Source organism: Mustelus asterias, chromosome 12, assembly GCF_964213995.1.
Source record: "Mustelus asterias chromosome 12, sMusAst1.hap1.1, whole genome shotgun sequence".
Lineage (NCBI taxonomy): Eukaryota > Metazoa > Chordata > Chondrichthyes > Carcharhiniformes > Triakidae > Mustelus > Mustelus asterias.
Genome location: NC_135812.1, coordinates 7,140,402 through 7,274,540, shown reverse-complemented (window position 1 = coordinate 7,274,540; position 134,139 = coordinate 7,140,402). Strand labels below are relative to the sequence as shown.

The window sequence follows — 134,139 nt, the reverse complement described above, 5'->3', positions numbered from 1 at the left end:
CAAACATACAAGTTAGGAGCAGGCGTAGGCCATTCGGCCCCTTGAGCTAGCTCCACCATTCAATAAGGCTGATCCGATTGTGGCCTCAGTGGCACTTTCCTAGCCCCCTATGCCCTTTGACTCCCTGGTCAATCAAGAATCTCTCTCATTCAGTCTTAAAAATATTCAGTGAACCTGCCTCCACCACTCTCTGGGGAGGAGAGTTCCACATGGGTTACAAGCCTCAGAGAAAAACTTATTTTAAATGGGAGAAGTTCAATTCTGGCCTCGGGTCACTGTCTGTGTGGAGTTTGCACGTTCTCCCCGTGTCTGCGTGGGTTTTCTCCGGGTACTGCGGTTTCCTCCCACACGCCAAAGATGTGTGGGTTAGGTTTATTGACCATGCTAAATTGCCCCATAATGTCAGGGCGATTAGCAGGGTAAATACGTGGGGTTAGGGGGAGAGGGCCTGGGTGGGATTGTGGTTGGTGGAGACTCAATGGGCTGAATGACCTCCTTCTGCACTGTAGGGTTTCTATGAGAGACCTGTTATTTTTAAACTGTGTCCCCCTAGTTCTAGTCACTCCCACAAGGGGAAATATCTGTTCAGCATTCACCCAGGTCAAGTCAGGATTTTATAGGTTTCAATGAGATCACCTCTCATTCTTCTAAGCTCCAATGGATACAGGCCCAGCCTGTCCAACCTTTCCTCACCAGATATTCCCTTCAGTCGAATGAACCCAGACCTTAATTGAGCATTATCTTTGCAAGTTTTGGTCTTATTTTTGTCTCTCTCTTGCTTTCGCTTTCATCATTCTGCCATTCACACCTCCGTATCTTCTCTCTAGGGAGGAGAAGGTTGAAGCTGAGTGAGGTTTAAAAAATTACACAGGGGTTTGTAAGGAGAGACAGAGAGGTCATCTTTCCATGTGTGATTGGGGGAGGGGGGGTGGAGGGGAGGGGGGGTGGAGGGGAGGGGGGGGGAGGGGGGGGTGGAGGGGGGGTGGAGGGGAGGGGTGGAGGGGAGGGGGGTGGAGGGGAGGGGGGTGGAGGGGAGGGGGGTGGAGGGGAGGGGGGGGAGGGACCAAAACTAGGCAGTGGCGTAGCGGTATTATCACTGCATTAGTAGTCCAGAGACCCCGGGTAATGTTTTGGGGATCTGGGTTCGAATCCCACCAGGACCAATGATGAAATTTGATTTCAAATAAAATCTGGAATTAAGAGTCTAATGACGAACATGAAACCATTGTCGATTGTTGTAAAAACCCATCTGGTCCTTTAGGGAAAGAAATCTGCCATCCTTACCTGGTCTGGCCTACACATGACTCCAGAGCCACAGCAATGTGGTTGACTCTCAACTGCCCTGAGGGATGGGCAATAAATGCTGGCCCAGCGACGCCCACATCCCATGAACGAATAAATTTTTAAAAACTAGACATCCTTTGTTTCTTTCCTTGCGTCGCATTCTCTTTGGTTCTGTAACACCAACTCTTTTGTTAATTAATGTGTTATTTATTTGAATTTGTTATTTAATCTCTCCGGTCTTCCACAGACCTTTCCCTTTGCTTTTTCTGTAACCCCCCCCCCCCCAGCTATTGCTCAGAACTCATTACATTTCTAACTCTTCCCAGTTCCAATGAATGGTTTGAGCAGCACGGTGGCACAGCGGTTAGCACTGCTGCCTCACAGCGCCAGGGACCCGGGTTCAATTCCACCCTTGGGTCGCTGACTGTGGGGGGTTTGGACTCGAAACCTCAGCTCTTTTCTCTCCTTCCAGATGCTGCCAGACCTGCTGAGATTTTCCAGCATTTTCTCTTTTGGTTTCAACTTAATACGAGATAGGTCCATTCAAAAGTCTGATGGCAGCAGGGAAGAAGCTGTTCTTCAGTTGGTACGTGACCTCAGAAGGTCATTGACTAAAACATTGACTCTGTGTTTCTCTCTCGACAGACTGCTGCCTGACCTGCTGAGTATTTGCAACATCTTCTGCTTTTCTTGCTCCAAATAATGAACAGCTTGTTGGATTTCTGATCAGTATAAACTTTGACACAACGTGACCTGCTGATGTTTTAATACCAGAATAGTGCAGCACAATGGCACAGTGGTTCGATTCCCGGCCTTGGGTCACTGTCTGTGCGGAGTCTGCACATTCTCCCCATGTCTGCGTGGGTTTCCTCCGGGTGCTCTGGTTTCCTCCCACACTCTAAAAATGTGTGGGTTAGATGCATTGGCCATGCTAAATTGCCCCTTAGTGTCAGGGGGACTAGCTAGGGTAAATGTATGGGGTTGTAGGGATAGGGCTTGGGTGGGATTGTGGTCGGTGCAGACTCGATGGGCCGAATGGCCTCTTTCTGCACTGTAGGGATTCTATGACTCTCATGCAAAAGAGGCTCCTCGCAGCAAGCTGCCACCTAGAGGACAGGGTCATAGAGTCACCACAACACAACACCCTGGATGCTGGAAATACTCAGCAGGCCGGGCAGCATCTGTGGAGAGAGAAACAGAGTTAGTGTTTCATCAGAACTGGAGAAAGGTCACGGACCTGAAACATTAACTCTCTTTTCTCTGTCCACAGATGCTGTCTGACCTGCCAAGTATCGTTTCAGTGTCATCCTGCTAAGGGATTCAGGGGACAGTTAAATTAAAGCCACCATCAGCCATGACCTTACTCAAAGACACAGCAGGCTCGATGGGCCAAATGGCCTTATTTAATTATTTGTTCAAGGGAGGTGGATTTTTTGCCCATCCCTGAATGGCCATTGCTGTGGGTCTGGAGTCACATGTAGGCCAGACCAGGTAAGGATGGCAGATTTCCTTCCCGAAAGGAGCAAGATGGATTTTTATAACAATCGATAATGTCATGGTCATCATTAAACTTTTAATTCCAACATTCTTTTAAAATTGAATTCAAATTTCACCATCAGCTGCAGTGGGATTTGAACTCAGGTCCTGAGAGCATTACACGGAGGTCTCTGGATTACTCGCCCAATGACAATACCACTACGCCACTGCCACCGCCTGTCCAGCTCCAGCTCCTATTTCTTATGTTCTGTGATACTCCTGAAGTGAGAAAATAGGTTCTCAGAGATTGCCAAGCCTGCTGCCACTGCTACAGTTGGTTACAGTAGAGACATTGGTGTGGTAGTAATATCGACTCGACTAGTAATCCATGGCAACGGATAGAATTTAAACTCAGTTAATAAATCTGGAATTTAAAGCGAGTCTCAGTAATGGTGACCATGGCAACTATCATTGTAGAAACCCGGCTGGTTCATTCAATGTCCCTTAGGGAAGGAAATCTGCCGTCCTTACCCGGTCTGGCTCACACATGACTCCAGAGCCACAGCAATGAGACTAAATCTTAAATAGAGTGGCACAGTGGTTAGCACTGCTGCCTCACAGCACCAGGGACCTGAGTTTGATTCCCGGCTTGGGTCACTATCTGTGCAGAGTCTACACATTGTCTACGTGGGTTTCCTCCGGGTGCTCTGGTTTCCTCCCACAGTCTGAAAGACGTGCTGGTTAGGTGCATTGGCCGTGCTAAATTTTCCCTTGGTGTACCCGAACAGGTGCCGGAGTGTGGCGACTAGGGGATTTTCACAGTAACTTAATTGCTGTGTTAATGTGAGCCTACGTGTGATATTAATAAATAAACTAGATGGCTGAGCAAGACACAAAGTTCTGGGATGATGGGCAACAAAGGTTGACCTTGAAGGAGAAAATAAAATCCTGAGCTCAGACGGATATTCCCAGGATTCAGGTCACTGCATTTTTTGTGATATATGATTTCCCATATGAAAGAGTGGCAGATCACTCTGCAGGTAAAACAGGTGTTAGGGGCTATGTTTGGGAGGAAGGAAGACTGTGTGTATATATATATATATATATATATAGAGAGAGAGAGAGAGAGAGATTGAAACTAGGGGAAAAGGGTTGAGGGTCCAGGAATAACTATCAATCCACACTGGCTCCAACACGGTGTCCCAAATTCCGAAGCTGTAACTGTCCATTCTGCCCTTTACATCAATCAACAGATCCAGCCCCATTCTCACCAACCCTGTCCTCAAGGCGCTAATAACCGGGTCTCTGCAATTTCCTGTGTCACCTTCAAAATCATTTCCACACTTCTAACTTTTGGCGTGCCCTGTTTATTTTTTAAAAGATCCAATAATTTGAATTTAACAGAATAGGAGCTCGCAAAGCGAGGGGTTTGGAGATAAAAATTTGAATGATTGGAATTAAGCGACTCGGACAGCCGAGGGCTGAAACTGGGTGTTTTTCTAAAAAAAATTAAATGCAAAAAAAAAGACACTAAATTTGCATTCAAAAAGCAGCGATGGTGTTCTTTATTTCAAAATGGTAAATGAATTCGTTACCTGGCAGCCTGTCCAATCCTCCCCTCCCAGAGTGAGAGAGACAGGTCTGAGACTGGGGAGGAGGGTGCACTGAACACAAGATATACCCTTAACCGGGGAGGGAAAATAGCACCATCTGCGCCCTTCCCTTTGAGAGACATGCACTGGGAGAGCAGGAACTCTCTCTCTCTCTAGGACAGGGGGGGCAACAATCCCCAGGTAACCAGAGCCAGTAACCAATGCATCCCGATTCACCCCCCCCCCCCCCTCCCTCCCTCCCTCCTTCAGGCCAAGTGCACGGGTAACAGAACCGGTCAGGTTGCAAACATTACTTATTCATTCCGCCCTGGGCTTTATCGCAAGCGGAGATCCCTCCACTCCATCAGACTGAGAGAGTCAAGTGTGACCCAGTACACAGGGAAACTCCGAGTGAAAGCAAAATTAACCATTGACACATCTATATATAAAAAAGAGGAAAACATTCTAACATTATACAAAAAAAAACAAGGGAAGAACAAATCAGACACCATGCCCCTCGCTGCCCCCCGTTTTATTTTGCTTGAAAAGCCAATTGCACACATTTGAAAAGCTTTTTGATAAAGCGACACATCTTCCCCCACCCCCCTCCTCCCCAGCACAGAGCAGGTTAGCTGAACTGGAATTCTAACCGCACTGAAACATTGTACAAAGGATTAATAACAACCGAGAGAGAGAGAGAGAAATTCTACCATCCAACTTTCAGAAGAGTAACCTGCAACTTTTCCTGTTTTCTCACAGGGTTGCTGTTGAGGGGGGGGGGGGGGGGGGGTTAGGTGGGAATTTAAAAAAATAGCCCGGGGTTCCTGCTCAGCCTCGGGATGTCTTAGAGAGCTAAGAGTAGATTAATCGGTCATTTCCCCAGCTCGGGTCAGCCCTGATCCTTTCTGATCTAACACTCCAGGTAAGCCTCGATAAATGCAGACAATAATGTCTTTTCCCTGGCTTGTCTTTATTCCCCCGTCCCCTCCCCTCCCTCTTTGCATTTGACAACTTACAGACTCATTTTTACAGCCCTCACCCATCCTTCTCTTTTTTTATATATATAAAAGGACACAAGAGGCAGCTTTCAATGTCAAACTACCCTGCCCATGACATCCAGTCCAAAGGACAAGACTCTGTCAGGCTGCACATCACCTCTTAGAAAAAAAACAGGTAATTAAATAAAAAACCCTTTGGATGTTTTAATTTCTCAGAATGCTTCCATGTGTCTCTGTTAAGAGGCACCAATTTAAAGCTCCCAGTCTCTCTCTCTCTCTCTGGAATAAGGGCATCTCCAGCCCAGTCTGAGTGGGTCCTGGGCACTCTGCACCTTGCTCTGTCTGTCTGGCCACTTTTGGTGACATCTCTTTGCTGAGGTTGACACTTGGTTTAGGCAGGGCAGGGAGAGGCAGGGCAGGGGGGAGACAGGGGGGAGAAGAAGCCCGGCTACTTAACTATCTGCAGAGATGCTGGAGGCACAGGTCCAGGCACTCGCCCTCCACCTCCTCCTCGGTGATGTGGTTGGAGACGGGCCGGAGGGGCAGCGGCTCCTCCTCGCCGAAGGGTCCCCGGAACTCCCGCAGCAGCAGCTCCAGGAAGCGGCGGAAGGCTTTCTCCTCGCTGGCCGAAGCTGCCATTCCCGGCCGGAGGAGCAGCTCCGGAGAGGCAGAGACACAGAGAGAGACAGAGAGAGCTGGGGCTCAGCGACAGGCGCTGGGAGGAGGGAGGGAGGGAGGAGCAGCGCCGCCCGCTGCCAGCAGGGGGAGGGAGGGAGCCAGGCGGCGTGCGCGCCCCCGGCGCGCCCCCGCACACAATGGGCGCGCGACACCATCCCCATCGCACCCGGGCACGTGCATCGCCTCCCAATAATCCACCCACTGCGCGCGCACAGGCTTTTATTACAGTGCGCGTGCACATTATTTTAGTGATGTGCGCGTGCACTTTTAATAAATGCGCGTCCGTGTTTTATTGATGTGCGCGTGCATGAATTCCTTTATTGATTTTAAAGTTTATTTATTAGTGTCACAAGTAGGCTTACATTAACACTGCAATGAAGTCACTGTGAAAATCCCCTGGTCGCCACACTCCGGCGCCTGTTCGGGTACACTGAGGGAGAATTTAGCACGGCCAATGCACCCTAACCAGCACGTCTTTCAGACTGTGGGAGGAAACCGCAACACCCGGAGGAAACCCACGCAGATACGGGGAGAATGTGCGGACTCCGCACAGACAGTGACCCGAGCCGGGAATCGAACCCGGGTCCCTGGCGCTGTGAGGCAGCAGTGCTAACCACCGGGCCGTAAAGGATTGCAATGGTAGAGTTGGATGAGGGAAGTAGGGAGGGAACAGAAACACAGACTGGTTGGACCGAATGGCCTTTTTCTGTGCCGCATATCCCATGTATTCCCATGTACCACAATACAGGCATTCCCCACCCAACACGAAACCATGCGGTCTCCCATGGGAGGCAAAAGGACAGGTAACAACCCAGGCTCAATCGCAGGAAGAAAATCTGGGATATTCCTCTCTGAGCCATCTAAACAATATAGAAAGTCTAGATCAGGAGTGGAAACTGATGTGTGTGCGTACGTTATTCTTTATTGATGTGTGTGTGTGCACGTTATGTTTTATTGATGTGTGTGTGTGTTCATTTGTTTTTAATGACATGTGCATGCCCATTGGGAGAAATGGAGAGTTTTTAGGGAGTTCCAGAGGTTAGCCCACAGACAGCTGACAGGTGAAAATGATGGCCCAGTGCATACATGGAGCACCCACTGAGGGAAAAGGAGCAAACACATCTTTATATAGCATCTGATCACACCTTTAGGACATCACAACTAATGGATCACTCTTAATTATACTTAGGTGTCAGCCTTGACTCAGTCACACACACTGAGTCAGAAGATTGTGGATTCAGGCCCCACTCCCACAGCCTCGAATCTAGGCGAACACTTTAGTTCAGTACTGAGGGAGTGCTGCATTGTTGGAGGTGCTATCACTGAGCTATGAAAGGCCTTCCTTAATAAAAGGGCAACTTGTGGGGGCGGCACGGTAGCTCTGTGGTTACAGCACCAGGGACCTGGGTTCAATTCCAGCTTTGATTCACCGTCTGAGTGGAGTCGGCACATTCCCCTCGTGTCTGCGTGGGTTTCCTCCAGGTGCTCCAGTTTCCTCCCACAGTCCAAAGATGTGCGGGTTAGGTTGATTGCCGTGCTAAATTGCCCCCATAGCATCAGGGGGATTAGCAAGGGTTACAGAGAGAGGTCCTGGGTGGGATTGTTGTTGGTGCAGGCTCGATGGGCTGAATGGCCTCCTTTTGCACTGTAGGATTCTATGATGCTATGAACCACAATCTCAGGATATACAAAAAAAAACCCTCTTTACATCCCTTTTGAGGAATAGTCTCTGTGAGTAAAATGTCAGAAATGCAGTGACCAATGAGGACAGCAAGATCCCACAAACTGCAATCAGCTTGTGAGCCTTTTTGTTCCACGATACGGGTTCATAGTTCACAGATATAGGAGCAGAATTAGGCCATTCGGCCCATCGAGTCTGCTCCGCCATTCGATCATGGCTGATATGCTCCTCATCCCCATTTTCCTGCCTTCTCCCCATAACCCTTCAACCCATTACCAATTAAAAATCTGTCTAACTCCTCCTTAAATTTACTCACTGTCCCAGCATCCACCGCACTTTGGGGTAGCGAATTCCACAGATTCACAACCCTTTGGGAGAAGTAGTTTCTCCTCAACTCTGTTTTAAATTTGCTACCCCTTATCCTAAGACTATGACCTCTCGTCCTAGAATGCCCCACAAGAGGAAGCATCCGCTCCATTTCAACTTTATCCATACCTTTTATCATCTTGTATACCTCAATTTGACCTCCTATCTCCAGGGTTGAGAGTGGATGTTAGCCCAGACAACAAAACGATACTCACTAAGATAAAAGCAAAATACTATGGATGCTGGAATCTGAAACAAAAACAGAAAATGCTGGAAAATCTCAGCAGGTCTGACAGCATCTGTGGAGAGAGAATAAGCAAAGATCTGACGAAGGGTCATCTAGACTCGAAACTCTATTCTCTCTCCACAGCTGCTGTCAGACCTGCTGAGATTTTCCAGCATTTTTTGTTGTATGAAAATCCTTCTGCCTGGTTCAATGGTTTAGGGGCGGCACGGTGGCACAGTGGTTAGCACTGCTGCCTCACAGCGCCAGGGATCTGGGTTTGATTCCTGGCCTTAGGTGACTGTCTGTGCAGAGTTTGCACGTTGAGGGGAGGTTGAGGGGAGACCTGATAGAAGTCTACAAGATTATGAGAGGCATGGACAGAATGGATAGTCAGAAGCTTTTTCCCAGGGTGGAAGAGTCAATTACGAGGGAGTAGAGGTTTAAGGTGTGAGGGGCAAGGTTTAAAAGAGATGTACGAGGCAGATTTTTTACACAGAGTGGTAAGTGTCTGGAACTCGCTGCCGGGGGTGGTAGTGGAAGTAGATACGATAGTGACTTTTAAGGGGCATCTTGACAAGTACATGAATGAGATAGGAATAGAGGGATATGCTCCCCAGAAGAGTAGGGGGTTTTAGTTAAGTTGGGCAGCATGGTTGGTGCAGACTGAAGGGCCTGTTCCTGTGCTGTAATTTTCTTTGTTCTCCCAGTGTCTGTGTGGGTTTCCTCTGGGTGCTCTGGTTTCCTCTCAGAGTCTAAAGATATGTGGGTTAGGTTGATTGGCTATGCTAAATTGTCCCTTAGTGTCAGGGGGACTAGTAGGGTAAATCTGTGGGGTTGCGGGGATAGGGCCTGGGTGGGATTGTTGTTGGTGCAGATTCGATGGGCCAAATGGCCTCCTTCTACACTGTAGGGATTCTATGATTGTCAAAGATCCCTTGATACCTACTGCGACAGGGACACAGAGCTCCCCTGTGGTGAATTGGCCACTGTTCTTCCTTCAAGCCCCATCTAGAATAGACTCAGTTTGTCTTTCTCACACACGGTATCGCCGGTACAGAATAGCTGTCCCGTTTGCCAGCACTGCAATAACCTCTGCACCTGCAATGGCAACATGATGCTTTGAGGCATTTTCATCTTGTAGTAAAAACACTCATCGTTGAAATGTGATTGGCGGTTGCAGGTTTTGGATTCGACCCAGCTGTAACCTGTCGAGGACAGGAGGAAGGCAGCTCCGTGTGGGAACATGAAAACTGAATGTAAACATTTGTTAAGAGTGTTGCAACATGTTTCCAAATTCCTTCACGCCATTGTTTTGCCATGGCTAATTGAAATAACGGTAATTTGATCGCAGTGAGATTGCCTGTGATATACTGATGACAGCCTGAATGGAGTTGGTGACTGTTAATCTTCAGTCAGCAAGGAGCTTGTCCGCTCACGCAACCGTTATTCTAACAGGGTCAGACAGGGGAGATCCAGAAAGAATGTTCCCGAGGGTGGGGGGAGTCCAGAACTAGGGGTCATAGTTTGAGAAAAAGGGATAAACCTTTTAGGACTGAGGTGAGGAGAAATTTCTTCACCCAGAGGGTGGTGAATGTGTGGAATTCACTCCCACAGAAAGTAGTTGAGGCCAAAACATTGTGCGATTTCAAGAAGAAATTAGATATAGCTCTTGGGGCCAAAGGGATCAAGGAATATGGGGATTTGCGGGGGTGGGGAGGATGAGGATATTGAATCCTCGAAGGGCTGAATGGCCTTCTCCGGCTTCTAGTTCTATGTTCCTATGTTACTCCCTCATGACGCTAAACAGATTTAAAGTTAGAGTCTATTTATTGTCTCAAGTAGGCTTACACTGCAATGAAGTTACTGTGAAAATCCCCGAGTCGCCACACTCCGGTGCCTGTTCGGATACACTGAGGGAGAATTTAGCACGGCCAATGCACTGAACCAGCACATCTTTTGGACTGTGGGAGGAAACCCACACAGACACAGGGAGAGCGTGCAGACTCCGCACAGACAGTGACCCAAGCCGGGAATCAAACCCGGGTCCCTGGTGCTGTGAGGCAGCACTGCGAACCACTGTGCCACCATGCCACCCCAGGCAGAAGTGCAGCCATTGACACACACAGTTTCTCTATAACAGTGACTGCTCTGCAAAAATTACTTAGCTGGCTGGAAAGTGCTTCGGGAGATCCCAAAAGGCGCTATTCAAATGCAATATCTTTTGCAATTAAAAGCACAAGATGGTGGAAATACTCAGCAAATCAGGCAGCTTGTGTGGAGAGAGAAACAGAGTTAATACTTCAGGCCAATGATCCTTCACACCATCTGTACCCTTGCTACACTCTCAAGTAGCAATAACTGTTTATATTCGTGACTATATACAAAAAGTCAGAAAGGCACCCATCATCATCTGCTTCAAGTGAGTTTCAATTCTTCCTTCAGTGCTCCATATAATCTCCCATTCCACAAACAGTCCCCTCTCTTCCTTTGTCTATTTTTTACTTCCGCACATGCCACAATCCGGCAATTGCATTGAACCACACAAGGTTCTCAGTGAGTTTGATAAGGTGGGAGCTGAGAGATTGTATCCTTGGGCCAAGAAGTCTAAAACACTCGGGGGGGAGGGGCACGGTCTCAGGATAAGGGGCCGATCATTTCAGCTGAGATGAAAAGAAATTATTTCACTCAAAGGGTTGTGAAGCTTAGAATCTTCATAATGCAGAAGGAGGCCATTCGGTCCATTGAGCCTGCATCAACTCTCCAAAAGAGCTTCTTACCCAGACACCCTCCCCCATCCCCATAACCCTGTACATGTACCATGGCCAATCCCCCTAACCTGCACATCTTTGGGAGAAAATCAGAACACCCGGAAGAAACCTATGGGGGGAACTCCACACAGTCACCCAAGGCCAAATCAAACCCACGTCCCTGGCGCTGTGAAATGCTCCATCACCAAAATACATTTATGTCTGGGACATTTGTGGTGTCTCAGGAACAAGGGGAGTGGGTTGGGAAGTGGAGTTGACATGATCACATTGAACAGCGGAGCGATCTCGATGGGTTATACAAAATCATAGAAACTAGAAGCAGGAGTAGGCCATTCAGCCCTCCGAGCCTGCCCCGCCATTCATTATGATCAGGGCCGATCATCGAATTCAATATCCGATTTACCCCTGCTCCTATTTCTTGTGTTCTTAGAGGAGGGAAAGAAGGACTTGCATTTATATAACATTTCCAAGACCATCAGATGTCTCAGTGTTTTACAGCCAATGAAGTACATTTTGATGTGAAGTGTAGTCACTGCTATAGTGGAGGAAACACAGAAGCCAATTTTCACACAGCAAATAAACAGCAATATGGTAATGACCAGACCATCTGTTTCTGAGATGTTGAGGAATAATTCCCCCCCCCCCCCCCCCTGCACTGCCAGGGGATCTTTTATACATAACTAAACAGGGAGATTGGGTCCCTTTTGCAGTTTCCCCCTGAAAAGGCAGCACCTCCGACAGTGCAGAACTCCCTCAGTATCCCACCGGAGTGGCAGCCTCGATTCTTGTAGCACCTTTAATGGAGAAAAAAAAAAACCATCCTGAGGATGTTTGGGGTGGCACAGTGGTTAGTGCTGCGCCTCACAGTACCAGGAACCCAGGTTCGATTCCCAGCTTGGGTCACTGTCTATGTGGAGTCTGCACGTTCTCCCCGTGTCTGCGTGGGTTTCCTCTAGGTGCTCCGGTTTCCTCCCACAGTCCAAAGATGTGCGGGTTAGGTGGACTGGCCGTTAGTGTCAGGGGGACTAAATGTATGGAATTATGGGGATAGGGCCTGGGTGGGATCGTGGTCGGTGCAGACTCGATGGGCCGAATGGTCTCCTTCTGCACTACAGGGATTCTATGAAAAGATGTTTGATAAAGTGGTACCTTACTCCAGCTGATGTCTAACAAGTTGTGTGTTTAATTTTTGGAAACCACATTTCAGAAGGATATCAAGGAGAGGGGGCAGAGATTTACTATTATGGAATAGCAAGAGTGAGGGACTTCAATTCATAGAATCCTACAGTGCAGGAGGAGGCCATTTGGCCATCGAGTCTGCACTGACCACAATCCCACCCAGTCCCCACCCCCACAACCCCATGCATTTGTCCTAGCTAATACTCCTGACACTAAGGGGCAATTTAGCATGGCCAATCCACCTAGCCTGCACATCTTTGGATTGAGAGGGGAAACCGGAGCACCTGGAGGAAACCCACGCAGACACGGGAAGAATGTGCAAACTCCACACAGACGGTGACCCAAGCCGGGAATCGAACCAGGTCCCTGGTGCTGTGAGGCAGCAGTGCTAACCACTGTGCCACCTTGCCACCCCAGAGTTCATAGAAATCATAGAAACCCTACAGTGCAGAAGGAGGCCATTCGGCCCATCGAGTCTGCACCGACCACAATCCCACCCAGGCCCTACCACCACATATTTTACCCGCTAATCCCTCTAACCTACACATCCCAGGACTCTAAGGGGCAATTTTTTAACCTGGCCAATCAACCTAACCCGCACATCTTTGGACTGTGGGAGGAAACCGGAGCACCCGGAGGAAACCCACGCAGGGACACGAGGAGAATGTGCAAACTCCACACAGACAGTGACCCAAGCCGGGAATCGCACCCGGGACCCTGGAGCTGTGAGGCAGCAGTGCTAACCACTGTGTCACCGTGACACCCCAGAGTTCAGAGATTAGAGAAGTTGGGGTTGTTCTCCTTATCTGTTGAATTCCCTTTGAATGTCAGTTATATGTTCCAAAACTCTCTCATTATTCTGAAGAGAGGAGGAGAAACCGGCTCCATTAGCAGCAGCGCTGGGAGACAGATTTAAGGGAATTGACAATAGTGGTTAGCACTGCTGCCTCACAACGCCAGGGTCCCAGGTTCGATTCCCAGCTCGGGTCACTGTCTGTGTGGGGTTTGCACGTTTTCCCCCATGTCTGCGTGGGTTTCCTCCGGGTGCTCCGGTTTCCTCCCACAGTCTGAAAGACGTGCTGGTTAGGTGCATTGGCCGTGCTAAATTCTCCCTCAGTGTACCCGAACAGGCGCCGGAGTGTGGCAACTGGAGGATTTTCACAGTAACTTAATCGCAGTGTTAATATAAGCCTTACATGTGACTAATAAAATAAAATAATAAATAAATAAATAGGGCCAGAGGGGAAGAACTGGACAGTTTATTTCCAACAATGGGTTGCTTTGCTCTGGATCGCATTATCTGCTGGAAGCAAACTCACTTTCCAAAAGGTAATTGGATAAATTTCATAGAATTTCATAGAAACCCTACAGTGCAGAAGGAGGCCATTCGGCCCATCGAGTCTGCACCGACCACAATCCCACCCAGGCCCTACCCCCACATATTTTACCCGCTAATCCCGCTAACCTACGCATCCCAGGACTCTAAGGGGCAATTTTTTTAACCTGGCCAATCAACCTAACCCGCACATCTTTGGACTGTGGGAGGAAACCGGAGCACCCGGAGGAAACCCACGCAGACACGAGGAGAATGTGCAAACTCCACGCAGACAGTGACCCGAGCCGGGAATCGAACCCGGGACCCTGGAGCTGTGAAGCAGCAGTGCTAACCACTGTGCTACCGTGAAAAAAGGAAACTTTTATGTTATGGGGAAAGAGTGGGAGTGTGGAGCGTATCGGATAACACTCTCGGGAAAAAGATACAAAAGTCTGAGGTCACGTACCAACCAACTCAAGAACAGCTTCTTCCCTGCTGCTGTCAGACTTTTGAATGGACCTACCTCGCATTAAGTTGATCTTTCTCTACACCCTAGCTATGACTGTAACACTACATTCTGCACTCTCTCCTTTCCTTCTCTATGAACGGTATGCTTTGGCTGTATAACGCGCAAGAAACAATACTTTTCACTGTATGCTAATAGATGTGACAATAATAAATCAAATCAAATATCAAAGGGCCAGTAGAGGATGATGGACAGAGTGGCTATAAGATTCTACTACACAGCAGGCAGCAGCACATTCTTCAAGTACATTCGTTTCAAATAGCTTCAGGTTTATGACACAGCGCTGATGACTAAGAGCGGGTGTCGTGTTAGTTTTGATTTATTTTTCATGGATTCTTAAATCCAATTTGTTCAGGGTTGCAGCACAGGCAAGGCTTCATCAACAGACTGCGTTCCAGAGCTGCAGCATTTGTCTCTCTGCCTCGTGTCTGACACCGGTCCCATCTCCTGAAGCAAAGTTCAGACCTTTTTTTTTTCCTCTCCTTCGAGCCAGCCAGGGACAAAGCAAACTGAGAGCGAGCTTCATCATCGGCTCCGCATTTAGTCTTTAACCCCTCGCAGTCTCTCGCTGCCAGTACACAGGACGAGGGTGCGTCCTGTGAAAGCAGCGCTCTCATCTCTGAGTCACCAAGCTCAGGGATCAAGCACCACTAGAGACTGGAGGACATACTCTATACCATATTGGAGTGTTATCCTCTCGGAGACATTAACCCAAAGCGCTGTCTGCGCAGTCAGGTGGATGTAAAAGATCCCACTGCACTGGTCAATGGAAGAGCGGGGGAGTTCTCCCAAGCGCCCTGAACCCTATTGACCCCACAGACAACACAAAATAATCAATCTAACCATCTACCTCGTTGTTGCAAATGGATGCTGTTACGTATCAGTCCAGCTGCAGCAATAAAACAGGGACAATGCTTCAATAAAATATGGCACTCTACTGGCTTTGGGATTTCTTTGGGGTGGCACGGTCAGCACTGCTGCCTCACAGCACCAGGGACCCCGGTTCGATTCCACCCTCGGGTCACTGTCTGTGTGGAGTCTGCATGTCCTCCCCGTGTCTGCATGGGTTTCCTCCAAGTGCTCCGTTTCCTCCCACCGTCTGAAAGATGTCTGGGTTAGTTTGATTGGACATGCTAAATTAACCCTTAGTGTCCCAGGATGTAAAGGGATTAGCTGGATAACTAAGCGGGGATAGGGCCTGGGTGGGACTGTTGTTGGTGCAGACCCGATGGGCCGAATGGCCCCCTTTCTGCACTGTAGGGTTTCTATGTTTAAGTTTGTGATAGGCGCTATCCAAATGCACATCCTTTCTTTCTACATTTGAAACAGTTGGCTCCTTGTTAGAGTCTAGCCTTTGAAGACTCTGCTATGGCCTTAGTGTGTATGGTCCTGACTATGGGGGGGATTTCTCTGTCCTGGAAACCGTGCAAAGGTCCATTGACCTTGGATGGGATTTTCCGGTTTTCAGGCGAGCGCAGCGGGAAAACCCTGCCCTCCGCGTGTTGTCAGATCTGGGTATATATACACACACACACACACACACACACGTGCGCACACGGTGACATTTAGAAATGGAATGGGTGGGAGAACCTCAGCGTTGAAACTGATCCACTTGGAGCAGAACATTCAACCCAAACAGTGAGGTTCCCCGAGAGCCCGAGGGAGGAAAGCAAAATACTGCACATGCTGGAAACCTGAAATCAGAACAGAAAATGCTGGAGAAACGCAGCGGGTCTGGCAGCATCTGTGGAGAGAGAAACAGAGTCAATGGGGTGAATTTAACCGCCCCGCCCGCCAGGGGAATCGGAGCGGGCGAAGGGTGGACCATGGAAAGGTCGGTCGGCCTCAGGCAGGATTTTCCAGTTTCGGGGCGAGCGTGGCTGGAAAATCCCGCCTAATGTTTCAAGTCCAATATGACTCCTCTTCGAAGCTGTGACATCCAGACTGGGAATGTGAACTCTGTTCCTCTCTCCCCAGACGCTGCCAGACCCGCCAAGCTTTTTCAGCACTTTCCGTTTCATAGACCATGGATTTCACAACCTCAGGACATTCCCAAAATACTTTCCAGCCAATACTTTTGGAGGTGCAGTCGCTGTTGTAATGCAAGCAAAGTGACAGCTACCTCCCATAAACAGCATGAGAATGACCCAGATCAGGGATCTTTTACATCCAGTAGAGAAGCCAGACAGTGGTGGGAATTTTACCGACACACCTGGCACTCTCCATAGGCCTCGGGCAGGATTGTACGAACCTTGGGCGGACGTGCTGGTAAAATTCCGCCCTGCGCCTCCGGTTAATGCCTCATCCAAAAGACAGCACCCCCTACAGTGAAGCTCTCCCTCAGTATCGCACCGTGAATGTCAGCCTGGATTTTTGCCCAAGTCCCCGGACAAGTAATCAGAGTGATTAAATAAGTTTATATCAGGCTGGTAAAAGCAAAATACTACGGATGCTGGAATCTGAAACAGAAAATGCTGGAAAATCTCAGTAGGTCTGACAACATAGAAAGACTTATAGAAACCTTACAGAAGGAGGCCATTTGGCCCATCAAGGCAGCACTCTCAACAATCTCACCCAGGCCCTATCCCCATAACCCCACATATTTACCCCTCTAATCGACGCATCCCGGGACACTAAGGGGCAATTTAACATGGCCAAGTCAACCTAACCTGCATATCTTTGGACTGCGGGAGGAAACCGGAGCACCTGGAGGAAACCCACGCAGACACAGGGAGAATGTGCAAACTCCACACTGGCAAGCCGGGAATCGAACCCAGGTCTCTAGAACTGTGAGGCAGCAATGCTGACTACTGTGCCACCTACATCTCCTACGGAGAGAATAGAGTCAATGTTTCATGAGTAGATGACCCTTGAAGGGGGGGAGGGGGTGAGAGATCATGATGGGGGGAGGGGTTGAGAGGTCGCGATGCGGGGGGAGGGGGGGGTGGAGAAGGGGGAGGGGCTCTTTTCTCTGCCCACCGACGCTGTCAGACCTGCTGAGATTTTCCAGCATTTTCTGTTGATGTTTATATCAGGCTGGATGGGTTACAAATACTTTTACTTAAAATGAGGCAGGACAGGAGAAGAAACAGAACATCAACAGTTAGAATCCAGCAAGTAACAAGTGTGAAAATTTCTCAGATTTGGTGAGGTTTAGGAATCAAGTATTACAGCCAATTACATCATTGTAACGATAAGTCCTTTCCAAACACAACAAAGGCCAGAGATGGGTTTGGAGACTGAAGTGGTTCACAGTTTAACGTCTCTGATACTCTGACCAGGAACATCCTGGTTTTCATTGCTGTACACTGACCCTCAACTCCCCCCAGCCACCCGGCCGAGATAGAGAACTCAGCGATGAAGCCACTGACTTGGTGGATCCCAACTCTTTGGAAAATCACTTTCAATTTTCCGGTCCAACGGGATTCCCACAACCTACTGGAGAATTATCAGAGTTCACAAGGACAGATCCAGTGGGAACACAAATCCAGCCACACGATTGGATCATCTTGCATCCAATCATCAGCTTGCCACACTGAGTTTGCACTGGGTCTCTGAAATGGGGCAGTTTCCCGCCCCTCCTGCAGACCCCCTCACTGTCCCTCTTCATCCTCTGCTCTCGGACGCTTGCGTGGATTGTCCCCAAACACGGGCGAGGTTGAAGGTGGATCCGAGGATTGGACATCCCGAAAACCAAGAGACTGAAAACAAAGCAATGGGGAGAAGAGGACAGCGATTAAATAAACTCAACAACAGGATTGAGAGCCTTTAAACAATAAAAACTGGTTATCCAATCAACAACACCTTCAGGATCATGTCTCTAACTCTCTTTCTATCCCCACTGTCAACTTTCACCCCGTTGTGCCATCGCAACCTCCCACCCCCCTCCCCCCCATCGCAACCTCCCACCCCATCGCAACCTCTCACCCCATCGCAACCTCTCACCCCATCGCAACCTCCCACCCCATCGCAACCTCCCACCCCATCGCAACCTCCCACCCCATCGCAACCTCCCACCCCATCGCAACCTCCCACCCCATCGCAACCTCCCACCCCATCGCAACCTCTCACCCCATCGCAACCTCTCACCCCATCGCAACCTCTCACCCCATCGCAACCTCTCATCCCCTCCCCCTCAATCACAAGCCCCTCCCTCCCAATTGCAACCACTCACTCCCTCCCCCCGACACCACAACCTCTCACCCCTTTCTCCCCCCCCCCCTTCCCCCACAATATAAACTCATCACATTGACTAACCACTCCTCCAGCCACCAATACTATCCCGGAGCTGGGAGTACTCGATCCTGATGTTGATGGACTGTGCTCCATCTCTCGGCACTGACGCACCCGCGGCTAAATGTGCGCGAAAGAAAAATTAGAACCTAAAGTTCTGATACAATTTTTTGAAATGCAGACACGACACTCACGGTTATCTGGTACGGTACAGTCGCTTCTTTCTGACTTGGAGACTTGTAAAGGGAGGCAAACCTAGAGGGACGGAGGGAGAGAGAAGCTGGGAGAAAGGGCTTTGAAAATGCAGCTGATCACATGCCAGGCACATACACGTTACCGGTGAATGGGCAATGCCACAGTCCTGACCTCAGTGAGGAGGACTGGACGGGAGAAGCCGAACACTGCAGAGGGTTTCATTCACACGCTCCCAGTCCTCCCCCTGCCCCCGAATCCCTCCGTATTGGAGGTTAAAACCTTCTAAATTTTCAACTTTTATTTTTGGAGGGAGCACTGACACCTCGGTGTCAAACAATGAGCTTTAGGCAGGGTGGAACTTTCAGTAAACAGAGTCCATTTAAACAGGGTCGCTGAGAACCACAGCAGAAAAAACAGCTCGCAATCAGAACTACAGCAATGTTTCCCGATCAAGGCAGGGTGAATTCACTGGCAAAATGCAATAGCTGGAGGGTAGTTACACAGTACAAATTCTGTGTATGAAATCAAACCCAACCCCTCATAGCAAATCATTGATGGGGATCATTCCGTCTCTGGATAGAATCCCTACAGTGCAGAAGGAGGCCATTCAGCCCATCCAGCCTGCACTGACAACAATCCCACCCAGGCCCAAGTGTGACACATTTACCCTGCTAATCCCCCTGACACTAAGGGGCAATTTAGCACGGCCAATCAACCTAACCCGCACATCTTTGGACTGTGGGAGGAAACCGGAGCACCCGGAGGAAACCCACACAGACACGGGGAGAATGTGCAAACTCCACACACACAGTGACCTGAGGCCGGAATTGAACCTGGGTCCCTGGTGCTGTGAGGCAGCAGTGCTAACCACTGTGCCACCCCGAGGTGTTAAGATCCGTGGTCCCTTTATCTTTAACCGGAACAAATGGAGCTTTTCAGATCGAGATCAACAGATTTTTTAAAAATTGGATGAAGGGAATGGAGGAGCATTGAATGCAAAGGCAGCCTGGATTTGAGCTGCAGATCAGACATGTTCTAACTGAATGCAGAACAGGCTTGAGGGGCTGAATGGCCACCTCCTGTTCCGAAGCAATTAAATTCAGCCAAGTTAATTGATTGGAATATAAAAAGTGGGACCATCAGGATCTTTTGATTAGTACACAGCTCTCCGCTTAAAATAATACTCCGTGATGTACCAGTAACATCTCAGAGCCAAAGATAACTCCCGTACCCTCCGCCAGCACCACAAAACTGTCCAGGCTGGGGGTGGGTCAGTTGAAAATTTTAAAATGATAGATTTTTATTGGGTGGTAAGTGATGCAGAATCAAGATAACCAAATGGAATTAAGATACAAATCAAATTGAATTGCCTCCTCCCATTCCCATAGAATGAAAAGCATTGTGATGATAAACAGATGGTTTCAAATATAACTCTCACAGAGAGATTGGTTTCATGGAATAGAATTTCATAGAATCCCTACAGTGCAGAAGGAGGCCATTCGGCCCATCGAGTCTGTACCGACCACAATCCCACCCAGGCTCTATCCCCATAACCTCATGCATTTACCCTATCTGGTGCCCCTTAACACTAAGAGGCAATTTAGCACGGCCAATCCAGCTAACCCGCACATTTTTGGACTTTGGGAGGAAGCCGGAGCACCCGGAGGAAACCCACGCAGACACGGGGAAAACGTGCAAACTCCACATAGTGACCCAAGCCGGGAATCAAACCCGAGTCCCTGGCGCTGTGAGGCAGCAGTGCTAACCACTGTGCCACCCCATTGAGTAATATCAGATACTCTGTATTGTTCCATGGGATGGGGGTGTCGCTGGCAAGGCCAACATTTATTACCCATCCCTAGCTGCCCTTGAACTGAGTGGCTTGTTGGGTCATTTCAGAGGGCAGTTAGTGGTTCTGGAGTCACCTGTAGGCCAGACCAGGTAAGGATGGCAGACTTCCTTCCCTAAAGGAAGGACATTTGTGAACCAGATGATGTCTTTACAACAATCGATGATAGTTTCACAGTCACCACTAATGAGACTGGAGTTCAATTCCAGATTTGTTAACAGCACTGTGGGTGTAGCTACACCACATGGACTGCTGCGATTCAAGAGGGCAGCTCACCGCCACCTTCTCGACGGTAACTAGGAATGGGCAATTAATGCTGGCCTAGCCAGCGATGCCCACATCCCATAAATGAATGTAAAAATAGCCATTTTTGAAAATGTTTGCTGAGGTTTGACACTTAGATGTTGCGTGGTGAACTTGGAGCTACAGTGTGATAAACCAAGGATGATAAATAATCTCCATCTACACGGAGGAAATGGATACACATAACCTCTTAACCAGCTGCCCCCTGTACAACCCAGACCTCTGACCTCTATTTGACCTCTTACCTCAGCTTGCCCTCCCAGCGGAGAATTAAGCGGATGGTGGCTGCATGACCCCAGCTTTCACCTGGTCAAAACAAAAAACCATTTAGTTGTGGAGACAACAGAAGGAGCGACTCTCTCTACAACCGACCTTAGATTGCAGGACCTCTTTATTGAGGACATCCACAAGTGTGACCGAGCTTCAGGTCACTTATCACTTTAAATCTTTCCCCCACTCCAACTCTGCCCTTGCCCTCTGACACTGTTCCATTGGGTCACTGTCTGTGCGGAGTCTGCACATTCTCCCCACGTCTGTGTGGGTTTCCTCCGGGTGCTCCAGTTTCCTCCCACACTCCAAAGATGAGCAGGTTAAGTGGATTGGCCATGCTAAATTGACCCTTAGTGTCCAAAGATGTTAGAGGGATGTTGCTCCCAGCAAGTGTAAATGAGCCACTTGAAACTTGGCAGATGGAATATAATGCAGGAAAATGTGAAGTTATGCACTTTGGTAGGAAGAATAGAGGAGCTGAATGTTATTTAAATGGAGAATGACTGCAGAAAGCCGTGACTCAGAGGGATCTGGGGGTCCTCGTGCATAAATCATGAACAGCTAGCTTGCAAGTTTAGCGGGGAATAGTGAAGACTAATGGAATGTTGGCCTTCATTTCAAAGGGAATGGAGTGTAAAAATAGGGAAGTCTTGCAAAAACTATACAAGATTAAAGACAGAGGGAAAACATTAGCAGGGCCAGGAAAAGGGCAGGGGAGGGGAAATCAATAGTTAGTACAGACATGAAGGCCGAATGGCTTCCTCTGTTGTACTGTGCTCTGATCAGCATCACCTCAATGCGATGTGGTGATTCTGGGCCTGTGTGTGTTTGATAGAGATATTCAAAATCACGAGGGGTCTGGACAGAGCAGACAGGGAGAAACTGTTCCCGCTCGTGAAAGGATTGGGAACGAGAGGGCACAGATTTAGAGTAATTAGCAAAAGAAGCAAAAACAACACAAGAAAACAATGTTCACGCAGCGAGTGGTTCGAATCTGGAAGTGCTGCCTGAAGGAGGGGATGTGCGTTCGATCCAGGAATTCAAGAGGGAATTGGTCTCTGATCCGAGAAGGAAAGAACATGCAGGGCTATGGGGAGAAAGGCATTAAGTGAATTGCTCATTGGGACAGCCAGTGCTGACACGATGGGCTGAATGGCCACCTTCTGCACTGTAATAATTTGCTGATTGAAGAATAAATATTGGTCGGGGAACTGGGGAGAATTCCCTTCCTCTTCTTTGAAATAGTGCCATGGAATCTTGTCCTGCCACCCGAGGGGGAAAATGAGACCTCATTCAAAAACAGCACCTCTGACAGTGCAGCACTCCCACAGTGCTGCACTGGAGCGTTATCCTGGAACTTTGCACTCGAGCCTTGGAAACGGGACTTGAACTCAGAACCTTCTGACTCACAGACGAGAGTGCAACCATCTCAGACAGGGAAGAAGGAAAGACTGTTTTTCCTTAAATAAACCCACTCACCAACTTTTACAGATACACCATAGAAAACATTCTTTCTGGTTGTATCACAGCTTGGTATGGGCTCCTGCTCTGCCCAAGACTGCAAGGAACTACAAAAGGTCGTGAATGTAGCCCAGTCCATCACTCAAACCAGCCTCCCATCCATTGACTCTGTCTGCACTTCCCGCTGCCTTGGAAAAGCAGCCGGCATAATTACACACCCCGGGCATTCTCGCTTCCACCTTCTTCCATCGGGAAAAAGATACAAAAGTTTGAGGTCATGTACCAAACGACTCAAGAACAGCTTCTTCCCTGCTGCTGCCGTCAGACTTTTGAATGGACCTACCTCGCATTAAGTTGATCTTTCTCTACACCCTAGCTATGACTGTAACACTACATTCTGCACCCTCTCCTTTCCTTCTCCATGAACGGTATGCTCTGTCTGTATAGCGCGCAAGAAACAATACTTATCACTGTATGTTAATACATGTGACAATTATAAATCAAATCAAATGAAAACTACCCCAAGACTCAGCAATAGCGAGCAGCCAGGATAAAGTAAGCAGTGAATCTCAGCCCTCACCTAGTGCAGGGACCAGTGTGGACTGGGTTTGTCCAAACCGGGTGGTCATTTGGTTGGTCAACACGACCTGAAAGAAGAGAGGCTCGCTGTTAATGCTGATCCAGAACATTCCAGAAAGCAGCAGTGTTTGTACCTGAGACAAACAACAGTCTTTAAAACAACTTTTGCCACTGGCATTAGCAGGTCATCGGAACCCAATCACTAGATTACTGGTTATTCCGTCAGACTAATGCCAAAGTCAACATTTTCACGTCAAACACATCACTCACTCTGGAAAAGAAGAACGCAGAATCCAGTTCCCAGACTGAATGAGGTCTGTCCTGTCCCCGGGGGGACAGGCGCCACAGGCTTACATTAACACTGCAATGAAGTTACTGTGAAGGTCCCCCGGTCGCCACACTCCGGCGCCTGTTCGGGTACACTGAGGGAAAATTTAGCACGGCCAATGTACCTAACCAGGCACGTCTTTCGGACTGTGGGAGGAAACCAGAGCACCCGGAGGAAACCCACGCAGACACGGGGAGAACGTGCAAACTCCACTTAGATAGTGACCCAAGCCGGGAATCGAACCCGGGTCCCTGGCGCTGTGAGGCAGCAGTGCTAACCACTGCGCCACCCACAGCGGGGGGTGGAGGGGGTGTGCTTGGTTGGTCTCAAATTCTGGTCTGAGGTTGGGAGGGGTGTGGAGAAAACAGAGGGGGGGGTGGGTGGGGGCATGGTATTGTCCCGGGGGGGGGTGGAGACAGGGTCTAGTCCCGGGAGTGCCAGGTCCCAGTCTACTCCTGGCCAGCTAGTTCCAAAGCAAGGCCGGATGAGGTGCGGTCCAGTCTGGAACGGCAGTGACAGAGACTGGAATTTACCACCTCAGCCGCCCCAGAATTGGGGGCGGGCGCGGTTCACAGAACAGAATCCTCCGTTGGCCTCAGGCGGGATTTTACGAGCGAGGTCGTAAAATTCCAGCCAGTGTCCAGCTCCTGGTGTAAAGCTGTGTCCAGTCTGCAGGAGGAGCGGGGTGGGGGCGAGGGCGAGGGGGTGAAGCAGACCCCTGGTTTATGCGGTCATTCCCGGTCTGTGACAGGGTGAGGGTTAAGGCCGGTTTGTACTTACCGCCACGCTGTGCTGGTTGGCCAAGCTGATGAGTTGCTGGGCCAGTCCGTTCAGCAGCCGTGTCCGCAGTGACAGATCCTCCAGACTGTGGCGGAACGGGAAGGCAATGCTGTCAATCACTACAATCCTCACCTGGGGGAAAAAAAACCACAGGGAATGGGCATCAGGTCAACAACAGCCAGGAAAACACACTTTCCAATTCCAACCTCCCCTCGAATACACTGAATCTGGGCTACAGCACCATAGGGGACGATCACCCTCCAGTACCGTCTAAACCTCTCCAAGACCTCCAATTTTTATTCATTCATGGGACATGGGCATCATTGGCTGGCCAGCATTTATTGCCCATCCCTAGTTGCCCGAGGAGGGCAGTTGAAAGCTAACCACATTGCTGTGGATCTGGAGTCTCATGTAGGCCAGACCAGGTAAGGACGGCAGATTTCCTTCCCTAAAGGACATTAGTGAACCAGATGGGTTTTTCCGACAATCGTTTCATGATCATCAGTAGATTCTGAATTCCAGATATTTTTTATCGAATTCAAATTCCACCATCTGCCGTGGCAGAATTCGAACCCGGGTCTCCAGAACATTAGCCGAGTTTCTGGATTAATAGTCTAGTAATAATACCACTAGGCCATCGCCTCACCACAATTTCCCTGAGTCACTTCACTGTGGATCACCAACACCTTCCGGGATCATCACCCTGGAGTCCCCAGGAATTGAAGAGTAACCTCCTGGACTCTCTCAATAGCAACCTCAGAGACAATGATTACGGAACAGCGAATCATTTCTGAGTCAAGATAATGTGTGACTTTCAGAGAATCCCTACAGAAAGAGGCCATTCAGCCCATCAATTCTGCACCGACTCTCTGACAAGAGTATTTTACCCAGGTCCTATCCCCCAACCTTTACCCGTAACTATCCCTATTCCACCTAACTGGCACATCTTTGGAGTGTGGGAAGAAACCAGAGCACCCGGAGGAAACCCATGCAGACACGGGGAGAATGTGCAAACACCACACAGATACCCGAGGCCGGAATTGAACCCGGGTCTTTGGCGCTGTGAGGCAGCAGTGCTAACCACTGAGCCACCAGAGAACCTGGATGGGAATTTGCATTTTCCTCCAATTTGGACCCCTTCTGTCATTCCCAACTGCCTTCGCTCCACCACTGGCAGCTGTGCCTTCAACAGCCTGGACCCCAAATTCTGGAATTCCTTGCCTAAGTTTCTCCAGCTCTGTCTCCTCCTTTAATGATATTTGACTTGATAGCCAAGTTCCACACACATGAGGACGGCCTCAACCTGGATCTTGGGTTCATGTCACACCATCTGTAACCCCCACGACTTACCTGGGCTTGCAAAATCTCACTAACTGTCCTGGCTGGAGACAATACACATCTCTTTAACCTGTGCTTAACCCTCTCTCCACTCACATTGTCTGTACCTTTAAGTCTTGATTACCTGTAAAGGCTCGCATTCCATTATTTTGTAAATTGAGTTTGTGTCTCTGTATGCCCCGTTTGTGAACAGAACTCCCACTCACCTGATGAAGGAGCAGCGCTCCGAAAGCTAGTGGCTTTTGCTACCAAATAAACCTGTTGGACTTTAACCTGATGTTGTGAGACTTCTTACTGTGTTCCTCCTTTAAGATCCATCTCTGAGCAAGCTTTTGGTCATCTGTCCCCAATATCACTTTATGTAGCTGGGTATCAAACTCTGTCTGATAACACTCCCGTGAAGCTCCTTTTCCTGATGTTGAAGGTGCTATATAAATACAATTTTCTTGCTACTTAGAAATGTGAAACCAGACATTGCCAACAAGCAACTCAAACATGGGGGCATCACAAAAGTGCCAATTCCAACCCTATTCAACATGCACAGATATGAATATACAACTCAGGAGCAGGAGTGGACTATATGACCCCTAGCCTGCTCTGCCATTTATAATAATCAACCATAGAATCCCTACAGTGCAGGAGAGGCCATTTGGCCCATCGAGTCTGCACTGACTCTCTGTTAGAGTATCTTATCCAGGCCCTCGCCCCCGCTCTTTCTCTGTGACCCTACACATTTACCATGGTGAATCCATCTAACCTACTCATCTTGTGACGCTAAGGGGCAATTTAGCATGGCCAATCAATCTACCCCCATATCTTTGGAATATGGGAGGAAGCCCACGCAGACACGGGGCGAAGGTGCAGACTCCACACAGACAGTGACCCAAGCCGGGAATTGAACCCGGGTCCTTGGCACTGTGGGGAAGCAGTGCTGACCACTGTGCCCCCTGGTGGATCTGATTGTGGCTTTATCGCTACTTTCCTGTTTACCACCATCCCCCCCCCCCCACCCCCCGCTCCCCCCTCATACCCTGTCAATCACAAATCTATTTATATCCAGGCTAACTGAATATTAACTGTAGGCAGGTAATGGACAAAACAGGGGATCTACTTGAGCCATTATGACTAAACCCAGCGAGAATCTGTGGTTATTGGTTGCGGAGTTGGGAGCTTGTAATGTGCAACTCTTGTCAATAAATATGGAAGTGTGCAGTGATTGGCTCCTGGTCTATCCTTCACCAGCTGCCTGTCTGGAATGACAGCAATCCACACACAGAATTACAGAGACGTCACAGCACAGGAGGGGGCCATTCGGCCCATCGTGTCTGTGCCAGCTGTCTGAACGGGTAATTCACCTCGTGCCATTCTCCTGCCCTCTCCCTGTAACCCCGCACATTCTTCCTTTTCAGATCCCAGTTTTATTCCCTTCCGAATGCCTCGACTGAACCGGCCTCTGCCCCACATCTCAGGCAGCGCATTCCAGGCCTCAATCACGCGCTGCGTGAAAAGTATATATTTTAAATTATTAATTCGTGGGACATTGGCGTCGCTGGCTGGGCCAGCATTTATTGCCCATCCCTCGTTGTCCTTGAACCGAATGTCTGGCTCGACCATTTCAGAGGGCAGTTGAGAGTCAACCACATTGCTGAGGCTCTGGAGTCACAAGTAGGCCAGACCGGGTAAGGACGGCAGATTTCCTTCCCTAAAGGACATGAGTGAACCAGAAGGTGGTAATGTGACTAATTGGAAGAGGAGATGCTGCTCCTCCAGTTTGCGTTGGGGCATCACAGGTGGCCAAGGACGGACATGTGAGCAAAGTGCTGAGTTAAGATGGAAAGCAACGGCAAGATTGGGGTCAGACTTGTGGACGGAGCAAACGTTTTCGGCAAAGCGGTCGCCCAGTCTGCGTTTAGTCTCCCCAATGTACAGGAGCCGGTGGCATTGGGAGCAGTGAACACAACAGACCAAAATTGGAGGAGGTGCAAGTGAACATACAAGATATAATCCAACACATTTCTCCCTCTCTTTAGCTCTGAAAGGTTCCTACAGTCTCAGGACATTAACTCTGTTTCTCTCTCCACAGATGCTGCCGGACCTGCTGGGTTTTCCAGCATCTTCTGTTTTTATTTATTATTATTGAAGTGCTCACTGCTGTGTTAACTCAGGTCAGCGTCGCTCTAACTTTATTTGGCAGAGAGTGATGTAATCTTTATCAGAAAAACTCTCAGTATTATTCATCTCCAGCTCTCCAACTCAAACCTGATCTCGGCTGCAGTTCATTGCTCCATCTAGTGGGCTTCCTGAGAAATCCAATCCAGAGTACTGTGCACAGTTTTGGTCATAGAATCCCGACAGTGAAGGAGGAGGCCATTCGGTCCATCGAGTCTGCACTGACTACAATCCCACTCAGGCCATATTCCTGTATCCCCCCACATAGTTACCCTGCTAATCCCCTGACTCTGAGGGAGAATTTAGCACGGGCAATCAACCTAACCCGCACATCTTTGGGCCGTGGGAGGAAACCGGAACACCCGGAGGAAACCCACGCAGATACGGGGAGAATGTGCAAACTCCGCACAGACAGTGACCCAAGGCCGGAATTGAACCCGGGTCTCTGGCGCTGTGAGCAGCAGTGCATTGGGAGCAGTGAATACAACAGACCTTCAACAGGATATCTTACTTAAGGAAGGAGATAAATGTTTAAGTTTATTTATTAGTGTCACAAGTAGGCTTACCTTAACACCGCAATGAAGTCACTGTGAAAATCCCCTAGTCGCCACACTCCGGCACCTGTTCGGGTACACTGAGGGAGAATTTATCTCGGCTAATGCACCCTTACCAGCACGTCTTTCGGACTGTGGGAGGAAACCGGAGCACCCGGAGGAAACCCACGCAGACACGGGGGGAACGTGCAGACTTCACACAGAGTGACCCAAGCTGAGAATCGAACCCGGGTCCCTGGCGCTGGGAGGCAGCAGTGCTGACCACTGTGCCACCATGCTTGCTTTGGAAGCAGTCCAGAGAGGGTTCATTCGGCCGATTCCTGGGATGAAGGGGTTGTCTCGTGAAGGGAAGGCTGAGCAGGTTGGGTCTGTGCTCTATGGAGTTTAGAAGCAGGGAGGGGAAACATAGGATCCCGAGGGGGGTCCTGACAGGGCGGACACTGAGAGAATTCTCCTCGTGAGGGACTCGAGAACTGGGGGCAGAGTTTCAGAATAAGGGCTCTCCCATTGAGAACAGGGAGGAGGAGGAGGAATTTATTCCCCAGAGAATTGTTAGTCTGTGGGGTTCTCTCCCGCAGGGAGCAGTGTGGCTGGGACATTGGACATACTCGAAGCGGATTTTGATTGACAAGGGAGATATACAAGCTGAACAGGCAAAAGGCTGAAGTTAAAGCTACAATCACACACACAAAAAGTGCAGAAGAGGCCCTTCAGCCCATCGAGTCTGCACCGATGCATGAAATACCCTGACCTGCCCACCTAATCCCACTTGCCAGCACTTGGCCCATAGCCTTGAATGTTATGGCGTGCCAAGTACTCATCCAGGTGCCTTTTAAAGGATGTGAGGCATCCCGCCTCCACCACCCTCCCAGGCAGCGCATTCCAGACCCTCACCACCCTCTGAGTAAAAAAGCTTTTCCTCAAATCCCCCCCCCACAAACCTCCCACTGCTCACTTTTAACTTGTATCCCCTCATAACTGACCCGTCAGCTAAGCGGAACAGCTGCTCCTTATCTACTCTATCCATGTCTCTCATAATCTTGTACACCTCAATCAGGTCGCCCCTCAGTCTTCTCTGCTCCAGAGAAAACAACCCAAGCCTATCCAACCTCTTCATAATCTAAATCTTAGAATCTTAGAAACCCTACAGCACAGAAAGAGGCCATTCGACCCATCGAGTCTGCACCGACCACAATCCCACCCAGACCCTACCCCCCATATCCCTACATATTTACCCACTAATCCCTCTAACCTACGCATCCCAGGACATGAAGGGCAATTTTAGCATGGCCAATCAATCTAACCTGCACATCTTTGGACTGTGAGAGGAAACCGGAGCACCCGGAGGAAACCCACGCAGACACGAGGAGAATGTGCAAACTCCACACAGACAGTGACCCAAGCCGGGAATCGAACCCAGGTCCCTGGAGCTGTGAAGCAGCAGTGCTAACCACTGTGCCACCGTGCTGCCCAATGTTCCATCCCAGGCAGCATCCTGGTGAATCTCCTCTGCACCCCCTCCACTCAGATCAGCCATGAACTCACTGAATGGCGGAGCAGGCCCAAGGCGTCCAATGGCCCACCCGTGCTCTCCTAACTCTTATATTCTTAATCCCCTGCTCCACCTGGAGCCTGACACCCAAACTCACCTTCTCCCCATTTAGACCCTGACAGACCTTTCCAGCACTTTCTATGGATTTCCTTTAGGGTTCTTGTTTTTAATTGATACCATTCCATATTGGGATACCTAAAATAGCGGGACACTATGGGTTGTTGGTAAAAGATTTGGGAATCCAAGCACGCAAACCATTGAAAACCAGTAAAGAGGTGGGAAAAGCTTACTGGAAGCTCAGCCTTGATCTCCAGTGGGCCGGATTATAAAGGGGAGGGTCTGAGCCCACCTGGGGCGCTGAAACATCGGAGGATTTACGGCACAGGAGGTGACCATTCGGCCTCTCCTGCCCCCTGCTGGTTGGAAAAGAGTTATCCAGTCTGGTCCCACCTCTCAGTACTGGGTCCACAGCACCTCCTCCTCCAGGTACCACGCACTTAGAGCAGTGGTGGGCAATCTGTGGCCTGGGGGGGGGGGGTGTCACGTGTGGCCCCACGAGACACTTTATTGACTGTTGCCTACATGCAGGGTTGCCACACTCCACTGATTCCCATCCGTGTCATTTTTTTCCCCTATCGGTCTGAATGAAGTGATTCGAACGTAAAGCAAGGGCGAGTGAAGTGAGGTGTGCGCTGATTGCTCACAGTATTGACTGAGAGCGGTGCAGGGCGGCACGGTGGCACAGTGGTTAGCACGACTGCCTCACAGCGCCAGGGACCCAGGTTCGATTCCCAGCTTGGGTCACTGTCTGTGTGGAATCTGCACATTCTCCCCGTGTCTGCGTGGGTTTCCTCCGGGTGCTCTGGTTTCCTCCCACATTCTGAAAGACGTGCTGGTTAGGGTGCATTGACCCGAACAGGCGCTGGATTGTGGCAAGTAGGGGAATTTCACAGTAACTTCATTGCAGTGTTAATGTAAGCCTTACTTGTGACTAATAAATAAACTTTACTCAGTGTCCAAAACATATATATTTATTTTGTTTTTATCATTTGAAGTTGATGACAGTTCTATAAACTGAAGGTTTAAGCAGTTTTTATAAGTTATGAAATATTCAGCGTGTATTAAATGTATTTAATCTTATTCACGGGGCCACAGTTAGTGAACAAGCCCAGTTTCAATCTTGCGGCCCACTGAGATGAGAGAGGGGCCTCTCATACAGTCCACTCACCAGCCTAGGTTGCCCATCTCTGCCTTAGAGGGTGTTGGTGACCATGGACTTCCATTGGATTGGTCCATGATCATGTTTGGCAAGGTGCGGCTGTAGTTTTCTGTTGCCTTTCGCAGTACGGCTGACCAGAAAACTCCCACTCATACCGTCAGGTGTATTGGGAGGATTTACAGGCTGAGAATCCAGCTGTTTGGCCACATTATGAACGCACCTTCTGTGGCTATCACATTCCAGAGCAGGACTTGATCCCAAAGCTTCTGGCCCAGAGGTTGGTAGGCTACCCACTGCGCCACGAGGCCTCCCTGTTACAGCACCATGAGTGTATATTGAAGTCAACTCTGTTCAGTTTTGGGAACCATTCTGGTGAATCTTTTCTGAGCTCTCTCTAAAGTATTCACATCCTTCCCATAGTGTGATGCCCAGGAATGGATAATGTACTATGATTAAGGCTGATCCTGTGTTTTAGATACAGGGCTATCATAACGTGTACTGTAGAGAGTGAAATACAAATCCAACTTCTATTGAAAAGCTGGGCCATCTGAAAAATAATTTGTTCTTCATTTTCCTGAACTGTGTTTAAATTGGCCAATAATTGGCTTGCAAGGAGCCCCAAGGATGCTGTGTTCTATAGTGTACTCCCTGCTTAGGGACTCACAAATTTCTCATTATTGCCTTAAAAGATGTCCTTTCCTTGGAGATACATCAGAGATTGAAAGCTCTCCAAGCCTGCGACCTTCTCCACCCTAGCCGATACACAAGGACAATTAATCAAATCAAAACTTCACCAGTTCCCCTCCAAATCACACACCATCCTGATTGTTGTAACCATCCCATCACTGCCACTGGATCAAAATCCTGGAATCTTTCTTCTAACTGCAGTGTGGGTGTACCTACACCACATGGCCTGCAGTGATTCGAGATAGCGGCTCACTGCCACCTTCTCGAGGGCCACCAGCCCAGTCTGAACTGAACGGTCAGCTAACGGAGAGGAGGAAAAGGTCAAAGCACAAGCTTGCTCTGACAGCGAACGGCCCAGCCCGGGCCAAGACGTACCTTACGATGTTCCGCTAGGAAGTCAGCCAGCAAGTGGGCCTGGGCCAGCAGCTCCACGTAGTCATGGCAACGGAAGTAGTAGATACGAGAAAGGATGCTGGAGACGGAGAAGGCCTGTGCTGTCTCGAGCTGAACTGCAAGAGAGATGGACAACCTTCAATTAGCGAGAGAGAGCGAGCGGGGGGGGCGGGGGCAAAGAGAGAGAGAGAGGGAGGGAGAGGGGGCAGAGACAAAAGAGAGGGCAGGTGTCAGAGAGAATTAGAAAATCATACACAGGATCAGGGAGAGGCCATTCAGCCTGACATCATCCCTCAATCACCTCGCATGAATCTTACGCTGCAGTTCCCTTGCTTATTTAAACTTTTCGAAACAACTTATTAAATGAAAATAAAAAAGGAAAATTCACAAGTAAATGTCCAGCTTTGCATAGAATGCCGAGTTATATTGCATTTTGCTTCCAGAGTTTGTGCGCCAGAACAGCATTTTAAACGTTTACGCAGAATTCTTCACTTTCTATCTGGACTGCTCACACCAGATGCAATCGATTTTCCAATCAACTCTGCCAATTGTCTTAACCACCTCAGTTAGATCACTCCTTAACCTTCAGTACTCATGGGAAAAGAAGTCGGATTTCTTCAAATTAACAACTAAATAGCTGAGGAATTGCTGCTTGTGGCACCTGCTGTTTTGTTAAGGCCCCAAAACAGTCAGCAAGAAATGCAGATGTTGTCCTTGTCAATTAATCATTTTGAACCCAATATTATTCTTGCGATTGCCCCGCTGCACCTCCTGCGGGGAGCAGAATGCACAGGGGGATAATTCGAATAAAGCTGCACCCCTGGCGTGGAGCTGTGTCCACCAGGTGAAGGGAGCTCCAGTCAGAATCTCCCACCCTGTGAATGTCCCACAGGACAAGACCCCTCACCTGGAGTGTCACGGTGGCACAGTGGTGAGCACCGCCGCCTCATAGCGCCAGGGACCCGCGCTGGTTAGGCGCATTGGCCATGCTAAATTCTCCCTCAGTGTACCCGAACAGGCGCCAGAGTGTGGCGACTAAGGACTTTTCACAGAAACTTCATGGCGGTGTTAATGTGAGCCTACTTGTGACACTAATGAATAAAACTGAAGCATAAGCACCTTGAATTCCCTTGCTATATGAATGCAAGATTTTTTCCCCCCATTCCATAGATTCATGCAGCACAGAGGGAGGCCATTCAGCCCATTGTTGCCCATGTCAGTTCTTTCAAAGAGCTACCCAATTAATCCCGCTACCCAAAGCATGGACAGTGACCAAATGTCCTTGGCTGTAAGATTGTATGAATCATTTTTCTTCTCTCTCTCCTCCCCTGCTGATGAAATGTCAGGCACCCACGCATTGTACTCAAGAGAGTATGAATTCAGAACATCGGAAAGATGGGCAGGAACCGAGTGTTTGATGTCTCGAGCCTGCTCAGTCATTCAATTCCATCATGGTTCATCTTCTGATTCAACTAATTTCCCAAATGCTCCCCATATCCCTTGGTTTCCTGAACGACTAAATATCTATCTATCGCAGCCTTAAACGCATTTCATGATGGAGCATCCACAATCCTCTGGGGTAGAAAATTCCAATGATTCACAACCCTTTGAGTGAAGAAATTTCTCCTCATCTCAGTCTGAAATGATCAGCCCGTTATCCTGAGACTGTGCCACCCGTGATTTAGATTTCCCAGCCAAGGGAAGCAATCTCTACCCTGTCAAGCCCTTCAGAATCTACGAGTGGCACAGTGTCTCAGAGCGCCAGGGTCCCTGGTTCAATTCCTGCCTCGGGTGACTGTCTGTGTGGAGTTTGCACGTTCTCCCCGTGTCTGCGTGGGTTTCCTCCAGGTGCTCCAGCTTCCTCCCACACTCCAGAGATGTGCAAGGTGTCCAGATCACCATCAACCTGTCCTGGTCCCCCCATGCCGACACTATAGTTAAGAAAGCCCCACCAACGCCGCAGGAGACGAAGGAAATTTGGCACGTCAGCTATGACTCTCACCAACTTCTACAGATGCACCATAGAAAGCATTCTTTCTGGTTGTATCACAGCTTGGTATGGCTCCTGCTCTGTCCAAGACCGCAAGAAGCCAAAAAGGGTTGTGAATGTAGCCCAATCCATCACGCAAGTCAGCCTCCCATCCATTGACTGTTTACACTTCCTGCTGCCTCGGAAAAGCAGCCAGCATAATTAAGGACCCCATGCACCCCGGACATTCTCTCTTCCACCTTCTTCCATCGGGAAAAAGATACAAAAGTCTGAGGTCACGTACCAACCGACTCAAGAACAGCTTCTTTCCTGCTGCCATCAGACTTTTCAAAAGAACCTACCTCACACTAATCTTTCTCTACACTCAAGCTATGACTGTAACACTACACTCTACACCCTCTCCTTTCTCTGATTGGTATGCTTTGTCTGTATGGTGCGCAAGAAACAATACTTTATACTGTATAGCAGTACATGTGTCACAGAATCATAGAATCCTACAGTGCAAAAGGAGACCATTCAGCCCATTGAGTCTGCATCGACCACAATCCCACCCAGGCCCTATCCCCATAACCCCATGCATTTACTCTTGCTAGTCCCCCTCATACTAAGGGGCAATTTTAGCATGGCCAATCCAACTAACCCACACATCTTTGGACTGTGGGAGGAAAACGGAGCACCCGGAAGAAACCCACGCAGACACGGGGGGAACGTGCAAACTCCACACAGACAGTGACCCAAGCCGGGAATTGAACTCTGGACCCTGGTGCTGTGAGGCAGCAGTGCTAACCACTGTGCCACCGTGACAATAATAAATCAAATCAAAAAAGGTTAGGTGGATTGGTCATGCTAAATGTGCAGGGGTGCGGGGATGGGTGGGCCTGGGTAAGATACTAATTTGTATAGTCGGTGCAGACTCGATGGGCCGAATGGCCTCCTTCTGCACTGTAGGGATTCTATGGTTGTTCAGTGTTGGCTCTCCAAACAGTCTTTGATAACAGAAAATATCTTGGTGTTGTTGTCAAACCTCACCTGTTCTGCTTCTTAAACCGTCAGTGTATTTCCCCTCTGCGACTCTCAGTTGTCCCAGATGTTTTTCTTTCTCTCTCTGAAGTACGTGCTCAGAGATTTGATGTTGTCTCTTGGTAATGATCACCTGCTAAAGTTTTTCCTGTGTGTCTGCTTTCCTCAAAACCTCCTCATTAGTCGTGTGTGTTGTCCAACTAAAATCCTGATCACCCACCTCAGGAACACCCCCCTCCCCACCACCACCTGCCTTTCATTCACCTTCTGGTGCCTTGCTCATAATTAATTACCTTAATCTTAACTGTGACACAGCTGCGACTTCCCCTCGTTTTGCATTACAAGAACAGAAGCTGCATTTATATAGCATCTTTCACAACCCCAGAACATCCCAAGAAAGTACGTCACATCCAATGAAGTATATTTCTTTAAACAGCACGTCCACGTTATGCATAGCAAGATCCAAATAAATACCAGATGGTGCGTTTTTGATCATGTTGCTGTAAGATACCCATCGGTCCAGACCTTCACTGCTTTGCCTTGTATCATCATTTAGGATCTTTGGCAGAGGACAGGGGGAATGGGTCTCAGTTGAACATCTCAATTTAAAGACAGTGCATCACTCCCTCAATACGGCAAAGGGAGCATCAGGCTAAATTTCATATCTCTCTGATGGGAGACTTGAACTTATCAAAGATTATAGAATCCCTACAGTGCAGAAGGAGGCCATTCAGCCCATCGAGCCTACACCGACAACAATCCCACCCAGGCCCTACCCCTGTAACCCCACATATTTACCCCGCAATTTAACATGACCAATCAACCTACCCTTCACGTCTTTGGAGTGTCGGAGGAAAACTGGAGCACCCGGAGGAAACCCACGCAAACACGGAAAGAATGTGCAAACTCCATGTAGACAGTGACCCAAGGCCGGAATTGAACCCGGGTCCCTGGCGCCGTGAGGCAGCAGTGCTAGCTATTGTGCCGTTTTCTTGACTCAGAGGCGACAGTCACAGCCGTCAGTCTCAGGGGAAAGTTCAGCTCAGTCCTCACCGAGGCCGACATAGAATCCCACTACGTAGAGAGAAACTATAGTTAAGAAAACCCACCAACGCCTCTACTTTCTCAGAAAACTAAGGAAATTTGGCAAGTTAGCTACGCTCGCACCAACTTTTATAGATGCACCATAGAAAGCATTCTTTCTGGTCGTATCACAGCTTGGTATGGCTCCTGCTCCGCCCAAGACCGCAAGGAACTACAAAAGGTCTTGAATGTAGCCCAATCCATCATGCAAACCAGCTTCCGATCCATTGACTCTGTCTACACTTCCCGCTGCCTCGGAAAAGCAGCCAGCATAATTAAGGACCCCACGCACCCCGGACATTCTCTCTTCCACCTTCTTCCATCGGGAAAAAGATACAAAAGTCTGAGATCACGTACCAACCGACTCAAGAACAGCTTCTTCCCTGCTGCCATTAGACTTTTGAATGGACTTACCTCGCATTAAGTTGATCTTTCTCCACACCCTAGCTATGACTGTAACACTACATTCTGCACTCTCTCCTTTCCTTCTCTATGAACGGTATGCTTTGTCTGTATAGCGCGCAAGAAACAATCCTTTTCACTGTATGTTAATACATGTGACAACAATAAATCAAGTCAGACCCCACTCTCGGTTTGCCTAATGACTAGTTGCACCCTGCTGACCCGGCCTACCTTCATCCTGGCTGGCCTCAGCGATCAGGTGACAATGGTGCACGGCAGCGTGAGCGACGTCCACCACTCGGTCCACGATAAAACTGCCCTCAGTGTCGATGTACACAGACTCGCCGTCAAGGCCACCAAAGCATTCGGGGATTTGTGTGTCCACAACCAGCTGGATACTGGGCAACATGGAAAAATAAAACAAGGATCTCGATCGATTCAGCAATTGTAAATACAGTGTTATGATCTCTGTAGAGATTGATAACGTTTTAAAAAAAAATTCAAACTCTAGTCAATAGCTGAACGGATGACATTAAAAACTTTGTAAAAAACCTTTACTGTAGCAAATGACTAATAAGCATGATTAACCAAACACTATTTTCTTTTTGCTGGCAACTTATATTGAATCAAGATTTTTAAAAAAAAATTGTAACAAATGACTAAAAAGCACTATTAACAAAATTGCTTTTTTTTTTGCTGGCAATTTATACTTTAAATCAAAACTTTTAAAAAACTTTTGCTATAACAAATGATTAAAAAGCACTATTAACTAAACACCATTTTCTTTTTGTTGGCAACTTGTATTTTAATCCACAGAAATAAATGTTTCTTTACCGTGCCTCATGGAACTACTGTACTTGTTGCAAACATTTCACAGTTTCTCTCAGTTTCCAATGGATTGCTTATTTTTTACTTTCCCAGCCAGATAGCTTCCAATCCCAGAACTGATTTTCATTCAATTTTACACTGCAGATTCCTTCCTGCCAGCTCCAACCTAGGTGAATCTTCCAGCCTCCCTTAAATTCTCACAAACTTGGTCTTTAATCTGAGTGCGACCTCATGCCCACATTCTGCATGTTTAACAATAGAATCAGCATTTTCTGAGAGTTTAGGATTGCCTGTTTTTGTCCCCTGCTTTCTACCTCCCAGATTGGTGGTGTAGACCGCACAAGAGAAAAAAATTGCAAACTGCTGCATGTCTGTAATATTCATGGATTTATAAGAAAGTCTGTAACCTGATCTCAGTAATGGCTACCAAGCTTTTCAAATTGATAAAGTGGGCCTTCCGAGTCCCAGGTCTGGGACATGGCCGCATTACCAGAACGGGGCTAACAGATGGAGAGTGCGTCTTACCTTAGCTGGGTTTTCCCAACACCAGGAGCACCGCAGATTTCCACAATTTTTCCGATGGGCACCCCTCCTCCAAGGATTTCGTCCAGAGCGGAGCAGAAGGTGATGATAGAGCCTTGAGCATGCTCCTGCTCCAGCAGTTCCAGGGCTGTGTACTTCCGAACAGGCGGCAACCCCGCACTCTGTTGGGATTCCCCTCCGGAGGATTCCCTCCGCACGATCTGTAGGACTTCCAATGACTCTTCCTTGGAGATGCCCAGCTCTAAACAGGGATGTAAAGGGATGCACATTCAAACCATTAAAACAGGATTGACAAGAGGAAATGGCTTTCCCCACGCGAGGGGTGACTCTCATTGTGGAACAGGCTGTAGAAGGCAACAACCCCGCAATCATTACGATGCTGCAGTCAGAGACATTATAACATTTCTGACAGATGAAGCAGATGGACAGATATCTTGCAATCTCAAGCGTTGATGCAGATTATTGCACATTTTCAGCAAGCACCAGCATCGATTGCCCCAGAGACAATATCCTTGCTTTCTTTTAAGGAAAATCTACCTGATTTTGAACATTTTTTATTTATTAGTGCCATAAGTCGGCTTACATTAACGCTGCAATGAAGTCACTGTGAAAATGCCCTAGTCGCCACACTCCGGCGCCTGTTTGGGTACACTGAGGGAGAATTTAGCATGGCCAATCCACCTAACCAGCACGTCTTTCGGATTGTGGGAGGAAACCGGAGCACCCGGAGGAAACCCACGCAGACACGGGGAGAATGTGCAGACTCTGCACAGACAGTGACCCGAGGCCGGAATTGAAGTTTAAAGTTTATTTATTAGTGTCACAAATAGGCTTACATTAACACTGCAATGAAGTTACTGTGAAAATCCCCGAGTGGCCACACTCCGGTGCCTGTTCGGGTACACTGAGGGAGAATTTAGCACCTAACCAGCACATATTTCAGACTATGGGAGGAAACCGGAGGAAACCCACGCAGACCCAGGGAGAACACGCAGACTCCGCACAGACAGTGACCCAAGCTGGGAATCGAACCCGGGTCTCCGGCGCTGTGAAGCAGCAGTGCTAACCCACTGTACCAACCAATTTGATCAGAGCATGGAAGATAAATCTATTCCTCTTTCCCTTTCCATCATTGCAGCTCCTCAGCCACTGGCCACCCTCCTGGGCCTGAACCAATGGATTCCTCATTTGTCATTGTGAATTCATCAGGCTCTGCGTCCTGGGAAGGCATCACAGACCAGCACAAGCTGATCTTCACCCAACCTGCCCTTCACCCAACCTGCCCACAATCTACAGTGGGGGTGGAGAGGGTTGGGGTGGGGGGTGGGGCTGGACTTTCCTAAGTCCAAAGAGCTCAGCTGTGCCTCCACTGTAGGACGATAATAGCCAATTATCCCTGCTAAAACGGTGTGTTTCTATAATAGAAGCAAAATACTGCGGATGCTAGAATCTCAAACAAAAACAGAGAATGCTGGAAAATCTCAGCATCCATAGGGAGAGAAACAATTAACATTTCGAGTCTGTTTAATTATTTGTCAGAATGAAAAGAGAAAATGTAATGGATATTATACTGTATAAGAGAGGTGGAAGAGTGATTTTTGAGAGCTGGGAGGGATTACAACAAAGATGCAGCAAGCATAAGAACAAGAGACATGTGGCCCAGATGGGGAGGTGAGAACCACTGCATTGAGGCACAAAATGTATGGAATATTTAGGAAAGGGATTAAGATAGAGGAGAAAGGTCACATTCTAAAGTTGTTGAACTCTCCCGCTGCCTCGGCAAAGCAACCCGCATAATTAAGGACCCCATGCACCCTGGACATTCTCTCTTCCACCTCCTTCCGTCGGGAAAAAGATACAAAAGTCTGAGGTCACATACCAACCGACTCAAGAACAGTCTCTTCCCTGCTGCTGTCAGACTTATGAATGGACTTACCTTGCATTAAGTTGATTTTTCTCTGCACCCTTGCTATGACTGTAACACTACATTCTGCATTATCTCATTTCCTTCTCTATGAACAGTATGCTTTGTCTGTCTAGCGCGAATGAAACAATACTTTTCACTGTATGTGTGACATGTGACAATAATAAATCAAATCAAAGCCGAGTCCTGAAGGCTGTAGGTCGGAAGACGAGATGCTGCTTCTCCAGCTTGTGTTGGGCTTAACTGGAACATTGCAACAGGCCAAGGACGGACAAGTGGGCCTGAAAGCAAGATGCATAGTTGCAATGACAAGCAACAGGAAGTTGGAGTCATGCTTGTGGACCGAGTGATGATGTTCCGCACAGCTGTCACCCAGCCTGCGTTCAGTCTCCCCAATGTAGAGGAGACCGCGCTTGTAATTCTATAATGCCTTTAATAAAGGTGCTTCACAGGAGCGTTATCACACCAGCCGACATAAGGAGATCTTAGGCCGGGTCACCAAAAGCCTTGGGCAGCAAAGTAGGTAGAGAGTTGGAGAGACATGGGGAGGGTATTCCAGAGTTTGGAGGGGCCTGGTCAACTGAAGGTACGGCCACCAACGGAGATGTGGTTAAAATCGGGATGCTCAAGAGGTCAGAATGAGTGGAACACCAATATCACAGAGGGATGTTGGGCTGGAGAAGTTTAAAGAGTTAGGGAGGGGCCATTGACCAGGGATGATAAGGACATGACCATTTGTCCTCTTTTTAGGTCAAACCAAACCAAGTAAACAAACTCAGATTAAATCAGGACAAAGTAAAAGGGGCAGCTCCCCAAAAAGGAGGGGGAACAGCCCGAACAGAAATCAAAGTACAAAGGAAACTTAAAAACATCAAATTAAAATGTGATTATTGGGGTCAATAATGCACCCCAACCCCTGCGGGACAAGGGTGCAAATTTTGACAGAGACCAAATTATAATCAGTAGTTGCACCCCTAACTTTGCTTGCATACGTTTCAGTGGCTGCATCCCCCACAATATGATCATTTTAGTACCCCAACCCGGTTATAACCAAAGACATTAGAAATTACCCTGCTTTAAGCAGCTCACAATATAATCAAATTACGATAATGCTCCTGTTGCTTTAGGTGTGTTATGGTAGGAGACCGCTCTTGGTTTATGTATTTTACAGTAGGGGTGCCCTTGCTTTAGGTATATTACAGGACGAGAGCATACTTTTTCCTTCAGCGATATTCCAATAGGGGTGCGCTTACTTCGAGTATAGTACGGTAGCAGTGTGCCCTATTTTTGGTGCATTGCGGTAGCAGTGTGCCCTATTGTTGGTGAGCTACGATAGCAGTGCCCAATTTTCGGTGAATTACGGCAGCAGTGCCCTATCGTCAGTGAATTACCGTAACAGTGCCCTAATGTCAGTGAGTTACGGTAGCAGTGCCCTATCGTCAGTGAGTTATGGTAGCAGTGCCCTATTGTCAGTGAGTTACGGTAGCAGTGCCCTGTTGTCAGTGAGTTACAGCAGCAGTGCCCTATTGTCAGTGAGTTACGGTAGCAGTGCCCTATTGTCAGTGAGTTACGGTAGCAGTACCCTATTGTCAGTGAGTTACGGTAGCAGTGCCCTGTTATCAGTGAGTTACAGTAGCAGTGCCCTATTGTCAGTGAGTTACGGTAGCAGTGCCCCGTTGTCAGTGAGTTACAGCAGCAGTGCCCTATTGTCAGTGAGTTACGGTAGCAGTATCCTATTTTCAGTGAGTTACGGTAGCAATGCCCTATTGTCAGTGAGTTACGGTAGCAGTGCCCTATTGTCAGTGAGTTACAGCAGCAGTGCCCTGTTGTCAGTGAGTTACAGCAGCAGTGCCCTGTTGTCAGTTACGGTAGCAGTGCCCTGTTGTCAGTGAGTTACGGTAGCAGTGCCCTGTTGTCAGTGAGTTACGGTAGCAGTGCCCTATTGTCAGTGAGTTACGGTAGCAGTGCCCTATTGTCAGTGAGTTACGGTAGCAGTGCCCTATTGTCAGTGAGTCACGGTAGCAGTGCCCTATTGTCAGTGAGTTATGGTAGCAGTGCCCTATTGTCAGTGAGTTACAGTAGCAGTACCCTATTTTTGGACAGTTACGGTAGCAATTCCCTATTGTCAGTGAATTACAGTAGACTACCCTGTAGTCAGTGAGTTACAGTAGCAGTACCCTATTTTTGGACAGTTACGGTAGCAATGCCCTATTGTCAGTGAATTACGGTAGACTACCCTATAGTCAGTGAGTTATGCTAATAGTATCTATCCTCTTGTCGACGAGCTGCGGTAGGAGTGCCCTTTTGTCGGTGAGTTACGGTAGAGAGCCCTATATTGGACAGTGATGGTAGCTCCTGCTTTATGGACATTACGGCAGCTCCTGCTTTAGGGACATTACGGTAGCTCCTGCTTTACGGACATTACGGTAGCTCCTGCTTTACGGACATTACGGCGGCGCTCTCTCTTTACCTTTGCTGAGTTGAGTCGCTCTCAGGCCGCTCACATCCCCGGCGCTCTGGAAACCGCAGCCCAGCAGCTTGATCCTGATCGCGGGGGGCAGCGGGAAGCTGCCCAGGTCCCGCTGCATCTTCCCCGCCCGCTGGCCCTCAGCGGCCGGAAAGCCCGGGCCTCACGGCCAACACCCTGGCCGCATTCCCCAGCCAGACCCCCGGAATCCCCCTCACTATCTTTCCTCCCTCCCCCTCACTATCCTCCCTCACCCTGTGCGATCCCTCCCCCCGGGAACACCCCACCCACAGGCAGGGATAAGCCGCACGCTGCGCCTCACTCAGCGCTCACACCCAAACTCCCGCTTCCTCCCGCCAGCTCTCTTAAAGGCGCAGCACAGCAGCCACTTAAAGGGGCAGCACACAGCATAGGAGGCAATGTTTTTTTAAACTCCATTCTTAAAGTTATGAAGCCAATGCTCAGAATGGACTGGGCAAAACCCAAATCCATTCTTTAATATAAAAGCAAAATTACTGCCGACACTGGAATCTGAAACAAAAGCAGAAAATGCTGGAAAATCTCAGCAGGTCTGAAAGCATCTCATAGAATTCCGACAGTGCAAAAGGAGGCCATTCGGCCCATTGAGTCTGCACCAACCACAATCCCACTCAGCCCCTATCCCCACAACCCCACACATTTACGCTGCTAATCCGTCTAACATATACATCCCGGGACACTAAGGGTTAACTTATCATGGCCAATCCAGCTAACCTGTCTTTAGACTGTGGGAGGAAACCAGAGGAAACCCATGCAGACACGGGGAGAGCGTGCAAACTCCACACAGTCAGTGTCCCCCATTGGGAATTGAACCCAGGTCCCTGGAGCTGTGAGGCACCATGCTAACCACTCTGATACCGTGCCGCCCATGATCTTTATTCTCCCAAGATGTGCGGGTTAGGTTGATTGGTCATGCTAAAAATTGCCCTTAGTGTCCTGAGATGCGTAGGTTAGAGGGATTAGTGGGTGGATATGGGGGAAGGGCCTGGGTGGGATTGTGGTCGGTGCAGACTCGATGGGTCGAATGGCCTCTTTCTGTACTGTAGGGTTTCTATGATTTCATTAACACGTTCTGATACCTTTATGTAACTACTTGCACCTTCTGCCATCAACACTTCATTTGTCTTATGATCTACGCAGCTTTGTTGCAATCTCCCCTAACTCCTACCAGTCACTGACCTTTTACTCTGCTTCACCCTCTCTTACACACTACATAATCTCTTTAACTCCGAAGAAGAGTCATGCAGACTCGAAATTTTAAGTCAATTTTCTGTCTCCATAGGTGCTGCCAGACCCGCTGAGTTTTTCCAGCATTTTCTGTTTTTGTCCCTTTTGAATATCTCAATCATCCTTTCAGGAAGCTCGTTCCAGACCCTAACCATCCCCTGGGTGTGAAAGTTCTGTTCCTCACATCACTACTGCTTTTGCCCATTACTTTGAATCTGTGCCTCATCATTCTTGATGCTCCCTTGAGAGGGAGCAATTTCTCACGATTTACCCTGTCCATAACCCTCAGCATCTTAGAATCACAGAATCCCTACAGTACAGAAGGAGGCTCATCGAGTCTGCGTCAACCACAATCCCACCCCAGGCCCTATTCCCGTAACCCTTACCCTGCTAATCCCCCTGACACTGGGCTCAATTTAGCATGGTCAATCCACCTAACTCGCACATCTTTGGAGTGTGGGAGGAAACCGGAGCACCCGGATGTAAGAGGAACTTTCTGAAGGTGTTCCCCTGGGGTGCTCTGTACTTGTTGAACCTCACTCAACCAATACATAGCCTGCGAATTTAAGGGTAATTTAGCATGGCCAATCCACTTAACCCGCACATCTTTGGAGTGTGGGAGGAAACCGGAGCACCCGGAGGAAACCCATGCAGACATGGGGAGAATGTGCAAACTCCACACAGACAGTGACCCGAGGCTGGAATCGAACCCAGGTCTCTGACGCTGTGAGACAGCAGTGCCAGTCGCGGTGCCATCATGTTTTCCCTAATAGGTTGAATTGAATATAGGTTGAATTCTTGATACTCTGAACTCAAGGGTGCTAACACTGAACCAAGCTGACACCATGAACACTGGTCACTGGATCCACTTAACAGCATTGTACATTATTACAATTCCTGCCTCAGGTCACTGTCTGTCTGGAGTCTGCACGTTCTCCCTGTGTCTCCGTGGGTTTCCTCCGGGTGCTCTGGTTTCCTCCCACAATCCAAAGATGTGCGGGTTAGGTGGATTGGCCATGCTAAATTGCCCCTTAGTGTCAGGGGGATTAGCAGGGTAAATACATGGGGTTACAGGGATAGGGTGGGATTGTTGTCGGTGTAGACTCGATGGGCCGAATGGTCTCCTGCATTGTGGGATTCTATGATCCTGATTCTATTCTATTCTATGGCTTGAACACAAATCCTATATTGACACTTCAGTGCAATACAGGAGCAGTGATGCATTGTCAAAGTGAGTACAAGAAATAGGAGTAGGAGTTGACCATTCAGCCCCTCCAGTCTGTTCTACCATTCAATGGCTGATCTTCTGCTTCCATTCTACTTTGCTGCCTGCTACTCATATCCTTTGATTTTCTGAAAGACCAAATATCTCAGCCTCAGATATACACAGCAATGGAGCATCCACAGACCTCTGGGGTGGAGAATTCCAAAGCTTCCCATCCCTTTGAGTGAAGAAATGTCTCCTCCTAAATGTACGATCCCTTATCCTGAGATTATGGCCCCATGATCCAGATTCCCCAGCCAGGGGAAAACAACAAAGTATAGGGTACCTTGTTACCTAATATACTCAGCCTCTCATCATAGATCAATCCTTCTCATCCCAAGAAGTAACCTTGCACAGAGAAGAGATGCTAAACTGAGTCCCTGTCTGTCTCTCCATGTATTTTGCAGATATTGTGACACTGTTTGAAGGAGAACAAGCTTCAAACAGTACATTTATGGCTCGACCACCATGAGAGAGACAATGCGATTAATTGGGCATTGTCTAATTGCTGTTTGTGGGATCTTGCTGTGTGGAAATTGTGTGCGACACTTTCCTCAGCAGCACCAGTAGCACATTTCTAAAGGTCAATAATCGGCCTTGAAGCACAAGAGATACTGAGGCTCTGACTGAATTTCAAATTCTGTTTGAGGGTGAGATATTTTGGCGTAAACCTAGTGTCTTAAACTTAAAATAAAGGCAATTATGAGATTATGAAGACAGACTTAGCTATAGTGGGACGGGGGAATAGGTTCAAAGTTAAGATGGTACAGTCCCAGTAGTAGACATTTAAGGAGCTATTTCATAATTTTAAACCAAGATGTACAGAAGACTCTTCACATCTTTCCTTAGCATTGTAGCCAGATATCATTATAATCCTCTACTCCCTTCTTCCTCTCATGCTTGTCCAGCTTCCTCTTAAATGCATCTAAACTGTTCATTTCGACCATTCCCTAGGATAACCAGCTCTACAACCTCACCAGTCTTTGCCTGAAGAAGGTTTCTTCTGAATTCCCTGGTGGAGTTCTTGGTGACCGTCTGATATTGATGGCTCCCAGTTATGCTGATCCCCACAAGATTTTTCCGGCCATTCCCACCCTGCCGCCACCGCAAGAGAAGACGGTGAATTTGGCGCTCAGCCAAACTTTCAACCGTGAGCAATCAGAAAATTCTGGCCATTCTCTTATAGAATTCCGACAGTACAGAAAGAGGCCATTCAGCCCATCGAGCCTGCACCAACAATAATCCCACCCTGGCACTATCGCCGTAACCCTGCATATTTACCTGGCTAATCTCCCTGACACTTAGGGGCAACTTAGCATGGCCAATCCACCTAACCCGCACATCTTTGGATTGTGGGAGGAAACCGGAGCACCCGGAGGAAACCCACACAGACACGGGGAGAATGTGCAAACTCTGTACAGTCACCCAAGACCGGAATCAAACTTGGGTCCCTGTGGCTGTGAGGCAGCAGTGTGCCACCTCTTCATATTCACTCTTTCAAAATCTTTTATAATTTTATAAAGGTCTCTACCAGCTCACACCTCAGCCTTTGTTTTTCAAGACAGAAGAGACTGACCATCCTTTCCTGATATGTATAGCTAACGGTGGCACAGAGATTAGCACTGCTGCCTCACAGCGCCAGGGACCCGAGTTCGATTCCCGCCTTGGGTCACTGTCTGCACGTTCTCCCCGTGTCTGCGTGGGCTTCCTCCGGATGCTCCAGTTTCCCCCCACAGTCCGAAAGACGTGCTGGTTAGGTGCATTGGCCATGCTAAATTCTCCCTCAGTGTACCCGAACAGGCGCCGAAGTGTGGTGACTAGGGGATTTTCACAGTAACTTCATTGCAGTGTTAATGTGTTAACCTACTGGTGACACTAATAAATAAACTTTAACCTTACACACTTCTGGTATATTTCCTGATATGTATAGAACCCCTACAGTCCAGGAAGAGGCCATTCAGCCCATCGAGTCTGCACCGACCACAATCCCACCCAGGCCCTACCCCCATATTTTACCCGCTAATCCCTCTAACCTACGCATCTCAGCACACTAAGGGGCAATTTTAGCATGGCCAATCAACCTAACCCGCACATCTTTGGATTGTGGGAGGAAACCGGAGCACCCGGAGGAAACCCACGCAGACACGAGGAGAATGTGCAAACTCCACACAGACAGTGACCCGAGCCGGGAATCGAACCCAGGTCCCTGGAGCTGTGAAGCGGCAGTGCTAACCACTGTGCTACAAATAATGTTTTTTATTAAATCAGCACAATATGAAATGAACAATCCTTTTAAATTCTGTCATTTGATTTGCTAAATTACTTTTAAAGAACAAAAGGAAAACGAAGCATTTTTATAATAGGGTGTGCCACCCATAATATCTACACATTTCTGGTATCAGCCTATCTAAAACCAAGGTGGGAAGGGGATGATTCTCAAACTGGGCTTATTTCAGCTGACTTTTAGGAATTGGTTTCTGAAAGATGATGATAATTGACTAACAGCAGCAGGAGGACTTGACACCATGTGGCCCTCCAGGTGGTGCAGCAGCTGAGGCTGGTTAAGGAGCAGTGCTGGAGGCAGCCGCAGGGGGAGCTGTCGCTGGAGGCTGGTTAAGGAGCAGTGCTGGAGGCAGCCGCAGGGGGAGCTGTCGCTGGAGGCTGGTTAAGGAGCAGTGCTGGAGGCAGCCGCAGGGGGAGCTGTCGCTGGAGGCTGGTTAAGGAGCAGTGCTGGAGGCAGCCGCAGGGGAGCTATCGCTGGAGGCTGGTTAAGGAGCAGTGCTGGAGGCAGCCGCAGAGGGAGCTGTCGTTGGAGGCTGGTTAAGGAGCAGTACTGGAGGCAGCCGCAGAGGGGGCTGTCGTTGGAGGCTGGTTAAGGAGCAGTGCTGGAGGCAGCCGCAGAGGGGGCTGTCGTTGGAGGCTGGTTAAGGAGCAGTGCTGGAGGCAGCCGCAGAGGGAGCTGTCGTTGGAGGCTGGTTAAGGAGCAGTACTGGAGGCAGCCGCAGGGGGAGCTGCCGCTGGAGGACCAGCCCGGCGCTGCCGCTCGAGCCGCGGGACCGCGTGTTCTTGTTCGGCGACGCCAAACTTTCCGCTCAATAACCCGCGGTATTGAGATTGAAATCCCGAAATTGTGGCCGCGGGTGAAAAGCAAAGAGAGAGGTAAATTCACCCAGCCCAGCAAACTGTTCACCGGCACTCTCCAAAATCAAACACTTCCCAAAACCCCGACTGACCGTTAGAGAGCCCAACATGGCGGCGGGGAGGGGGACATGTTGAACAAAAAAATGTCCAGCACAGGAACAGGCCCTCCGGCCCTCCAATACTGTACCAATCATGATACCCTATCTAAACTAAAGAAAATACCCTCTGCCCTTACTCGGTCCCTGTCTCTCTATTCCCTCCCTATTCATGGACCCATCCAGATGCCTCTTAAATGTTGCTAATGTGCCTGCTTCCGCCATCAGCCACCATTACCATTCTCTGGAATTTAATCCAGAAAAGTGCAAAGTGATGCATTTTGGAGGATCAGATTCATGGCAGGACCTGTCAGAATATTAACATATGGAGGAATCTGGGCGTGCACGTCCATAGTTCTCTAAAAGTGGCAGCACAGGTGGCCAAGGTGATGAAGAAAGCACCTCCCCCCACACGTCTCCCTTAGACTGTCCCCCTCTCACCTTGAACCTGTGCCGCCTTGTAATTGACACTTCCACCCTTGGAAAAAGCCTCTGACTATCCACCCTCTCATAATTTGTAGACCCCTATCAGGTCTCCCCTCAGCCTCTGGCTTTCCAGTGTAAACAATCCTAGTTTTTTTCAACCTCTCCTCATAGTCAACGCCCTCGAGACCAGGCAACATCCTGGTGAACTTTCTTTGCACTCTCTCCAAAGCTTCTACGTCCTTCTGGTAGCATGGTGACCAGAACTGCATGCAATATTCGAAATGGGGCCTAACCAATGTTTTATATAGCTGCAACATGATTTGCCAACTCTAGTACTCAATGCCCCAGCTGATGAAGGCAAGCATGCATGTGCTTTCTTTATCACCTTGGTCACCTGTGTTGCCATTCTTAAAGAACTATGGACCTGCACGCCAAGATCCCTCTGTATGTTAATGTTCCTAAGGGTTCTGCCATTTACAGTATAATTCACACCAAAATTTGAGTCTCCAAAATGCATCACTTTGCATTTGTCCAGATTAAACTTCATCTGCCATTTCTTGGAGACCCAAGTCTCCATAGAACCATAGAAAATTACAGCTCAGAAACAGGCCTTTTGGCCCTTCTTGTCTGTGCCTAACCATTTTTTGCCTAGTCCCACTGACCTGCACTTGGACCATATCCCTCCACACCCCTCTCATCCATGAACCCGTCCAAGTTTTTCTTAAATGTTAAAAGTGACCCCGCATTTACCACTTTATCTGGCAGCTCATTCCACACTCCCACCACTCTCTGCGTGAAGAAGCCCCCCCTAATATTCCCTTTAAACTTTTCTCCTTTCACCCTTAACCCATGCCCTCTGGTTTTTTTCTCCCCTAGCCTCAGCGGAAAAAGCCTACTTGCATTCACTCTATCTATACCCATCAAAATCTTATACACCTCTATCAAATCTCCCCTCAATCTTCTACGCTCCAGGGAATAAAGTCCCAACCTATTCAATCTCTCTCTGTAACTCAGCTTCTCAAGTCCTGGCAACATCCTTGTGAACCTTCTCTGCACTCTTTCAACCTTATTTACATCCTTCCTGTAATCCAATCTTATCTATTTTCTGTTGTATCCTCTGACAATCCCTGGCACTATCAGCAACTCCACCAATCTTTGTGTCTTCCGCAAACTTACTAATCAGACCACCCACATATTCCTCCTGATCATTTATATATCGCAAACAACAAAGGTCCCAGCACTGATCCCTGTCGAACACCAGTAGCTATAGATCACCATTCTGAAAACATCCTTCCACCACGACTCTCTGTCTTCTATGGCCAAGCCAGTTCTAAATCCATCTAGCCAGCCCACCCCCGAATCCCAAGTGTTAGTTTTTGTACCAGTCTGCCATGTGGGACCTTGTCAAACTACTTACTAAAGTCCATATAAACTATATCCACAGCCATTGCTTCATCAATTATCTTTGTCACCTCTTCAAAAAACCCAACCAAGTTGGTGAGACATGACCCTCCCTGTACAAAACCAGGCTGCCCGTCACTATTTTCTTCCAAATGTGCATACATCTTGTCCCTCAGTATCTTCTCCAAAAGCTTCCCCACCACTGACATGGTCTCACATGTCAGGCTCACCGGCCTATAATTTCCTGGATTATCCATGCTTCCTTTCTTAAACAAGGGAACAACATTGGCTATTCTCCATTCTTCTGGAACATCACTTGTGGTCAAAGAGGATGTGAAGATATCTTTTAAGGCCCCAGCTATTTCTTCCCTTGCCTCCCGCAGTAACCTGGGATAGATCCCATCCAGCCCTGAGGACTTGTCTACCTAAATGCAATTTCGGATACCCAACACTTCTTCCTTTGATATATTGACATTCTCTAGAGCGTTCGCACACCTATCACGGACCCCAACATCCGTCATGTCCTTCTCCTTGGGACTACTGATACGAAGTACTCATTAAGGATCTCCCCCACTTCCTGTGGCTCCACACATAACTTCCCTCCATTGTCCTTGGTGAACAGATTTGGGTTATTTTGCGGGGGGGTGGGAGGGGGGTGCAAGGAGAGAGATCCTGGACTAGGGAATGGAGACCTGGGAGGGGCTGGGTTTTCTAGGTCAAGGTCAGGGTGGCAAGACTCTGAGGTAGGAGTGGTGCGGATGATTTTGAGGGGGGAGAGATAAGCCAGGATGGCAGAAGGATCTCAGTGAGGGTTAAGGGTTGGAGGAATCATTAAAAACTATTGTCAGTTCCCCCTTTGCACGGCCTCAGTAGGTTTTGGGTTCCAGCCAATTTGCATCAGTCTCAGGTTCTTGATCTGGGTGTTCTGATGATTTTGGATTTCCCTCGCAATGAGGTGGTGTGAAGAGCCTTAAAAAAAAAAATCAGGCTCACAGCATTGAAACTGATCAGCATTGAATTATCAGGGCTGTGAGTTAGAGCTCTTCTACTCTGCATTCTGCTATTTAACACCCTTCAATACTGAATCATAGAATGGTTAAAGCACCAAGGGAGGTCATTCGGCCCGTTACATCTGTGCCGGCTCTCCACATATCAACATATGAATCTGGAGTAGGTCACTGTGCCCCTTGAGCCTGCTGCACCATCCAGTAAGATGATGGCTGATTTGTTTGTAACCTCCACTCCACACTTTCACTTACCCCCGATAACCTGCTGTAGAAGCGTCAATGGACTCAAAATGTTAACTGTGTTTCTCTCTCTACAGATGCTGCCAGACCTGCTGAGTTTATCCAGCATTTTCTGTTTTTCTAACCTTTCACCCCCTTGCTTATCAATAATCTATTTGGCTCTGCCTTAAAGATATTCAAAGACTCTGCCGCCATTGCCTTTGAGGAAGAGAATTCCAAAAACAAGAAAAATCTGCTTTGACTTAAATGGGTAACCTCTTATTTTTAAACAGTGGTCCTTGGTTCTAGATTTACCCACAAGAGGAAAGATTGTTTCTACATCCACCCTGTCAAGACCCCTCGCGATATTTTACAATCTAGTCACTTCTTATTCTCTAAACTCCCAATGGCTACAAGCACAAACCATACAGACTTTCTATAATAAGTCTGCTGAGGCAGGAGTTCCTTCATCAAAATGCCTTTATTTACAAACTCTTTAACAGCAGTTCACAGAGTGCTAGCAGTTAGCCATCTAGCTCTGGGGGTGCCAGAGGAACTGACACTTCCAGTTAAATGCAAGGCAAAGACTCCCTGATTGGGCCCATCGATTGGATCCTTAATCAGGGAGTTCATACTCCAGTAGGCCAACCTCAATGGTCTGATTGAAGTCTTTACACTTTCCTCATAAGGCAATGTGCCTATTCCAGGTATTAATCTATTAAACCCCTCAACTGCTTCAACTCATTTACATCCTTCCTTAAATAAGGAGACCGATACTGTACACAGTCCTCCAGTTGTGGTCTACCAATCACCTGCATAACTGAAGCATAACCTCCCTAATTTAATGCTCAATTCTCCTTGCAATAAGTGATAATTTTCTATTGGCTTTGCTAATTATTCTTGTATCTGCATACTAACTTTGGTAATTTGTGCATTAGGACACTCAGATCCTCTGCATCTCAGACCTCTGCAATCTCTCACCATATAGATAATATGCTTTTTATTCTTCCTGCTAAAATGGACATTTTCATATTTTCCCACATTTTCAATTTGTGAGATCTTTGCCCACTCATTTAATCTATCTGTCTATATCCTTTAGTAACCTCCTTATGTCCACTTCACAGCTTACCTTGTGTTATCAGCAAATATAACAATCATACATTTGGTCCCTTCATCCAATCATTTATATAAATTGTAAAATGTTGCAGCCCCAGCATCAATCCCTGTGGCACACTGCTTGTTGCATCTTGCCAACCAGAAAGAACCCCATTCATGTTTACTCTGTTTCCTATTAGTTAGTGGTTCTCTTCCATTGGGGAACATTTCAGCAGTCACGGGCATTCAGTCTCTGATCTTCGGGTAAGCTTTCTCCAAGGCGGCCTTCACGACACACAACAACGCAGAATTGCTGAGCAGAAACTGATAGCCAAGTTCCGCACACATGAGGATGGCCTCAACCGGGATCTTGGGTTTATGTCACACTACCTGTAACCCCCACGACTTGCCTGGGCTTGCAAACTCTCACTAACTGTCCTGGCTGGAGACAACACACACCTCTTTAACCTGTGCTTAACCCTCTCTCCACTCACATTGTCTGTACCTTTAAGACTTAATTACCTGTAAAGACTCACATTCCAACCATTATCTTGTAAATTGAGTTTGTGTCTATATATGCCCTGTTTGTGAACACAACTCCTCACTCACCTGAAGAAGGAGCGACACTCCGAAAGCTTGTGCTACCAAATAAACCTGTTGGACTTTAACCTGGTGTTGTGAAACTTCTTACCGCGCTTGCCCCAGTCCAACGCCGGCATCTCTACATTCTATTAGCTAGCTAACCTTCTATCCATTCCAGCATGTTACTTTCTACATCATGAGCTTTTCTGCAATAACCTTTGATACAGAACCTTATCAAATGCATCCAGTTTCCCTTTATCCACAGTACATGTGACTCCTTCAAATACCGCCAATAAAGTGACTAAACATGATTTCTCTTTCACAAAACCATGTTGACTCAGCCTGATTGCTTTAAGTTTTTCTAAGCACCCAACTATTATGGCTTTAGTAATAGCCTATGACAGATGTTAAGCTAGCTGGCCTGTAGTTTCCTGCCTTCCTTTCTGAATAAAGGAGGTATTTTCCAATCTAATGGAACCTTGCCTGAACCTAGTGAGTTTTGAAAAATTAAAACCAATGCATCATTGGCCACTTTTAAGATACTGGAATGAAATCCATCAGGACCCATGGACTTGTCAACTCACCATCCGAACAATAAGTATCACAGGGTGAATGTAATTTTCCTGAGTTCCTCCCTCCAATTTCCTGATTTACAGTTATTTCTGGGATGTTACTTGTATCCTGTATAGTGAAGACTGATGCACAATACTGGTTCAATGTTCTGCCATCTCCTTATTTCCCATTATTAATTCCCAGAGTCGCATTCCATAGGACCAATGCTCACTTAGTTATTTTTAAAAATATCTATAGGAACTCTTACTATCTGTCTATATATTTCTAGCTAGCTTTCTCTTGCACTCTAATTTTCCCCTCTTCATGAATCTTTTAGTCATTCTTTGCTTTTTTTATATTCTGTTCAATCTTCTGACCTGCCACCCATCTTTGCGCAATTATATGCTTTTTATTTAAGTTTAATATTATCTTTAACTTGCAAGACCAACTCAGCTCATCCGACTTGCCTTTTCCCTGTAACTCTATTTTTTTTTAGTAAATCATAGAAACCCTACAGTACAGAAAGAAGCCATTCGGCCCATCGAGTCTGCACCGACCACAATCCCACCCAGGCCCTACCCCCATATCCCTACATATTTTACCCACTAATCCCTCTAACCTCCGCATCTCAGCACACTAAGGGGCGATTTTAGTGTGGCCAATGAACCTAACCCGCACATCTTTGGACTGTGGGAGGAAACCGGAGCACCCGGAGGAAACCCACGCAGACACGAGGAGAATGTGCAAACTCCACACAGACAGTGACCCAAGCCGGGAATCGAACCCAGGTCCCTGGAGCTGTGAAGCAGCAGTGCTAACCACTGTGCTACCGTGCCGCCCATTATTAATTCCCAGTAATAAGGATTACAAAATATATCTTAAGTTACAAAGTTGGCAGTGGTCAAATACACTCTCTATTTTTAAGCCAATTGAATATCTGTGGATTTCTCCTCAAAATCCCTCCAGATGATTGTCACATGAAAATTTCCAAACTCCACTCCCAAAAAAACACACATTAAAATCTTCTTTCACAACAATGCTTTCCATCAACAGTTTGCATTCCAAAAATTTTCCGAATTGCTCTTTCAAACAAAGCTTTCGCTACACTTTTAAAAAGAATCCAGCATCTAGGTTTTACAATTCTCCGATCAGGATTTCTTTGTCTTGACTGTTCTACGAACAGTTCACAATAGTTTTAACTTTCAATTCCCACACTCTATTGAAATTGCATCAAACTTTTGGATTTACCTCTGAAGTCTGCTTTCCTACTTAAACTCTGGTAATCTTGCCGTCTCTTTCACTCACAACACTTTGTCTGCTTTTCCCTTGAGTCTTCTGAACAATACCTTGTTTAACTTCTGGGTCTCTGTTCCCTTAACATCAGTCTTCCTAAGACATTGTTCCTGCCCCAATTCCCTGGTTATCTTGACTATATCTGATTCTTTGGGAAATCTGCCTCTTTGCAGCCTCCTTTGTTCTGTCCAGCTTGTCTTTTCCTGGCAGAGATGAGAGATGTCCACTGCCCGGCGTCCTAATTTCAACTGCAAATTAATTCAGTTAAAAACTAAAACTCAAAAATCTTCCTACCTTAAAAGAGCCCCCAGTTGCTAAGCAGCGGTCACATACTTCTAGCTTATTTACTTTTCGTATGAGAATTTAAGATTTCAGATATTGACTGTGAATTAACTTTAGACTGAGTTTCTACTTTTTATTGACTTCTCTTAGGATGTCTCTAAGCACAATAGAAGCACAGTTGAGCAAACCCTCACACATACAAACATCTTTGTCCAGCATGAATCTTAACTACCCTTCCTTCCACAGAAACATTAAATCAAACCCACTTAAGGCTGCACCTTATTTCTAATGCAAATATAAATCCCATAAAACTACCTTTGTTTTCTTAACACCACTCACTGCATAAAAATGTTGTTCCTCATGTCACCATTGGTTATTTTGCTAGCCAGTTTGAATTGGTGTTGTCTGGCTCTACACTCTTCCACTAAGAACGGTTTGTCCAGGTCTTCATGATTTTGAACAACTCTATCAAATTGCCCCTCAACCTTCTCTTCTTTAAGGAGAACAATCCCAACTTCTTCGGTTTATCCACGCAACTGAAACCGCTCATCCTTGTAATACTCATGATTCCTTTCTGCACACTTTCTAAAGCCTTCACATCCTTCCTCAAGTGTGGTGCCCAGAATTGTACACAATACTCCAGCTGAGGCTGGAACAGTGTCCATCGTAACTTGCTTGCTTTTCATGGAATCATAAAATCTCTACATAAAATCAGCCCATCAAGCCTGCACCAACAAAAAGCCCACCCAGACCCTATCCCCCACGTATTTACCCTTACAATCACTCTGGCACTAAGGGGTGATTGAGCATGGCCAAACAACCTAACCCGCACATCTTTGGAGTGTGGGAGAAAAGCAGAGCACCCGGAGGAAACCCGTAATGACACAGAGAGAACACAGTAAGAAGTCTCACAACACCAGGTTAAAGTCCAACAGGTTTATTTGGTAGCAAACGCCACTAGCTTTCGGAGCGCTGCTCCTTCGTCAGGTGAGTGAGAGGTCTCTCACCTGACGAAGGAGCAGTGCTCCGAAAGCTAATGGCGTTTGCTACCAAATAAACCTGTCGGACTTTAACTTAGTGTTGTGAGACTTCTTACTGTGTTTACCCCAGTCCAACGCCGGCATCTCCACATCATGACTACCAGAGAGAACATGAACAGAGGAAGATGTGTTACTGATCTACTGTCAATATTAAATACATCTATAAAGTAAAATGCTGTGCGTTTTTTACACTTTCGTACAAGAGTTTAAGATTTCAGATATTGACTGTGAATTAACTTTAGACTGAGTTTCTACTTTTTATTGACTTCTCTTAGGATGTCTCACCTGGTCCCGCTTCCTGTGCCCTGCCCCGTACAACTTGGTACAGTGAAAGTTGATACACCAGGGTCGCAGTTACATCAATTTGTTAGAGAGGGCAACCACACCAAAGTGAAAAAAGTTCTAAAGAAAGGTGGGAATCTTGCATTTGAGGAATCTGTATTAAGGTTAGGCTTGGACTTTGGATTTACTGTGTAACTTTAGTGAATTTACTATTTTTATTAAGAAAGGCATGGACTTAGTATTATGCTGTCTCTGTAATTATCTTCACATGTCCCCACACCTAACAGTGCTGAACAATTCGCATATGAAACAATGATCATGGAACCATAAAATACAATTTCACAAAAAAGTACTGTTTGCCCATCAAGTTGCGCTAATGTTATTCTATTGTTAACTATTGTTGGTATGAAGTCACATTACTCCTTGACCACAACCTTTAAAATTTCTCCTTTTCAAGCAGGAAAACTAGTTTCCTTTTGAAATAAATTCTGTGCTTCACCTCAATTATAGATGATGCAAAATAGAAGTCGATAAGTTTTGTCAGTTATTTGTCCTTTGCAACATTTTAAACAGTCAAGCTTCCCTAGTAGTTTGTTGGTAAAGTCACTGTAACTAAATTATACAATTGTTGATTGAATCCTGGTTTGATCTGAATTAACAGTGCAAAAGGAAGTATACAATTGACCTTGACACCCTGGGGTAGGGAGGGAGGAAATCAAACAGGATCTCTGCTGTTGATTGCTATCTTGCTGGGATGCAACATATTGCACACATGTGGTTCCTTTAAGCTGCTTCTGTTGGCATCACAAACTAACATTCATATTCCACCAACACTTGTTTTAGAATGTAGCTAATAATGGAATATTGATCAGGTAATATATTTTTGTGATTGAGGGATAGACATTGGCCAGGACACCACGGATAGCTCCCCTGCTCTTTTTTGAAATAGCACTGTGGCATCTTTCACATGCACCTGAAGGGTAGCTGGAATCTCGGTTTAACATCTCATCAAAAAGCAGCACTGCCATCAATGCAGTGCTCCCTCAAGAACTGCACTGGAGTGGCAGCTTCGATTTATGTGTTGAGACTTCAACTCAGAACCTTGGGGTTCAGTGGCAAGAGTGCTCCAACTGAGCCACACCTGACGAGAGGGAGCAAAACTTGAACTCCTTTTGGGAAATAAGGAAGGACAGGTGACAGAAATGTTAGTGAGGGATCACTTTGGGACCAGTGACCATAATTCTATTAGTTTTAAGATAGCTTTGGAGAATGATAGGTCTGGCCCAAAAGTTAAAATTCTAAATTGGTGCAAGGTCAGTTTTGATGATATCAGGCAGGAACTTTCAAAAGTTAATTGGGGGAGTCTGTGGGAAGGCAAAGGGATGTCTGATAAGTGGGAGACTTTCAAGTGTGTTAACCGGGATTCAGGATAAGCACATTCCTCTTAGAGTGAAGGGCAAAGCTAGTAGAAATAGGGAACCCTGGATGACTCGGGATATTGAGGCCCTGGTCAAGAAGAAGAAGGAGGCACATGACATGCATAGGCAGCTGGGATCAAGTGAATCCCTTGAAGAGTATAGGGGGTCTGGAGTAGAGTTAAGAGAGAAATCAGGAGGGCAAAAAGGGGACACGAGATTGTTTTGGCAGATAAGGCAAAGGAGAATCCAAATACATAAAGGCCAATAGAGTAACTCGGGAGAGAGTAGGGCCTCTTAAGGATCAACCAGGTCATTTATGTGCGGATCCACAAGAGATGGGTGAGATCCTAAATGAATATTTCTCATCAGTATTTACTGTTGAGAAAAGCATGGATGTTAGGGAACTTGGGGAAATAAATAGTGATGTCTTGAGGAATGTACATATTACAGAGAAGGAGATGCTGGAAGCCTTAAAGTGCATCAAGGTAGATAACTACCCAGGACCTGATGAAGTGTATCCCAGGACATTGTGGGAGGCTAGGGAGGAAATTGCGGGTCCCCTAGCAGAAATATTTGAATCATCGATAGTCACAGGTGAGGTGCCTGAAGATTGGAGGGTGGCAAATGTTGTGCCTTTGTTTAAAAGGTGCTGCCGGAAAAAGCCTGGGAACTACAGGCCGGTGAGCCTCACGTCTGTGGTCAGTAAGTTGTTGGAAGGTATTTTGAGAGACAGGATCTACAGGCATTTAGAGACGCAAGGACTGATTAGGGACAGTCAGCATGGCTTTGTGAGTGGAAAATCATGTCTCAGAAATTTGATTGCGTTTTTTGAAGGGGTAACCAAGAAAGTAGATGAGGGCAGTGCAGTTGATGTTGTCTATATGGACTTCAGCAAGGGCTTTGACAAGGTACCGCATGGTAGGTTATTGCATAAGGTTAAGTCTCACGGGATCCAGGGTGACATAGCTAAATGGATACAAAATTGGCTTGATGACAGAAGCCAGAGGGTGGTTGTGGAGGGTTGTTTTTCAAACTGGAGACCTGTGACCAGCGGTGTGCCTCAGGAATCGGTGCTGGGTCCACTGTTATTTGTCATTTATATTAATGATTTGGATGAGAATATAGGAGGCATGGTTAGTAAGTTTGCAGATGACACCAAAATTGATGGCACAGTGGACAGTGAAGAAGGTTATCTCGGATTGCAATGGGATCTTGATCAGTTGGGCCAGTGGGCTGACGAATGGCAGATGGAGTTTAATTTAGATAAACGTGAGGTGATACATTTTGGCAGATTGAATCAGGGAAGGACTTACTCAGTTAATGGTAGGGCATTGGGGAGAGTTACAGAACAAAGAGATCTAGGGGTACAGGTTCATAGTTCCTTGAAAGTGGAGTCACAGTGGACAGGGTGGTGAAGAAGACATTCAGCACGCTTGGTTTCATTGGTCAGAACATTGAATACAGGACTGGGATGCCTTGTTGAAGTTGTACAAGGCATTGGTAAGGCCACACTTGGAATACTGTGTACAGTTCTGGTCACGTTATTATAGAAAGGATATTATTAAATTAGAAAGAGTGCAGAAAAGATTTACTAGGATGCTACCGGGACTTGATGGTTTGAGTTATAAGGAGAGGCTGGATAGACTGGGATTTTTTTCTCTGGAGCATAGAAGGCTGAGGGGTGACCTTATAGAGGTCTATAAAATAATGAGGGGCATAGATCAGCTAGATAGTCAATATCTTTTCCCAAAGATAGGGGAGTCTAAAACTAGTGGGTATAGGTTTAAGGTGAGAGGGGAGAGATACAAAAGGGTCCAGTGAGGCAATTTTTTCTCACAGCGGGTGGTGAGTGTCTGGAACAAGCAGCTAGAGGCAAGTACAATTTTTTCTTTTAAAAAGCATTTAGATAGTTACATGGGTAAGATGGGTATAGAAAGATATGGGGCAAATGCGGGCAATTGGGACTAGCTTAGGGGTTTAAAAAAAGGGCAGCATGGACAAGTTGGGCCGAAGGGCCTGTTTCCATGCTGTAAACATCTATGACTATGATGAGGCAGAGGGGTTCTGGGAAGGAGCATGGGGTTTAGGGGGCTAAAGATACAGCTGTAAAAGTTGGACACAAGGGTATGGGTGCTTAAAAGGCCAGAGAGAAACAGCGGGTTCAGGAATGTGGTAGGTTGGGGGTAAGGGTGTGTGGTTTGGTTGTAGTGCAGGAAGAGATTACATGGAAAGGGAAAGGTGAGGGCATGCAGAATTTAAACATAAAGATGAACATTTTAAATTGATGGCATTGGAGCCAATATGGGAAAATGTGAAATTGTCGAGGTTGGGAGGAGACAGATTAATTTGTGGCTGTAGTGACTCCACTTGACTAGAGAGTGAGGGTTTATGGACTGTGTCTGTGGAGCCATTGCAGCCACAAGTGATCCCATTACGTCTAAATCTCAACAAGTGGCAATTGGAAGGTGTGCATTGACTTTAGGATCTTGCCATACACACAGTCAAAAATAGCATTGATCTGTCTCCTTAAGACTTTGGCTGAGTGTCTCTTTTGAGTCAGTTTCATGGTCAGTAATAAACACATGGCTTTTGGAATCTGGGTCTAGGCTGTGTGAGTTCAGCTTGTTAATTAGCATCACATTGCCATGTTACAGGTGGGTAACTGACTTTATTAAATTGCTGGTGTTATAGAGTGTTATAATAAGCATCTTCCTATTTGAATGTATATATTGATGTCTTTAGCAGGAATGAGTATGAGTGAGTGGCATCATTGGTAGCGTGGGCTTCCATGGGTTTAGTCTTACCGTGAGGGACCTGTGTAACTAGCTGCCTCTAGTTCTGAGTCCATGCTGTACTGTATTTCGATATCTTTATAAGTAAAGAAGAATGAATATCACAACGCATTTTTACTACCTTTTTGTAGCCAAGTTACCATGGCTGGCTTTTCTCAGAATGAAATGTCTGTGTAGATAACCATTTTATTATAACTGTTTCCTGTAATATATATATAATGTACTTACGCAGTTATACCATTGTAACAGAACTGACCCAAACAGCAGTGAAACAAGTTCTTCCAGTAACTAACAGCAGCACCATCACTGATAAATAATAATACTTGCTTGAATTTAGAGAACTGTTACTTATTGAGCTTCTTCTGAAACATGGAATGATTTATTTAGCCCTTCTCTGACAGTTGCAGAATACTCACCTGATTGTTGCAATATCATGAATTAAGCAATATTGTTCAGTTTGATCCGAATTTCTAAACATTCTTGATAACATGCAACATTTGATTGTTTTTGCTCATTAAAGTGGCAGAGAGGTAGACAACAAAGTCCCAGATTGGATCCCAGTTCATTACTCGAACCAATATTCCCGACTTAACTGGAAGTCTCTCTGAGCTCAATGAGTTGTACTGATCATGTTGTGTCGTAGGTTGTTCTAATGGCGATTTTCAAAGCTGCCAATTTATAACACTTTTATGTAAACGGATCCTTTCCTTATTTAGCGTACAATTTAGCAACAACTCGTATTTTACCAGCAGCCTCGGGCTCTGCTACTGAATGCAAAACTGTGACAACACCCACAAGAACGCCACTCCAACTTGGTCACAAAAGTACAATAAATTCTGAGCAGGGAGGAGCCAAAGAGAAGGCAAGGATATTCATCCTGCCCCTTTGAGTGGGATGACATAGAGCAAGAAGAAAATAAATTATCAAATAATTAGAGGTTTCACTAAACTCGGTTTTTGAAGATTGTTCAAGGGTGGCAATTTACAGATGAAGTAACTTTCGGTGGGTCTGACATACAGGTTGTTGAAACACCTCACTCAGGGCATGTTTTAGTTTCATTCAGCTGAACATTCAAGTTCCCCAAAGCCATGATTGTGTGTTTCAATGTTTGCAATAATCCCATAAATCGAATGCTTAATTTTATTTTACTGAGATGCGGTCCCTTCAAGTGACAAATGCTTGCATGAATCGCCCAAGCTAAACCTGTTTCGAACATGCATTGCTCTTAGCAGCGAAATCAGCAACACCGAATCTAACATAGGTTTTGTTGTGAGTGCGGGATGATTGCATGATCCTGGAGAAAGTGTCTCAATCCGGCTGCTTACATTACCCCCTGCGTTTCTGTATTGCGGAACAGCTCTCTGCAAAATGGAAATGATGTCTTATTCGGAAAGTGGCCATTTCAAACTAAATGCCAAAGCAGGAAGTTTCAGATAAGAATTCTGTCAACCCCCACATTCAATTGTTATTGTTGGTTGGGTTGTGTTTAGGAACGATATCACTATCGCGTTATGAAACTTCCTGTTTGCTGTATTTGAGGCTGATTTTCAGCCAGGCGTCCAACGGCCCATGTAGCACGCCGTGATCGTATAGTGGTTAGTACTCTGCGTTGTGGCCGCAGCAACCTCGGTTCGAATCCGAGTCACGGCATTGCGGATAAGCAATGACACGGCAATGGGTCTTCATTTTATTTGTCATTGAAGCATTAAATTAAATAATCCAATATTAAATTAGGTTTTCAATCCCAAGATTTATTACAAACGTAGTTAATTTATTACAGGCATAAAAATATGCTCAGGTTTGTTCCAGGATGCGAGTATTCATTCTGCCTTTTAACTTCTGCTCCACTGCAAGACTTACCTGGTGCTGAGGGCTAGTACTGTAGTAGCCATTATTTATGTCAGCATTGAACATAGGACTTGATAGCATTTGGTAAGATCGTGGCTGGTCTAATTGTGGTCTCAACTGTACATTCCCAATACCTTCAAAATATTTAATGACCCTGCCTCACCGCTCTCCTAGGAAGGCATAATTTCTCCCATTGAGGCCAATACCGTGTTTTATACAGGTTTACCCAGACTTCCTGGCTCTTGTACTCATTGCCTCATTTTTGCAAAAAATATACTTTATTGTTAAAATATCTGCAAGAACATTACACACATTTCAAAATGGCCATCACATAAAGTGCAATAATATTCATGTTCTCTACATATATCAGGTTGTACTCTGAGACGTTTCAGTAGAGTCAAAGAAGTTTCACAGGCATTTCAAAATGGTCATTATAAATGGTACAAAGATATTTAAATTGTCTACACAGATCAAGTTGCACTCTAAGATGTTTGAATACGATTGCGTTATGTGCAATATTCTCTGTATACATTCATTGTGAGTCGTTCAGTCTGAGGACTGTACCCTCCCCATAGTTCACTATGACTGAAAGATCTTAGACAGTGACCTTCCCCAGCTGCACCTCAGCAGTGGATGCTCCAAGCTTTGGTGCACCTCAACACATAGTCCTGGACTTTGGAATGTGCCAATCTGCCACATTTGGTCTGGTACAACTCCTTGCACTGGAAGACTGACAAGTTTCAGGCAAACTAAAAAGCATCTTTCACAGAGATGCTGCATGTCTCTGGGAACAGCCCAGAGCAAGAGTCATGCGTCACGGAGCTGCTAGGGATGAACCTCAATAAAAATCACCTCATCTCTCTCCAGACTTTCTTTGCAAAGGCACATTCCACAAGGAGGTGGACAACAGTCTCTTCCTCACCACAGTCACCTCGAGGGCAACGTGCAGATGAGGTGAGACTCCAGGACCGGAATCCTCTGGCCGTTCACGCCCCGCTGCCACTGCCTGCGAGGAGGGAGAATTTGGCTCTCAACCAGAGGGACGAGGGAATCCCGGCTGTGAATGAGGTCAGAGAATCCGGCCCTGGGTGTGTAGGAAGGATCTGACAGGGAGGGCCTTTCTTATCACCAGCCAAGCTAGGTCTTGGTGCTTGTTTGAAAGTTCTGGCGATGAGGCGTTCTGACAAGTGACTCTGACAGTCTGCTCAGGGAACCACCCGACAGGATCCACCATCTCTTTTTCCCATAGGGCCACTAACATTATGTGCAGATCACTGCCTGATGGACTGGCGGTCAAAAGATTATTGTTAAAACCTAGGACGCCTTACATATTATTAATTGCTCCTTCAGCCTCTCCTACTAGCTTCAATGATGACATCAGTTAAACTCCTTTTTCGCTTCATCTTAATTTCTATCCCTGTTAGCATCTAGGGTGCTCTGGATTTGGCAGCCCTGCCTTTCCCCATCATGGGAATATAATGTCTTGCCTTTGGCAACCTTCTTGTTTGGGTTTTTATTTCGCTGCACTTTGTACTTGGTACCAACATTGCATGAGCTGTGTTTGTTTATCCGCGTTTTCTGCTCCCTGTCTCTTGATTCCACAGGGAGACGGCAGCGATAATGTAGCAGAGACTGGAATGGGTTGCAACTAAAGTGCAGCCCGAACAAAGGAATGAACCCAGAATTGTCTGATTCTCACTGCAATAATAGCTCTGTTCATTTTGAAATCTTCACCGATGTATTACTCAGAGGTTCTCCCAGAGTAGAGTAACTGCCCAAACCAATGCTGCCCTCGCATGGCTGGAACCTATGTGATCAACATAAGGAAAACCTTTTTCACACAGAGGGTGATGAGGATCTGGAAAGCGCTGCCTAAAAGTGTGGCAGAAAAGCATGATCAACGTTCACAAATTCACTGTTTGTGGGAACGTAACCCCCGCGAATGGCAGGACCTTACTGTACCATGATCAAACTATCTCATAGAATCCTGTGGTGCAGAAGGAGGCCATTCAGCTCATCAAGTCTGTACTGACCACAGTCCCACCCAGGCCCTATCTCCATAATCCCATGCATCTACCCTAGCTAGTCCCACTGATACTAAGGGGCAATTTAGCATGGCCAATCCACCTAATCCACACATTTTTGGACTGTGGGAGGAAACCGGAGCACCCAGAGGGTACCCACGCAGATATGGGGAGAACATGCAAACTCCACACAGACAGTGACCCAAGCTGGGAATCGAACTAGGGTCTATGGTGCTGTGAGGCAGCAGTGCTAACCACTGTGCCACCGTGCCGCCCATCTTTAAAGGGTAGTCCATTTGTCAGTTGCAGTCTTGTCTCCCAACCTTTGATTCTAATATATCTGAGTGAGAGTCATTCTTACCCCATTGAAGTTGTCTTTCCCCTTCTCGGCCTGTTGGGGAGGATCAAGTGTACGTTCAGAGTTGCGAGTTTTCGTGGAGCGTCGCTGGATGTTGATGTGGATTTTTGAGTGACATGGACAATGAGAAAGACGGAGAATAAAACAACATTCGAGCTCTCCTGCTTTTGATGGTTCTTCATGCTGGTTTAATTAGAAATTGATGCCCATCTGTTGAACGTGGACTACAGAATTCTAGTCAAGGTCATCATCAATCGGGTTAAGTCTGCTTTGGAGTAGGTGATCCACCCTGATCAGACCTGTGCTGTACCAGGCAGGAAGGTCTCTGACAGCCTCTTGCTACTCAGGGATATAATTGCCTATTTTGCAATATAGGAGAGGGAAACACCTGCCTCATCAGCCTGGATCAGGAGAAGCCTGGATCAGGAGAGCACATCCACTTTGACAAGTGGATGTGCTCTCCAAAATGGGGTTTGGGGAGGGAATCCGCAATTGGATTCAGCTGCTCTGCACAAACATCAGTAGCATAGTTTTAATCAATGGGTGGGAATCAGAAAACTTTCAGATCAAATCTGATGCCAGACAGGGCTGCCCTCTCTCTGTCCTTTTTGTGTGTTGTGTAGGACTTCTTGCCATGCCCATCAAGAAGGGTTTGGGCACCAGTGTCAGGCAATGAAGGGACACAGGTCACCGCCTCTCTACATGGACGACATCACCATCTTCCGCTTGAATCTGATGTCAGTGCGCGGGCTAATGAATTTCTGCAACCAGTTCGAACTGGCCTCGGGAGCCAAGGTAAATCATGGCAAGAGCAAGGCCATTTTCTTTCGAAACTGGGCTGACCGATCCTTTGTTCCTTTCACCATCAGGTCAGATTACCTGAAGGGGCTGGGGATATGGTTCGGAGCAGCTGGGTGTGTCAAAAAGTGGGAGGAGCATATTGGCAAGGTAAAGCAGAAGCTGGGAATGTGGAGCAATGCTGTGGGTAAGAACCTGGTCATCAGGTGTGAGGTACTCTCGCTGTTGCTGTATGTGGCGCAGGTCTGACCCATTCCCTGATCCTGTGCTACAGCAGTTACCCAAGCCACCTTCAAGTTCATCTGGAGATCAAAGATAAATCGCCAGTGTTGTGAATGATGGGTCTGGACACGGTGCTGTGGAACACTCCAAGTAGTTGGACCATGTCGCATAACCTGTTCATCATGGAAAGTTTGTTCAGATGAACACCTTTGACCACAAGCCCATCAAGCAGTGGGCTGCACTTAACATCCTTGAAGCCCTAAGGGAACAGTAGATGATGGATTATGTCAGTTGGTTTCCTGAGCAGACTGTCAGAGTCATCTGACAGAACACCTCATCACTAGAACTTTCAAATAAGCACCAAGACCTAGCTTGGCTGGTGGTGCGAAGGGCACTCCTTGTCAGATCCTTCATGCATACCAAAGTCGTGTCTGCTCCACCGCATGCTGCCAACTCAGTGAAAGACGCTCTTTGATCTGCTTGAAACTTGTTGCTCTTCCAGTGCAAAGAATTGGCCTCGACTGAGTGTTGCTGACGGGTACATTCCAAGGTCCAGAACTATGTGCTGGGGGATGCACTCAAGCCTGGCGCTCCCGCTGCCAAGGCACAATGGGGAAAGGCCTTTAAGCTAACGTATGCTGAGTGGCTGATAACCGTGTATAACCCCCTGGACAGTGTGCTTAATTCTAATTGTAGGTAACTATATTGAAGCACCTCAGAGTGCTACATGATGATGTATATAGTTCGATCAGAATTGTACTCTGTAATGAAAATATTGACATTTTTGTAATGTTCTCATTACTGAGTTGAAGCATCTCAGAGTGCATCTTGATCTCTGAAGAAAATGTGAATCTCACTGCACTTTCCTGTTATCACAATCTGTAATGTCTTGTAATGTTTCTTTCAGATATCTTATGAATAAAGTATATTTTTGCAAAAAAAAGTTGTTACTCTTACATTCTTACTCTGGATTATTCCTTGCCCTTTTGAGAATAACTGGAGACCTTTTCTTTAAACTCATGCCCCACAGAGAATGAGAAGTTTTTGGTTTTATTAATAGGGCTACTGGCAGGTCTCTGAATGGAGAATAAGTCAGTTAGTATGTTGGTCTTTATTGCAAGAGGATTTGAGTACTGGATTAAAGAATTCTTGCTGCCATTGTGTAGAGTCTTGGTAAGACCACTGTTAGATTGTTGCACAGTTTTGGTCTCCTTGCTTAAGGAGGGACATACTTGCCATGGAGGGAGTGCAGCAAATGTTCACCGGGTGGATCCCTGGGATGGATTAGATGTAATCTCATTGAAACATATAATATTCTTACACAGCTCGACAAGAAGGATGCAAGGTAGAACCAGGGGATACAGTCTCAGAATAAGAGGTAGGCTATTTAGGACTGTGATAAGGAGGAATTTCTTCACTCAGGGTGGTAAGTCTGTGAAATCTACCCCAGAGGGTTGTAGAGGCTCAGTTATTGAGTACATTCAAGACAGAGATTGATAGATATCAAGGGATATGGGCAGGGTGCGGGAAAGTAGCACTGAGTTGGAAGATCAGCCATGATCTTTTGAATGGCAGAGTAGGTTTGAGGGACTGAATAGCCTACTCTTGCTTCTAGTTCTTATGTTCCTATATGGACTGTCCTCCTACTGGCTTTCCAATGCCTTCCTGACCGGCTTCCCATCTTCAACTCTGCATCACCTTGAGCTCATCAAAAACTCCCCTGCTGTACCCCAACTTGCAACAAGTCTCATCCAGCCCTGTGCCCACTGATTTATATTGGTAATTGGCGGCACGGTAGCACAGTGGTTAGCACTGCTGCTTCACAGCTCCAGGGTCCCGGGTTCGATGCTCGGGTCACTGTCTGTGTGGAGTTTGCACGTTCTCCTCGTGTCTGCGTGGGTTTCCTCCGGGTGCTCCGGTTTCCTCCCACTGTCCAAAGACGTGTGGGTTAGGTTGATTGGCCAGGTTAAAAATTGCCCCTTAGAGTCCTGAGATGCGTAGGTTAGAGGGATTAGCGGGTAATATGTGGGGGTAGGGGTAGGGCCTGGGTGGGATTGTGGTCGGTGCAGACTCGATGGGCCGAATGGCCTCCTTCTGCACTGTAGGGTTTCTATGATTCTATGGTCCAGTTTCAATTATAAAATGAATATCCTTGTGTTGACGAGGGTTTTCTCTTGAGGCAATGTATTGCTAAGCTTAAACTAAATACAGAGACTCATGCAACTCAGTGTACTGATTTTAAGACGTGACTTTATTGACCAATCGATCGAATGGGAGAATGATATGAAGTAGCCCAGCACTCAAGATATAGAATGTGGGTAGCCCAGTATCACTCTGAAAACAATGTGAGGGCAATTATACATTTTCAAAATCATATTTCCCACTTTTCCAGTGGCCTAATCTAATAAACATTAATACAAATCAGTCAATAAACATCACTGTCACTAACTCCAGCCAATAACAATATACATCCTGACCTCATGGGATCTGATTTGGCCTTAATTATAGATGTTACCTCCCTTCTGTTGCCCAGTTACACAGGGCGCTGGACAGTGAGATGGGAGAATGATTCTCACAGACTCAAACCCACGTGACTCTCGTCTGACCCTGAGAAATTCCTTATGTCTGCCTTGTACCTGTGTTATCAGCTTGGAGTGTATAGTTGTATTCATCCAACTGGCATTGGTAGCCATCTTGTTCCCGACAACTGCTGATAAAGTGGCCGCATTCAGTAGGACCATAGTCCCAAAGAATGCAGGCCCTGTCTACTACTGCATCCCATCAAACCTTGCTGTATCTTGCCGCTGGCTGAAGTTTCACAAAATGTATTCTAAAGGCAAACTGCATCCATTTTATAAATTTAAAATACCTGTTTTGTTATTCAGTTAGAGCTGTCTTCTATAATGACAGCTTTCATCAGCGTTCTCTATAGTCCACGATCATTCACTCTTAAGACTCTGCAATTCACACCCATGCGCTCAGCTGCTCAGGTCTTAATCTCTGGATTTCCCTCCCTAAACCTCCCTGTCTGTCTACCTTATTTTAATCTTTTAAGACATTCCTCAAAGCTTACTTCTTTGACCAATCTTTTGGTGACTTGCCTGAATGTGTCTTGGTGTCAAACTGTGTTTGCTAACAATTCTGTGAAGAGTCTTGGAGTGTTTTAGTATAATATAAGGCTGCTATATAAATGCAAGTTGTTGTTGGGAACAGAGAGAGTGAAAAACAGACAAAAGGGCATATGGGCAGTCATCTAGTTAGGTCTGGGAAAGAAACCTAACCTGGTAAGCAGATCTCAAAGCAACAGCCAGTAAGAATCAGAAGTCAGAAGTCAGACTGAGCTAATAGGGATCTGAGGTGTATTTTCTGTTACTTTTCTTGCTCATGAGGAAGGTTCTGTAGTTGGTTGAATCAAGGCATTATGTCATCACACTGGAAATTCTTTAAAATCGCTAAAACAAAGCAGAATTAACAAATTGTATTTCACCATATCTCATCAAAGGGCTTTAGTACACCTTCAAGGCAAATATGGATGATATCATATCCAATTCAAATCACATTTACTCCCTTGGCACCTGTAGGGAGAGAGAGAAGCATTAAAGTTTCAGACTGATTATTCATATCCAGTCATTGACCGGAAACATTTCTCCAAGTATTGGTAGGGTGAAACCATGATCAAGCAGGTGATAAGGCTGGCCCATTGCACTTTTGGTCTGCTGATGCCCAGGTTAGGGTAGAGTAAAGGATCAAGGTAGCCACAAAGTTAAACTGAGGCGTCATCTGATGCAATTTCTCAAAGCCATCTTGGCCTTTTGGTGTTGATGAAGCATTAGATCAAGCCCGGGAGAGGGTGCAATGCTTCGTCTTGTCATTTGGATCTCGTTTGTCCCTCTCGTGGGAACCATGATTTGGATTCAGTTTGAATTTGAGTTTTTGGATGGAATAAAAATGTTAAAAATTCTCTCTCCAAGTGTTATCTTACGCAGAGAGATGAGAAATAACATGATTGTTCTCATGATGGCAGGGAAGATTTTGGGAATATTTAATAAGTTCTTCAAAATTCTGATAGATTTTGAAACAGTAAATAAGGCAAAACCATTTAAATTGGCAAATGGCATGGTGACTGGAGGACATGGAAGCCGGGAGAAGATGAGAATTTTTTTCAAGCAGTGAGTTATAATGAACTAGGATGTAGGCCCTGAATGGCTAGGGGAAGTACATTCAACAGTAACTTTTAAAAAAGAAATTAGTTTGGAAGCATTACTTCAATCATTTGATTTATTTACAAAATTCAACCATTTCAAGGATATATAAAAAAGTATTCTGAGAGTTAATCGATCTTAATTAAATTGAACAGATTTATTTTGTTTAATGTTCAAAATGTTCATAAGATATAGGAGCAGAATTAGGCCATTCGGCCCATCGAGTCTGCTCCGCCATTCGATCATGGCTGATATGCTCCTCATCCCCATTTTCTTGCCTTCTCCCCATAACCCTTCAACCCATTACCAATTAAAAATCTGTCTAACTCCCCCTTAAATTTACTCACTCTCACCAGCCACCGCATTTTGGGGTAGCGAATTCCACAGATTCACAATCCTTTGGGAGAAGTAGTTTCTCCTCAATTCTGTTTTAAATTTGCTAATGTTGTCTTAGTTTATTGATTAGGTTGTTTGGTGTGCAGATAGGGAAATTCAATAATCAAACATAATATATAATTTTACATTTTAAAAAAATATTGTATTTAGTAAATGGGATGTAGTATATCTGGAATATTGGATTAACTTTACTTTAGACAGCTGAGGGAATTTCAATATTTACTTATATTTCAATGTTTTTCCCAGCATCAGTTTTATTCTGTGTTCCTCTCCTGAGATAGTGATTGATATTGATTTGATTGATGGTTTCATGATGTGGAAATGCCGGCGTTGGACTGGGGTAAGCACAGTAAGAAGTCTCACAACACCAGGTTAAAGTCCAACAGGTTGATTTGGTAGCACTATTTGTGATGTTCGGCAGCCTCCAGTATGGACCCTCAGTAATTGCTGTCTGGAGAGTTCGTGTGATATAGCCACACGGTAGAGTAATAAGCATGATAGGAGAATAGCGCCTGGAGAGCAGGAAAAGGTTCTGGCTTACTCCACACAGAAACCAGATGCAGATGGTAATTGGTATCTGAATGCAAGCAGAGGGGGAACAGATAGCTGGTATATCGGATAACGTGTTGAAGAAGTGGCTACTGTTCAGTAACGTGAGATAATGTAGCTGACATAACAACAATGGACATATAGTTAATTAATAACTTAGCTGGACATATTGTTTCATTTGATGCCAGTTTGCCAGTTTTCATCCCTGCATTTCCGTAGCCTATGTAGCACGCCGTGATCGTATAGTGGTTAGTACTCTGCGTTGTGGCCGCAGCAACCTCGGTTCGAATCCGAGTCACGGCATTGCGGATAAGCAATGACACGGCAATAGGCTCCAACTTTTTTCATTAATACAAATTACTAGCAGCATTTGCACACCATTTTATCGTAGTATTTTAATCAATTCAAATTTAACCCCTTTACTCTGTGGGCATGGGAGATAAATCATCTTTGAAACAAATACAAAATAACTTGGAATGTAAACGGGACATGCTGGAAGCTTTCTGTGACCGGGCTTATTTTAACCGGTTTCATCTCCACAGTCCAGCCGCAATCTGTGGAGAGAAAAACAGTTCATGTATCAGGGAGTCACATAGGTTGCCACAGACCCTCTGACTGTTTCCTGCATCTTATGCTTTAAATCATTCTTAAAATCCAGGTTCCATGTTGTCGGTTTAAAGCAACAACAGTAGAATGTGTGTGTTCCATGCTGGCCCCATACTGAGCTAAAGTTCCTCTGTGCTGTCTGAGTAACATTCCCAGGTTGACGTTATGAGACATGTTTGGCTCACTTTATAAATGTCATTCAGGCAAATTTAGTGAAGTAATAATTTACTCATAATTCATTGAGATTTTATGTTGTGATCTTGCCAGCTGGTAGACTGAATTCCCGAATGTGTGGAAGCAGACTAGCCTATTGTTGCACCTGACTTCCAGGAGGTAGGAAAGGGGTGATTAATTCCTTAAATTGTCAGGCTGTTAAAAGTGAACCTCACACCCAAATCACATCCTTCAGATAACATACTGTTATGTGGAAATGAGAGTTAAGGTCGCGGCTCCTTTTTGCATATAGTTCATGTGCGATCGAGTGGGGTAAGAGCACATATGCGGTGCTGGTGTTGTCCTCAGGCTCTGTTGCCACTGCCTCTTTCCAACATAAAATGCTTGTAGCTATTGGGTCGTGATTGGGAGCATAAGCTGAACAGTTACAGCTCCGCCTCACTCATATTCTCAGTTCTGATTGCACGAACAAAGTGTTATTCAGATTAGGAATTCAATTTCAATATTGTTTGTGCTTGTTTCTCTCTTTTACCGCTCTTTTTGGTCCATCCCCATGTGGAAAACTATGACTTTGCAGATTAGATTGATTGATTTAAAATCGTTTAGATATAGTATGGACAGGAATTAGACAGGCGCACTGTGATGTGCATTCCTGGCATTGCCAAGCCAGATTGTGGCTCTGAGTCGATAAGACTATACTTTTAGGGATCATTTCTATAGTTTTTTCCTAGAGAAATGTGTTTCTAAATTGTTCGGTCTCACAAACCACGAGGAGGATTTACAGTGTTCTCTTCTGAGCAGGAAGCTGGCATTGAGTGTTGCTTTTAGCAACTGCTCAGTGTCATTGATGAGTGTTCTTTCTCTCTCTTGTAGAGAGTTGGAGGAAGAGAACACAGTCTGAGTGGTTTGTCTATCAATTCGCAACAGAAAGCTTGATTTTTTTTTGGAAGTTTGTGTTGCTTCCTTTTGTAGCTATTTAGGATGATGTGGTATAGAGCCCCTATAGAAGGAGGTCACTTAAGCCAACAAGTCCTCCCAAAGAGCATGTTACCTGGGTCACATCGCTGCCCTCTCCTTGTCACCCTGTGCATTTTACTATGGCTAGTCCACCTAACCTACATATTTTGGGGCACTAAGGGACAATTTAGCATAGCCACTCCACCTAACCTGCACATCTTTGGACTGTGGGAGGCAACAGGAGGAAACCCACGCAAACATGGAGAGAATGTAAAAACTCCACACAGACAATCTCCCAAGGTGGAGCAGTGGTGCCTCACAGCGCCAGGGACCCAGGTTCGATTCCAGTACAGACTCGATGGGCTGAATGGCCCCTTTCTGCACTGTAGGAATTCTGTTATTCTAAGGCCAGGTCCCTAGAACTGTGAGGCAGCAGTGCTAAACACAGGGCCATCATGCTGACCTATAATTCAATATGGTTGCTCCATAGTTTAATAGGGCTAGGTGTTGAGCAGGAAGGATGACATGAATTATAAATAAGAGCAGAAAATGCTGGAAGTACTCAGCAAGTCAGGAAGCATCTATAGAAGGAAACAGTGTTAACATTTCAGGCTGATGATGACCCATCAGCTATGACTAGTTCAATGAAATGCAGTGTCTGTCTATGGATAGGAAGGAGCAAGAGAAATGAAATGAGTTTTATTTATTCACAGTGGTTAGCACTGTTGCGCAGAGACACATCTTTGACCAGAAGTCCATCAGATTGGTGGTTTGCACGGAACGACCTAGAGGCCCTGAGGGAGGAGATGGTAGATCCTGACAGTTGGTTCCCTGAGCAGCCTGCGTACATACTGAGAACATTTTGTGACTTGTTTCATTCTCACAAATCTGTGTATAATTGTAAAGATAGCTGGGGTGAAGGAGTAGTGTATTGCAGTTAACCTTGTTTAATAAATGTTTTAAATGTTAGAAGTTAATCAGCAGTAATGTGACTGTTCATCCACATCTCTAAACAAAAAATAAGAGTTTGGATATATCAAAATCCCTCTGGGACCTGAATGTCCATTAGTAACATTAGGTGGGATTGTAACATTTCCCATACCACACAACCCTGTATTTCCCCAGACACTGTACTGGATTAAAAGTGCCTTTTTCTAACATCTTGTAGTTCTGATGAAAGAGCATTGACTTGAATCTTCAACTGTTTCCCTAGAGCCTGCCAATCCTACTTTGTGTTTACAGCATTTCTGTTTTAACTTCTGGTTTTTATCTCCCTCAGTATTTTCCTTTTGGCTGGAAAAGGGATTGTTCAAATAGGCAGATTCATTTCCTAATTAGTCCTCTTGGTAAAAACGTTTGAGCGCTAATTATCATTCAAGACCAATATTGAGTGAGAATGAAAGTTAAGGAAACAGCTCCTTCTTGGCTCCAGTTTGCTTGCCATGCTATCACCAGCAGAACTGTTAAGTTTTGTCCTGGCTCTCTCTCCATTTTTCATATGCGTTCTTGTAGGTCCTAAGCCCATATAGCAGAGCCTGATCTCTAGTTTTCTTGGACTCTCTTGCCACTGGGCAGAGACCTTGCTCCGTAAACCCGTGTGATAACTGGTGTGTAACAGCCACTCCACATTAAAATAACTCATGTGCAAGCATCTTCCACCCCTTAAAATTAAGTTAAAAACCTGGAAGGTCAGGATTCACACGGACAACTCCAAAAACGACAGATTGGAACAGCGTACTGCTGTCATTGCCCAGGACGTTTCAACATTGATTTGATTTGATTTATTATTGCCACATGCATTAACATAGAGTGAAAAGTATTGTTTCTTGCGCGCTACACAGACAAAACATACCGTTCATAGAGAAGGAAACGAGAGAGTGCAGAATGTAGTGTTACAGTCATAGCTAGGATGTAGAGAAAGATCAACTTAATGCAAGGTAAGTCCATTCAAAAGTCTGACAGCAGCAGGGAAGAAGCTGTTCTTGAATCGGTTGGTACGTGACCTCAGACTTTTGTATCTTTTTCCCAACGGAAGAAGGTGGAAAAGAGAATGTCCGGGTGCGTGGGGTCCTTAATTATACTGGCTGCTTTGCTGAGCAAGCAGGAAGTGTAGACAGAGTCAATGGATAGGAGGCTGGTTTGCGTGATGGATTGGGCTACATTCACGACCTTTTGTAGATCCTTGCGGTCTTGGGCAGAGGAGGAGCCATACCAAGTTGTTATACAACCAGAAAAAATGCTTTCTTTGCTGCCTCTGTAAAAGTTGGTGAGAGTCGTAGCTGACATGCCAAATTTCCTTAGTCTTCTGAGAGAATAGAGGCGTTGTGAGCTTTCTTAACTATAGTGTTGGCAGGGGGGGACCAGGACAGGTTGTTGGTGATCTGGACACCTAAAACTTTGAAGCTCTCGACCTTTTCTACTTCGTCCCCGTTGATGTAGACAAGGGCATGTTCTCCTTTACGCTTCCTGAAGTCGATGACAATCTCCTTCGTTTGTTGACATTGACGGAGAGATTATTGTTGCCGCACCAGTTCATCAGATTCTTTATCTCATTCCTGTACTCTGTCTCATCATTGTTTGAGATCCGACCCACTACGATGGTGTCGTTAGCAAACTTGAAAATCGAATTGGAGGGGAATTTGGCCACACAGTCATAGGTGTATAAGGAGTATAGTAGGGGGCTGAGAACACAGCCTTGTGGGGCACCGGTGTTGAGGATGATCGTGGAGGAAGTGTTGTTGCCTATCCTTACTGATTGTGGTCTGTAAGTTAGGAAGTTCAGGATCCAGTCGCAGAGGGAGGTGCCGAGGCCCAGGCTACGAAGTTTGGAGATGAGTTTCGTGGGAATAATAGTGTTGAAGGCTGAGCTGTAGTCAATAAATAGGAGTCTGACATAGGTGTCTGACATCACTGCCCTAAGCAAGACCTGACGGGCAGGGGAAGGTCAGCTCAAGGGGCAAGATGGCTGTTACAGCTTCTTCTGGGACGGTAAACCAGAAGAAGTTTTCTGCTTCCACGGGGTTGGCTTCACCATTTTGATCAAACTAGCTGCCTACCTCAGAGACTCATGTCGCAGGATAAAGGAATGACTCATGCTCCTTCAGCTTACCCTAGCCTGGAACCAGTGCGCTGCTGTCCTCAGTGCGTTCGCCCTAACACTGGAAGCTACAGATGAGTCCAAAGAGGAATTTTACTCCAGCCTCGAACAGTCCTTGACCCGAGTCCCAAAGGGCAACAAGCTGATCCTCCTTGGTGACCAGCACCAGAGTTGAAAAGGACACAGATATCTGGGGAGATGTAATAGTCAGGTCAGGAAATTGATCATCAACAGTACCCTGCCTCTGACAAAATGCCTGGAACAAGGCCTTGTCATAACCAACATCTTGCTCCATCAGAGAGCCAAGTACAAGGCTTCATGGCAACATTTGCCCCAAGCACTAACATCTGCTTGACAACATGACCGTCTGACTGAGAGACTGCAAGGACATGCTTATCACCCGCACCATGATAGGAGCTGACCATTGCTGGACAGACCACAGATCTGTTCTTTGATCAACATAGAATCGCTACAGTGCAGAAGGAGGCCATTCGGCCCATCGAGTTTACACCGACTCTCTGACCGAGTATTTTATCCGGGCCCTCTCCCCTGCCTTTTCCCCATAACCCCACACATTTACCATGGCTAATCCATCTAATCTAAACATCTTGGGCACTAAAGGGCAATTTTGCCATGGTCAATCCACATCAATATAACCCCTAAGCACCGATGACAACAGAAACAATGCCATAGGAAAATCAATGCTGAGGCAGTCCTGGACCCTGATAAGAGAACCCTATTCAGCCAGTACCTCACTGTCAACCTGACAACTAGTGGTGATTGAAAGACGCAGAATATCTGCAGCGCCTGGTCTGCTTTCAGGTCCCCATAATCAGCACCTGCGAAAAGACGCTTAGTCACTCAACCAGGAAACACCAAGACTGGTTCGATGAGACGACCAAGAGATCCAGGAGCTGATAAGCTGCAAGGGCAAAGCATTTCTGAACCTGAAACAGTAACATAACTCGAGAATAGGAAAGCAGCACCATAGACAACTGAAGGCTGAGGTCCAGCAAAAGTGCCGGAACCTAAAGATTAGATGGAGGATGGAGAAAGCACAAGCGATCCAGTAGTTAGCTGACAATCACGATGTGGGAGGTTTCTTTAGCGCAGTCAAGACCACCTGCGATCAAAGTACTCCAGGCCCTACTCCACTGCTGGCCAAGAATGGAAAGGTGCTCATCAAGGACAAAGAGGCAGTCAGCACCCACTGGAAGGAATACTTCGAAGACCTCCTTAACAGAAACTTTGTCTTCGTATCTTTTCCCAAAGGTAGGGGAGTCTAAAACTAGAGGGCATAGGTTTAAGGTGAGAGGGGAGAGATACAAAAGTGTCCAGAGGGGCAACTTTTTCACACAGAGAATGGTGAGTGTCTGGAACCAGCTGCCAGAGGTAGTAGTAGAGGCGGGTACAATTTTGTCTTTTAAAAAGCATTTAGACAGTTACATGGATAAGATGGGTATAGAGGGATATGAGCCCAATGCGGGCAATTGGGACTAGCTTAGTGGTAAAAAAAAGGGCGGCATGGATAAGTTGGGCCGAAGGGCCTGTTTCCATGCTGTATGACTCTATGAGTGACCTCAACTCAATCCCACAGCATGCTACCGACCACCATCTGTAGAAAGATACAAAAAGGAAAGGGCTACTATAAAATAGGATATGGCGCTCGACTCATCGATCAACAGTTCCGATGCACCACAGCGAAAAACCGCACCGACCTCCTCAGAAGACAAACACGGGACATGGTGGACAGAGTACCCTTCGTCGTCCAGTACTTCCCCGGAGCGGAGAAGCTATGGCATCTCCTCCGGAGCCTTCAACATGTCATTGATGAAGACGAACATCTCGCCAAGGCCATCCCCACACCCCCACTTCTTGCCTTCAAACAACCGCACAACCTCAAACAGACCATTGTCCGCAGCAAACTACCCAGCCTTCAGGAGAACAGTGACCACGACACCACACAACTCTGCCACAGCAACCTCTGCAAGACGTGCCGGATCATCGACACAGATGCCATCATCTCACGTGAGAACACCATCCACCAGGTACACGGTACATACTCTTGCAACTCGGCCAACATTGTCTACCTGATACGCTGCAGGAAAGGATGTCCCGAGGCATGGTACATTGGGGAAACCATGCAGACGCTGCGACAACGGATGAATGAACACCGCTCGACAATCACCAGGCAAGACTGTTCTCTTCCTGTTGGGGAGCACTTCAGCGGTCACGGGCATTCGGCCTCTGATATTCGGGTAAGTGTTCTCCAAGGTGGCCTTCACAACACACGACGGCGCAGAGTCGCTGAGCAGAAACTGATAGCCAAGTTCCGCACACATGAGGACGGCCTCAACCGGGATATTGGGTTCATGGCACACTATCTGTAATACCCACAGCTTGCCTGGACTTGCAGAGTCTCACTGGCTGTCCTGTCTGGAGACAATACACATCTCTTTAACCTGTGCTTAATGCTCTCTCCACTCACATTGTTTGTACCTTTAAGACTTGATTAGTTGTAAGTATTCGCATTCCAACCATTATTCTGTAAATTGAGTTTGTGTCTTTATATGCCCTGTTTGTGAACAAAATTCTCACTCACCTGAAGAAGGAGCTTAAGGCTCCGAAAGCTTGTGGCTTTTGCTACCAAAAAGACCTGTTGGACTTTAACCTGGTGTTGTTAAACTTCTTACTGTACTATAAAATTGCCAGGCTCTGCTAGGGTGTTTTGTTTAATCAACTTCAATGCAGAATTCACTTGTCAATGGGGAAAAAGTTTGTTAGTAATTGTAATTAGGTGTTTTAAATACTTTGTAGCTTTAAAGGTATATGTAATACCTTTAATTAGTCCATACATATAAATATATCTTCTGTACATTTTTAGAAGTTAAACAAAGAAACTTAGATGCACAGTTACAGAGTGCCTTTTGATACTAAACATATGTTAGATACATTCCTTTAAAGCACCAACTGTTGGAATCACAAGGCCAGAAAGGACACTTAATTGCCTTACCAGATACCTTATCAGGAACAACTGATACAAGAGTGAGTTTTAATGATGCTGCCTTCACAGTATCTAATCAAAACAGAGTCAGAAAGACATTAATGTCACAGCTAATGAAAAAGTTATAGTAGGGGACTTAGTGGGAACTGACAAGGATTAATGGTAACATGATGACACCCCTCGGAATTGTAGGTAGTGATAAAATGCTCAGTCATTGGATTGATAAGCAATGTATACATGTGTTTCATTATGTTGGCAATAAACAAACTTATCAGGGCTATAATCGGGGAATATCCTGAGGGCAAGTTGAGTTGACCACATTTTTTTTCAAAAATATACTTCGTTCATAAAAAAAACTCTCAAATAAAACACTGCAAAACGACAGATCCAAAAGTTACAAACGGTACAAAAAAAGAATCATTTTTACAGTACAATACAGTGCTTATTTACAAAACATTACATTCATTACATTTCATTACTTAAAACAATGTACATACATCAGAGTTTACTGTGCTGTTATTTTTCAGATTGGCACACAGTTACGCAGGCCGAGGGTATTCTGCAGTTACTGGGCCCTCGGTCTGCCTCGGTTGAGACGTTTTACACGGTGGCCTTTCCCCATTGTGCCTTTGCGGCGGCTGCCCCAAGCTTGAGCGCGTCCCTGAGCACGTAGTCCTGGACCCTGGAATGTGCCAGTCTGCAACACTCGGTCGAGGACAATTCTTTCAGCTGGAAGATCAGCAAGTTTCGGGCGGACCAAAGTGCATCCTTCACTGAGTTGATGACCCTCCAGCAGCAGTTGATATTTGTCTCGGTGTGCGTCCCCGGAAACAGCCCGTAGAGCACAGAGTCCTGCGTCACCGAGCTGCTCAGGACGAACCGTGACAAATACCACTGCATCTCACTCCAGACCTTCTTTGCAAAGGCACATTCCACAAGGAGGTGTGCGACTGTCTCATCATCCCCGCAGCCACTTTGAGGGCAGCGTGCGGTGAGGTTGAGACCCCAGGTCTTGGTGCTTGTTTGTGAGTTCTGGTGATGAGGCATTCTGCCAAATGACATTGACAGTCCGCTCAGGGAACCATCCAACAGGATCCGCCGTCTCCTTTTTCTCAGGGCCTCAAGGACATTACGTGCTGACCACTGCTTGATCGCCATGTGGTCAAAGGTGTGTTTCCGGAAGAATTTCTCCATGAAGGACAGGTGCTGCGGTACGGTCCAACTACTTGGAGCGTTCCGCGGCAATGTGGCCAGACCCATCCTCCGCAACACTTGGGACAGGTAGAACCTCAAATAAACCTGTTTTTTTTAATTTCAAAAATATACTTTATTCATTAAAAAAAACTCTCAAATAAGACATTGCAAACGACAGATCCAAAAGTTACAAACAGTGCAAAAAATGAATCATTTTTCCCCTACAACACAGTGCTTATTTACAAAACATTACATTCATTACATTTCATTCCTTAAAACTATGTACATCATCAGAGTTTACTGTGTGCCGTTATTTTTCAGATTGGCACACAGTTACGCAGGCCGAGGGTATTCTGCAGTTACCCAGCCCTCGGTCTGCCTCGGTTGAGACGCTTTACATGGTGGCCTTTCCCTATTGTGCCTTTGCAGCGGCTGTCCCAAGCTTGAGCGCGTCCCTGAGCACGTAGTCCTGGACCTTGGAATGTGCCAGTCTGCAACACTCGGCCGAGGACAATTCTTTCAGCTTTAACCTGGTGTTGTTAAACTTCTTACTGCATTTATTGCCCATCCGGAGTTGCCTGAGGACAGTTGAAAGCCAACCACATTGCTGTGGCTCTGGAGTCACCTATAGGTCAGACCAGGTAAGAACGGCAGATTTCCTTCCCTAAAGGACGTTAGTGAACCAGATGGGGTTTTCTGACAATCGACAATGGTTTCACGGTCATGAGTAGATTCTTAATTACAGATATTTAAATTGAATTCAAATTCCACCATCAGCTGTGGCGGGATTCAAAACCAGGTCCCCAGAACATTAGCTGAGTTTCTGGATTAATGTCCAATAATAATAACGTTAATATTAATAATAACAATACCTCTAGGCCATTGACTTTACAGCACTGAAAGTGGTGCTTTGGCCCATTATGTCTGTGCTGGCACTTACATACTTATCCTACTTGGATTTTCCAGAATTTGGTCTGTAACCTTGTCTCTGTAACCCCACGTATTTATCCCGCTAATCCCCCTAATTTACACATGTTGGACACAAATTTAGCATGGCCCAATCCACCTCACCTGCACATTTTTGAGTAAATGTTATCTTGGAGATGTGAGTTTGAAAATGGAGATTTCAGCCTCTTTACCTACCTAGTCCTCGGGGTCCCTACACTAACATTTTCCATTGGTTATTTGACTGACTTGTTTAGGAACTATACAATATCACACTGAATGGTGACTGTGAAAGAGTTTGTCACGTGACACGGTCTGCGGGTTCCGAGTGACACATATATTAACTTTTGACTGGTGAATTGTATATATTATGCAAAGCAGACTTTACAAATCTGCTGGTTTTAATGTTACATTTGAAAACATAATCTGTTTCTGTATATTTATTTTGGTATATAATTGTAGATGAAATAGTTAGCAAAAATATAAATAACAAAATCAATAAATTAGAGACACATCCCCTGACCGTGATGTGTATCTGTGATATTGGCAACTGAGCTTCTGTGTGTTTGTCAGTAAGATTATACTCTTAGGGATCATTTCTATAGTGTTTTCCTAGAGAAATGTGTTTCTAAAGTGTGTGGTCTCACAATCCACGAGGAGGATTTACAGTGTTCTCTTCTGAGCAGGAAGCTGGCATTGAGTGTTGCTTTTAGCAACTGCTTAGTGTCATTGATGAGTGTTCCTTCTCTCTCTTGTAGAGAGCTGGAGGAAGAGGACACAGTCTGAGTGGTTTGTCTATGAATTGGCAAAAGAAAGATTGATTTTGGAATAGTGTGCATGGGAAGTTGTGTCTGTGCTACCTCTGAAGCATATGTCTATGTTACGTGTGCTTTCCAGTACTTGGTCTGTAACCTTGTAGGCTGTGGCTTTTCAAGTACTTATCTTGATCCCCACACCCCCACTTCTTGCCTTCAAACAACCTCAAACAGACCATTGTCCACAGCAAACTACCCAGCCTTCAGGAGAACAGTGACCATGACACCACACAACCCTGCCACAGCAACCTCTGCAAGACGTGCCGGATCATCGACACAGATGCCATCATCTCACGTGAGAACACCATCCACCAGGTACACGGTACATACTCTTGCAATTCGGCCAACGTTGTCTACCTGATATGCTGCAAGAAAGGATGTCCCGAGGCATGGTACATTGGGGAAACTATGCAGACGCTGCGACAACGGATGAATGAACACCGCTTGACAATCACCAGGCAAGACTGTTCTCTTCCTGTTGGGGAGCACTTCAGCGGTCACGGGCATTCGGCCTCTGATATTCGGGTAAGTGTTCTCCAAGGCGGCCTTCGCGACACACGACAGTGCAGAGTCGCTGAGCAGAAACTGATAGCCAAGTTCCGCACACACGAGGACGGCCTCAACCGGGATATTGGGTTCATGTCACACTATTTGTAACTCCCACAGTTGCGTGGACCTGCAGAGTTTCACTGGCTGTCTTGTCTGGAGACAATACACATCTTTTTAGCCTGTCTTGATGCTCTCTCCACTCACATTGTTTTGTTTCTTAAAGACTTGATTAGTTGTAAGTATTCGCATTCCAACCATTATTCATGTAAATTGAGTCTGTGTCTTTATAAGCTCTGTTTGTGAACAGAATTCCCACTCACCTGAAGAAGGGGCTTAGAGCTCCGAAAGCTTGTGTGGCTTTTGCTACCAAATAAACCTGTTGGACTTTAACCTGGTGTTGTTAAACTTCTTATTCTGTCCATCAGCCAGTCACCTATCCAAGCTAATAAATTACCCCTAATCCCATGTGATCTAACCTTGTGAATTAACCTTTTGTGCGGCACCTTATCAAACGCCTTCCGGAAGTCCAGATTTTTTTTAATTTCAAAAATATACCTTATTCATAAAAAAAACTCTCAAATAAACCATTGCAAAACAACATATCCAATAATTACAAACAGTGCAAAAAAACCCAGTAGTTTTTACAATACTATACGATGCCTATTTACACGACATTACATTAATTACATTTCAAAACTTAAAACTATATACTTACATCAGAGTTTACTGTGTGCCGCTATTTTTCAGATTGGCACCCAGTTACGCAGGCCGAGGGTATTCTGCAGTTACCCGGCCCTCGGTCTGCCTCGGTTGAGACGCTTTACACAGTGGCCTTTCCCCATTGTGCCTTTGCGGCGGCTGCTCCAAGCTTGAGCGCGTCCCTGAGCACGTAGTCCTGGACCTTGGAATGTGCCAGTCTGCAACACTCGGTCGAGGACAAATCTTTCAACTGGAAGATCAGCAAGTTTCGGGCGGATCAAAGTGCGTCCTTCACCGAGTTGACGAGTCTCCAGCAGCAGTTGATATTTGTCTCGGTGTGCGTCCCCGGAAACAGCCCGTAGAGCACAGAGTCCTGCGTCACCGAGCTGCTCGGGACGAACCTCGACAAATACCACTGCATCTCACTCCAGACCTTCTTTGCAAAGGCACATTCCACAAGGAGGTGTGCGACCATCTCATCACTCCCGCAGCCGCTTCGAGGGCAGCGTGCGGTGAGGTTGAGACCTCGAGCGTGCATAAAGGATCTGACGGGGAGTGCCCTTCTCACCACCAGCCAAGCCAGGTCTTGGTGCTTGTTTGTGAGTTCTGGTGATGAGGCATTCTGCCAAATGGCATTGACAGTCCGCTCAGGGAACCATCCGACAGGATCCGCCGTCTCCTTTTCTCTCAGGGCCTCAAGGACATTACGTGCTGACCACTGCTTGATCGCCATTTGGTCAAGGGTGTGTTTGCAGAAAAGTTTCTCCACGAAGGACAGGTGCTGTGGTACAGTCCAACTACTTGGAGCGTTCCGCGGCAGTGCAGCCAGACCCATCCTCTGCAACACTTGGGACAGGTAGAACCTCAAAAAGTAGTGGCACTTGCTGTTCGTGTACGGAGTATCTACACACAGCTTGATGCAGCCGCAGACAAAGGTGGCCATCAGGATGAGGGCGGCCTTGGGAATGTTTTTCCCTCCGTTCTCTGGAGATTTGTGCATCGCCTCCCTCCGGACAGGATCCATCTTTGATCTCCAGATAAATTTGAAGATGGCCTAGGTCACTGTTGCTGCGCAGGATTTGGGGATAGGCCAGACCTGCGCCACGTACAACAACATGGACAGTACCTCGCACCGGATGACCAGGTTTTTTCCGGTGATAGAGAGGGAGCGTTGCTCCCTCAAGCCCAATTTTTGCCTGGCTTTGGCGATGCGCTCTTCCCAGTTTTTGGCGCATGCCCCTGCTGCTCCAAACCATCTCCCCAGCACCTTAAGGTAGTCTGCCCTGACGGTGAAGGGGATAAAGGATCTGTCAGCCCAGTTCCCAAAGAACATGGCCTCGCTCTTACCCCGGTTGACTTTGGCCCCCGAGGCCAGCTCGAACTGCTCACAGACTTGGAGGAGCCTACGAACAGACACGGGGTCCGAGCAGAAGACAGCCACATCATCTATGTACAGGGAGGCTTTGACCTGCGTGCCTCCGCTGCCTGGGATTGTAACCCCTTTGATGCCTGGGTCGCTTCTGAGGGCCTCGACACAGGGTTCAATGCAACACACAAAAAGGATGGAGGAGAGAGGGCAGCCCTGCCTGACTCCAGACCTGTTCTGAAACATATCTGATTCCCACCCGTTGATTGAAACTGCGCTACTGATGTCTGTGTAGAGCAGTTGGATCCAATTGCGGATTCCCTCCCCAAAGCCCATTTTGGAGAGCACATCCATCATGTAGCTGTGCGATATTCTGTCAAACGCCTTCTCCTGGTCTAGGCTGATGAGGCAGGTGTCCACCTGCCTGTCCTGCACGTAGGCGATCGTATCCCTGAGTAGCGCGAGGCTATCAGAGATCTTCCTGCCGAGTACAGCACAGGTTTGATCAGGATGGATCACTGACCCCAGAGCAGACTTGACCCGGTTGGCGATGACCTTGGCCAGAATTTTATAATCCACGTTCAATAGTGAAATGGGTCTCCAATTTCTAATTTCTTCCCTTTCCCCCTTCTGTTTGTAGATGAGGGTAATGATGCCTTTCCTCATGGATTCTGACATGCTGCCTTCCAGAAGCATACTCTTGTATACTTCCAGGAGGTCTGGGCCCGTCAACTCCCACAGCGCCGAGTAAAACTCAGCCGGTAAGCCGTCGCTTCTGGGAGTTTTGCCCTTCTGAAGGGACTCGACGGCCTTTGTCAGCTCATCCAGAGATACCGGACTGTCCAGGCTCTCCCGCTTGCCATCATCTAAGACCTGCGTGATAGACAACAGGAAAGACTGGGAGGCCGTGCTGTCTGTTGGCTTCAGGTCATACAGTCCGGCATAGAAAGACTCCACTTACCAACTTTCTTCCTCACTGGAATATATTTTAGTTTTGAGGACTTAAGTATCTCCTTAAACAACTGCCAATGCTCATCCGCTGTCCGACCTCTCAGCCTTCCTGCCCACTCTACTCGGGCCAAATCTATCCTCATGCCTCCGTAATTTCCTTTGTTTAATCCCAGAACGCGAGTGTGGGACTCCACTTTCTCAACCGCAAACGGTATTTTGAAATCTATCATACTATGGTCACTACTCCTAGAGGATCCTTAACTATGAGGTCATCAATTAATCCCTTCTCATTACTCAATACCAAATCCAGAGTAATAGTCCTCAGACTTTTGTATTTTTTTCCCTTAATTATGCTAGCTGCTTTTCAGAAGCAGTGGGAAGTGTCACTGGGAGCTGGTGTAGGGAAATCCCTGATTCTGGGACTGCCGATCCCATGTGGTTAGCAGTTACAGGTCAGTTTCAGGTCAGGTGTCTCCTAAGGATTGCCAAATCTGTAAGAGATTGAATTAAAGGAGGGCGTTATGTGTAGACCAGTGCTTGATGGACTTGTGGCCAACGGTGTTTTAGGGGAATTGTATAGAAACCCCTTGGTCTGTGTAACTCACATTGAATATATATCGTGAATATTACATGTATCACAATTATATGGAAGTACTTCGGGATGCAACTTGATCTATGTGGACAATTTAAATATCTCTGTACCATTTATACTGATAATTTTGAAATGTCTTTAATGTTTCTTTGACTGTACTGAAGCACCTGAGTGCAACATGATGTATGTTGAGAGCCTGAATATTATTGCACTTTGTGTGATGGTCATTTTGAAATGTTTGTAATATTCTTCTAGACATTTTCCGAATAAAGCGTATTTTTGCAAAAAAAAAGTGTTTGGAGTGTGCGGTCTCACAAACCATGAGGAGGATTTATAGTGTTCTCTTCTGTACAGGAAGCCAACATTGAGTGTTGCGTTTAGCAGCTGCTCTGTGTCATCGATGAGTGTTCCTTCCTCCCTTGTAGGAAGCTAGAGGAAGAGTTTTATCACTTGCTTTTTGTTATGTACTTGGTTGTCTGCCTTGTGGTATTTCCGAAGTTTTTAACAAGGGTTTTTGTGTCTGGCCATTTCTGGAGAATGTTATGCAGATAAAATTAACAGTGCCGGAGAAATTAATGTGGAAAAATGAAAGGAAAGAGCGAATTTACTTTCATATTGGCACTGGCCATGATCACTATTGCTGGTTTGGAACAGGTATACCTTCATGACATCAGGTCAAAAACTCTGTACAAATGTACCCTGTACTTTCTTCCTATTGGCCTCAAAATAAGGGGGAGCAGATTTAGAACTGAGTTGAGGAAGAACTTCTTCACCCAAAGGGTTGTGAATCCGTGGAATTCCCTGCTCAGTGAAGCAGTTGAGGCTACCTCATTGAATGTTTTTAAGGCAAGGATAGATAGATTTTTGAACAGTAAAGGAATTAAGGGTTATGGTGAGCGGACGGGTAAGTGGAGCTGAGTCGACAAAAAGATCAGCCATGATCTTATTGAATGGTGGAGCGGGCTCGAGGGGCCGGATGGCCCACTCCTGCTCCTAATTCTTATGTTCTAAATCAGCATGTGACAACCCTGCAAGGAGTTTCTGTTTTTGTGAAAGTAGGATAGGTTAAAACAAAAGTTATCTTGATTCTTAGAGACCCGGTGCCAAAATGTGGAACAGTTTAATTTTTTTTCAAAAAATGAACTTTATATAATTACAAAAATACATGCAGATCCAATACAAAAAAAGGAGCAGGTGTTCTGTGCGGCTTATGAATACAGCTCCAGGCACACTGAGGTACATTACAACAGTGATTACAATTCAAAAAATGTACTTCATTGGCTGTAAAGTATTTTGAGATGACCTGCTGTTATAAAAGGTGCTATCTAAATGCACGTTTTTCTTCTTTCATTGTGATGACATTATCCCAAAATGTGCACTTGGCTCACTTTTACCAACTCAGCTCTTGGGGTCTCTACAGTTGCATTTCCCCGTTATTATTTGACTTATTTAGATGCCTCTGATTGGGGAATAGAACAGGAAGAGGTCTCATGGCAATTTTGTCAATGAGGCATATATTAGACTTTGATTGGTGTGTTTGCTGCTGAATGAAAATTTTTAACTTGCTGATGTTACTTTTGTGGGGAAATTTTTTTTATATATTTGTTTGAATCAGAGAATCATAGAATGGTTACAAGCAGAGAAGGAGGCTATTTAGCCTGTCATGTCTGTGTTGGACCTCTGAAGAAACAATTCAGCTCGTATATTTTAAAATTCACCTAGTATTTTGGAGTAAAGTTATCGATTAAATACTAGACAGCAATATAAGCAATTAGATACCCTGTCCTGCCTGATGTGTGGCTCTAACAGGGAGCATCGTGATTTAAGACCACAAAAGTTCATAAGAAATAGGAACAGGAGTAGGCCGTTCAGCCCCTTGAGCCTGCCCCGCCATTCAGTAGGATCATGGCTGATCTGACATTCCTCACATCCACTTTCCTGCCCTTTCTCCATTACCCTTGATTTCCTTACTGATAAATAATCTATCTATCTCAGCCTTAAATATACACAAGGACTGCCTCTCTGTGAAAAGGAGTTCCAAAGATTCAAATCCCTCTAAGAGAAGAAATTCCTCCTCGTTTCAGTCTTAAATTGGTGCCCCTTTTTTCTACGACTATGCCGTCTAGTCCTAGAGTCTCCCATGGGGGTAAACATCCTCTCAGCATTTACCCTGTCAAACACAGTTGGCTCAGGCTATAATGTTTGGGATTGTTTCTATGATTGTTTTCTTGGGAAACGGGTTTCTTGAGTGCTTGGTCTCATTAACCATGAGGGGGACTGATGTGTTCTCTTCTGAGCAGGAAGCAGACAGTGAGCATTGCTTTTGGTAAATGCTCTCTACTGTTGATGAATGTTCTTTCTTTCCCTCAGAGGGAGTTGGAGGAAGAGGACACCATCTGAGTAGTTAGTCATTGAAACTCCTAAAATAATTTTTCTGTATGCTTTAAATGCTTTTAGTATGGGAAGTATGAAAGCAGGCTCTTTCCCAGGGAGGAGAAAGAGGATAGATTTTGAGTGGTGTACATTGTAATTGAAGTAGTGCTAATTTGGAGTCAAAGACCTTTGAACAGTAGCTGAATGCTTCAATTGGCAATCTCTATCCAGTTTAGCTAATGAATGTTTTTGCTTTGTCTTGCCTTTGTTCCCTACACCAATGTGCCATGAATTCAGATGAAAAACTTAATCATCGACAATAGTTTTGTTGTGAGGACATGAGTGAATGAAATTTCACAAAGAAGCCTCATGAATTGACTGATCAATTGCTGTTGCCATGACAAGTGTTCTGAATTTTATTTCATTTTCTAATTTAGTGTGCCTTTTCACAGGTCTGATGAATTACTTTCCAAACTAGGGGCCAGGCCTCACAAATAATATTATTCAATTCATTGTATCTGTGACCTATTTCCTCCTCTTTCAGTCATCAAAGTCACTCTTTTCACTTCCTTAACATCTGCCGTCATGCCTTTATCGTCTCATTTCCAGAATTCTCTTGAACTGTTTTTCCACTGAATGGTTGTTACAGCCAACATTAGAATCATAAACTGATATAGCGCAGAAGGAGGTTATTTGTTTCATTGTTCCTGTGTTGGCTCTTTGAAAGAGCTATCCAGTTGGTCCCATTCCCCTGCCCTCTCCTCATAGCAACTTTTACTCCTTCAAGTATTTATCCAAGACTCTTTTGAAAGTTATTATTGAATCCACCTCACCATCATTTTAGGCAGTTTCATAGAACATAGAACAGTACAGCACAGAACAGGCCCTTCAGCCCACGATGTTGTGCCGAGCCTTATCTGAAACCAAGATCAAACTATCCCACTCCCTATCATCCTGGTGTGCTCCATGTGCCTATCCAATAACCGCTTAAATGTTCCTAAAGTGTCTGACTCCACTATCACTGCAGGCAGTCCATTCCACACCCCAACCACTCTCTGCGTAAAGAACCTACCTCTGATATCCTTCCTGTATCTCCCACCACGAACCCTATAGTTATGCCCCCTTGTAATAGCTCCAGCCACCCGAGGAAATAGTCTTTTCGTAACAGTTTCTCCTTATTTACTCTATCAAAGCCCTTCATGATTTTGAACATTTCTAGCAAATCCCACTTATTCTGCTCTAAGGAGAACAGCCCCATGTTCTCAGCTCTCCACATAACTGAAGTCCTATTCCCATGGTACCATTCTAGTAAATTTCCTCTGCACCCTCTAAGGCATTGACTTTTGTTCCCCCAAAATATATTTTATGCATAGGATAAAAATTCAACTTCTCTCCATATGGCATGTTCCCCTCTAATATACCCCAATACAATTGATATTTACTGTCTACACTCTATGTCAGACTTAACAGCTTCAGGACAAAGAGATCTAGGGGTACATGTTCATAGCTCCTTGAAAGTGGAGTCACAGGTGGACAGAGTGGTGAAGAAGGCATTCGGCATGCTTGGTTTCATCGGTCAGAACATTGAATACAGGAGTTAGGACATCTTGTTGAAGTTGTACAAGACATTGGTAAGGCCACACTTGGAATACTGTGTGCAGTTCTGGTCACCCTATTATAGAAAGGATATTATTAAACTAGAAAGAGTGCAGAAAAGATTTACTAGGATGCTACCGGGACTTGATGGTTTGAGTTATAAGGAGAGGCTGGATAGACTGGGACGTTTTTCTCTGGAGTGTATGAGGCTGAGAGGTGATCTTGTAGAAGTCTATAAAATAATGAGAGGCACAGATCAGCTAGATAGTCAATATCTTTTCCCAAAGGTAGAGGAGTCTAAAACTAGAGGGCATAGGTTTAAGGTGAGAGGGGAGAGATACAAAAGTGTCCAGAGGGGCAATTTTTTCACACAGAGAGTGGTGAGTGTCTGAACAAGCTGCCAGAGATAGTAGTAGAGGCGGGTACAATTTTGTCTTTTAAAAAGCATTTAGATAGTTACATGGGTAAGATGGATATAGAGGGCTATGGGCCAAATGCGGGCAATTGGGATTAGCTTAGGGGTTTAAAAAAAAGGGCGGCATGCACAAGTTGGGCCGAAGGGCCTGTTTCCATGCTGTAAGCCTCTATGGCTCTATGACTCCAGGCCAAAACATTTAAAATTGAATATTACAGAAAATGTAATGGGATTCAACTTTTCTTTGTACAGCACGTTCCACACTTAGGTACCGCAATACAGTGTCAATACTTGTGATATTTACAATGTACATTCCTTGTTTTATTGCATCCCTCAGGGATAGACACCAAGACAAACATCAGCTGCAGCTGGAGGATCCTCAGCTCATTGAAAGACGCCCTTTGCTCTGCCCAAAACCTGTTGGTCTTCCAGTGCAAAGAATTGTCCCCAACTGAGTGTTGCAGACTGGCATGTGTGTCATTGGACTGCATTGAAAATTAACAACCATCTTCCGGTTGCTAAGAAGTCAGAGCTTGCTGAGCTGAATGAGTAACAACCAGTTGCTCTTATCGATAGTCACCAAGTGTTTGGAGTGTCTGGTGTCAAAGTGAACTTTAGATGTTCTTGCTCCCCTCCATGTATTAATCAGTTACCATTTGTCTGTCTGCTTCATAAGTAAATGCACAATGCTGTTCTGACATTGGTCCATTTGGTCCAACACCACATGAATAGATTAGGCCAACTATGCTCACAATACTTTTGTTGATTTCTCTTCAGTTTTTAATACAATGCAACTGTTCAAGCTTATTGAGAAATTTTTAAAAAATTGATGTCACTCTCACTTTCCTTCACAACAGGACCCAATGGGTGTTAGTTTCCAGAATTTTCTCAGAGCCCATGTTAATGAAGACTGGATCACTGCTGTACTTTCACCTTTGCTTTTCATCCTCTAAACAATGACATTTGATCAGAGCACAGCACATAAGAATCCTGATGTATGTGGATTATATGGTACTTGTGGGTGTTAAAAGGAATAGCAAATTACAGGAACATGGTGAAGAAGTTCATAAAATGGTACAATAATAATTCCCTCTACTGAATAATAAAAAGACAAGAGAACTAATTATAGACTATAGGGAAAAGCCAGTTAATGATATTGTTACCATGAAAAGTCATAGTGAGAACATTGAAGTAGTTACCAGCTACAAGTATCTAGGAATCAAAGTTGTGTGATGGGCTGGGGATTGTGATAGGCAGGGTGGAGTTCACTCAGTTCAACAACTCACACCAAATACAAAATAAATGAATGTTTATTTAAAGATTTTCAGATACTCAACAAAACAGAAAAGTAAGGGAATACACCTAGCTCTTCTTTGAGCCTAACTTTACACACAATATAGACCAAATGGCCTACTCCTGCTTCTATTTTCTATGTACATTTCTATTTAAACCTGGATGGCTAATTTATTTCCCAGGGAAAACTCAAGACATATCCAACAGTGACAGTCTTTCAATAGGGCAAGGCAGAGGCGAGGTCAAAATACAGATGAAAAGGTCAGATTACCAGAGTGGATTCTCATACAGGCCAAAGCTCAGTCCAAATCAAGATTTCTTACAGTCCAAGATCAGCAACAAAACACAATTATGCATACAGCAAATTCTACACTCGCCAAGGCACAATTCATGCCTTTATCAAAATAACTTCCACCCTTTTATAGGATTCAGTGCCCTGCTTGTACGGTCTAGCAAGGCTACACAGTTGATCCTCGTTGCACTGATTTCTGATAGGGGTTTTCCATCAGTCTGCCATGTGACTTCTGGGTTGCCTTTCTGTGGCCATCTTGGTAGGGGAAAACTCTTAAGAAACTGGAGAGTATGGTGATAAGGAACTAGTGATAAGTTGAATTGGAGGAAACAGTGTACAGATGTGCTAGCCAAGGGACATGCATGATTATACTACCTCAGAAAATCAAAATCCTTTTGAGTAAATCCCAAGGTCCTGAAGGTGGCACAATGGTTGGCACTGCTGCCTCACAGCGCCAGGACCCGGGTTCGATTCCCAGCTTGGGCCACTGTCTGTGTGGAGTTTGCACATTCTCCCCGTGTCTGCGTGGGTTTCCTCCAGGTGCCCTGGTTTCCTCCCACATTCTGAACGACATGCTGGTTAGGTGCATTGACCCAAACAGGCGCCGGAGTGTGGCGACTAGGGGAATTTCACAGTAACTTCATTGCAGTGTTAATGTAAGCCTTACTTGTGACTAATAAATAAACTTTAACTCTTCTACATTGCTGCACTTGAGAGTGCTATCCACTTTGGATGTATGTCCCGGTACTGCTGTACAAGGAAAATAAGTTTTTTAAAGGCTCAGAAATGATTGAATCAGGCAGGGTGGGTGTTTGATGAGCAGGCCTTTTTTGACCAAATCAGGAAGTGCAGGGAGTGTTGGTTTTGGAGGCTGCTGTCTATCTTTGATGAATGTCCTTTCTCTCATGGAAATCAGGATGAAGAGGGCACAGTGCGACTGGTTAGTTCTAAATTTACAGAAATGTGCAGGTTAGGTGAATTGGCTATGCTAAATTGCCCCTTAGTGTCCCAAGATGTGTAGGCTTGAATGATTAGCCATCGTAAATGCGCGGGGTTAGAGTGGGGTCTGTTAGAGAGTTGGTGCAGACTTGATGGGCTGAATGGCCTCCTTCTGTACTACTGGAGCACCTGGAGGAAACCCACGGAGACACTTGGGGAATGCGCAAACTCCACACAGTCACCTTAGGCCGGAATTGAACCTGGATCCCTGGCGCTGTGAGGCAGCAGTGCTAACCACTGTGCCACCCATGTCTGCCTTTTTCCTTAACCAAGGTTTCCCTCCCACTGGTGTGAGTTAAGACATTGGCAGCTGAGTCTCTGATCACAAAAATACAGAGAAGTAAAAGTGGGAGGCTAACCTGGAATGTGTTAGAATATAGTCAAGTATAGAGGTGATAAAGGCATGAAAGAGCGTTTCTGTGGCAGATATAAGGCAGGGACTGAGGAGGGAGACTTTACACTCTTCGTAATGACCATTTTAAAATGTCTGTTATGTCCCTTTGAATGTTTTGAAGCACTCAGAGTGCAACATGATCTGTGTAGAAAACCTGAATATTATTGCACTCAATGTATGCCCATTTTGAAATGTTTGTGATGTCTTTTCAGATATTTGAGGAATAAAGTATTTTTTTTAATTTCAAAAATATATTTTATTCAAAAAAAAGACTCTCAAATAAAACATTGCAAAAAGACAGATCCAAAAGTTACAAACAGTGCAAAAAAAATCATTTTTACAGTACAATACAGTGCTTATTTACAAAACAATACATTCATTACATTTCATTACTTAAAACTATGTCCATGCATCAGAATTTACTGTGTGCTGTTATTTTTCAGATTGGCACACAGCTACGCAGGCCGACGGTATTCTGCAGTTACCGGGCCCTCGGTCTGCCTCAGTTGAAAGGCTTTACACGGTGGCCTTTCCCCATTGTGCCTTTGCGGCGGCTGCCTCAAGCTTGAGCGCGTCCCTGAGCACGTAGTCCTGGACCTTGGAATGTGCCAGTCTGCAACACTCAGTCAAGGACAATTCTTTCAGCTGGAAGATCAGCATGTATCGGGCAGACCAAAGCGCGTCTTTCACCGAGTTGATGACCCTCCAGCAGCAGTTGATATTTGTCTCGGTGTGCGTCCCCGGAAACAGCCCATAGAGCACAGTCCTGCGTCACCGATCTGCTCAGGACGAACCTCGACAAATACCACTGCATCTCACTCCAGACCTTCTTTGCAAAGGTACATTCCACAAGGAGGTGTGCGACCGTCTCATCACCCCGGCAGCCGCTTCGAGGGCAGCGTGCGGTGAGGTTGAGACCTCGAACGTGCATACAGGACCTGACGGGGAGTGCCCTTCTCACCACCAGCCAAGCCAGGTCTTGGTGCTTGTTTGTGAGTTCTGGTGATGAGGCATTCTGCCAGATGACACTGACAGTCTGCTCAGGGAACCATCCGACAGGATTCGCCATCTCCTTTTCTCTCAGGGCCTCAAGGACATTACGTGCTGACCACTGCTTGATAGCCATGTGGTCAAAGGTGTGTTTCCGGAAGAATTTCTCCACGAAGGACAGGTGCTGCGGTACGGTCCAACTACTTGGAGCGTTCCGCGGCAATGTGGCCAGACCCATCCTCCGCAACACTTGGGACAGGTAGAACCTCAACAAATAGTGGCACTTGTTGTTAGTCTACCGAGGATCTACACGCAGCTTGATGCAGCCGCACACAAAGGTGGCCATCAGGATGAGGGCGGCGTTGGGAACGTTTTTCGCTCCGTTCTCTGGAGATTTGTGCATCGCCTCCCTCCGGACACGATCCATCTTTGATCTCCAGATAAATTTGAAGATGGCCTGGGTCACTGCTGCTGTGCAGGATTTGGGGAGAGGCCACACCTGCGCCACGTACAACAACACGGACAGTACCTCGCATCGGATCACAAGGTTTTTTCCAGTGATAGAGAGGGAGCATTGCTCCCACCATCCCAATTTTTGTCTGGCTTTGGCGATGCGCTCCTCCCAGTTTTTGGCGCATGCCCATGCTGCTCCAAACCATATCCCCAGCACCTTGAGGTAGTCAGTCCTGACGGTGAAGGGGACAAAGGGTGTGTCAGGCCAGTTCCCAAAGAACTTGGCCTCACTCTTACCCTGGTTGACTTTGGCTCCCGAGGCCAGCTCGAACTGCTCACAGACTTGGAGGAGCCTATGAACAGACGAGGGGTCCGAGCAGAGGACAGCCACGTCATCCATGTAGAGGGAGTGCCTCCGCTGCCTGGGATTGTAACCCCTTTGATGCCTGAGTCGCTTCTGAGGGCCTCGACAAAGGGTTCAATGCAACACTCAAAGAGGACGGAGGAGAGAGGGCAGCCCTGCCTGACTCCAGACCTGATCTGAAACATATCTGATTCCCACCCGTTGATTGAAACTGCGCTACTGATGTCTGTGTAGAGCAGTTGGATCCAGGAATAAAATACATGTTTGCAAAACAATGAGGAGATGTTACGGAGGTGGAAACAGGCTGTCTTACTGATGATACAGATATGTGGTTGGAAACTCATCTCAGGGTCAGATATGACATCGAGTTTGCAGTCTGATTAACACTGACAGGAAGTTGGTTGCTGCGTTTTGTGAAGAGTACACAATGATGCAGTCTGCGGGTTCTGAGTGACACATATATTAACTTTTGACTGGTGAATTGTATATATTATGCAAAGCAGATTTTACAAATCTGCTGGTTTTAATGTTACATTTGGAAAAATAATCTGTTTTTGTATATTTATTTTGGTATATAATTGTAGATGAAATACTTAACAAAAATATAAATAACAAAATCATTAAATTGGAGACACATCCCCTGACCGTGATGTGTATTTGTGGTATTGGCAACTGAGCTTCTGTGTGTTTGTCAGTAAGATTATACTCTTAGGGATCATTTCTATAGTGTTTTCCTAGAGAAATGTGTTTCTAAAGTGTGTGGTCTCACAATCCACGAGGAGGATTTACAGTGTTCTCTTCTGAGCAGGAAGCTGGCATTGAGTGTTGCTTTTAGCAACTGCTCAGTGTCATTGATGAGTGTTCCTTCTCTCTCTTGTAGAGAGCTGGAGGAAGAGGACACAGTCTGAGTGGTTTGTCTATAAATTAACAAAAGGAAGTTTGAGTTTTTTGATCATGGAGTTTTATTAATGGACACTGTTGGCTGGGGTTGGCCAGCATTTATTGCCCATCCTGAGTTGCCTGAGGATAGTTGAAAGCCAACCACATTGCTGTGGCTCTGGAGTCACCTATAGGTCAGACCAGGTAAGAACAGCAGATTTCCTTCCCTAAAGGACATTAGTGAACCAGATGGGGTTTTCTGACAATCGACAATGGTTTCATGGTCATCAGTAGATTCTTAATTACAGATATTTAAATTGAATTCAAATTCCACCATCAGCTGTGGCGGGATTCAAAACCAGGTCCCCAGAACATGAGCTGAGTTTCTGGATTAATGTCCAATAATAATAACGTTAATATTAATAATAACAATAATACCACTAGGCCATTGACTTTGCAGCACTGAAAGTGGTGCTTTGGCCCATTATGTCTGTGCTGGCACTTACATACTTATCCTACTTGGATTTTCCAGAATTTGGTCTGTAACCTTGTCTCTGTAACCCTACGTATTTATCCCGCTAATCCCCCTAATTTACACATGTTGGACACAAAGGGGCAATTTAGCATGGCCCAATCCACCTCACCTGCACATTTTTGAGTAAATGTTATCTTGGAGATGTGAGTTTGAAAATGGAGATTTCAGCCTCTTTACCTACCTAGTCCTGGGGTCCCTACACTAACATTTTCCGATGGTTATTTGACTGACTTGTTTAGGAACTATACAATATCACACTGAGTGGTGACTATGAAAGAGTTTGTCATGTGACACAGTCTGCGGGTTCTGAGTGACACATATATTAACTTTTGACTGGTGAATTGTATATATTATGCAAAGCAGACTTTACAAATCTGCTGGTTTTAATGTTACATTTGGAAAAGTAATCCGTTTTTGTATATTTATTTTGGTATATAATTGTAGATGAAATACTTAACAAAAATATAAATAACAAAATCATTAAATTGGAGACACATCCCCTGACCGTGATGTGTATTTGTGGTATTGGCAACTGAGCTTCTGTGTGTTTGTCAGTAAGATTATACTCTTAGGGATCATTTCTATAGTGTTTTCCTAGAGAAATGTGTTTCTAAAGTGTGTGGTCTCACAATCCACGAGGAGGATTTACAGTGTTCTCTTCTGAGCAGGAAGCTGGCATTGAGTGTTGCTTTTAGCAACTGCTCAGTGTCATTGATGAGTGTTCCTTCTCTCTCTTGTAGCGAGCTGGAGGAAGAGGACACAGTCTGAGTGGTTTGTCTATAAATTAACAAAAGGTTTTATTCATGAACATTGATGGCTTGACTGGCCAGTATTTATTGGTAGTCATGGCGTTGGACTTGGGTGAACACAGTAAGAGTTTTAGCAACACCAGGTTAAAGTCCAACAGGTTTATTTGGTAGCAAATACCATTAGCTTTCGGAGCACTGCTCCTTCGTCAGATGGAGTGGAAATGACAAAGCAGCAGCACTCCGAAAGCTAATGGTATTTGCTACCAAATAAACCTTTTTTTTTGTACTTTTCCAATTCAATCAAATCAAGTCCAATTCAGAGTCTCAACAAGTTGAGACATTTCCGATCCAAGCTGACAAGACAGGGCCTACTTTCCTGTCTTGGGCCTGATCTACATGAGCCAAGAAGATTGGAGGAGGGGGAGGTTTCCTCCTCCAAGTTTTGATCTCATTTGCATCTTAGCCAAAAAGCCCAAATGCCGCTTTTAAAAATTGCTTCATATGAATATGAAGTTTAAATGTAACCTAATGACCTCAACCAAGTGCAGCATCCGATGCATACTACACTTGATCTTAGCCAAAAGGCCAAGATGTTTTTTTTATTTCAAAAATATACTTTATTCAAAGAAAAAACTCTCAAATAAAACATTGCAAAACGACAGATCCAAAAGTTATAAACAGTGCAAAAAAGAATCATTTTACCCTACAATACAGTGCTTATTTACAAAACATTACAAAAATTACATTTCATCACTTAAAAACTATGTACATACATCAGAGTTTACTATGGGCTGTTATTTTTCAGATTGGCACACAGTTACGCAGGCCGAGGGTATTCTGCAGTTACTGGGCCCTCGGTCTGCCTCGGTTGAGACGCTTTACACGGTGGCCTTTCCCCATTGTGCCTTGGCGGCGGCTGCCCCAAGCTTGAGCGCGTCCCTGAGCACGTAGTCCTGGACCTTGGAGTGTGCCAGTCTGCAACACTCGGTCGAGGACAATTCTTTCAGCTGGAAGATCAGCAAGGTTCAGGCAGACCAAAGTGCATCCTTCACCGAGTTGATGACCCTCCAGCAGCAGTTGATATTTGTCTCGGTGTGTGTCCCCGGAAACAGCCCGTAGAGCACAGAGTCCTGCGTCACCGAGCTGCTCGGGACGAACCGCGACAAATACCACTGCATCTCACTCCAGACCTTCTTTGCAAAGGTACATTCCACAAGGAGGTGTGCGACCGTCTCATCAGCCCCGCAGCCGCTTCGAGGGCAGCGTGCGGTGAGGCTGAGACCTCGGGCGTGCATAAAGGATCTGACGGGGAGTGCCCTTCTCACCACCAGCCAAGCCAGGTCTTGGTGCTTGTTTGTGAGTTCTGGTGATGAGGCATTCTGCCTAATGACATTGACAGTCCGCTCAGGGAACCATCCGACAGGATCCGCCGTCTCCTTTCCTCCCAGGGCCTCAAGGACATTGCGTGCTGACCACTGCTTGATAGCCATGTAGTCAAAGGTGTGTTTCCGGAAGAATTTCTCCACGAAGGACAGGTGCTGCGGTACGGTCCAACTACTTGGAGCGTTCCGCAGCAATGTGGCCAGACCCATCCTCCGCAACACTTGGGACAGGTAGAACCTCAACAAATAGTGGCACTTGTTGTTACTGTACCAAGGATCTACACACAGCTTGATGCAGCCGCACACAAAGGTGGCCATCAGGATGAGGGCGGCGTTGGGAACGTTTTTCCCTCCGTTCTCTGGAGGTTTGTGCATCGCCTCCCTCCGGACACGATCCATCTTCGATCTCCAGATAAATTTGAAGATGGCCTAGGTCACTGCGGCTGCGCAGGATTTGGGAAGAGGCCACACCTGCGCCACGTACAACAACACAGACAGTACCTCGCATCGGATCACAAGGTTTTTCCCAGTGATGGAGAGGGAGCATTGCTCCCACAATCCCAATTTTTGTCTGGCTTTGGCGATGCGCTCCTCCCAGTTTTTGGCACATGCCCCTGCCGCTCCGAACCATATCCCCAGCACCTTGAGGTAGTCGGTCCTGATGGTGAAGGGGACAAAGGATGTGTCAGGCCAGTTCCCAAAGAACATGGCCTCGCTCGTACCCTGGTTGACTTTGGCCCCCGAGGCCAGCTCGAACTGCTCACATACTCGAAGAACCCTGCGAACAGACGAGGGGTCCGAGCAGAAAACAGCCACGTCATCCATGTAGAGGGAGGCTTTGACTTGCGTCCCTCCGCTGCCTGGGATTGTAACCCCTTTGATGCCTGGGTCGCTTCTGAGGGCCTCGGCAAAGGGTTCAATGCAACACACAAAGAGGACGGAGGAGAGAGGGCAGCCCTGCCTGACTCCAGACCTGATTTGAAACATATCTGATTCCCACCCATTGATTGAAACTACGCTACTGATGTCGGTGTAGAGCAGTTGGATCCAATTGCAGATTCCCTCCCCAAACCCCATTTTGGACAGCAAAGTATATTTTTGCAAAACAATGAGGAGATGTTACGGAGGTGGAAACAGGCTGTCTTACTGATGATACAGATATGTGGTTGGAAACTCATCTCAGGGTCAGATATGACACCGAGTTTGCAGTCTGATTAACACTGACAGGAAGTTGGTTGCTGCGTTTTGTGAAGAGTACACAATGATGCAGTCTGCGTGTTGTGAGTGACACATATATTAACTTTTAACTGGTGAATTGTATATATTATGCAAAGCAGATTTTACAAATCTGCTGGTTTTAATGTTACATTTGGAAAAATAATCTGTTTCTGTATATTTATTTTGGTATATAATTGTAGATGAAATACTTAACAAAAATATAAATAACAAAATCATTAAATTGGAGACACATCCCCTGACCGTGATGTGTATCTGTGGTATTGGCAACTGAGCTTCTGTGTGTTTGTCAGTAAGATTATACTCTTAGGGATCATTTCTATAGTGTTTTCCTAGAGAAATGTGTTTCTAAAGTGTGTGGTCTCACAATCCACGAGGAGGATTTACAGTGTTCTCTTCTGAGCAGGAAGCTGGCATTGAGTGTTGCTTTTAGCAGCTGCTCAGTGTCATTGATGAGTGTTCCTTCTCTCTCTTGTAGAGAGCTGGAGGAAGAGGACACAGTCTGAGTGGTTTGTCTATAAATTATCAAAAGAAAGTTGAGTTTTGTTTATGGACATTACTGGTTTGACTGGCCAGCATTTATTGCCCATTCCTAGTTGCCTGAGGACACTTGAAAGCCAACCACATTGCTGTGGCCATCAGGATGAGGGCAGCGTTGGGAATGTTTTTCCCTCCGTTCTCTGAAGATTTGTGCATCGCTTCCCTCCGGACACGATCCATCTTTGACCTCCAGATAAATTTGAAGATGGCCTGGGTCACTGCTGCTGTGCAGGACTTGGGAAGAGGCCACACCTGCGCCACGTACAACAACACGGACAGTACCTCGCATCGGATCACAAGGTTTTTCCCAGTGATAGAGAGGGAGCGTTGCTCCCACAATCCCAATTTTTGTCAGGCTTTGGCGATGCACTCCTCCCAGTTTTTGGCGCATGCCCCTGCCGCTCCGAACCATAACCCCAGCACCTTGAGGTAGTCTACCCTGACGGTGAAGGGGACAAAGGATGTGTCAGGCCAGTTCCCAAAGAACTTGGCCTCGTTCTTACTCTGGTTGACTTTGGCCCCCGAGGCCAGCTCGAACTGCTCACAGACTTGAAGGAGCCTGCGAACAGACGAGGGGTCCGAGCAGAAAACAGCCACATCATCCATGTAGAGGGAGGCTTTGACTTGCGTCCCTCCGCTGCCTGGGATTGTAACCCCTTTGATGCCTGGGTCGCTTCTGAGGGCCTCGGCAAAGGGTTCAATGCAGCACACAAAAAGGACAGAGGAGAGAGGGCAGCCCTGCCTGACTCCAGACCTGATCTGAAACATATCTGATTCCCACCCATTGATTGAAACTGCGCTACTGATGTCTGTGTAGAGCAGTTGGATGCAATTACGGATTCCCTCCCCAAAGCCCATTTTGGAGAGCACATCCACCATGTAGCTGTGCGTTATTCTGTCAAACGCCTTCTCCTGGTCTAGACTGATGAGGCAGGTGTCCACCTGCCTGTCCTGCACGAAGGCGATCGTATATCTGAGTAGCGCGAGGCTATCAGAGATCTTCCTGCCGGGTACAGCACAGAGCAGACTTGACCCGGTTGGCGATGACCTTGGCCAGAATTTTATAATCCACGTTCAATAGTGAAATGGGTCGCCAATTTCTAATTTCTTCCCTTTCCCCCTTCTGCTTGTAGATGAGGGTGATGATGCCTTTCCTCATGGATTCTGACATGCTGCCTTCCAGAAGCATACTCTCGTATACTTCCAGGAGGTCCGGGCCCGTCAAGTCCCCCAACGCCAAGTAAAAATCAGCCGGTAAACCGTCGCTAACGGGTGTTTTACCCTTCTGAAGGGACTCGACGGCCTTTGTCAGCTCATCCAGAGCTACCGGTCTGTCCCGGCTCTCCCGCTCGCCGTCGTCCAAGACTTGCGTGATAGACGACAGGAAAGACTGGGAGGCCGGGCTGTCTGTTGGCTTCAGGTCATACAGTCCGGCATAGAAGGATTTGCAAATCCTCAGAATGTCAGACTGCGATGACCTTACAGAGCCATCTTCTTCCTTCAGGCTGCCGATCACAGAGGTTTCTCTGTGCACCTTCTGGAAGAAGAAGCGCGAGCACGTTTCGTCCTGCTCCACGGAGCGGACCCTGGACCGGAAGATAACCTTGGAGGCCTCCGAGGCAAAGAGCGAGGCTTGCTGGCTCTTCACCTCCTGGAGATCCTCCTTGACATCAACCCCCATCGACTGCAGTTGGAGTAGCTCTTCATCATGGAGTACCCTCATCTACCCCTTCTTTTTTACTTCAAAAATATACTTTATTCATTAAAAAAGACTCTCAAATAAGACATTGCAAACAACAGATTTGCAAACGACATTGCAAAAAATGAATCATTTTTACCCGACAATACAGTGCTTATTTACAAAACATTACATTCATTACATTTCATTACTGGAAACTATGTACATACATCAGAGTTTACTGTGTGCCGTTATTTTTCAGATTGGCACACAGTTACGCAGGCCGAGGGTATTCTGCAGTTACCCGGCTCTCGGTCTGCCTCGGTTGAGACGCTTTACACAGTGGCCTTTCCCCATTGTGCCTTGGCGGCGGCTGCCCCAAGCTTGAGCGCGTCCCTGAGCACGTAGTCCTGGACCTTGGAATGTGCCAGTCTGCAACACTCGGTCGAGGACAATTCTTTCAGCTGGAAGATCAGCAAGTTTTGGGCGGACCAAAGTGCGTCCTTCACCGAGTTGATGACCCTCCAGCAGCAGTTGATGTTTGTCTCAGTGTGCGTCCCCGGAAACAGCCTGTAGAGCACAGAGTCCTGCATCACCGAGCTGCTCGGGACGAACCTCGACAAATACCACTGCATCTCACTCCAGACCTTCTTTGCAAAGACACATTCCACAAGGAGGTGTGCGAGCTCAGTCCAACGCCGGCATCTCCACATCAGTATTTATTGCCCATTCCGAGTTGCCTGAGGACACTTGAAAGCCAACCACATTGCTGTGGCTCTGGAGTCATCTGTAGGCTAGACCAGGGAAAGAGGGCAGATTTCCTTCACCTTTTGGCTAAGATCAAGTGTTGTATCGATATGATGTACTTGGTTGAAGTCATTAGGTTACATTTTAGCTTCATTTGAAGCAATTTCTAAAAGCGGCATCTCGGCCTTTTGGCTAAGATGCAAATGAGAGGAGGCCTTGGAGGAGGTGCAATGCCTACTCCAATCAGCTTGGACCATGTAGATCAAGCCCAAGACAGGAGGTGAGAACCCTGTCTTATCAGCTTGGATCGGGAATGTCTCAACCCGTTGAGAGTCTGAATTGGACTTGATTTGATTGAATTGGAATAAAAAAAACTGCTCACTGTCATTGATGAGTGTTCCTTCTCTCGTAGAGAGGTGGAGGAAGCAAGCACAGTCTGAGTGGTTTGTCTTTAAAATGTTGTTTTGTTGGGGTACACTCAAAATGTTAACTCTGGCCTTCATTTTCAGTCTATCCTTGGAAGTGGGATCTACTGATCGTGACACATACTGTGGGGGTCTTAGAATGGAAAACCTGGTTGACAGTGGTGGGATCAAACAATCCTGTTGCAAATGACCGAAGCCATAGAAGCCTAACAGTACAGATGGAGGCCATTCGGCCCATCGAGTCTGCACTGACATCTCGAAAAGAGCATCTTACCCAGGCCAACACAGCCCTGCCCTATCCCCCTAACCCTACGCATTTACCATGGCTAATCCATCTAACCTACAATATATGATTGGATTTTTCAAAAGTCTGGTAACAGCAGGGAAGAAGCTATTCGTGAGTCTTGTTACGTGTTTTCAGGCTTTTGTATCTTTTTCCCGACAGAAGAAGGTGGAAGAGAGTATATTTGAGGTGTGGGGTCCTTGATTATGCTGGTCGCTTTCCCGAGGCAGCGGAAAGTATAGACAGAGTCAATTGGTGGGAGGCTGGTTTGTGTGATGGACTGGGCTACATTTACAATCCTTTGTAGTTCCTTGCGGTCTTTGTCAGAGCAGGAACCATACCAAGCTGTGATACAACTGGATTGGATACTTTCGACGATGTATCTGTAAAAATTGGTGAGAGTTGTAGCGGACATGCCAAATTCCCTTAGCCTTCTGTGAAAGTAGAGGCGTTGGTGAACTTTCTTAACTATAACATCAGTGTGGAGGGACCAGGACAGGTTGTTTGTGATCTGAACACCTAGAAATTGATGCTCTCGACCATCTTTACTTCATCACCGTTAATGTAGACAGGGGCATATCTTCCACTATGTTTCCTGAAGTCAATGACTATCTCCTTTGTTTTACTGACATTGAGGGAGAGAACACCTAGATAACAAGGACACCTATGTCAGACTCCTATTTATTGGCTACAGCTCAGCCTTCAACACTATTATTCCCACGAAACTCATCTCCAAACTCCACAGCCTGGGCCTTGGCATCTCTCTCTGCGACTGGATCCTGAACTTCCTAACTCACAATCAGTAAGGATAGGCAACAACACCTCCTCCACGATCATCCTCAACACCGGTGCCCCACAAGGCTGTGTTCTCAGCCCCCTACTATACTCCTTATACACCTATGACTGTGTAGCCAAATTCCCCTCCAATTCGATTTTCAAGTTTGCTGACGACACCACCGTAGTGGGTCGGATCCCAAACAACGACGAAACAGAGTACAGGAATGAGATAGAGAATCTGGTGAACTGGTGCAGCAACAATAATCTCTCCCTCAATGTCAACAAAGCAAAGGAGATTGTCATCGACTTCAGGAAACGTAAAGGAGAACATGCCCCTGTCTACATCAATGGGGATGAAGTAGAAAGGGTCGAGAGCTTCAAGCTTTTAGGTGTCTAGATCACCAACAACCTGTCCTGGTCCCCCCATGCCGACACTATAGTTAAGAAAGCCCATCATCGCCTCTACTTTCTCAGAAGAGTAAGGAAATTTGACATGTCAGCTACGACTCTCACCAACTTTTATAGATGCACCTTAGAAAGCATTCTTTCTGGTTGTATCACAGCTTGGTATGGCACCTGCTCTGCCCAAGACCGCAAGGAACTACAAAAGGTCGTGAATGTAGCCCAATCCATCACGCAAACCAACCTCCCATCCATTGACTCTGTCTACACTTCCCGCTGCCTCGGCAAAGCAGCCATCATAATTAGCCACTTACCCCAGACATTTTCTCTTCCACTTCTTCCTTTGGGAAAAAGATACAAAAGTTTGAGGTCACGTACCAACCGATTCAAGAACAGCTTCTTCCCTGCTGCTGTCAGACTTTTGAATGGACTTACCTTGCATTAAGTTGATCTTTCTCTGCACCCTAGCTAGGACTGTAACACTACATTCTGCACTCTCGTTTCCTTCTCTATGAACGGTATGTTTTGTCTGTATAGCGCGCAAAAAACAATACTTTTCACTGTATGTTGATACATGTGACAATAATAACTCAAATCATATCAAATCAAATCAAAGATTATTGCCATTGTACCAGTTCACCAGATTCTCTATCTCTTCCCTGTATTCTGTCTTGTCGTTGTTTGAGATCTGACCCACTATGGTGGTGTCATCAGCAAACTTGAAAATGGAGTTGGAGCAGAATTTAGCGACACGGTTATAAGTGTATAAAAAGAGTATTTAAGGGCTGAGGACACAGCCTTGCGGGGCGCTGGTGTTGAGGATAATCGTGGAGGAGGTGTTGACACCTATCCTTGCTGATTGCTGTTTATGGGTTAGGAAATCGAGGATCCAGCCACAGAAGGAGGAGCCGAGCCTCGGGCCATGCAGTTTGGAGATGAGTTCTGTCAGAATAATGATGTTGAAGGCTGAGCTGTAATCAACACATAGGAATCTGACATAAGTGTTCTTGTTATTTAGGTGTTCCAGGGTTGAGTGCAGGGCCAGGGAGATGACATCTGCTGTGGACCTGTTGCAGTGATAAGTGAACTGTAAGCAAACTGGAAGACTGGATTTGATGTGTGCCATGACTAACCTTCCAAAGCACTTCATAATGATGGGTGTCACAGCCACCAGGAAGAGGTCACTAAGACACGCTGCCTGGCTCCCCTTTGGTCCAGGGATGATGGTCATTTTCTTGAAGCAGATAGGAACCTCAGTTTGGAGTAAGGAGAAGTTAAAGATGTCTGCGAATACCTCGCTAGCTGGTCTGCACAGGATCTAAGTGATTGGCCAGGGACACCATCCAGGCCAGTCACATTCCGTGGGTTAACTTTCAAGAAGGCCAATCTGATGTCTGTGATGGTAACCCCAGACACCGGTGCAACCGAGGGTGTCAGGGCGGATAACGACCTCTCGCTGACCCCTAGCTCATAGAATGCATTTAGTTCATTGGGGAGTGATGCATTATTGTCAGCGATTCTAGTCGTCATCACCTTGTAGCCTGCTATATTATGTGGAGCTTGCCACAATTGGTGGGAGTCCGTGTGGCTAGCCTAGGACTCTAGCTTGCTCCAGTACTGTCTCTTGACATCTCTGATGGTTCTCTATCGATCGTATCTGGATTTCAGAGTCACCTGACTTGAATGCTTCAGACCTGGATTTCAATAGGCAGTGGATATCCCTGTCATCCATGGTTTCCAGTTGGGAAACACTCGGATTAGCTTATTTGGTACACATTCTACACATTTACTAATGAAGTCTATTACTGTAGTGGTGCACTCATTTAGGTTGGTTGCTGAGTTCTTGAATATTGACCAGTCCACCAACTCAAAGCAGTCCCTTAAGAGACCATCTGTTGCCTCAGACCAACATTGCGTGACTTTCTTTATCGGATTCTCCAGTTTCAGTTGCTGCTTAAAAGCTGGGAGCAAGAGTTCAGCCTTGTGGTCTGATTTGCCAAAGTGTGGACGGGGGATAGAGCGGTAGGCATGTTTGATGTTTGTGTAGCAGTGGTGAGGGATGTTTGGGCCTGTGGTGGGAGAGGAGATGGATTGATGGTATCTTGGTAGGACACTCTTGAGACTTTCTCGGGCACTCTTGGGAGGAACTGGAGCACCCGAAGGAAACTCAGGCAGACATGGGGAGTGAGTGCAAACTCCACACAGTCACCCCAGCCCAGATCTCTACAGATACTGCCAGACGTGCTGAGTTTAACCGGCATTTTCTGTTTTTATTTCATAGCTGGTTTATTACAGGTGTACAGTATCCTGCGCTTTTGCACCCAGTGGTAATAATCATAATAATGGTTGTACAGGACATAAATCTAGTCAGGGAACGATAATCTTTTTCCAAATATACATTTTCATTCATAAAATTTGTAAAACTTTTTGCCATCTGTCATGTTAATGATCAGCAAATCCTTTCATGTTGAGCTGTAAACAAGCCAAGTAAATTGCCCAGAACTGGAGGATGGCCAGGTGAGTTTTGCTCTGCTGTGGAGCGCTACATTCGACACCATAACACATGTCCTTCATAGAAACATCATCAGCTGCAATTTACTCAGACAGTGGCATGTACGGAAGTCCTGTGGGAACAGGAGATGGCAGATCGTATCTAAAGATTCCCTTAACAGACTGTCAAAGTAACTTAGCACCCTGCCTCATCTCCAGAGTTGTGAAACAATGTTGGCTGATCCTTCATGCATGCTCGCGACTGGAACATGTGTGTGCAAAAAACGACTGGAGAGAGAGAAGCGTGTTTCTTCAGCAAAGTTCATCCAATGCAGCTATATAACACAAGGTTCTATGGAAGGTTCCGGGAATGCTAACCAAGAAAAACATGAATTGCCACTCAAAGGCTATCATCAAATTGACAAAAACAGCCTTTCTGCCTGCATTAAGCTTACCAATTACTTAGAGCAAGTAGCTGTCTAAGCATTATGACATACATTATAGATTTTCTGTACAGTGAGTTCTTCATCTCAGCCAGCCTTGTGGGCAAAGTGTGAGCAGGAGATTAATCAGAGCATGAATCAACCTCTGCAGTTCTTACTTATTCCCTCGTTGCTGTTTTCTGAGCTTGTGTTGAATTGTTGTTTCTGTAGTATAACAACTATCTACCCAGTTGTCCAAAAGTGTCCATTCTGAAAGGTGCTGTTACAGCCAGTAGAATTGTACATTCTAATAGTCAAGTACCGAGCACTATTGAAGGTGATTATTGATAAATCCTTCCTGTGACTGTTCTACAGTTGGACTTATAATGAGGGAAAAGAGTGCTTGTGGAAGACAGTGAACAACGCTGCCATTGTCTGCATATACATTGCCAAAATAAACACGGCACCTGATCAGGACCAATAATTTATTGATGTTTCACTTGTTTTGTTGAATATATCTTACAATTTTCCCCCGTCACTATTTCATTCTCTGGAAAATGGGCAGCATTTTTAGGGGGTCAGTAGAGTGAGCAAGAGGCTGTTGGCCATCTGATATCAATGATTGCGAATTATATTCTCTCATCGTCAGATTTGCAGATAATGTCATACACAATATTGCTCTGAAACTAAATTATAAATTAAGTGAAACTTCATAACAGTTTTGCATGGACTAATTTCAGTTTTGTGTTTCCAGGTGCTGCTGTAGACACTAGAAATAGTTTGGGACAGACTCCACTTTTTATAGCTGCATTGCTGGACCTTGTCAAAGTTGTTGATGTTTTATTGGAGTTTGGAGCAAACCCTAACCAGTAAGTATCTTAGCTGAGTGCTGCAAGCATGAAAACAAAAACACCTTTTTATTTATACAGCAGTTTTAATATGGCAAATAATGCAAATGGCTTTAAAGAGCATGAGGACAGGTACGATGGAAAAGATGCTCAGATGTAATGGGAGGGTTGGGAGAGGTAAGTAGGCCTGGTCAAAAAGAGGGGTTTTGAGAGGATTTTTAATTGTGGAGAGAAATAAATTGAGAGGTAGAGGGTGCTAGGGAGGGAATTCCAGACAGCATGGCCATGGTGGCTGAAGCCTCAGCCCATCAGGGGCCAAGCGAGGTGAGGAGTGATTGATAAGGCCAGTTTTGGAGCACTGAAGGCTGGAAGAGAGAGGGTGAGATGAGACCATGGAGGGATTTTGCAGATGAAGATAAAGATTCTAAATTGTGCGCAGTGTGGGACAGGTGACCTGTGTAGGTTAGCAAGGGTGGGAGTGATGGGCAAGTGAACATAATTTTTTTACGGAGGTTGCATGGCAGGGCTACATGTAGAGCACTTTGAATGTTGCTGAAGGAATTTATTACTTTGATTGATTAATCTAAAGGAATTAATTACTTTGATTGGTTAATCTAAAGGCGCCCATCCAGATTCAATCCTTGAAAATCAATGTATCGCTCTGTTAATGCATTCCAGATAAATGCTACTCAAGTTCAGTCAATTATTTAAGCAGATAACCAGTTTAAAAAGCTGTTAAACAGCTATTTTTGGACTATTCAAAATCCTAATGGGAATTTAGTAGCAACTTGACATTTGCTTTGGTGAACTAACACCTGTGGACTGATCTGTCTTTTAAAAAATAATTCATTCTGTCTAGTCGTTGTGAAGATCGGAGTACTCCAGTGCATGCAGCAGCCTTTTCATGCAATCAGTGGATTCTCAGTAAGTTACTGGATGCCGGGGGTGATCTACGTCTGAATGATAAAGATGGAAGAATACCTCGTACCTGGGCCAAGTCAGCCAGCAAGGAACGCAGTGTTCGGGTATGAAGCAATAGAGCTGAATTTAACTGGTTTGTTGGTATTTAGGTAGTAGTTTAGAAGCACCTTTTGCAGCCCTTACCCACACAATGAGTCCTGTTGTTGGATCAGTTGGTTGAGTACAGGGGCATTTTGGCACAGCAAGAGGGCAGAAAGGTTAGGGAGTAATACCTGTTGTATATCGCCTAATAGCCGGCTACATAGTAAAGTTAGCAGAAACAAGGGCCAGGATTTTCAAGCCCTGTTGTGCTGGGACCGGCCTGGGGAAACTTGACAGCCCAGCCAAACGTCTACTGACTTTGGGTAGGACTGGCGATCACAGAGAGGGTGGGGCCAGAAAATCCCATCCAAGGTTTCATAGTTGCCTGACCAGCGAATATTGGGTGGTATTGGAAAATGTGAGAGAGATGAAAATATATTTTTTCAAAAGGGAATGATTTTTTCTCCTTGCAAATTTCCTAGCCTCAACTCCTGAGGGCAGCAGGTCATGCTGGATGACCGCTAATAGTTACCCATGGATATTATTCATGCGTGAGACTTGACACTCAAAGCACGTTTGGTAGCACTCTCACCTCTAACTCAGAAGATTGTGGGTTCAAATACCGCTCCATCAGCATAATCTGAATTGTTACTTCAGTATAATACTGGAAGTTCTGCATTGTCAAAAACACCATCTTTCAGATGAGGCATTAAACCAAGGTCCTGCCTTTCCTCACAGGTGGACTTAAAAAATTCCATGGCAGTATTTTAAGAAGACCAGTCCTGGTCAACATTTATCCCTCAACCAACATTGCTAAAAGAGATTATCTGGTCATTTATCACATTGTTGTTTGTGGGACCTTGCTGTGGCACAAATTGGCTGTCACTCATGTCTGCATTATTACAACAGTCACTATACTTCATAAGTATTTCTTTAACTGTGAAACGTTTTTGGGCATTCTGAGATCATAACAAACAGGCCATAGCTTCCAGTTTGTTCTTTTTTTCTTTAATTAGAGGGCCCTGACCTGCCCTCACATGATGCCTGCAGATATTCATTTCCAACAAGTGTTGTTGCTTGGTGATAAAGAGCAGGAACTTTGATTGATGTTCCCTCCTTAATGTTGGCTTTGAATCTTATTGGAGTGCCATCATGCCTAGAGTAGCAAAACCAGAACACTATAAATTAGAACCTACAATCTTCCTGGCTGTTGTGGCTCAGCCACTTAATAAATAGGAACTACTATCTAAACAGAACAAATGAAAATGAAACAAACTTCAATGAAAGGGGCAGACAGTTTCTGCTTCCCTGCTTTAGGTGTAGTTAGGAATTCAAATGATAATTTCTTCTCTTCATGAACAAGTTATCTGTCAGAGTACTACATCTGGAGTTAAGAATCTACTGATGACCATGAAACCATTGTCAATTATCAGAAAAACCCATCTGGTTCACTAATGTTCTTTAGGGAAGGAAATCTGCCGTCCTTACCTGGTCTGGCCTACATGTGACTCCAGAGCCACAGCAATATGGTTGACTCTCAACTGCCCTCCAAGGGCAACTAGGGATGGGCAATAAATGCTGGCCAGCTAGTGACACCCATGTCCCACTAATGAATTTTTAAAAATTAGTATTGTAATAAAATGCTGATGCGTGCTGAGGCACATTCTCTGCCATCCTTTCAGTGGACTTCCTCTGTAATGGGGAAGAGACAGTTGTCAGGTGAGATCACTTTCAGGCCACTCATGGAGCCTGCTAAGGATTGAATAGTTAGATGCCTATGTTGTTGTTTCTCTTCCCGCACCTAGTGGTGCACAAGGCAGACTTTCATCTGTTCCCATAGCAAGGTTGTTTTCCCTGGAACCGATCACTAGCCTGTCACCTGAAGTTTATAGCAGAGGTGACTCTGCATCAAACAGGAACTGACGATGAATCTCCCACTCTTATCGTCTGCTATCCGTGTGTTGGAAGGATTTTGCAAGACGATACTCAATCAGTTGGCCGCATAATGAACACCCCTTCCTGTGTGGGATGGGTCTCAAACCGGAGCTACTGGTTTAGGGGCGAGGGGCTCTACCCACTGTGCCACAAGACCGCCACATAGATGCCTATGAGCCCATATTAAATGAAGTGACATGTTTTGATTTGTTTTATTCCTGTATTTTAAAATCTAAGTTTTGTTCATGTAGTCTGATTGCACTTAAGATTTACACACGAGATTCAATTTAAAGTAGTCAAAGCTAAAAGACAGATATAATAATGAAATTTTAAAAACTGGCATAACCATGTATTTTTAACTTAGAGTGAAATACAACTTAGAGGGAAATACAATTTTCCTCACCTCATTTCGGATTGAGTGAGAAAAATGTATTCCTGTCGCGGAGAGGATGTTTCCACTAGTAGGAAAAACTAGAACCAGAGGGCACAATATCAGGCTGAAGGGACGAGCCTTTAAAACAGAGATGAGGAGGAATTTCTTCAGCCAGAGAGTGGTGAATCTGTGGAACTCTTTGCCGCAGAAGGCTGTGGAGGCCAGGTCATTGAGTGTCTTTAAGACAGAGATAGATAGGTTCTTGATTAATAAAGGGATCAGGGGTTGTGGGGAAAAGGCAGGAGAATGGGGATGAGAAAAATATCAGCCATGATTGAATGGCGGAGCAGACTTGATGGGCCAAGTGGCCTAATTCTGCTCCAATGTCTTATGGTCTGTCGAGGCTGTGCTTAACTGGTCCCTAGGTAGCCCAGGTAAATTCTACCTCCCTCTGCAGCTGTCTCTGTCTTACGTGAAAACAGTAAGAGGTTTAACAACACCAGGTTAAAGTCCAACAGGTACCTTTAAGACTTGATTAGCTGTAAGTATTCGCATTCCAACCATTATTCTGTAAATTGAGTTTGTGTCTTTATATGCCCTGTTTGTGAACAGAATTCCCACTCACCTGAAGAAGGAGCTTAAGGCTCCGAAAGCTTGTGGCTTTTGCTACCAAATAAACCTGTTGGACTTTAACCTGGTGTTGTTAAACTCCTTACTGTGTTTACTCCAGTCCAACGCCGGCATCTCCACATTAAGTGAAAACAGCAGCAATGATTTTTTTATATGTGATGTTTGTATAAATAGTATTGTCTGAGGAAAATATTGTAGTTACACAGTATTCCACACGAGATACTGTTCTTTCTTGTTAATTTGTAATTTTCCCAAATAATGCTGTATTGCAGATCCTGGAGTTCATGCATAGCTGCGCTTCACATATGCAAGGGATCACCCAACAGGTCGGCTGCAACAACTCACGTCAAGTTGGCTGTTCATCACAAGCCCTAATACGGAACCCTTCCATACTTCACAAAATCACCTCTGGGTGAGAGCTTTCTACCTTTTCTAATTGTAAGCATGTCCAGCAGGCAGTGGTATACTGAATGACCAGGGAAAGCTGAAGTTGGTGGGCTCTTTCAGAATATTCGTGATGTGTATAATTTGAACAGAATGCCAGTTCACCAGCTTGATCAAACAGACACCAAGGTAGATTCTACAACTCAATGCATGGTCCTCATAAAAAAGAGGCGGCATGGTGGCACAGTGGTTAGCACTGTTGCTTCACGGCGCCAGGCACCCTGGTTCAATTCCGGCCTTGGGTCACTGTCTGTGTGGACTCTGCACGTTCTCCCAGTGTCTGTGTGGGTTTCCTCCGGGTGCTCCGGTTTCCTTCCACAGTCCAAAGATGGGCAGGTTAGGTGGATTGGCCATGCTAAATTACTCCTCAGTGTCAGGGGGATTAGCAGGGTAAATGTGTCGGGTTACAGGAATAGGGCCCAGTGGGATTGTTGAACATAGCACCGTACAGGCCCTTCAGCCCTCGATGTTGCGCCGAGCTTTGTCCGAAACCAAGATCAAGCTATTCCACTCCCTATCATTCTGGTATGCTCCATGTGCCTATCCAATAACCGTTTGAAAGTTCCTAATGTGTCCGACTCCACTATCACAGCAGGCAGTCCATTCCACACCCCAACCACTCTCTGAGTAAAGAACCTACCTCGGACATCCCTCCTATATCTCCCACCATGAACCTTATAGTTATGCCCCCTAGTAGCAGCTACATCCACCGAGGAAATAGTCTCTGAACGTCCACTCTATCTATCCCCCTTATCATCTTATAAACCTCTATTAAGTCGCCTCTCATCCTCCTCCGCTCTAAAGAGAAAAGCCCTAGCTCCCTGAACCTTTCCTCATAAGACCTACCCTCCAAACCAGGCAGCATCCTGGTAAACCTCCTTTGCACTCTTTCCAATGCTTCCACATCCTTCTTATAGTGAGGTGACCAGAACTGCACACAATATTCCAAATGCGGTCTCACCAAGGTCCTGTACAGTTGCAGCATGACCCCACGGCTCTTAAACTCAAACCCCCTGTTAATAAATGCTAACACACTATAGGCCTTCTTCCATGGCTCTATCCACTTGAGTGGCAACCTTCAGAGATCTGTGGATATGAACCCCAAGATCTCTCTGTTCCTCCACATTCCTCAGAACCCTGCCGTTGACCCTGTAATCCGCATTCAAATTTGTCCTACCAAAATGAATCACCTCGCACTTATCAGGGTTAAACTCCATCTGCCATTTTTCGGCCCAGCTCTGCATCCTATCAATGTCTCTTTGCAGCCTACAACAGCCCTCCACTACTCCACCAATCTTGGTGTCATCAGCAAATTTACTGACCCACCCTTCAGCCCCCTCCTCCAAGTCATTGATAAAAATCACAAATAGCAGAGGACCCAGCACTGATCCCTGTGCATCGGTACAGACTCAATGGGCCAAATGGCCTCCTTCTGTACTGTAGGGATTCTATGAACATTCTTGAAACATACATTGGGATTGAGTTTTGCCTTCAGTTCAAGGATAATAATCTGTCAGGTGGGGCATCTGATTCCCCTTATGGAACTTGTCTAATTTTCATTTGATTGAAACATATAGAGTGAAAATTAAGTGGACTCTAAGGACATGTGATCACCTCCACCAGATTACTGCCCAGTAGTCAGTATCTGTAAGAAAAAGCAAAAATTTCCTTTCATTAAAGCCTTATCTTATCCTCATTTCACAGTCAGTGGATTACATTTTGAAGCGCAGTCGTGCAAGTAAATACAACAGCTAATTTACACATAGCAAGATATCACAAAGAACAAAGAGATAAATGGGCTGATAAGCTATTTTTGGAAGGATTTGTTTGTGGGATAAATATTGTGGGATAAATAACCCAGTCCAACGCCGGCATCTCCACAACAGGATAAATATTGGCCAGGACAGCAGGCGAACTTCTTCAGTTGATACCATGAGATATTTTATGTCCAGCCATGAAGGTAAAGTTAGTTTGATGTCTTTTTTTAAAGTTTATTGATTAGTCACAAGTAGGCTTACATCAACACTGCAATGAAGTTACTTTGAAAAAGGAATTCACCTCTGACGTTGCAGTATTCAATCAGTGTGGGCTGAAGTGTTAGCCTCGATTATGTACTCAGGCGGCACGGTGGCACAGTGGTTAGCACAGCTGCCTCACAGCGCCAAGGACCGGGTTTGATTCCCAGCTTGGGTCACTGTCTGCGCGGAGTCTGCACGTTCTCCCTGTGTCTGCATGGCTTTCCTTTGGATGCTCCGGTTTCCTCCCACAGTCTGAAAGACGTACTGGTTAGGTGCATTGACCATTCTAAATTCTCCCTCAGTGCACCCGAACAGGGTCTGGAGTGTGGTGGCTCAAGCATTTCACAGTAACTTCATTGTGGTGTTAATGTAAGCTTACTTGTGACAATAATAAAATAAACTTTAACTTTAAATAAACTTTAAACTTTACTCAAGTCCCAGAGTGTGACATCACCCACAACATGACTGTCGAACATAGAACAGTACAGCGCAGTATAGGCCCTTCGGCTCTCGACGTTGCGCCGACCAGTGAAACCAATCTAAAGCCCATCTAACCTACAGATTCCAATATCATCCATATGTTTATCCAATGACCATTTAAATGCCCTTAATGTTGACGAGTCCACTACTGCTGCAGGCGGGGCATTCCACGCCCTTACTACTCTCTGAGTGAAGAACCTACCTCTGACATCTGTCCTATATCTATCACCCCTCACATTTACATGTTACATTTTGGCTGTGTATTAGATATTAGAATACTCCTACAGATGGTTGTTATAGGGAAGATTTCTCATCTTAGAGAATGTTTATTTTCAGGGGAAGTCAAGAGGTAAGAGGTTTTTTTTGGGAAGGTTTGTTCCCAGTAGCCCCATTATATATGAGTCTGTGTTGTGTGGTCTGATTGCTCATGCACCCATACACAGATATGGATTGATTGTTGCAGGAATAGAGTCAATATGTTAAAAGATGCCTTTTGGCCAGTCTGCTGGTTTTATTTTTGCAAAAATATACTTTATTCATAAAATCACAGAAAGACATATTACAAGAACATTTCAAATTGTTATAACAGTAAAGTACAATGCTGTTCACGTTTTCTCCAGAGGTCGTGATGCACTCCGAGGAACTTCAATTCAGTAATGAGAACATTTCATTCATTTCAATTATTTCATTACCGACAGTACAGTTCTTTTCAAACTATATACACTCTGTAGTGCTTCAATAGTTACATTTGGTTAGGATTAAGCACACAGTCCGAAGGGTTTTACCTGGTTACTAGCCCCTCGTTGAACATTGGCCGAAAGGATTTGCACAGTAGCCTTTCCCCATTGCGCCTTGGTGGCACCTGTCCCAAGCTTGAGTGTGTCCCTCAGCACGTAGTCCTGGACATTGGAATGTGCCAGTCTGCAACACTGAGTTGAGGACAATTCCTTGCACTGGAAGATCAACATGTTTCAGGCAGAACAAAGAATGTATTTCATTGAGTTGGTGATCCTCCAGCAGCAACTGATGTTTGTCTCAGTGTGCATCCCTGGGAACAGCCCTAGAGCACAGAGCTGCTCGAGATGAACCTTGACAAATACCAATGCATGTCATTGCAAATTACCATTGCATTGCAATTACTATTGCAAATACTAATGCATCTGAGGCAATCGCGTAGTGGTATTAATCGCTAGTCTATTAATCCAGAAACTCAGCTAATGTTCTGGGGATCCGGTTCGAATCCCACCACGGCAGATGATGGAATTTGAATTCAATAAAAAATATCTGGAATTAAGAATCTACTGATGACCATGAAACCACTGTCGATTGTCAGGAAAAACCCTGGATCACTAACGTCCTTTGAGAAAGGAAATCAGCCATCCTTACCTGGTCTGGCCTACATGACTTTGGGAGTGCATGAAGGATCTAACAGGGAGGGCCTTTCTCATCAAGCTGGGTCTTGGTGCTAGTTTCAAAGTTCTGGTAATGAGGCATTCTGCCAGAAGACTCTGACCTTGTTCATGTGCCACTTAAAGCTATAGCATAGTTATAGCAAGTAATTCGGAAACCGGGGGGATTTGAGTATAGGAGTAAAGATGTATTGCTACAGTTATATAAAGCCTTGATGAGACCTCACCTGGAGTATTGTGTATAGTTTTGGTCTCCTTATCTAAGGAAAGTTATACTTGACATAGAGGGAGTGCAACAGAGGTTCACCAGATTCGCATGAGGAGAAATTGAGGAGACTGGGCATGTATTGCATTAAATTTCAAAAAAACTTACAAAATTCTGACAAGTGGAAGTACATTAGATGTTTCCTCTAGCTGGTGAGTCTAAAACCATACCAACAAATGAACATATGAATTAGGAACAGGAAGCTGCCTTCAGTTTTCACCATGAAGATTGACAGCTGTAGGTCTTATGCGGTTACTTCAATGAAGGAAACTCCTTGGCAGGCTGTGTATTGGTAACAAAATCTGAGAACATAGCAACAAAACTGAATGTGAAGATTTTTAAAAAAATATTTGTTCATGGGATGTGGGCATTGCTGGCTCGGCCAACATTTACTGCCCATCCCTAATTGGCCTTGAGAAGGTGGTGCTGAGCTTCCTTCTTGAACTGCTGCAGTCCATGTGGAATGGGTACACCCATTAGATTTGATTTAATTTATTATTGTCACATGTATTAGTATACAGTGAAAAGTGTTGTTTCTTGCGCGCTATACAGACGAAGCATACCACTCATAGAGAAGGAAATGAGAGAGTGCAGAATGTGGTGTTAAAGTCATAGCTAGGGTGTAGACAAAGATCAACTTAATGCAAAGTAGGTCCTTTCAAAAGTCTGATGGCAGCAGGGAAGAAGCTATTCTTGTGCCGGTTGGTACATGACCTCGGATGGGGTTGTTAGAGAGGAAGTTCCAGGATTTTGACCCAGCCACAGTGATGATAAGTGGCTTGGAGGGCAACTTTCAGAGGTGGTGTTCCCATGTGTCTGCTGCCCCTGTTCTTCTAAATTGTAAGGTTGTGAGTTTGGAAGTTGCTGCCTAAGGAGCCTTGGTGAGTTGCTGCAGTGCACCTTGTAGATGGTACACACTGTTAGCACTGAGCTGTGGGTGGAGAGAGTGAATGTTTGTGGTTGGGGTGCCAATCAAGTGGGCTGTTTTGTCCTGGATGTTGTCAAGCTCTTGAGTGTTGTTGGAAGTGCACTCATCCAAACAAGTGAACAGTATTCCATCACACTCCTGACTTGTGCCTTATAGATGATGAATAGGCTTTGTGGAGTCAGGAAGTGAGATACTCACCACAGGATTCCTAACCTCTGACTTGCTCTTGTAATCGCAGTTTTTATACGATTTAGATTCTGGTCATGTATGAGTTGCTTCCATCAGGCAAAAACTGAATAATATGGTTAAAGTAATATTGATGACAAATGTTTAGTGCCATTTGCAATATACAAGCAGTTGCCCGGTATAACCGCAGACAATGTAAGTGCCGGGGACAATACGTTATATTACTATCCAGTCCATCCCAGCTTTTATCCCTTTCCTCTGTTTAAGCCAAGGCATTGATTCTTTGCTGTGGTTAGGTGGCCTTGACGTTGAATGCCGGGAAGCTGTGTGACTTTAGAGTCTTCACAACTAATTCTAATCCTGATGTCAACCTCAGGGCAGTTTTCAGAGACTGTACTTTGAGTTATTGTCTGTTTACAACTCACCAAGGCTCCTTTGTCTGCTTCTTCCAATCTTGTGACCTCTACTCCTAGAAGGACAAGTGCAGCAAGTACATGGAAACACCACCACTTGCAAGTTCCCCTCCAAGCCACACATACCATTCTAACTTGGAACTATATTGCCGTTCCTTCATTGTCACTGGTTCAAAATTCTGGAACTTCCTTCCTGACAGCATTGCGGATGTATCTACATCCCACGGACTGCAGTAGCTCAAGGCTGTGGCTCACCACCACCTTCTTGAGGGCAATTAGGGATGGGCAATAAATATCGGCCCAGCCAGTGACGCCCACATCTTGTCAACAAATAAAAAAAAGCATGGTGTGATGCTTGCTACACTTTTAAGAATAAAACATTTATATCTACTTCTTAAAATAATGGTTTACATAATAATGCATGATTTTATACTGTTGTTCACATGTAATATATTTATCCTCTCTGTTTTTAAGGAACAAAGATGTGGAGTTTCTCAGCATCCCTAAAGCCAAAAGTATTTCATCACAAAGTGTTCAATGCTTTGGATTTGGGAAGGTAACCTAGTGACATGGGCTGAAGTGTTTAAAATAGAGTATATAAACATTCACAACATCCACATCAAAATTTTCACTTTACAAAACCATTATTTTTTTGCCACCTCTTTAATATATTCAAACATAAGACAAACTAGTACAAGAGCAAAATACCACAGATTCTGATCATCTGAAAAAAAAATCCAGAAAGTGCTGGTAATACTCAGCACATCTGGCGACATCTATGTAGAGAGAAATGTTTGTGACATTTCATCAGAAATCAGGAGCTAATAGGTCTGAAGTAAGTAGAGGGATGAAACAAAATGTCTGTGATAGGATGGAAGAGCAGACGGTTCAATGATAAAAGGGTTATGGTGCAGGGCACTTATTACTTGTTCCATTACTACTCCATTTTGCTTGCACTTTCAATCCTTTTGTCATTTAATCTCTCCTGTTTTCTGCCCTATCACAGATCTTCCCGTGTATTTTTCCCCACCTCGCCTTTAAAGTTTCTGTACTCCCTAAAATCTCTGACTTTTCCCGGTTCTGATTGGCTGAAACACTGGGCAGAATTTACCAATCATGGCGGGGGCCTGTCCACTGATCCACTGACTAGAAAGCTGATGGCTACACTACCACAACCAGTTTTGAGAGACCCGAGTGGAACTTAGCCTAATCAGACACTTACTTAACCAAAATCAGGACTACCTTTGAATTAAGCTCAATGCAGGGCAGATATGCTGTCCCCAAGAGATGTCAGCTGCCTGCTCTCTGGTACCAGCAGCACCACTGGGAGCAGTGGTCACTGATGGTACTGCACTCGGGCGTTCACGGGGCATGACGACTTTTTAAAAAAAGTTTATTTATTAGTCACAAGTAAGGCTTACATTATCACTGCAATGAAGTTACTGTGAAATTCCCCTAGTCATCACATTCCGGCGCCTGTTCGGGTCAATGCACCCTAACCAGCACGTCTTTCAGACTGTGGGAGGAAACCGGAGCACCCGGAGGAAACCCACACGGACACGGGGAGAACGTGCAAACTCCACGCAGACAGTGACTCAAGCCGGGAATCGAACCCAGGTCCATGGCACTGTGAGGCAGCAGTGCTAACCACTGTGCCACCGTGCCACCCACTTAATCCTGGAGAGAGCTAAGTGGGAGTATCAGAGGTCAGAATTTTTTTCTAAGTGTCACCTCGTGCGGGAAAATCCAAGGGTAGCCCGCTGGTGGCATTGGTGGGTTTTGCTACCATATTTTTAGCCACTTTTAAAAATTTCACGGGTTTCATGCTACCTCCATGGAGGGCGGACTCTGATTCGCCCGCCCTGCCATCAGCTGAGCGCCTCAATCAGCGGGACGCTCCATTTAAAGGCAACCCCAAGGTTCCCCAGCCACACATTCAAAGTCCAACCCTTTGAATGGCCACTAAGAAGTCCAAGATTCTCGGAGAGCTCCCTCACCAGATTGCTGGATGTCACGGAAGAGACACAGCACATCTTGTGTCTCCTCCTCCTCTGAGAGGGGGAGGAGACCCTTGAGCAAGGTCACCAACCCCACATGGGAGGCAGTGGCAGCATTGGTAAATGCCAGCTCATTGCAGAGGAGGAGCGGCATCCAGTGCCACAAAAAGATGAATCATCTCCTCCGTTCTGCCAGAGTAAGTCGTTTTTCTCATCTGTCACCTCTCACACACCTATCACACATCCGCAGTGAGTTCACTCACTGCCACCATAAGGAGCAGCAGCACTCACTCTCCCAAACACTTCTTCATCACCTCCCTGCTTCCACTCACCAATCACACACGCCAGACATCCTTACCATCTGCCCTGGCACACAGCCTACTTACACTCTTACCATCTCTTTTCTTGCAGGACAAGCAGGCTCACAATAAAAAAGGGAGATCTCAGACGGGTGGAGGGATGCCTAAGTTAAAAATCCTCTCTCACTTTGAGGAGAGAGTCCTCCAGCTGAACAGGGAGGAAGAGAACTGTTCCTGCACAAGGGCAATGTGGGCACCAAAAAACCAAGTGAGGACCCACGACACCGTCATCCATCACAGCAGCCTTACATCAGTCTTGTCTCTTCTATCCCTTTGCCCTTGCACTAATGTCATCTCCCTTCTCTTGCAGGCACAGCAGGGGAACAGCCAAGCACTGGAGCCCACCCCAGACACAAACACTGATGAATTCTCTGAAGTGCAGATTGAAGAGGCAGACAGCTTTCACCCAGACCCTCCAACACCATAGAGGCACACACTTCAGTGGGACTTAATAGTAGAGAGGCCTCAGGGTCACAAACTGAGGAGTACCTCACACTCTCTGATCCACAGCAGGTAGGAGCATGGACGTCCCAGGAAGCCAGCACTCGGAGGATTGCTGGAGGCCAGGACTCTGCTGAGCCCCAGTCAGATATCGTGCCACTGGACTCAGTCATGCCTCAGTTGCTGGAGTTGCAAAGGCAAAGTCAGGAACATCAGGAAGGGTGAAAGCTACAAAGGCCGAATGGAGGAGTCCAAATGCCTTCTGTCCGAAGATATCATGTCGGCACTCCAAGGCAGTTAGGTCAACACTATGAGGGTGGCTGCCTCAGTGGAGATCTTGGTACAGAACAAATGCCCTGCACTGGTGAAAGGCATGAGCTCCATGGGGTATAACGTGCACTCCATGACTCCCCTCTTCCTGTGACCTGTACTCCAATCCCACAGGCTGAGGAGGGTGGCACCATCGCACAGCAGCACTCCGAAAGCAGGCTGGGGCCCTCTAGGTGTCGGCCCTCCAGAGGATGCCCGCCAAGGTCATCAGAGACAACATGTCAGACAGTAGGCTGCCTCCAACTCTGCTGTGGATCTTGGGGATACACCAAGCTGCAGGGATAGAAAAGTTAAGGAAGTCTATTTACATAGTGTGGGCACAGGTGTTAGGCACTTGTAGATAGTGACCATCTATGTAAGTCATCAGCCACCTCTGTCAATGCAATAGATCTCACTTTTTGCAATCTCTCTGCTTGCTGCTCTCATAAAGTTCCTTCATAAAGTGCCATGGAGGCAGCTGTGTCCACCTTTCACTGAAAGGCTGGATTCTTACTCCAGAACCTCCTCCATCTGCTCTCTGCAAGACTGGCAGCTTATTGGTTGGGTTTCTTCACAGTGGCGAATAGAATGATGATGACTATTCGCCACTGTGAAGAAACCCAGTGTCATGCCAGTGTCTCCCTGGTAATGAGCTCGCTCACAATGGTCAGGGCCACCACTCAACCCAATCATTGTTAATCTCAGCACATAGAACCCAGCTACTAGACCCTTATGAAAAGTGTGCATCTGCCTGCACTGACACTGAGCCTCAGGGGCACCCCTCACTAAGGAGGAGTCAAGACCAGAGCAATGAGACTGTCTGTGCAACACCACCCTGATATTCCCTTGGTCACTGAGAGTTCATGAGCTGCCTTCAGCCAGACAGGAGTCAGACGTTCTTTGAGGAACAATGCACTGTCCCCACTGCAAGTCATCGTCATCCTACTGCAACGTAGCAACCATGGACAGCCACTCCCTTCCCACGACATGGACCATATTAGTGAGGGTGTTCGCTGCCGGCAGCCAGATGGGAATGGGCATCAGCTCAGTGGACTCACAGAATGAGGAGGTCTGCGGGCAAAGGGTTAACTGCTGATCGGTAATCAGTGGCACTCACAGACATTAGTGTTGAGTAGGTGGCCATAATTGGCTCAACTGTCAAAGTAAAGAAATGTTAAAATGCTGGTGCCGCAATAGTCTGATAGGGGAGTGCCTTATCGACACTCTTAATCACATTTTGGGTTTAATTTTTTAAGTTTAATTTGTGATTTGCTTTTTGTTTCAAACAGTATCCCTTTAAGGAACTGCCCCTTTAATTTGTCCCTCAGTTGATTTGATTTAGTTTAATTGGTTATTTGATTTATTCAAAAATAGGAATAATCTGGGATGCAAAGGTATGCTCATCGATGTCACGCTTCTCTATTAGTTTAACATGCTCAGTCATCAACTCACAAGCATACCCCCCTCCCCCTCATGGAAGTGGGTCATACAGGCTTTGTCCACTGGAAACCCACCCAAGCCACAGCCCAGGCTTCTCATTTCAGCGCCAAGGCCCTTTGAGAAGGCAGTAGACAATCAACTAAAGATTACAGCCTCAGTTTGGGTGAGCTGTAAAAGTGGCTTCCTTCCCCTCTCATCGTTGAGTCCTTCCCCCCTTTCAGGGTCCAGGTCATTCCCCCTACTCCGGAATAGGCTATTGCCCCTCTGCCAAACCCCCCCAATCACAGCTGATGCACTTTCCCCTCCCCAACATGTACAGCCTTGGTGCCCCAGTGTCTCCTCCTGCCTGGTGCACCCCCAAAGCATGAGGCCCATAGCTGGCCCCTCGAGTAGCCCAAGCAGCTGTGGCCTTGTGAGGACTCCCGATCTCCCCAATAACATTTCATGCCATTATATCAGATAATAAAGGTCTCCTCTCATACAGATGTCCTGCCCTACACATATAGCCAATCAATTAAATAGAAACATAGGAAATAGGAGCAGGAGGAGGCCATTTGGCCCTTCAAGCCTGCTCCACCTTTCATTATGATCATGGCTGAACATCCAACTCAGTAGCCTGATCCTGCCTCCCCCATATGCTTTGATCCCCTTCGCCTTACGTGCTATATTGAGCTGCTTCTTGAAAACATTCAGGAGTTGACGTTACCATTGTGCCCCACCGGCCAATGAGCAGGGCAAGCCGATAAGATCACAAGAGAGCCGACAAATCAGGTCACAATCTCACCAGCACGGGATATCTGGCACTACTGGCCTCGCGCCCAAAAAGGGCGCATCTGGAGATGCATTCCAGAATTACAGAATGTATCCCCAAAACACTAATTAAAATACCTCTAATCCCAGGGAGAAGTAATTAGGTTCATTCTGCTTGCATGTAATCACCTAACAACGGCCTGTAAGTGACAAGCATTGCAGAGGATCTGGAGATTTCTCTGATCACTTTATTATTAGCATTGGAAACAAAAGGTGGCACAGTGATTAGCACTGCTGTCTCACAGCGCCAGGGACCTGGGTTTGATTCCTGGCTTGGGTCACTGTCTGTGTGGAGTCTGCACGTTTTCCCTGTGTCTGCGTGCTCCAGTTTCCTCCTACAGTCCAAAGCAGTGCCGGTTAGGTGCATTAGCCATGTTAAATTCCCCTTCAGTGTACCTGAACCGGCGCCGGAGTGTGGCGACTAGGGGATTTTCACAGAAACTTCATTACAGTGTTAATGTAAGCCTGCTTGTGACTAATGAACTTTAAGGGGAAGGCTGCTCTTCATGATAGTGTTAGTAGCTTCATAAACAAGGTGGGAGGGTTTTCCCTATTTTACTGAAATCCTAACCATGTTTGAGAAGGACTGATGTGGGATTCAGTTTTTAGGCACTAATAGACAACATTTGCTCTCTTCCTTTTTTTTATACTGAGGGGGAAAATAGCCTTGTTTAATATCAAAGGATTTTGAATAGTTAATTACTGCCATTCCCCTCTCACCAATGATATGAGATGGAAAGGAACAAAGGAATAAAAACCGAGAAAATGACGTCAAATGTTTTTTCTAGCCTCAGAGTGAGAGTGATCACTTTCCTTGAAGTCTTTTAAGAAACAAGCCTTTCTCTCCTTGAAATAACTTCAGATGCAAACTATTTCCTTATCTTACATATTCATATTTGCAGTTCTGTCTACATGGACCAGCACAGTTGGCTTATCTTGCTTCCATCCCAATTGTTAATGAGAAGGAACTGGTGCAGGCAGATGATGAACCTACTTTCTCGTATGCAAATGGCCCTTACACAACAATGACCAAGTAAGCATTTGCGCTATAATATCTTTTTACATTTCTATATCAAGTGCATTGTGAACATCAGGATGATCTGTGTACTGTTTATATTGTGCTCTGTGATAAATCAGAAGGATCTATCTACAGTATATATCAGCGAGTACTGTTGAAGCTATTCTGCACCTGGAGAGCAATGTTCAGGTAAAAATATGTCTTCTTTGGTGGTATGTGTAATCTACACTTAATCCAACATAATCATGATCCAGGCATTGAACTTTTCCCCAGCTCTCTCCTCCCTCCAAGTAGAGCTGGAGCTGACTCATTTTATTATCGTAGATGCCTTTCGCCGGAGGGTTCAGGCTCTGTTGGCTGATACTTGTACTTGCTAAACTGTCAATTCTCTTTCACTGCTAATTTGTATTTTATTGTTTTTAGTGTTTCAGTGAGTTGTATTGTTGTGCAATTTCTGTTGCTGCGACATTAGCCTCTTGGCCAGGTCATTATTGTAAATGAGAATTGGTACTCAATTAACTTACCTAGCTCAATAAAAGTTAAATAAAGAAAATAAATTTGAAGATGCTGACTCCTCACTGGAATATTGTCCCCCTTAAGGTACTTTGGCCCTTTGGTACCTTGCACAGTGATTATTCTTTATGCTTGAGTCTGGACAGAGTGGTTATTTGGCTGCATGGATGTGACATCTGAGCTTAATGTTGTCCTCGGAGACATTCAAGAATGCACTTCCATCAGAGCCCACTGAATAGCAAACAGGTGAAACCCTGGCTAATTTATACCTCTTTAACATGCTTAGTCCAGCTGTAGTTCCTTACCCATGTGCTAGTTTACTTATTCATCTCAACACTGAGACTATCCTGTTCTATAACTTACTCATTGAATGGCCAGATAGACCTGTGTTCATGAATTTCCAGGTGTAAAAGAAATCATAATCTTCATGCAAACCAGCTTTGTGTTGGCTTAGTTGTAATACATGTAATATCATTTCTGATTCAGTTTAACATGGAATGGAATTCGTGTCACAGTGAAACACATGAAACCGCCTACACATCAAAACTGCAGCAAGCGATTATCCGCTGATTTACTGATTGCAGAGCAAGAATACAACAGGTAGGCAAATAAAGACAACAGCTTTATACATGTTATATGGTTTATAACTAGTCCATTCCACCTGGGAACTTTAATATTGTTTCAGGCCCCTGATACATAAGAACATAAGAAATAGGAGCAGGAGTAGGCCATCTAGCCCCTCGAGCCTGCCCCGCCATTCAATAAGATCATGGCTGATCTGACGTGGATCAGTACCACTTACCCGCCTGATCCCCATAACCCTTAATTCCCTTACCGATCAGGAATCCATCCATCCGCGCTTTAAACATATTCAGCGAGGTAGCCTCCACCACCTCAGTGGGCAGAGAATTCCAGAGATTCACCACCTCTGGGAGAAGAAGTTCCTCCTCAACTCTGTCTTAAACCGACCCCCCTTTATTTTGAGGCTGTGTCCTCTAGTTTTAACTTCCTTACTAAGTGGAAAGAATCTCTCCGCCTCCACCCTATCCAGCCCCCGCATTATCTTATAAGTCTCCATAAGATCCCCCCTCATCCTTCTAAACTCCAACGAGTACAAACCCAATCTCCTCAGCCTCTCCTCATAATCCAAACCCCTCATCTCCGGTATCAACCTGGTGAACCTTCTCTGCACTCCCTCCAATGCCAATATATCCTTCCTCATATAAGGGGACCAATACTGCACACAGTATTCCAGCTGCGGCCTCACCAATGCCCTGTACAGGTGCATCAAGACATCCCTGCTTTTATATTCTATCCCCCTCGCGATATAGGCCAACATCCCATTTGCCTTCTTGATCACCTGTTGTACCTCCAGACTGGGCTTTTGCGTCTCATGCACAAGGACCCCCAGGTCCCTTTGCACGGTAGCATGATTTAATTTGTTTCTATTGAGATAGTAATCCCATTTGTTATTATTTCCTCCAAAGTGTATAACCTCGCATTTATCAACGTTATACTCCATTTGCCATATCCTCGCCCACTCACTCAGCCTGTCCAAATCTCTCTGCAGATCTTCTCCGTCCTCCACACGATTCACTTTTCCACTTATCTTTGTGTCGTCTGCAAACTTCGTTACCCTACACTCCGTCCCCTCCTCCAGATCATCTATATAAATGGTAAACAGTTGCGGCTCGAGTACCGATCCCTGCGGCACGCCACTAGTTACCTTCCTCCAACCGGAAAAACACCCATTTATTCCGACTCTTTGCTTCCTGTCGGATAGCCAGTCCCCAATCCACTTTAACACACTACCCCCAACTCCGTGTGCCCTAATCTTCTTCAGCAGCCTTTTATGGGGCACCTTATCAAACGCCTTTTGGAAATCCAAAAACACCGCATCCACCGGTTCTCCTCCATCAACCGCCCTAGTCACATCTTCATAAAAATCCAACATGTTCGTCAAGCACGACTTTCCCCTCATGAATCCATGCTGCGTCTGATTGATCGAACCATTTCTATCCAGATGCCCTGCTATCTCCTCTTTAATAATGGATTCCAGCATTTTCCCTACTACAGGCGTTAAGCTGACCGGCCTATAGTTACCCGCCTTTTGTCTCCTTCCTTTTTTAAACAGCGGCGTAACATTAGCCGTTTTCCAATCAACCGGCACTACCCCAGAATGCAACGAGTTTTGATAAATAATCACTAACGCATCCACTATTACCTCTGACATTTCTTTCAATACCCTGGGATGCATTCCATCCGGACCCGGGGACTTGTCCACCTTCAGTCCCATTAGTCTACCCAGCACTGCCTCTCTGGTAACATTAATTGTATTAAGTATTTCTCCTGCTGCCAACCCTCTATCGTTAATATTTGGCAAACTATTTGTGTCCTCCACCGTGAAGACCGACACAAAAAACTTATTTAAAGACTCAGCCATATCCTCATTTCCCACTATTAACTCCCCCCTCTCGTCCTCCAAGGGTCCAACATTCACTCTAGCCACTCTATTCCTTTTTATATATTTATAAAAACTTTTACTATCATTTTTTATATTAATTGCTAGCCTAGCTTCATAGTCTATCCTTCCTTTCTTTATCGCTTTCTTAGTCTCTCTTTGTTGTTTCTTAAATTTTTCCCAATCACTTGTTTCTCCACTATTTTTGGCCACTCTGTACGCAGCTGTTTTTATTTTAATACTCTCCTTTATTTCCTTCGTTATCCACGGCTGGTTCTCCCTTTTCTTACAATCCTTGTTTTTTGCTGGAATATATTTTTGCTGAGAACTGAAAAGGATCTCCTTAAAAATCCTCCACTGTTCCTCAGCTATCCTACCTGCCAGCCTGCTCTCCCAGTCTACCTTAGCCAATTCATCCCTCATCCTATCATATTTCCCTCTGTTCAAACAGAGGACACTGGTACCATTCCTTTGTCAAACATATCCCCTGGCTACAGAACAGAGAGTATGACACAGGGCATGTCAGAGAGTGTGAGGCATGCACGCACAGGTCAAAGGTTGTGATGCATAAAATAACACATAGACTATTTGTCTCTGCACTGAGCTGTGAGATTAGCCTCTGGAAACCAGTTGGCTAGGCCAGATAACAGAAGCAGGAACTAGGGGCAGGATTCAAAGCTTTCCCTGTGGGAGCCTAGCTTCTGATATCATAAGTAGTTAAAATGCTAAGCGTTCTTGTGATGTTTTGAGCTTTTTAATCTGATCTGTCATCCATAAACGCCAACTTAAAGCATTTTAGCAGAGGAAGAGTTTTCAGGGAGTGGACTACATGTGTTCATATTCCTGATCATTTTCAGTTTAAAGTTTGATAATAGACACACAACAGTATGCCTGGCAGAAAGCAGAGGGTAATGGGATTTTTTCTGATTGGCAGGATGTGAGGAGTGGTGTCCCAGAGGGATCTGTGCTGGGGTCTCAGCTTTTTACAATCTATATCAATGACTTAGATGAGGGGAGCAAAGGCATGGCAGTTAAATTTGCAAATGACACAAAGATAGGTAGGGAAGTATGTTGTGAAGTGAACATAAGGAGGAGGCAGATGATACAGATGGGTCAAGTGAGTGCAAAAATCTGGCAGCTGAAATGTGGGGAAACAGTGCAAAGAGTTGTTAGTAACCGAGTGTTGCAGAATGGCACATTCCAAAGCCCAGGACCCCATGCTGAGGGATGCACAAAACTGGCTGTTTTATCCGCCTCTGTGGGACTGGATTAGTCCAGACCTGCTGCAAGTATACAAGAGTATGCTTCTAACTGGGAGCATGTCAGAATCCATGAGGAAAGGCATCATTGCCCTCATCTACAAGCGGAAGGGGGATAGGGAAGAAAATAGAAATTGGCGACCCATTTCACTGCTGGATGTGGACTATAAGATTCTGTCCAAGCTCACAAAATCATAGAGTGGTGCAGCGCATAAAAGGCCTTTCGGCCCATTGAGTCGGTACTGACAATAACTACCACTAAAGGTGCACTACTCCCATTTTCCTGCACTTGTCCCATTTGCATGAATGTTATAATATTTCAACTGCTCATCCAGATATTTTTTAAAGGTTGTAAAGTGGGAGTTAGAAAGCTTTCCAATTAAATCTGGAGGCAGGCAGAGCTGCCCTCTCTCTACCATTCTGTTTGTGTGATATGGAACTTTTTGCTGGGTTCATCTGGAAGGATCCGAGCATAAAAGGATACCAGGCGGTGGAGGCACTCAAGTCAAAACCTCACTGTAGATGGACGACCTCATCATCTACTGCTTGGATCTGATGTCGGTACACGGGCTAATCAACATCTGCAACCAGTTCAAACTGGCCTTGGGCTCCAACGTAAATTGTGGCAGCAGCAAGGCCATGTTCTTTGAGAACTGAGCTGATCGATCCCGTGTCCCTTTCACCATCAGGTCAGTCGGCCTGAAGATGGTCCGGATATGGTTCAGAGGGACCAGACTGGAAGGACCAAGTTGATGTAATGAACCAAAAGCTGGGTTTGTGGGACCAACGCTCCCTCTCCATTGCAGATAAGAACCTAGTCATCAGGTGTGAGGCACCCTCAGTGTTACTGTACATAGTGCAGCTCCAGCCCATTCCACACTCCTACGCTGCAGCAATCTCCCAAGCCATTTTCTGCTTCATCTGGGGGTCAAAAATGGACTGCATTTGAAGGGATGCAATGTATAAACCTCGAGATAAAGGGGGAAAAATGTGCCCAATATTGCCCTAATTCTGATGGTCACCTTTGTGTGTGGCCACATCAAGCTGTGCGTAGTAGATCCTCATTCCGGAAACACCAAGTGTCACTACGTGTTAAGGTTCTACTTGTTCCTAGTGTTGTGATGGATGGTTCTGGCCATGCTGCCTCAGAACACTCCCAAGTACTTCGACTGTGCCATTTCACCTGTCCCTTGTGGACAACTTTATGCAGAGCCATCAAGCAGTGCTCTGCACATAACATCCTTGAGGCCCTACAGGTGGATCCTGTCTGAGCAGACAGTCAGATACATTTGACAGAATGTCTCATCACCAAAACTTTCAGACAAGCACCAAGACCTAGTTTGGCTGATGGTGAGAAAGGCACTCTCTGTCAGATCCTTCCTCCACAGCCAGAGTCTCACCTCAACAGCATGTTGCCCTTGAGGTGACTGTGGTGGGGAAGAGACTGTTGTCCATCCCCTTGAGGAATGTGCCTTTGCAAAGAAGGTCTGGAGAGAGGTGAGGTGGGTTTTGTCGAGGTTCATCCCGAGGAGCTCTGTGATGCAGGATTCTGTGCTCTACGGGCTGTTCCCAGGGACGTACTCTGAGACAAGCATCAGCTGTTTTTGGAGGATCATCAACTCGGTGAAAGATGCTCTTTGGTCTGCCTGAAACCTGTTGATCTCCCAGTGCAAGGAGTTGTCCCCGACGGAGTGTTGCAGATTGGCACATTCCAAAGCCATGCTGAGGAATGCACTAAGCCTTCGGATAGCTGTCACAGAGACACAATGGGGAACATCGTTGTCGCTAAGACCTTTCAACCCTAGTGAACCGAGAGGAGCAGAACCCTCTCGGGCTGAATGACTCACTGAGAGCATACAGTGTATATTACATGTAACCCAATTGTACTGAAAAATCTCGGACTACAACTTGTTCTGTGTAGACAATCTTTAAAAACCTTTGCACCATTTGGAAATGTCTGTAATGTTTCTTTGATTATATTCAAGCATCTCAGAGTGTAACATGATATATGTAAAGAATCTGAATATTATTGCACTATGTGATGGCCATTTTGGAATGTTTGTAATGTTCTTGAAGATATTTGATGTATAAAGTATAATTTGCAAAAAAAATTAACTTTTGATTGGTGAATTGTATATATTATGCAAAGCAGACTTGACAAATCTGATGATTCCAATATTCCATTTGGAAAAATAATCTGTTTTTGTATATTTATTTTGGTAAAGAATTGTAGATGAAATAATTAGCAAAAATATAAATAACAAAATCAATAAATTAGAGACACATCCCCTGACCGTGATGTGTATCTGTGGTATTGGCAACTGAGCTTCTGTGTGTTTGTCAGTAAGATTATACTCTTAGGGATCATTTCTATAGTGTTTTCCTAGAGAAATGTGTTTCTAAAGTGTGTGGTCTCACAATCCACGAGGAGGATTTACAGTGTTCTCTTCTGAGCAGGAAGCTGGCATTGAGTGTTGCTTTTAGCAACTGCTCAGTGTCATTGATGAGTGTTCCTTCTCTCTCTTGTAGAGAGCTGGAGGATGAGAACACAGTCTGAGTGGTTTGTCTATAAATTAACAAAAGGAAATTTGAGTTTTTTTACCATGGAGTTTTATTAATGGACATTGTTGGCTGGGCTGGGCTGGCCAGCATTTATTGCTACCAAATAAACCTGGTGTTGTTAGACTCTTTACAACATTTATTGCCCATCCCAGGCTACCTGAGGGTATTTGAAAGCCAACCACATTGCTGTGGCTCTGGAGTCACCTATAGGTCAGACCAGGTAAGAACGGCAGATTTCCTTCCCTAAAGGACATTAGTGAACCAGATGGGGTTTTCTGACAATCGACATTAAGCACAGGTTAAAGAGATGTGACAGCATTTATCCAACGAGGAGACAATACACATCTCTTTAACCTGTGCTTAATGCACCGTCCACTCACATTGTCTGTATCTTTAAGACTTGATGAGCTGTAAAGACTCGCATTCCATTCATTATTCTGTAAATTGAGTTTGTGTCTTTATATGTCCTGTTTGCTGTTTATGAGCAGGTCTTACCTGACGAAGGAGCAGCGCTCCGAAAGCTAGTGGCGTTTGCTACCAAATAAACCTGTTGGACTTTAACCTGGTGTTGTTAAACTTCTTACTGGGTTCTGAGTGACACATATATTAACTTTTGACTTGTATATATTATGCAAATCAGACTTAACAAATCTGATGGTTTCAATGTTCCATTTAGAAAAATAATCTGTTTTTGTATATTTATTTTGGTATATAATTGTAGATGAAATAATTAGCAAAAATATAAATAACAAAATCAATAAATTAGAGACACATCCCCTGACCGTGATGTGTATCTGTGGTATTGGCAACTGAGCTTCTGTGTGTTTGTCAGTAAGATTATACTCTTAGGGATCATTTCTATAGTGTTTTCCTAGAGAAATGTGTTTCTAAAGTGTGTGGTCTCACAATCCACGAGGAGGATTTACAGTGTTCTCTTCTGAGCAGGAAGCTGGCATTGAGTGTTGCTTTTAGCAACTGCTCAGTGTCATTGATGAGTGTTCCTTCTCTCTCTTGTAGAGAGCTGGAGGAAGAGAACACAGTCTGAGTGGTTTGTCTATAAATTAGCAAAAGGAAGTTGAGTTTTATTTATGGACATTGCTGGCTTGACTGGCCAGTATTTATTGTGACTTGCATAGGCTTGCAAAATCTCACAAACTGTCCTGTCTGGAGTCAATACACATCTCTTTAACCTGTGCTTAATGCTCTCTCCACTCACATTGTCTGTACCTTTAAGACTTGATTACCTGTAAAGACTCGCATTCCAACCATTATTTTGTAAATTGAGTTTGTGTCTTTATATGCCCTGTTTGTGAACAGAACTCCCACTTACCTGACGAAGGAGCAGTGCTCCGAAAGCTAGTGGCGTTTGCTACCAAATAAACCTGTTGTTGTGAGACTTCTAACAAAGACACATCAGACTCCTATTTATTGACTTCAGCTCAACACCATTATTCCTACAAATCTCATCTCCAAACTCTGTGGCGTAGGGCTTGGCTCCTCCTTCTGTGACTGGATCCTAGACTTCTACCCACGGACTGCAATCAGTAAGGATAGGCAACAACACCTCCTTCGTGATCATGCTCAACATCGGTGCCCCACAGGGCCGCATACTCAGCCCCCTTACCATTCTCCTTCTACACCTATTTCCCTCCAACTTGATTTTGAAGTTTGCTGATGGCACCACCGTAGTGGGTTGGATCTCAAACAACGATGAGACAGAGTACAGGAATGAGAGAGAATCTGGCGAACTGGTGCGGCGACAATAATCTCTCGCTCAATGTCAACAAAACAAGATAGTCATCGACTTCAGGAAGTGTAGTGGAGAACATGCTCCTGTCTACATCAATGGGAACAAAGTGGAAATGGTCCAGAGCTTCACATTTTTAGGTGACCAGATCACCAACAACCTGCCCTGGTCACTGATGCCGACGCTATAGTTAAGAAAGCCCTTCAATGCCTCTACTTTCTGCGGAGGCTAAGGAAATTTGGCATGTCCGCTACGACTCTCACTAACTTTTACAGATGCACCATAGAAAGCATTCTGTCTGGTTGTATCACAGCTTCATATGGCTTCTGCTCTTCCCAAGACCGCAAAAAACTTCAAAGGCTTATGAACAAAGCCGAGTCCATCAGGCAAACTAGTCTCCCATCCATTGACTCTGTCTACACTTCCCACTGCCTCGGAAAAGCAGCCAGCATAATTAAGGACCTCAAGCACCCAGGCCATACTCTCTTCCACCTTCTACCATTGGGAAAAAGTTACGAAGGTCTGAGGACACGTACCAACCGACTCAAGAACAGCTTCTTCCTTGGTGCTGTCAGACTTTTGAATGGACCTACCTAGGATTAAGTTGATCTTTCTCTACACCCTAGCTATGACTGTAACACTACATTCTGCACTTTCTCCCTTCCTTCACTATGAACAGTATGTTTTGTCTGTATAACATGCAAGAAACAATACTTTTCACTGTATATTAATACATGTGACCTCAGGGTCCCTACACTGACATTTTCTGATAGTTATTTGACTGACTTGTTTAGGAACTATACAATATCACACTGAGTGGT

At 45.8% G+C, this 134,139-nt stretch overlaps 2 protein-coding genes and 11 non-coding genes across 14 annotated transcripts in view; 11 read left to right on the top strand and 2 right to left on the bottom strand.

Moving 5' to 3' along the window:
- ppm1e (protein phosphatase, Mg2+/Mn2+ dependent, 1E) overlaps positions 1 to 5,989 on the bottom strand; it is a 178,939-nt gene extending 172,950 nt beyond the window's left edge. The window contains exon 1 of the mRNA XM_078225908.1: positions 5,808 to 5,989. Coding sequence (XP_078082034.1) covers positions 5,808 to 5,989 — 182 coding nt within the window. The remainder of the gene's footprint in view (positions 1 to 5,807) is intronic.
- A 10,498-nt stretch (positions 5,990 to 16,487) lies between these two features.
- On the bottom strand, positions 16,488 to 60,894 carry rad51c (RAD51 paralog C). Of its 2 annotated transcripts, XM_078224657.1 has the most exons (10): positions 42,260 to 42,621; positions 37,848 to 38,106; positions 36,726 to 36,892; positions 31,982 to 32,115; positions 24,088 to 24,219; positions 22,981 to 23,047; positions 20,915 to 20,975; positions 18,517 to 18,577; positions 17,127 to 17,790; positions 16,488 to 16,563 (listed from the first exon to the last, which is right to left on the bottom strand). In XM_078224657.1, exons 1-9 carry the CDS (start codon positions 42,375 to 42,377, stop codon positions 17,683 to 17,685), a joined length of 1,107 nt encoding a protein of 368 aa, XP_078080783.1. In that variant the 5' UTR covers positions 42,378 to 42,621; the 3' UTR covers positions 16,488 to 16,563; positions 17,127 to 17,682. The 2 variants fall into 2 exon arrangements, with proteins under 2 accessions (XP_078080783.1, XP_078080784.1); XM_078224658.1 differs by lacking the exons at positions 16,488 to 16,563; positions 42,260 to 42,621 and adding an exon at positions 60,828 to 60,894 and having other exon boundaries at positions 17,132 to 17,790.
- Positions 60,895 to 61,989: 1,095 nt separating this feature from the next.
- trnah-gug (transfer RNA histidin (anticodon GUG)) lies at positions 61,990 to 62,061 on the top strand. Its single transcript has one exon. It is a non-coding gene; the product is annotated as a tRNA-His (tRNA).
- An 8,978-nt stretch (positions 62,062 to 71,039) lies between these two features.
- trnah-gug (transfer RNA histidin (anticodon GUG)) lies at positions 71,040 to 71,111 on the top strand. Its single transcript has one exon. It is a non-coding gene; the product is annotated as a tRNA-His (tRNA).
- Positions 71,112 to 72,277: 1,166 nt separating this feature from the next.
- LOC144502134 (small nucleolar RNA U3) lies at positions 72,278 to 72,494 on the top strand. Its single transcript, XR_013499275.1, has one exon. It is a non-coding gene; the product is annotated as a small nucleolar RNA U3 (small nucleolar RNA).
- An 8,865-nt stretch (positions 72,495 to 81,359) lies between these two features.
- LOC144502139 (small nucleolar RNA U3) lies at positions 81,360 to 81,576 on the top strand. The gene has a single exon (XR_013499279.1). It is a non-coding gene; the product is annotated as a small nucleolar RNA U3 (small nucleolar RNA).
- Positions 81,577 to 85,996: 4,420 nt separating this feature from the next.
- On the top strand, positions 85,997 to 86,219 carry LOC144502145 (small nucleolar RNA U3). The gene has a single exon (XR_013499284.1). It is a non-coding gene; the product is annotated as a small nucleolar RNA U3 (small nucleolar RNA).
- A 1,728-nt stretch (positions 86,220 to 87,947) lies between these two features.
- On the top strand, positions 87,948 to 88,162 carry LOC144502144 (small nucleolar RNA U3). The gene has a single exon (XR_013499283.1). It is a non-coding gene; the product is annotated as a small nucleolar RNA U3 (small nucleolar RNA).
- Positions 88,163 to 95,622: 7,460 nt separating this feature from the next.
- Positions 95,623 to 95,839, top strand: LOC144502136 (small nucleolar RNA U3). Its single transcript, XR_013499277.1, has one exon. It is a non-coding gene; the product is annotated as a small nucleolar RNA U3 (small nucleolar RNA).
- A 1,057-nt stretch (positions 95,840 to 96,896) lies between these two features.
- LOC144502142 (small nucleolar RNA U3) lies at positions 96,897 to 97,113 on the top strand. Its single transcript, XR_013499282.1, has one exon. It is a non-coding gene; the product is annotated as a small nucleolar RNA U3 (small nucleolar RNA).
- Positions 97,114 to 100,001: 2,888 nt separating this feature from the next.
- LOC144502138 (small nucleolar RNA U3) lies at positions 100,002 to 100,218 on the top strand. Its single transcript, XR_013499278.1, has one exon. It is a non-coding gene; the product is annotated as a small nucleolar RNA U3 (small nucleolar RNA).
- A 31,136-nt stretch (positions 100,219 to 131,354) lies between these two features.
- On the top strand, positions 131,355 to 131,571 carry LOC144502140 (small nucleolar RNA U3). Its single transcript, XR_013499280.1, has one exon. It is a non-coding gene; the product is annotated as a small nucleolar RNA U3 (small nucleolar RNA).
- An 833-nt stretch (positions 131,572 to 132,404) lies between these two features.
- Positions 132,405 to 132,621, top strand: LOC144502135 (small nucleolar RNA U3). The gene has a single exon (XR_013499276.1). It is a non-coding gene; the product is annotated as a small nucleolar RNA U3 (small nucleolar RNA).
- The last annotated feature ends 1,518 nt before the right edge of the window (positions 132,622 to 134,139 follow it).

Bases quoted from the DNA above. Each gene is read 5' to 3' on its own strand.
- rad51c (XM_078224657.1), bottom strand. From the start codon at position 42,377: ATGCAGCGGGACCTGGGCAGCTTCCCGCTGCCCCCCGCGATCAGGATC. The intron at 38,107-42,259 runs GTAAAGAGAGAG...ATCCCTGTTTAG, and splicing joins AGCGACTCAACTCAGCAAAG to AGCTGGGCATCTCCAAGGAA. The intron at 36,893-37,847 runs GTAAGACGCACT...CATGTTGCCCAG, and splicing joins GTTGGGAAAACCCAGCTAAG to TATCCAGCTGGTTGTGGACA.